The sequence below is a fragment of the Struthio camelus genome, chromosome 27 (assembly GCF_040807025.1).
Source record: "Struthio camelus isolate bStrCam1 chromosome 27, bStrCam1.hap1, whole genome shotgun sequence".
NCBI lineage: Eukaryota > Metazoa > Chordata > Aves > Struthioniformes > Struthionidae > Struthio > Struthio camelus.
In genome coordinates, this window is record NC_090968.1 from 3083909 (window position 1) to 3218167 (window position 134259).

The window sequence follows — 134259 nt, forward strand, 5'->3', positions numbered from 1 at the left end:
TCATTTGCTGACACCGAGCAGCGCGTTTTCTTCCAAGAGAGCGCGCTCGGGCGTCGCGGCAGCGGGAGGCGCTGAGCGCCGGGGCCGAGCCGCGCTGCAGCCTGTGCTGGGGCACGTCCGCGGCGTTTGCCAGCTTTGCTGCATTTGCTGCGTTTGCCAGATTTGCCGGATTTGCTGTGTTTGATGCGTTTGCCAGATTTGCTGCATTTGCTGCATTCACTGCATTTGCAGCATTTGCCAGGTTTGCTGCGTTTGCCGGATTTGCTGCATCTGCTGCATCTGCCAGATTTGCTGCATCTGCTGCACTTGCTGCATCTGCCAGATTTGCTGCATTTGCTGCATCTGCTGCATCTGTCAGATTTGCTGCATCTGCCAGATTTGCTGCATTTGCTGGATTTACTGCATCTGCTGCATCTGTCATATTTGCTGCATCTGCCAGATTTGCTGCATCTGCTGCATCTGCTGCATCTGTCAGATTTGCTGCATCTGCCAGATTTGCTGCATTTGCTGCATCTGCCAGATCTGCCAGATGTGCTGCATCTGCCAGATGTGCTGGATTTGCCAGATGTGCTGGATTTGCTGGAGTTTTGTTTCCTCCTGCAGCCCTTGCGGGGGGGTCGGATGGGGGATACCGAGGCTGGCCGGAAACGGGGAGTAAGGCAGCGACATCTAGTGTCCCCCGGCCCCGCTGCTGGGGGGGGGGAGGCGCGAGCCTGGCCCCTTTGCCCCCCGAACAGGGTGGCCCGGGGGCTCCCCCGTGCGTGCCGGGCCACAGCACCCTGGGCGAAGGGCCGCAGGGGCGGCTCTGGCCCCCCCCCACCACCTGCCCGGCTCGTTACCCCCGTTAGCGCCGCAGCCGCCGGCCGGGCCGCCCAGGTGCGGGCGTTTGGGGCAGCGGCGGTATAAAGGGGGGGTGCTGGGAGGGAGGGGGGTGCTGCTGCTGCTTTGGGCTCCATCCTCCTTGCTGTGCACCCAAGGGTGCCCCACCAGCTGCCAGCACGGCTGCACCGCCGCCGCCGGGGGCCCTGCAGCCCACGCCGGCCCCCGAGGTGCTGGGCGAGGTGCTGAGCGCCCGCTTCGGCCCGCTGCCCCGAGCCGCCGCCATCGCCCGCCTGAAGAAGCGGCCGGCGGGGGGCTACGAGGCGGCGGGCGACCCGGCGGAGGTGCTGGAGCGCCGGCGGGTGGCCAACGCCAAGGAGCGCCAGCGGGTCGGGGCCCCCCACCATCACCCCCCCCCAACTACCGCCTGCCGCTGGGCTATTTAACTAGGTGGCATTTTGGGGGTTCCCCCCCCCCCAAATCACTTCTTTTTCTTTTTTTTTTATTTTCCGGCAGATCAAAAACCTGAACAGCGGCTTCTCGAAGCTCAAGGCGCTCGTGCCCCTGGTGCCCCGCGACCGCAAGCCCAGCAAGGCGGACACGCTGCGGGCCGCCGCCGAGTACATCCGCCTGCTCCGCTCGGTGCTGCAGGAGGCGGGTGCCCCCCAGGTACAGGACCCCCCCCCCCCCCCGACCCGCGGCTCCCTGCAGCCGCCTCGGCTCCCTCCCCTCACCCTCGACTCGGGCCGTCCCGCTTTTCGGCCGGGGAAGGGGCACGGGCGGGGGGGTTCGCTTGCTGCCGGCCGGCTTCCTAAAAGCAAATTTATTCTTTTTTTTTGCCCCCTGTTCTCCATCCTTCGCCCAGCGCCCCGAAGACGGGGCCGAGCGGGAGCCCCAGGCCCGCGGCGCCGAGGGGTGCGGGAAACCGGTAAGCGAGGGGCGGCTGTAGCGCGGTCCCCCTACAACCGGTGGAGGGGGTCGTTTCAACCAGGGCAGGGGGCTTTTCAATTCTCTCTCCCGAAGGTCCTACGAGCCCGGCCTTGAAGCGGCGAGACGGAGGAGAGGCCGACGGTCGGCTCCCGGAGGGGCGCGCGTGCCGGGGGGGGGGGTCCGGCCGGACCGAGGGGCGCGCGGCACTGGTGGGATCCATGCCGGCCCCCGGTAGAGCGGCCGCTCGGGGTGGGGGGGGGAGCACCGGGGGCTGGCGCCCACCGCCCAGCCGCCTCCGGGCCACAACTCGGCCGCGTTTTGGGGTGAAATAAATAAATACATTTATTTAAATAAATAATTTTGGGGGGGGGTGGGATGTAAGAGCATCCTTTCATGTAACCCCCACGAAGGGTCGGTTATTGCCGGCGTGGGGGGTGGTCGCGCGTGGGGCGGGGCCGCGCGTGGGGCGGCCCCCGCGGGGGCGGCGCTGCCCGGCGGGGAGCGCGCAGGGCGGCGCGGCAGCGCGCAGCGCCCGGCGATGCTCTGAGCAGGTAGGAGCTGCCGCCCCGGCCCCAGCCCCGCTTTGGGGGGGGGGGGGGGGTTCTTCCCCCCCCCCCTCCCCGGAGCCGGGTTTCCCCCCCCCCCCCATCCCCACCGCGGTCCGTGTGTCCGTCCCCGGCCGGGCCCCGCAGCGTGACTCAGCCGGGGAGATGCCGGCACCTGCGCTCGCCTCCGCCCGCCGCTTCTCTTTTGTCTCCTCTGCGGCCGCCCCACCCGTGGCATCGGGGCGGCGGCGGGGGCTGCGCGTCCCCCCCGCCGCCGCCGCCGCCCCGGCCGAGGAGCATCCCTCGGGGAGCGGGTTGGGGCGGGGGGGCTCTTCCCCTCGCCTATGTATCTCTGCTGGGGGGGGGGTTCCTCCCCTCTCCTATATAGCTCTGCTGGGGGGGGGTTCCTCCCATCGCCTATATATCCCTAAGGGGGGGGGTTCCCTCCCCTTGCCTATATATCTCTGCTGGGGGGGGGTTCCTCCCCTCGCCTATATATCTCTAAGGGGGGGTTCCTCCCCTCGCCTATATAGCTCTGCTGGGGGGGGGTTCCCTCCCCTCTCCTATGTATCTCTGCTGGGGGGGGGGTTCCTCCCCTCGCCTATATATCTCTGCTGGGGGGGGGGTTCCTCCCCTCGCCTATATATCTCTGCTGGGGGGGGGGTTCCCTCCCCTCTCCTATATATCTCTAAGGGGGGGGGTTCCTCCCATCGCCTATATATCTCTAAGGGGGGGGTTCCCTCCCCTTGCCTATATATCTCTGCTGGGGGGGGGTTCCTCCCCTCTCCTATATATCTCTAAGGGGGGGGGGTTCCCTCCCCTCTCCTATGTATCTCTGCTCGGGGGGGGGTTCCTCGCCTTGCCTATATATCCCTGCTGGGGGGGGGTTTCCTCCCCTCTCCTATATATCTCTAAGGGGGGGGGTTCCTCCCCCCTCCCAATTTCTTCCCGAAGCCGCCAGCGCCCGCGGGCCCCCCAGGAGAAGCCGCGCGCCGTCGCCCGGCCCGGCGGGTGGGTGGGGGGCGCGGGGGCATCGATGCCCGAGGCCGGGCTCCTCCGCAGCCCTCCTCCTCTCTTTGTTCCCCCCCGCCCCGGGGGGGCTCCCGGCGCCGGGTCCCACTCTCGGGTTTTGGGGGGGGGGGGAGACGCGACGACGGCGTTCGAGGCCCGTCGCCGGTGCCCCGTCGGGCGGTTTCGGAGCCCGGGTGCCCGCTGCTGCCTTGCAAGCTCCTCGGAGGGCCCCTTCCCGTGCCCTTTTTTGGGGGGGGGACCCCCACCGGCGCCCCCAGGCCCCTTCATCGGGCGGCGGCGCTCGCCGTTACGCGGCGCGGCGCAGCAGCATCCTCGCGCAGCGCCTGCAGCTCCCGCCCGTGGCCGGGCGGCTCCGCGTCGGGGCGGGTGGCCGGGGCCAAGACCCCCCCCCCCCCGCTGCGGGGCGCCCCAGACCGCCCCCCCCCCCGAACAGCGCCATTACTGCCGCGGCTTCAGGTGTGCCGGGGCCCATCGGTGAGCTGAGCTGGCCGTGCTCAGCGGGCAGCGCCCAAAGACCCCTGCAACCTGCTTCCTCGCTGCCGCCAAGGTCCTGCCGCCGGCCCCGGCTGCGGCCCCCGCGGGGCCCCCCCGCTCGTCCGGCGGCAGGGGAAAGGCCGGTTGGCGGGGCAGGGCGGGGGGCGCTGGGCGGGGGGCGCCCGCCTGGGCCCGCGCCTGCTGCAGCGGGGTCCGCAGCAGATCTTCGGCGGCGGGGGAAACGTGGACACGAGGGGAGGGTGTTGCGGGCGAGGGTGTTGCAGGGGAGGGTGTTGTGCATGAGCGTGTTGCAGGGGAAAGTTTCGCAAGGGAGGGTGTTGTGGGCGAGGGTGTTGCAGAGGAAGGTGTTGCAGGGGAGGGTGTTGCGGGTGAGGGCGTTGCAGGGGAGGGTGTTGCAGGGGAAGGTGTCATGGGCAAGGGTGTTGCAGGGGAAGGTGTTGCGGGTGAGGGTGTTGCGGGTGAGGGTGTTGTGGGGGAGGGTGTTTCGGGTGAAGGTGTTGCAGGGTTGGGTGTTGCAGGGGAAGGTGTTGCGGGTGAGGGTGTTGCAGGGTTGGGTGTTGCGGGTGAGGGTGTTGCAGGTGAGGATGTTGCAGGGGAAGGTGTTGCGGGTGAGGGTGTTGTGGGCGAAGGTGTTGCAGGGTTGGGTGTTGCAGGGGAAGGTGTTGTTGCAGGCAAGGGTGTTGCAGGAGAGGGTGTTGCGGGCGAGGGTGTTGCAGGGGAGGGTGTTGTGCATGAGCATGTTGCAGGGGAAAGTTTCGCAAGGGAGGGTGTTGTGGGCGAGGGTGTTGCAGAGGAAGGTGTTGCAGGGGAGGGTGTTTCAGGGGAAGGTGTCATGGGCGAGGGTGTCTCAGGGGAAGGTGTTGCGGGCAAGGGTGTTGCAGGGGAAGGTGTTGCGGGTGAGGGTGTTGCAGGGGAAGGTGTTGTGCATGAGGGTGTTGCGGTGTTGCAGGGGAAGGTGTTGCGGGTGAGGGTGTTGTGGGCGAGGGTGTTGCAGGGTTGGGTGTTGCGGGCGAGGGTGTTGCGGGCGAGGGTGTTGTAGGGTTGGGTGTTGCAGGGGAAGGTGTTGCGGGCGAGGGTGTTTTTGCGGGCGAGGGTGTTGCGGGTGAGAGTGTTGCAGGGGAGGGTGTTGCAGGGGAGGGTGTTGTAGGGGAGGGTGTTGTAGGGGAAGGTGTCGTGGGTGAGGGTGTCTCAGGGGAAGGTGTTGTGGGCGAGGGTGTTGCAGGGTTGGGTGTTGCGGGCGAGGGTGTTGCAGGGTTGGGTGTTGCAGGGTTGGGTGTTGCGGGCGAGGGTGTTGCGGGCGGCGGTTCCCGCACGGCCGCTCGCCCGCAGGCCCCCCGGAGGCGCGCCGGGACGCCGCCAGGATGAGCGCCGCCGGCAGCCCTGAGCCGTCGCCGCCGGCCGCCGCCGCCGAACCCTCGCAGCCGCGCGCCCGCGCGCCGCCGCCGGCCGACCTGCGGCAGGACTTGAGCATGATGGAGCAGAAGAAGCGGGTGACCGTGATCCTGCAGAGCCCGGTGAGGGCGGCGGGGCGGCCGCAGGCCGGCGGGTGAGGGCGGCGGGGAGCGGGGGCCGGGGCGGGGGGGGCGCCGGCCCGTTTCGGGGTGACGCCGGGGACGGTGCAGTCTTTCAGGGAGGAGCTGGAGAGCCTCATCCAGGAGCAGACGAAGAAAGGCAACAAGTGGTCGAACGTGTGGGCCCTGCGGCAGATCGCCGACTTCATGGCCAGCACGTCGCCGGCCGCCTTCCCCACGTCGCCCACGGGTAGGAGGGGAGGAGGGAGGGAGCGGGGGCGGCGCGGACGGCGCTGAGCCCGCGTCCCCTCGGCGGCAGGTCCGTCCGGCGTGACGCCCATCGACGACCTGCACGGGGCCGAGGCGGCGGCGCTGGCCAAGGGCGAGCGGCTGATGCGCTGCAAGGTGGGCAGCGTGTGCCGCCTGCTCGACCTGTACGGCTGGGCGCAGCTCGGCGACGCCTGCGTCTCGGTGAGCGGCCGCGGCGCCGACGGCGCCCCGTCCCCCTCCCCTCCCGCCGCCGCCGCCATGGCCGGCGCACCCACCTCTCGCCCGCCCGCAGCTGCGGCTCAGCAAGGAGCAGGAGCATTTCCTGGTCAGCCCCAAGGGGCTCTGCTGCAGCGAGGTGACGGCGTCCAGCTTGGTGAGTCCCCGCGGCGGCGGGCGGTGGCGGCGGCGTCCCCCGCGGCGGGCGCTGAAGGCACCGGGCGCTGGCCCCGCCGCAGGTCAAGGTGAACATGCTGGGCGAGGTGGTGGAGCAGGGCAGCACGGGCTTCGCCGTGGACGCCGGCGCCTTCAGCCTGCACGCCGCCGTCTACGCCGCCCGGCCGGCCGCCCGCTGCGTCGTGCGCCTGCACACGCCGGCCGCCGCCGCAGTAAGCGGGGGGGGGGACGGCGGGGGGGGGGGGTTTGGGGAGGGGGGGGACGGGCTGCCGGCCGTGCCGCGCTCCGCAGGTGTCGGCCATGCGCTGCGGGCTGCTGCCGGTGTCGCACGAGGCGCTGCTGGCCGGCGAGGCGGCCTACCTGGATTTCGGCGGCGCGCCGCAGGACGAGGCCGAGCGCCTGCGCCTCCAGAAGTGCCTGGGTCCCACCTGCAAGGTGAGGAGGAGGAGGGAGGAAGGGGAGGGGGGGGGGACCCGACCGCCGCCGTGGGCCCCCCCCCCCGCTCCGAGCGGCAGCTCTGCCGCCGCGCAGGTGCTGGTGCTGCGCAACCACGGCGTGCTGGCGCTGGGCGACACCGTGGAGGAGGCTTTCTACAAGACCTTCCACCTGCAGGCCGCCTGCGAGATCCAGGTGAGCAGGTCTCTGCCGCCAGCATGGTGCACCAGCTCCATGCGCTGAGCTGCGCCAGGCCTCTGCCGCCAGCACGGCGCGCCGGGACCGTGCGCTGAGCTGGGGCAGGTCTCTGCTGCCAGCATGGTGCGCCGGGACCGTGCGCTGAGCTGGGGCAGGTCTCTGCTGCCAGCATGGTGCGCCGGGACCGTGCGCTGAGCTGGGGCAGGTCTCTGCTGCCAGCATGGTGCGCCGGGACCGTGCGCTGAGCTGGGGCAGGTCTCTGCTGCCAGCATGGTGCACCAGCTCCATGCACTGAGCTGTGCCAGGTCTCTGCTGCCAGCATGGTGCGCCGGGACCATGCACTGAGCTGGGGCAGGTCTCTGCTGCCAGCATGGTGCGCCGGGACCGTGCGCTGAGCTGGGGCAGGTCTCTGCTGCCAGCATGGTGCACCAGGACCGTGCGCTGAGCTGAGGCAGGTCTCTGCCGCCAGCATGGTGCACCGGGACCGTGCACTGAGCTGGGGCAGGTCTCTGCTGCCAGCATGGTGCGCCGGGACCGTGCGCTGAGCTGGGGCAGGTCTCTGCCGCCAGCATGGTGCACCGGGACCGTGCACTGAGCTGGGGCAGGTCTCTGCCGCCAGCATGGTGCGCCGGGACCGTGCGCTGAGCTGGGGCAGGTCTCTGTCGCCAGCATGGTGCACCAGGACCGTGCACTGAGCTGGGGCCAGGTCTCTGCCGCCAGCATGGCACCCCAGCACCATGCACTGAGCTGGGGCAGGTCTCTGCTGCCAGCATGGTGCACCAGCTCCATGCACTGAGCTGGGGCAGGCCTCTGCTGCCAGCATGGTGTGCCAGGACTGCGCACTGAGCTGGGGCAGGTCTCTGCTACCAGCATGGTGTGCCGGGACCGTGCACTGAGCTGGGGCCAGGTCTCTGCTGCCAACATGGCGCCCCAGCACCGTGCACTGAGCTGCGCCAGGTCTCTGCCGCCAACATGGCACCCCAGCACCGTGCACTGAGCTGCGCCAGGTCTCTGCCGCCAGCATGGCGCCCCAGCACCGTGCACTGAGCTGCGCCAGGCCTCTGCCGCCAACATGGCGCCCCAGCACCGTGCACTGAGCTGCGCCAGGCCTCTGCCGCCGGCCCACCGGCCCGGCACCGCGCGCAACCGGCGCCGCCTCGCCCGGTGCCCGGCCGTGCCCGGCAGCAGCGCCCCGGCCTCCGCCGCAGGTGTCCGCGCTGTCGAGCGCCGGCGGCGCCCAGAACCTCATCGTGCTGGAGCGCGACAAGCACCGGCCGCACGCCGCCGGCTCCGTGCGCTGGGCGGGCAGCACCTTCGGGCCCATGCAGAAGAGCCGCCTGGGCGAGCACGAGTTCGAGGCCCTCATGCGCATGCTCGACAACCTGGTAAGCCGAGCCGGCCCCGGCTCTCGGCTCCCGCCGTGCAGCAAACGCCCCCCGAAAGTGAAAGAGGTGGGGGGGGGGGGAAAAACACCCCCCAACGGAGCTGTGCGCTGCCTTCCCAGGGCTACCGGACGGGCTACACCTACCGCTACCCCTTCGTGCAGGAGAAGAGCAAGCCCAAGAGCGACGTGCTCATCCCCGCCACGGTGACGGCCTTCGTCTTCGACGAGGAGGCCACGGCGCCGGCGCTGCGCCCGCGCGCCCGCAAGCAGCAGAAGGAGAAGACGCGTTGGCTCAACACCCCCAACACCTACCTGCGGGTGGACGTGGCCGACGAGCAGCCCGGCGGCCCCAAGACCAAGACCACGGTAGGGCGAGCGGCGGGGTAACGGCGGCGGCCGGCTCGGGGCGGCGTTTCACGCGGCGCCGTTTCCTCCCGCCAGTGGCTGAAAGCCGACGAGCTCGAGAAAGGCAGCAGCGGGACGGCGATCCGGGTGGAGAACCCCAACCAGTTCGTGCCTCTCTACACGGACCCGCAGGAGGTGCTGGAGATGAGGAACAAGGTGGGGGGGCCGGCGGCGGGCTCGGCGGGGCCGGTCGGCGCGGCTCGTGCCCCCGGTAGATGCTCCCGTCTCGTCTGGTCCCCCCAGATCCGCGAGCAGAACCGCCAGGACGTCAAGTCGGCCGGGCCCCAGTCGCAGCTGCTGGCCGGCGTCATCGGCGAGGCGAGCCGCAGCCCCGTACGTCGCCCCGCGGGCCGCCCGTCCCCGTCCGCGTCCCCGCCGGCAGCCCCACGGCTTCGCGTCCCCGTCCCCGCCGGCAGCCCCGTCCCCATGTCCCCGTGTCCCCGTCCCCGCCGGCAGCCCCGTCCCCGTGTCCCCGTGTCCCCGTCCCCGCCGGCAGCCCCACGCCGTCCCCCGTGGCGTCGCGTCCCCGTCCCCATCAACAGCCCCGTGCTGTCCCCCGTGGCGTCACGTCCCCGTCCCCATGTCCCCGTCCCCGTGTCCCCGTCCCCGCCGGCAGCCCCGCGCCATTTCCCGTGGCGTCACGTCCCCGTCCCCATCAGCAGCCCCATCCCCATCCCCATGTCCCCGTCCCCGCGGGCCGCCCGTCCCCGTCCGCGTCCCCGCCGGCAGCCCCGTCCCCGTGTCCCCGTCCCCGCCGGCAGCCCCGCGCCGTCCCCCGCGGCGTCGCGTCCCCGTCCCCATGGGCAGCCCCGTCCCCGTGTCCCCGTCCCCGTGTCCCCGTCCCCGCCGGCAGCCCCGCGCCGTCCCCCGCGGCGTCGTGTCCCCGTCCCCGTCCCCGTCCCCGTGTCCCCGTCCCCACTGGCAGCCCTGTCCCCATCCCCATGTCCCCGTCCCCGCCGGCAGCCCCGCGCCATTTCCTGCGGCGTCACGTCCCCGTCCCCATCAGCAGCCCCATGTCCCCGTCCCCATGTCCCCGTCCCCGCCAGCAGCCCCGTGCCGTCCCCCGCGGCTTCGCGTCCCCGTCCCCGCCGGCAGCCCCGTCCCCATGTCCCCGTCCCCGTGTCCCCGTCCCCGCCGACAGCCCCGTCCCCATGTCCCCGTCCCCATGTCCCCGTGTCCCCGTCCCCACCGGCAGCCCCACGCCGTCCCCCGTGGCGTCGCGTCCCCGTCCCCATCAACAGCCCCGTGCCGTCCCCCGTGGCGTCACGTCCCCGTCCCCATGGGCAGCCCCGTCCCCATGTCCCCATCCCCGTGTCCCCGTCCCCGCCGGCAGCCCCGTCCCCATGTCCCCGTGTCCCCGTCCCCACCGGCAGCCCCACGCCGTCCCCCGTGGCGTCGCGTCCCCGTCCCCATCAACAGCCCCGTCCCCATGTCCCCGTCCCCATGTCCCCGTGTCCCCGTCCCCATCAACAGCCCCGTGCCGTCCCCCGTGGCGTCACGTCCCCGTCCCCATGGGCAGCCCCGTCCCCATGTCCCCATCCCCGTGTCCCCGTCCCCGCCGGCAGCCCCGTCCCCATGTCCCCGTGTCCCCGTCCCCACCGGCAGCCCCACGCCGTCCCCCGTGGCGTCGCGTCCCCGTCCCCATGGGCAGCCCCGTCCCCATGTCCCCGTCCCCGTGTCCCCGTCCCCGCCGGCAGCCCCGCGCCATTTCCCGTGGCGTCACGTCCCCGTCCCCATCAGCAGCCCCGTCCCCATCCCCATGTCCCCGTCCCCGCGGGCCGCCCGTCCCCGTCCGCGTCCCCGCCGGCAGCCCCATCCCCGTCCCCGTGTCCCCGTCCCCACCGGCAGCCCCGCGCCGTCCCCCGTGGCGTCGCGTCCCCGTCCCCATGGGCAGCCCTGTCCCCGTCCCCATGTCCCCGTCCCCACCGGCAGCCCCGCGCCATTTCCCGTGGCGTCACGTCCCCGTCCCCATCAGCAGCCCCGTCCCCATCCCCATGTCCCCGTCCCCGCCGGCAGCCCCGTCCCCGTCCGCGTCCCCGCCAGCAGCCCCACGGCTTCGTGTCCCCGTCCCCGCCGGCAGCCCCGTCCCCGTCCCCATGTCCCCGTCCCCATCAACAGCCCCGTGCTGTCCCCCGCGGCGTCGCGTCCCCGTCCCCATGGGCAGCCCCGTCCCCATGTCCCCGTCCCCGTGTCCCCGTCCCCGCCGGCAGCCCCGTCCCCGTCCCCGTCCCCACCGGCAGCCCCACGCCGTCCCCCGTGGCGTCGCGTCCCCGTCCCCATCAACAGCCCCGTGCTGTCCCCCGTGGCGTCGCGTCCCCGTCCCCATGGGCAGCCCCGTCCCCATGTCCCCGTCCCCGTGTCCCCGTCCCCGCCGGCAGCCCTGTCCCCGTCCCCGTCCCCGCCGGCAGCCCCGCGCCATTTCCCGCGGCGTCACGTCCCCGTCCCCATCAGCAGCCCCTTGCTGTCCCCCGCACCGTCCCCGTGTCCCCTATCCCCATGGGCAGCCCCATGCCGTCCCCCGCAGTGCCCCGCGTCCCCGTCCCCATGGGCAGCCCCGTCGCTGTCCCCATGTCCCCGTCCCCACCGGCAGCCCCGCGCCGTCCCCCGCAGCGTCCCCGTCCCCATGTCCCCGTCCCCGCCAGCAATCCCGCGCCGTCCCCCGCGGCTTCGCGTCCCCGTGGGCAGCCCCGTCCCCATCCCCGTGTCCCCGTCCCCACTGGCAGCCCTGTCCCCATCCCCATGTCCCCGTCCCCGCCGGCAGCCCCGCGCCATTTCCTGCGGCGTCACGTCCCCGTCCCCATCAGCAGCCCCATGTCCCCGTCCCCATGTCCCCGTCCCCGCCAGCAGCCCCGCGCCGTCCCCCGCGGCTTCGCGTCCCCGTGGGCAGCCCCGTCCCCATCCCCATGTCCCCGTCCCCGCTGGCAGCCCCTCGCTGTCCCCCGCACTGTCCCCACGTCCCTGTCGGCAGCCCCGCACCATTCCCCGTGTCCCCTGTCCCCATGGGCAGCCCCTCGCTGTCCCCCGCACCGACCCTGTGTCCCTGTCCCCATGGGCAGCCCCACACCGTCTCCTGCAGTGCCCCGTGTCCCCATCCCCATCAGCAGCCCCGCGCTGTCCCCCGTGGTGTCGCGTCCCCGTCCCCGTGGGCAGCCCTGTCCCCGTCCCCGTGTCCCCGTCCCCGCCGGCAGCCCCAACCCCGTCCCCATGTCCCCGTCCCCGCCGGCAGCCCCGCGCCGTCCCCCGCGGCGTCGTGTCCCCGTCCCCGTGGGCAGCCCTGTCCCCGTCCCCATGTCCCCGTGTCCCCGTCCCTGCCGGCAGCCCCGCGCCGTCTCCCATGTCCCCATTCCCATCCCTGTGGGCAGCCCCTCGCCGTCCCCATGTCCCCGTCCCCGCCGGCAGCCCTGTCCCCGTCCCCATGTCCCTGTCCCCGCCAGCAGCCCCTCGCTGTCCCCCACACCGTCCCCATGTCTGTCCCCGCCGGCAGCCCCGCACCGTCCCCGCGTCCGTCCCCGCTGGCAGCCCCGCACCGTCCCCGCGTCCCCGTCCCCGCGGGCAGCCCCTCGCCATCCCCCGTCCCCGTCCCCATGGGCAGCCCCGTCCCCCCATCCCCGTCCCCGCGGGCAGCCCCACGCCATCCCCCGTCCCCGTCCCCGCCGGCAGCCCCGCGGCGCCCCCCATCCCCGTCCCCGTGGGCAGCCCCTCGCCACCCCCCCGTCCCCACGGGCAGCCCCGCGGCGTCGCCCCGTCCCCTCGCCTTTTCCCGCGTCCCCGTCCCCGCAGCTGCCCCTGCCCGGAGCCGCCCCCCCCCTCCACCCCGAAACGCCGCCGCGGCCCTGACGCGAGGGCGGCGGTTTCAGTCGACAGAGAGTCAGTTGGCGGCCGCCGAGGCGCCGGGGGAGCCGCGGGAGGAGGCGCCGGCCGAGCCGGAGCCCCCCAACCCCTTCAGCCAGCTGACGGACCAGGAGCTGGAGGAGTACAAGCGGGAGGTGGAGCGCAAAAAGCTGGCGCCGCACGGTACGGCCCGCCGGCGGGGACGGCCGCGGGGGTCCCCGTCCCCGCCTCGCCGCCAGCCCCCTCTCTCCGCTCGCAGGCGAGAAGGACGCCGGCGAGGAGAGGAGGCCGGCTTCGCCCCTCGCCGAGCCGCCCGGGGGTGAGGGGGCCGGCGAGGAGGAGGAGGAGGAGGAAGGCGAGCAGGCGCCGGCCGAGCCCCCCGCCGAGCCGGCCCAGGGCGAGGAGCGAGGGGCCGAGGAGGAAGGCGGCAAGGCGGGGAGCCGGGAGGCGGACGGCGGCAAGGAGCGGGTCGAGACGGCGCCCAGCAGCCCGGCGTCGCCCGAGGGCTCGCCCTCCAAGTCGCCCTCCAAGAAGAAGAAGAAGTTCCGCGCGCCGTCCTTCCTCAAGAAGGGCAGGAAGAAGGAGAAAGCGGAGGCCTGAGGCGGCCCCCCCCCCCGCCCCCCCTCGGCCGGCCATGCCCCCCCCTCCCGACCTCGCCGCACGCCGGCAAATAAAACGAGGGCGCAAAAGAGCACCCCCCCCCGTGCCCTCTCCGCCCTCGGCTGCGAGTGGTCTCTGCCCCGCGGCGCCGCTGAGGACGGACGCGCTCGTGTCACCGCTGCCTCCGCCCCCCCCCCCCCGCCCCGGACCGTTTCGGCGCGCGGAACCAAAGAGCCGCGGCGCCGGTTCCCGCCGGGGCGGAGGGAGCGGCCGGGCCGGAAGCGAGGGGAGGGGAGGGGAGGGCGGGGCCGGAAGTGCAGGCGGCGGCGGCGGCGGGATGGGCCGCAGCCGCTCCCGGTCACCGCCGCGTCGCGGTGAGGGGGGCCCGGGGCTGGGGGGGGACACGGAGCCGGGCCAGGGCTGGGGAGGAGGAGCTGGTGTGGGGCGGGGGGGGACATGGAGCCGGTGTGGGGCTGGGGAGGAGGAGCTGGTGTGGGGCTGGGGGAGGACATGGAGCCGGTGTGGGGCTGGGGGGGGGGAAGGAGCCGGTGTGGGGAGGGGGTGGGACATGGAGCCGGTGTGGGGCTGGGGGGGGGAAGGAGCCGGTGTGGGGCTGGGGGGGGGGGAAGGAGCTGGTGTGGGGCTGGGGAGGGGGGAAGGTGCCGGTCCAGGGCTGGGGAGGGGGGGGAGGAGCTGGTGTGGGGCTGGGGTGGGATATGAAGCCGGTGTGGGGCTGGGGGAGGACATGGAGCCGGTGTGGGGCTGGGGGTGGGGGAAGGAGCCGGTCTGGGGCTGGGGAGGGGGAGGAGGAGCTGGTGTGGGGCTGGGGGAGGACATGGAGCCGGTGTGAGGCTGGGGGGGGGGGGAAGGAGCCGGTGTGGGGCTGGGAGGGGGGGAAGGAGCTGGTCTGGAGCTGGGGGAGGACACGGAGCCGGTGTGGGGCTGGGGGGGGGGGAAGGAGCCGGTGTGAGGCTGGGGGGGGACATGGAGCCGGTGTGGGGCTGGGGGGGGGACACAGAGCCGGTCTGGGGCTGGGAGGGGGGGAAGGAGCTGGTGTGGGGCTGGGGGAGGACACAGAGCCGGTGTGGGGCTGGGGGAGGACACGGAGCCCGGTGTGGGGCTGGGGAGTGGGGGAAGGAGCCCGGTGTGGGGCTGGGAAGGGGGAGAAGGAGCCGGTCTGGGGGAGGACACAGAGCCAGTGTGGGGCTGGGAGTGGGGGAAGGAGCTGGTGTGGGGCTGGGGGGGGGAAGGAGAAGCTGGTGTGGGGCTGGGGGGGGGAAGGAGAAGCTGGTGTGGGGCTGGGGGGGGACACGGAGCCGGTGTGGGGCTGGGAGGGGGGGAAGGAGCTGGTGTGGGGCTGGGGGGGGACACGGAGCCGGTGTGGGGCTGGGAGTGGGGGAAGGAGCTGGTGTGGGGCTGGGGGGGGGGGAAGGAGAAGCTGGTGTGGGGCTGGGGGGGACACGGAGTCGGTTTGGGGCCAGGGGGGGAGGAAGGAGCCAGTCTGGGGCTGGGGGAGGACACGGAGCTGGTCTGGGGCTGGGAGGGAGGGGGAAGGTGCCGGTCTGAGGCTGGGGAGGGGACACGGAGCCCGGTGTGGGGCTGGGAGGGGGGAGGAAGGAGCCGGTGTGGGGCTGGGGGGGACATGGAGCTGGGGCTGGGGAGTGGGGGAAGGAGCTAGTCTGGGGCTTGGGGGCAGAAGGAGCCGGTCTGGGGCTGGGAGGGATATGGAGTTGGGCCTGGGTCTGGGGGGGGGAGGATACAGAGTCGGTCCGGGTGCGTGGGGAGGGGGGGGGGGGGAGGAGCTGGGCCCGGGGCTGGCAGGGGGACACAGAGCTGATCCCGGGGCTGGGGGGAATACAGAGCTGGTCCTGGGGGTGGGGGGGGGACACGGAGCTGGACCCAGTGCTGGGGGGGACACAGATCCCTCCTGGGGTTTGGGGGGTGGGGAAGGAGGGACAGAGCTAGACCCACAGGCCCAGGCCAGATGTGGGGAAGGGTCTCCTGAAGCCTCGGGGAAGGTGAACAAGGCCCCCCCACCCCGCAGCCACGAGATGAAGGCGAGGGCTCTTGCCCTTGGTCCGGGGGGGGGCAGGCCACGCAGGGGCGGGAGAGCGCAGGAGCCGTCCCCCCCCGGCACCCCCTTGGCCGTCACCGGGCGGAGGGGAGGGAAGGGCTCTCTCCTGCGGCTCTGGCCTTGGCGGGGGTCACCGAGCCCGGCGGGGGGAGGCGGCGGCGGTGGCATCTGGCTGGCTGCTGACCGCTGCGGAGGGACCCGCTCACGGGGCTCGCCTTTGAAAAGCGGGGCTGCAGCGGGAGGCGGGTCAGGAGGCAGGAGCTGTAAACCGAGCGGTAAACCGAGCGCTGCCTTTCGTCCTGTCGCGACGCCAAGCAGAGCGCCGACGCTCGCGGTCCGCTTCGCGGGAGAGGGAGAGGAGGCGAAGAGAGCGCTCTCGGTCCCGCGAGAGGGACAGGAGGAGGAGCCGCTCCCGCTCCCCGCACCGGAGGCGCTCCAGGTGAGGGCAGGGGTGGCACGGGAACTCACCCGCGTCCTTTTCACACCGCTGTTCTTCCTCCACGTGGCTCCCCGCACGGTGCGGCGGGCGGGCTTACGGCACGGCTTGGGCGACGCGGTCGAGCGCTTCATGCAGCGCTACCTGCTCCTCCCTGGCTGCGAAGCTGAAACCCGTGCGCGTTTGAAACGTCAGGTCCCCAAGACGGCACAGGTCCAGTTCTTCCTCCCCGCCGCGGCTGAAGGAAAGGCGAGATGAAGAGAAGAAAGAAATAAAGGACTCCAAAAGCAAAGAGCGTCAGATCACTGGTAACGGAGCAGCGTCCCGGCTCGCCGCGTTTTTTCTTGTTTGCCGATACCTCCTTGGTCCTGGGTTCTCGGACCAAAATACCGCTTAGGTTGCGACCAGCGCAGGAGGCACTGGTTTCTCTTGTTGAGTTCTTTAGTTTGGTGAACTCATATACTTTGTTGCCGTTTCAGAGGAAGATTTGCAGGGCAAGACGGAAGAGGAAATTGAGATGATGAAAATGATGGGGTTTGCCTCTTTTGACACGACAAAGGTGAGTGTGGATCGGGCGATCCCACGGCTGTGCTGTACGGCTAGAGGTGGAGTCTGGAAACGGCTTTCCACTCTCTCTCCCCCTGGCTGTGATGTATGAAGGGTTTGTGCACAAAGGAGTCGTTGAGTCCGCTTGCCCGAACAGTCCCTCGTTAGCACCGGACAGGTCCTAACGATGATGTCCGGCTTTGCTCCGTATGTGCCCAAGTCTCTTTCCCTGCTGTCAGGACACCCAAACTGCAGTGGGGTTCCCTCCTTACAGCTCTGGAGCTTGGGCACAGATCAGTGTTTTGCCCCTCGTAGAGGCATCCTGTGTGAAATGTCCCGATCCCACCTGTACGTGTGCTCTCTGCGTTACCGTGCCCTTTCTCCGGCAGGCTCCGGACAGCGCGCTGACTTTTGGACCGTTTTTCTTGTTGTGCCTTTCAGGGGAAGAAGGTGGACGGTGCCGCAAATGCCTATGCCATCAACGTGTCACAGAAGAGAAAATACAGGTTGGTGTTTCTGCCCGTGGGGAAACTCGCCCTGCTGTGGTGACCGCGCAGAATTTAGCTGCGTTTTTATGATAGAGAAATAATTCCTTTTACGCGGTGGTCTCATTCAGAGGAAGCTCTGCAGCCTTATGGTGAAGCTGCTGTCCCTAAGCTTATTTAGGAGGTGATCTGGCTGCTTTTACCTTCACAAAGACAAGCTGTACACTTTGTACTATCAGACAGGGGTAAGTTTGAGGCCTCTGGTTTCTCCTTGAAATCCTGAAAGCAAAAAGGGCGCGTTGTCTGTCAGCAAGACGTGCTGCGTGTGGCTAGAACAGGACAGAGCATCAGTCCTCCCCTAAGGAACTCTGTTGTCCTGTTTCTTGGAATAAAAAAATAGAGCCTGTTAATTCTGTTTTCTTTTTCACGGGAGACTGAGTTTAAAGCATGCAGAACATCTGTAGTGGCAGACTTTGGATTTGGTGCTTCTGTTTTAACCAGGCAGGTGCAGACCTGACAGCATCACGCTGGTGGTGCTCCAGAGGTTCAGTCCTCAGCAAGGTGTCCAATTTAAACAAGAAAGGTGCTCGATATAAGCCACTTGGTTGTTGTGCACTTGTTCCTTCAGCCTTGGGGAGTTTGATTTCCCCGTGGCTGCTGATTACCGTTACAGACCTCTGTCAGATACTCCTTTGCAGCCGATCTAGCTGGAAGTTTGCCGGTCTTCTAAAGTTTGGAGTCTCTTGTGGTTGGTTGGTTGGTTGGTGTTAAGCGTAGTTACTGATGTTGTTTTCCTTCCTCTCACCACAGGCAGTACATGAACAGAAAAGGAGGATTCAACAGACCTTTGGATTTCATTGCTTGACGCTTGGATTGGTCAGTTGCCTGTGGGGAAGGACTTACTGCGTCACCAGTGAATAGCACTTGCTTTCACACATGCTGGTAGCTCAGAGACAGGATTTTGGCTTCTCTCTGTAAAATGAAACGGGGTTATTTATAACAAATGCAGGTGTGCTTCCTCTGCCCCACAGGAAGAGAGGGAAAAGATCGTTGTTCCTTAGAGTCTTTGGTTTTTATAATGTCCAGCTTGGTTCGTTCCTTGTCAGGGTTACCTGATGGTTGTACTTTTCTTGTGTTGTTTTTTTTTTAATAACTCGGTATTGTCCATAACAATAAAAATCTGTATATATTTTCCTTTGCTCTTTAAACTGCGATAGCATCACTCAGGAATAAAATGAGAGAGAGGAGGCTGCTGAAGATCTCTGGGCAGTTATTTGCCTGAATGTAGCGGTGGTTCAGAGTAGGCGTTAACAACCCGCAGTACGTGGGTAGCGCTGGAAGAAAGCTGCTTCCAAGGAGCATGGGAACACGGCGTGAAGAGCTGAACGCCTCCTTGCACGCGTGTGGTCGGAGCTGTGTGGAGCCGGGAGCAGCTACCGATGGTGTTAATCCTGCTCTTTGAGCAGGCGGAGTTTGGGAACCTGTGGTTTAGGGTTTCAAGCAGAAAAGCGTTGGTTGTGTTTTTGTTTGTGTATCGATTGGCTCACCCCGACGCTTCGCTGCTTCTTATCTTACTGCTGAAACAGTTGTTTGTGCAGGATTTCTCACCTGCAGATCATACCGTACGTTTAATCCTCGTCTTGCTACTTCAGTCATCAAATTCTTCCTAACCACAGCATGGGATGGCACGGGAATGTTAAACCGGGCTTGAACGTTTAGCAGTATTTCTGCTACTTTCGAGGCTGAGCCTTTCCTGGGCAAAGCAGGGAGCGTTGCTGGCGACTAGACGAGAACCGTGTAACGTCTTACCTGATCGTTGCTTACTGAGCAGCCCAACTGCGGTTGCGAGGCGTTCGCTAGCCTTTCCCAGCGCCGGGTTTTTGCCGTACGGCTCACGCGCAGCCCAGGAGATGGCAGCACGGACCTGGGAGAGCGAAAGCCCTTTGAATCGGGGTGGTTGAGGCAGTGGCTTGTCAGACAAAGGGCCTCTGCTCATGCATTTATTCAGCCAATAAAGCTACTGCTCACAGGGCAAAGTAACGTTGCAAGAGCACTGCCTGTATTTTTAGCTGCCTTTAATGCAACATGAAATGTTTGTGCTTTTTCAACGAAAAAAAAAAAGGACCAAGTGGTGCTGTTGCCTTAGGGCCTCTCTTGCCTGCTTTTTTCTGGGGCCTGCTGCTCCTAGCAGAGCCCAGCAAGCGGCTCTGAGACCAGCAGTCTGCAGCGGGGGGGGGCTTTTGCTCAAAAGTGCTTCAATTCTCTGGTTATCCAAATAGTTTAAAAAGCGTATGTGTGTATTTAACGTAGGGGGATTAAGATCGGGCAGCCTTTGCTACGGACAGCTTCATGCTTTTTTGTTTTCCCAAGGTCCAGCTCGGTATTTCATGCTGTGGCAATTGAGATGGATTCCTAAAACCCAGCCTGGTGCAGCAAATCCGACTCTTCAACACCTCACTTGGGCTGGCTTTTACGGTCTGCCTCTCCTCTGTCCCCGTGCAGCTCTGGTGGTTTACCTGAGGACTAAGTGTGCTGTGTTTCTCCTGGAGCTCGGGGTGAGGCTGAGGTTGACACCCAGTTCCTGATCTCAAGCGTGGCTAGTTTTTCCTCCGGACTTTCGGGCAGGGTGGGTTGAGGCAGCGTTGAGATGGCGACACCGCCGATCTTTCCGCAGCGCTTAATCAGCCCGGGCCACGTGGCGTGACTTGTCACAGGCTCCTGTCTGCCGTCCTCAGATAAGGCCCCACTGGTGGCCAGGGATTTCCAAATCAGCAGGATGTAGTAGTCACTTTTTTAGTTTCATGTTCTCGATAATTAGAAACTGCTCGTCACGCAAGCAAGCGTGAGCTTGCTCCAGCCTGGTACGTGGGCAGGGAGGGACCTCGCGGCTCAGCCTCGGCCGAAGCCGAGCGCCGCCGGCCAGAAACCCCCTCGGCCCCGAACGGGTGCTCCGAGGAGGAACCTCGATTCCTGTCCTCCGCGACGAGCTCCGAAACCGGCGGAGGTGTCAGAATCCGTCCACACCTAACGCCCGCTTTCCCCCTTTTATTGCGTGCGGGCCCAGCAGGGCGCTGCTTTGGGAGAGGGGAAGGGAAGGAGGCCGCGGCGCGGGCTCCCGCAGGCGAGAGCGGTTCAGCTCTGCTCCGGCACGTAGGACGGCCGCCGGTTGCTAGAAAGCTCTTCTGCAACGCGTGCCGCGTAAAGCCGAGCTCGCCGGAGCGATACTGAGCCCTTCTTGGTCGTTGCCTCGCTCGAGCTATCTCTGGTGGAGGAGCTGGGCGCTATCGGTGAGCCCCGGGTTCGCAGCCAGCTGGCAGGAGTCACGTAGCAGGCTCCGAAACGTGCTCCGTCACCCTTGTTTGGAGGCTGGGTGGGAGCAGGGCGCTGGCAGGGGCCCAAGCAGTGCCGGGAGGGAGCTGCGGGGATGGTGGCGAATGGGAGGAAGGAGAAAACGCAAGTGGAAGGAGAGGAGGAGAGAGGGGCTAAGTGACAGTAAAGAGGACTTCCTGGATTCGGAGGCAAGACCAAATATTTCAAGTAAACGAAAAGCAAAAGTCGGCCTGCAGGGAATACAAACGCAAGCAGTCAATCGCCATTAGGTGGAGAAAAAAGTTGAGATTTGACAAAAAACCTAGGCAAAGGCCCGAAGCGTTCAGTACGGTAGTCTGCCTTATGCCGCAGTTGTGCTCAACTCGATAGTCAGGTCGCTCCCCCAAAGGAAATCAGCGTTTCCCTTATATCTGGGCAACGGGCCTGGCCCACCTGAGCTATAAATCGCTCCTGTTTCTCCTTTAAGTTCAGGCTTATCTCTCTTTCTGCGTTTTGAACGGCTTGGTTCTCTTCTGCGACACCCGGCGAGGGCCAGACAGGGCGCCGGGCACAGGACGGCGGCGAGGCGAGGCGAGGCGGGTGAGTCACCCCGGGGCCCGGCGGGGGGGCAAGGCCGGGTTTCGGGGAGCGGGGAGGGAGGGCAGCCGCGCCGAGCCGCCCCTCGTCACCCCGCAGCGGGGCCGGGGCGGCTGCATCCACCGCCACCCCGGCCGTGGGGTGCGGGAAAAGGGGTGCTGCCCTGGGGTGCTCCCTGCTGCGGGGGGTCCCCTGTATGGGGCATCCCTGGGGGGGGGGTCTCTGGGTGCTCCTTGCCCTGGGAAAGTGCCTGCATGGGGGATCCTGGGGGGGGGGGGCCCAGGTGCTCCCTGCCCCAGGGGTGTCCCAGCATGGGGGGCCCCCTAGGGAGGGTTTTGGGGAGGGGTGTCCCTGCATGGGGGATCCTGGGGGGGTCCCCAGGTGCTCTCTGCCCCAGGGGTGTCCCAGCATGGGGGACCCCCTAGGGAGGGTTTTGGGGAGGGATGTCCCTGCATGGGGGATCCTGGGGGGGGGTCCCCAGGTGCTCCCTGCCCCAGGGGTGTCCCAGCATGGGGGACCCCCTAGGGAGGGTTTTGGGGAGGGATGTCCCTGCATGGGGGATCCTGGGGGGGGGTCCCCAGGTGCTCCCTGCCCCAGGGGTGTCCCAGCATGGGGGACCCCCTAGGGAGGGTTTTGGGGAGGGGTGTCCCTGCATGGGGGATTCTGGGGGGGGTCCCCAGGTGCTCTCTGCCCCAGGGGTGTCCCAGCATGGGGGACCTCCTAGGAAGGGTTTTGGGGAGGGGTGTCCCTGCATCCCTCCCCCATCCCTGTCTTTGAATGCTCCCTGTCCGGGGGGAGGGGGGTCCCTTCATGAAGGACCCCCTAGGGAGGGTTTCTGGGGGGGGATCCCTGCATGGGGGGGGTCTTTGGGTGCTCCCTGTCTGGGAGGGGGTCCCTGCATGGGGGGGTCTTTGGGTGCTCCCTGTCTGGGGGGGGGGGGTCCCTTCATGAAGGACCCCCTAGGGAGGGTTTCCGGGGGGGGGAATCCCTGCATGGAGGGGTCTTTGAGTGCTCCCTGTCTGGGGGGGGGGTCCCTTCATGAAGGACCCCCTAGGGAGGGTTTCTGGGGGGGGAATCCCTGCATGGAGGGGTCTTTGAGTGCTCCCTGTCTGGGGGGGGATCCCTGCATAGGGAATCCCCAGGGGGGTCCTTGCATGGGGGACCCCTTAGGGAGGGTTTCTGGGGGGGGATCCCTGCATGGGGGGGTCTTTGGGTGCTCCCTGTCCGGAGGGGAGGGTCCCTATATGGGGGGTCCCTGCCTCGGGGTTCCCTGCAGGGGGGGGTCCCTGGGTGCTCCCTGTCCCGGGGGGGGTGTCCTTGCATGGGGGGGGGGGGGACTCCCCGGGGAGGGGGTCCCGCCCCGTTGCCTCTGTCGGGCCCACGTTGACACCTGGCGCCGGCGCCCCGCCCCCCCGGCGCTTCCCGCCTCGCGATTGGTTGCCTCGGCAGGAAGTGAGTCAGGGTTGGAGGCGAGAGGGGGGAAGGGGGAGGGCCGGCTACCATATAGGGCGAGGCCCAGCCAGAGGTCGTGCCAATGGGAGGCCGGTGGGCGGGGGCGGGGAGGGGGCGGGGCGCCCTCCGGGGCTCGGCCAATAGCGGCAGGGCGTGGCGCTGTTGCCCAATGGCGGCGGCAGGGGGTGGGGCCTCAGGGGGAGGGCCGCTCCCTTCCGCCCTCCCCTCCTCCTCCTCCTCCTTTGGCGTCGCGACGCCGGGCGGGCCTGCCCTGTGGCCTCCCTCCTCCGCCAATGGGGAGCGGCGCGCGGAGGGGGAGGCGGCCAATGAGGAGGCGGGGCGGCGCGGCGGGGGCCAACGGGCGCGCGGCGGGGCGGGGCCGGCGGGGCGGGGCGGGGCCGGGCGGATAAACAGCGGCGCGGCGGCGGCGGCGGCGGCTCGCGCTCCGCTCCCCCCCCCACTCACCACCCCCCCCCCCCCCCAGCTCCGCGCGCGCGGCGCCCCCTTCCCTCACAGCGCGGCAAGATGGCGGCGGCGGCGCGCGGCGGCGGCGGGAACATCCAGATGCTGCTGGAGGCGGCCGAGTACCTGGATCGGCGGGAGCGAGGTACCGGCGGCGCCCGCCTCTCCCCCCCCCCTCCCTCGCGGCGGGCCCGGCAGTGACGGGGCGGTGTGTGTGGGGTTATGTCTCCGCAGAAGTGGAGCACGGCTACGCCTCGCTGCTCCCCTACGGCGGCGGCAAGGACGGCGAGGCCCTGCGGCGCCGCGACAAGGCCAAGAGGAGCGGCGGCGGCGGCGGCAAGGACGGCGGCAGCAGGTAACGGCCGTTAGCCGGCGGCGACACGCCTCGCCCCCGTGAGGGGCGGCCTCGGCCGCGGCGGGGCTGGCCCGGGCGGTTGGTGCCGCGTCCCGCTGCCGGCAGCTCCCGGCGGTCCTGGGCGCCCGGTGGGGCGGTAAAAACACTGTCCCGGGGCGCCCAGCAGGTCTGGGAGATCCTGCTGTCCAAGGGTGTTGGGTGATCTGGTAAAAACACTGTCCCGGGGCGCCCAGCAGCTCTGGGAGATCCTGCTGTCCAAGGGTGTTGGGTGGTCCGGTAAAAACACCGTCCCGGGGTGATCAGTGGGTCCGGGAGACCCTGCTGTCCAAGGGTGTTGGGTGGTCTGGTAAAAACATCATCCTGGGGTGATCAGCAGCTCTGGGAGATCCTGCTGTCCAAGGGTGTTGGGTGGTCTGGTAAAAACACTGTCCCGGGGCGCCCAGCAGGTCTGGGAGATCCTGCTGTCCAAGGGTGTTGGGTGATCTGGTAAAAACACTGTCCCGGGGCGCCCAGCAGGTCTGGGAGATCCTGCTGTCCAAGGGTGTTGGGTGATCTGGTAAAAACACTGTCCCGGGGTGATCAGTGAGTCCGGGAGACCCTGCTGTCCAAGGGTGTTGGGTGATCCAGTAAAAACACTGTCCCGGGGCGCCCAGCACGTCTGGGAGATCCTGCTGTCCAAGGGTGTTGGGTGGTCCGGTAAAAACACCGTCCCGGGGTGATCAGTGGGTCCGGGAGACCCTGCTGTCCAAGGGTGTTGGGTGGTCCAGCGAAAACATTGTCCTGGGGTGCCCAGCAGGCCTGGGAGACCCTGCTGTCCAAGAGTGTTTGGTGATCTGGTAAAAACACCGTCCCGGGGTGCCCGGCAGGCCTGGGAGACCCCGCTGTCCAAGGGTTCTGCAAAAAGCAGCCACTCTCGTCATGCCAATGTTACCCCACCTTGTTACGCCTTGTTTAGTGCATGCCTTGAGACAGGTTGCTGTCCGTGACCCTCAACTTCTCGCAGGCAGTGCTGGCGCTCGGGTGGGCTGCCTCGGCCCCGAGTAGGTGCCTGCGCGTTTCCACCGTGCCCGTGCGGAGCTGTGGGGATGCGCGGCGAGGGCGAGCCTTTGAGGGGTAGGTCGTTCCTCGGAAGAGGATAGAGGGGAGCCGCTGGAAGTGCCCGTCTTGGGCAAACTTGGGTCTGAAATTTGCAATCATGTGATGTGGCGAGTGGCATTTCTGAAGGGGATGTGAGAGCTGGACTTTTTATTTGAAGCGGTGTCCTACCGAAGCTTTGGAAGTTAAACAGATCTGAGTTTGCGAGTATCCTTAATTAAAGCAAGATTTTTTAAATATTATTTTGGCTTAGCGCAGAAAACAGCCTGGTTTTTGTTTGATGCTCAGATTAAATCTCCTAGTGCTGCTTTTGTTTGATGGTGTGCCTTTATTCTCCTCCTTGAAATCCATCTAGAGTCTTGACGCAGATTATTAATCTCTGATATAAATATGCATCCAGTCCTTGAGATACTAAAAATGCTAAATGGTTGGGCGTTTGGGTAACGACTCCGTGTGTTGTCTATGGCAGAGACTGGCGTTGTCCAAGTTCAAGTTGGATTTAAGGAAGTAGGTGGTTTAGTACAAGCAAGTTCTGCTAGACTGTGTTTTTAGGGGAGTATTTAATTAAGCCTCGAAGGCCTGTGAATTAAACGCTCCCGTGTCTTGTTTTATTTGCTTGCTCTTCTGTTTTGTAAAACAGAAACTACTACCTCATAGGGGATGGCTTGTGCTATGATACAAACTAGCAGAAACCAGGAAGTTTGCAGTTAAAGGTCTGGTTTTAACTCATGCTGCTCAGCTCTGTGGTTGGCGGTTGAAGATCCATACGTGATGTGATGCATGCGGTAGACAAACAAGGCTGAGGTGGAGCGCAGCCGGCGAGGGCTGCGTTAACTTTCTGTTTGTCTTGTCGCAGGCTTACGTGCCCGCCTCGGGAGCGATCTTGAGTTTTGATAGCTGCCGATTGTCATGTCAGCGTGAGCGTAGCCTTGTATTCCTTGGGAGTTACAATTGTAAGGGGAGACAGGGCTTTGAAACTGTTTGGAGGGCAGAGGGGTAGACTAAGGATATTCTGTTAGCTGGAGCAGAAGTAAAAGTTTTGGCCCAGGGCTCCTGTGTCTTAACCTTCACCAGAAAGATTTTTCTTGGCAAATGGAAATTGTGAGTGAAAGAATTGAGCGTAACTTTGTTCGTATATGCCCAGAAAATAACATTGACCTCTTTTTTCGTCATCCGTTAGTTTTTCTGCCACTTTAATAATGTTAAAATTGCCTCTGTGTTGTAGAGATCAAGTTATCGACTGATTTTTTTCAGGAGTGGTGTTTTCCTGGTGGCTTGGGCTGACTCTGGAGAGCCACCTTTGTGCAAATACGTGCATATCAAGTGACTGGCAGACGAAAACACAGCTAGGAGAGAAACTTCAACGCAGAATGAAGTCGGAGCAGGTTCATCTTTGAAACGTCATCTGTGGGCAGATCGCTTTGTTTCTTATTGGTCCATTTTTAGCTGTTTGTCTAGGGAGGAGCAACTTTGCTGTCACTAGATATGTCAGGTTTTCCTTGTTCTGAACATATTTGTCCGTGTTACATAGTAGCAGTTGACCTTTGATAGTGTCTGTAACACCATGCGCTGCCCAGAACAGGGCAGGGACAAGTCGCTTTCTGTACCGTTTCTTGCTGTCTCCGAAAGCGAGGGTGTTCCCATCTTCTCCTGTGCAGTCGCTTGAAGGCTGCTGCTGGGTTCCCATTGCCGCAGTGGGAGCTAGATTAGCTCTTTTGGTCTCTGGGCGATAAGCAGACTCCTCATGGAGCTGAGCACTTTTAAACAGAAATGCAGAACGCTAAAACGTGGTCTGAGTGAACTTGCGGGTGTACGTAGCACCTGGAGGTGCTCCCGGTTTCCTTTCTGACGGATAAGATTTTTAAGCTGCTTCTTCCCTTTAGTTCTGCCACTGATTCACCGCAAAAAACAGTAATTTCTGGGTGGTATTAAAGATAAAATTGGCAATTGCGGTTTTTGCAGTGACTTTCTTCTATTGTTATGGTCTGGAGAGAAAAGATCAAGTTTCGAAAGTAACGCTGGCGGCGTGCCAGCCTTCTGAGGCTCGCGTTCTAGGTTTCAGTTAGTGTGAAGCGTTATCGGCTGCTCCGCAGGTATTAAGGTGTTCAGAAATGGGTCTGGTAATACACAGGAGTGTGGCCTGTCTACCAAGGGGTGAAGCTGGGGATCCTCTGCGCAGCTGGAAGTTAAGTTCGGAGCTGTAAGCCAGGGTGTGCAGAGCTGTCACTGTGTTGTAAGTATGGCCGAGCCTGCGTCTCGGGAGTGGAAATCCTGCCATGCCGCCGCTCCCGGGAGCGCGGTAGTGCTTCTCCGGACAAGCCAATTACACGTTTCCTTTTTGCTCGTAGAAGGGAGTAAGGGCAGGAGCTGTTCCTGTGTTCTGCATGGATATTCGACTAGTGCAAATGTGATTAAATGCGATTAAAGCTGGAAATGGTGAAAGCTGCTGCGGAGCCCCTGAACAAAATACCTCAGTCTAAGCAGTTACTGCGCACAGGTCTTCCGCGTTCAGCAAAGTCAGTTATGTGTGTGTTTTTTTTTTTTTTCTTTAAAGAGAATTAGGCGGTGAGAAAGAGAGATGAATTGTGTAGGGATCGTTAAACCAGTGTAGGGTTTTATATTCTAAAAATATAATTTGCCAACTAATATACATTTTCCTAAACACTAGCAACTGTCTATGCAAAAGAAAAATGCTAATCAGGGCTGCAAAACAAAGTCGCTAAAGAAAGAATGAATTTATTAGTAAAAGCTTCCTGGTAATGGGGCTCTTCCCCTCTGTCAAAACGAACCCTTAAAGGTGTTTGACTTTTTTATCTTTGTCTGGGCTAGTAGTAAAGCACAGGTTTGTAACAGTATGTTGGCTTGCATGAGCTTGAAGTTTGTAAGTGCTTATAACCGGGATGTGGTGAAGGGTTCAGTTTTAAAAATGGAACTTCTTTATATGGAAAAGTTTAATGGAGAAGCCCCTGGGAGCAGAGAGCCCAAGTCTTTCTTCTTAGCTGTTTACAGAGGCTCTGGGAGGAAGAACTTGCTGTTCCATTACATGTCAGAATAATGTGCATCCGTTTAAATGATCTGTGAAGAAATATGGACCTTTCAATCTCAATTGGAATCAAATGTCTTTGGACTTTTTGAAATTGTCTGGAAGCTGGATGCTGGCTTTTCAGAACACATTGCTTTAAACAATGCAACCAGAAAGCAAACAAAAGGAGCCATGTTAAGATTAATCTCATTAGAAAGATGGGGGAGGAGGGTTGTGATGGCTTCCGAAACAATGGCTGACCTATTGTGAAATACTGCTGACAAAGTTGCTGAGAGTAGTGCTGCTAGGAATACCCCAGTGTGGCTAGCGGGTGTCTTCAGCTCACAAGTTGGTGGCGTTGCTTGTTTTCATAGTAAACTCCTTCAGTGGGGGGGCCCGTAGGAAGTGCGGTGGAAGCTAGTGATCTGTAGGTGAGACTCAGGACAGATCAGATGGAGTTGGTACGCTGCTTTTCTTTGTCATAGTAGCGTCTGGGTTTTTTTTTTATGTCTTTAGGTTTTCAGTCATGTAGTAACGTTTTTTCTGAGTGAGAGAAGCGTCGTCTGAAGCTTTTACAAGCAGCGCAGCCAACTCTTTATTCTGAGCGTGCATCCAAGTGGTCCTTACCTAAACATCAGCCCTCTCGTCGTGTGAAAGGTGGCCTTTTTTAGATGTCCTCGGTTCTGTCTGAGAGAAAATGAGGAGCAGCTTGTTTTTTCTGCCCTTTCTTAGCTTAGAATAAATTAGGAGCCTAAGGATAATTTGTAAATGGACTTAACCTCGAAACCTAAGCTAGTGTTATGTTTGGCATCTCTCACTCCCCCCTCCCCGGTAAGTGTGAAATGCTAAATGGTTGTTTGACCCAGGGCATCTTTGTTCACATGTCATCTCCTGGGAGTTTGCCACCAGTTTTGCAGGAGATGATAAGCGGAGTGCAAACGGCCTCTTCCTACCTGGGTAGCAACAGGTCCTAGTTCTGAGCTTTGTTCCCCGAGCAGCGAGCAGCGGAGACAGAAGCGAACTTCAAATACAGATGTCGAGACTCCTGGGGGGCCTGTTAGCCATATCGTATTGCTGTTGCGCGTGGCAGCGTGTTCTCAGTTGTTTTGAGATTCCTGATTAAATGCTACGCAGCCTTCACAAAAGCAGTGTTTTTCCAGAAGGTGGCACGGAAGACTGGAGCTTTCCTCTATGTTTCATGGAATTGTTAACCCCCCATCTCTTTGTCTTCTGTGCAAATAGCTGTAGATACTCAATTGACTTCTCTTGTATTGTGTGCCTTTCTCACACAGTGCAATTAGAGAGAAGTCTTTAAAAGGCTTTTTTTTTTTTTTTTTTAAACATACAATTAGCCTAACACTCAAGGGCATCTGTGGTGTGTGAAAGCGCGCTTTATTTCTCATAGGCTAAATTTCAGGTTTGTGTTAAGATGGAGCAATTTTCCTCTTTCTACTTAGAGATAAGAACTTCTGCGCTGAGAGCGTGGTGGATCTCAAGGGTCTGTTGCTTAATCTTCTCCGCTAAACCCTTTGCCACGAGTCTAGAGAGCATTTGCTTTCGGGTGGTGTAGGCTGTCTGTCTGGAGTCATTACGCTGATACAGCTGCTTTAATCATAGTCAGCATTAACCAGAGCACTTCTAATATTGAGTCTCTCCCCTTTAAAATCACGTCTCTCGTTTTTTTCCTGGCCCTTTTATTGCCATTTGTCTGGCAACTCCTCCGTTGCTCAGGCCCGTTGGGTGTACAGTGTGTGTTGCTTCCAACATTTTTGATGTCCCCAGGGTACCCAGTGGCTCTTGACATCCCCCAAGGTTTGTAACTTTTCCAGTGAGCGGTTACTAAGGCTGCGTGTTGATCCTAATTGCAGCGTATGTAGTCATACTGTGCTTGCCAATAGCAAAGGAGTTAATAACTTGTTCTTTCTTTTTCAGGTCAACACACAACGAGATGGAGAAGAACAGGTGAGTGTTTGAGATCTGTTAGGATCTGCATTTGAATACATCTGTTCTTTTTCAGCCTGTGCCGGAGTCATCTGGGCCCTCTTCCTGGGGGAGAAGTCGTTGCAAGCGCACGGTCTGTGTCCTGGTTTAGATGTCGTGCTCTGAGCTCGGTTTGGGAATCTGAGTTCAGGGACCTGAGGCAGTGTTGGACTGGGGGAGAGGGGTAGCAAGAGGGAAGGAAAGGGGCAGCTGGATAAGGCAGCCGCAGGAGCGGGCAGGCGATGTGTCACGACACTTAGCGCGAGTGCCGCAACTCGAAGTATTTCCTGTCCCCAACTGCTGGAACAGCTATGTGATAAGCAGATGGGAATGCCGTTTATCTGCTGTATTAGCTCCCAGGCAGGCCCAGGTTTGTGAAACTCTGAGGAACGTGCCCATCTTCGTCCCAACTCTGAACTTCTTAACGAGAAGAGAGTTCATCCCTGCGGGTGATACCCATCTCCTAGTTCACGGAGGGAGTCCTTATCCGTGGGATGGGCGTTAGTAGTCCTGTACTGGCCCACAGGGAGTTCCTCCGATGTCGTGTGGGCATCCCCCAGTGCAAGCCAGCCTTAGCCAGCGGACGGCTGCGAGGAGGCCCTTTGCCTGAACGAGGACGGCAGCGTTTGTCTGAGTTTGCAGAACTTAGCAGGTCCTAAACTGGCTGAGATGATGCGGTTTGTAGCATCCCAAAAGCTGTTCTCTTAACCGAAAGCGCTTTTCTCAAGACAAAGGCTAAAGTTTTAGGTGGGCTCTTACTGAGGGAGCAAAGAGTTGGGAGGCTGAAGCGTTTCCTTAGGTGTTCTGAGCTTTTTCTGATCAGATTGATCAAAGGGCATCTGTTTTGAGGCAGGAGGGAGCAGGACTGGGGGTGGTGATACGTGTACGTTTCAGGGTGCAAAGACGTGTCCTTAACTGTAGGTAGGAGCTCTATAAATAACTTTGTGTGCTGGAGGATGCAATGGCAAGCTGGAAGCTTCCATTAATCGGAAAGCCCAGCGCATGTTAATTGTTCTGTGGTTTTTTAGTGTTCCATTACAAGGTTGAAATTGCGTGTCTCTCCTTCGTGAGCTATTGAAGTCCAGCTGAACTGTTCTTCTTTGGCATATTTTGTGTAGGTACGAGACTGGAGCTGTGAATGCAAGTAACTGTTATTATTTGAGACGGACTGGTGCGGCCTTTGTAGTCTAGCTGAAAGATGGCTTTGTATCCTTTATAAGCTTCTCTTTTTCTCTCTATGGCTTGGATCTGACTCAAACATTGCAGCGTAGCGTTGTCCGTTGCCGGTTAAGTACTCCTGTGAACTTGGTTTGTTTTTTATCTTAAGTGGCAGAAATGCCCAAGTCCCAGATGACACGGGTTAGAAAAGGACAGGGCAATTTATCCCTTGCTTTAAATGACCTGGAAATTAGCATTTGATTACTGAAAAACTAGAGTGTACTTAAAGCTCTACCAAAGGGTGCGTTGCATCCCTCTTGCTGCCGCATTGTTTAGACCGGAGCTGTGTTGAAATCCTGTTTATAATGTTGCACAAGTAAGTACAGTAAATTTCTGTACTTTAAGCCCTTTGAAAGGGGGTGGCAGGAAAAAATAGCTTGTTTCTGTACAGAGATAATGTGCCCCTTCCTATTTCACCCCTAGTTGCAGACACCTTAACCCAGTTCTGCTGCTGTTGAGCTGGTGAATCTTGGCCTCGGTCTGGAGACACAGCTGACATTGGCTGCAAAAGCTTTCTTTCTTTCCCACTGGCATAAGGACCAGTTAAGCTTAATATTTGAGGGAGAATTATGGGTAGATGGTATCTTGCTAAGCACGAACACCAGAACACTCGCTAAGCACGAACACTAGCGTAATGAAATGGTCTGGCTGGCGTGTGATGGACTTGGAAGGTCATTCGTCGCTTAAACAAATCTTTTGAGGTTTTTTTTTCTTTAACCGGCCAGTGAGATTTCTGGGGTTTAACTGTGGCAGCAGTTTTATTTAGTTAAAACATGGCAGAAATCTGCTTTTGTATAAGCCAGCTTATTCTGTAAAACTTTGAAGTGGAAACTGAAATTTTTACTTCAGGGTTTGCCTTGCGTAATCCAGAAAATTGCGCAGTGTCGGCAAAGCCGAACGGGTTACTTCTGCATTTTCTGCCATTATGTGTGTTCATATGTCCTATCTCCGTTTGAACATCAAAGCGCAACTTCTGCTCGTGGATTTTTGGTTTTACTTTTATTGTGTGAGAACACCCTGCGTTGCAAGGCTGTGCTTTTAACAGAATCGGCTTGGGATTCCAGTTTTGCTGTTTTAACTATTGCGGGCCACAGTCGTGCTAGCTCCTTATCCTCGGATCTTGCAGACGGGTCGCTTCCAACTCTGCAAGGCAGGGTTGGACAGGTCTGCACAGCTCCAATAAGATCTTACCCCTGCTGTTGAAAATAGTCTTTGCAAAGGTTCATCTTCGAACCTGTCGGTGTTTGGGATTTGCCCTTACGGTAAAGACCTTGTGCTTTCTTTGCGTTGTAACTCAGAAGGTACTTTGTGTAGGCAAATCATTGTTTACTTGTAGCGTGCACAAAACAAGATAGGCAGGTAGTTGCAAAATCTCAATTTGCAGCTGCCTGTGTCAATTAGGTATTTCAAAGACGGGTGTTGCAACCGGTGCCAAATAACGTGACCTAAATATTGGGGCTGGAGTGATGAACATGAGAGAACCTTGCCCGTGCTGGGAGTATCATCATTGTCAATGGGTAAAGGGACTTCCTTTTGAGGATCCATAATTTCACTCCTACATGCAACGGTGGTATGAAAGCAATAAAGCGTCAGCCTATATATGAAGGCATACAAAATACGCGTGTCTTACGTAGCGAGCCAGCGACTGAGGGAGCGCTAGCAGACCTCTGCGCTGCGATCGCTGATCAGCGTAGCGCTGATAAGGGCCAGCGTTAGCTCTGTGAGACTTTTGTTTTGAATGGAGCTGCGAGTGCCAAGGAAACTGATCTGAAACTGGCCAATTCCTACTAAAAATAGGCAAAGGAAGCCCTGGAGAGGATGCCGTCCCTTTACAGCTGTGTAATACGTACGTGGACCGTTTCAGCTGCCTGCGGAACAAAGCAGAGACAAAACAGTATACGGGGGGTGAAGCTTTTTTTGTAGGGGGGGGTAGGGAGAAAAATCCTGAACTGCATATGCTTACCCCAAAAGTTGCAACAGGCCTTCAGCAGCTCTTTGCCAGCTGCACGCCGACAATCCCTAAGTTGCTGGTGGGCTTTTTAGTGAGGTATAACGATAGCAACATCTGGCTCCTTTTCCAGAAGTCCTGCTCATCCACAGCTCCAGTGGAAAGGCTACAGGAGCTGTGGGTGTGTGAAGCCTCTGAAAAATCAGGCCCAGGCCACTGGGTAGATCCCAGACGTTTTCTGACGGCCCAGGAACTCTGGAATCGTCGCAGTGCTCGAAGCTGCAAAGCATAGCTACTCCGAAGAATCTGTTTGGTGCTGTTCGCTTTGACTGGGTAAAGAGTATTTTGAACATGGGTCAGTTGAAGTGCTACCTGTGAAATGATGGACGGAGTAGATCAATGGAATTCGTGCGCTCTAAAAAAGTATTTCTGGTAGATGCCTCCTCCTTTCCAGAAATTTTTCAGCAGGGCTGCTTTTTATGGCTGTAAGCCAAAACGCAAAGTTCCAGCTTACCTTTCTTTCTTCTGGCTGCTGCTTTCTCCCTATATACAGAAGCAGGCCTCTCGGCCTACAGGACCAGTAAGTTTCCAATCGGAGGGATCTGATGTAAAGGCTTTTACGTAGCTAATGAGTTTGGAAACAGAATTCTTTTTAATCTTGAATTCTCAACGGAGGTATATGACGTAAACAAATTCTTGGAACTGTAGCGTTTTGTGAAAACTGTTTGCAAGCGCTGAGCACGGTACGGTCACTGAAGACAATAGTGTCAGGTGCCAGTACGATAAAACCCCTCCTTTCCTGTAGGCTTGTGTTTTGTCGCAGGTAGAACTGACTAGTTAACTTGCGAAGCCGGGCGCTGCTCGGCCTGGGGTCCGTCTTCTGCTACAGAGGGAAAGATTGCGCTGAGCGGAGCGCTAGTAACTCGCAGTGCTGGTAAGCAGAAATTCCGAGGGAAGAGAGACGCGTCCCGGAAACGCTGTTTGAAAGTTGATGAACACCTGCCTTGGCTACTGTGTGCTTGGGTGGGGTTGGGAAGGAACTTCTTTTTTCCTCGACAGATCTGTAAATGTGTTATGTTAGTTGAAGTGCCCTAGGCTTTGCTTGATGCGCGTTTATCTGAGGTACCCGGAGTTGACGCCCGTGGTGTCTCAGGAGCGGGTTCGTGAGTAAATCGCGTGCCTTGGGGCAGCAATGTCCACTGGGAAGGAGGAGACGGTACAGAGGCAGATAGTACGTACATCTGACTTAACTGGCTGTTGCGTACTTGCCAGAATCCTTAGTCTTTTGAGGCTGCGTTGATAGAGGGGTTTGGAAGAAGTTCTTCTGTTTCTGGGTGGCATGGCTTTAAAGATCTGATCTTGGAGCGGCGTGATAACCCAGCGGGGGGGGGAAAGCATCTGGTGTTATGCCAAGACACGTTGCCCGTCTATCAGAGGAAAATGCCGAGGAATAAGTCCTAACCTAGATGGCCAACTGGAATTGTTACTTATCGTATGGCTTAGATTATAAATACGCTGATTATGTTTGCCATAGCTGCTTGCAGATGCTAAATGTTCAGATAAGCGCTTCACAGACAGTATTTAACATGTTATGTGAACTCTGCTTTTTCTATAGGCGTGCCCACCTGCGATTGTGTTTGGAGAAGCTCAAAGGGCTGGTACCACTTGGACCTGAATCCAGTAGACATACTACCCTGAGTTTACTAAAAAAAGCTAAATTGCACATAAAGGTGAGTTTGAGTTCGTTTCCTTGTGGGAAATGTCACTGAGGAGATGTGCTTTGGGAACCTTTGAGATAGGCAACAAATCGTGCAAATAAAATTCTGCTTTGCTGAGGAAAGCTGTTAAACTGCCCCGCCGGAGGGTTATGATAGAACCCAAAGGGCTCAAGGCTCAAGAAGATGGAGTCCCTGCGCTCTTAGACCAGAACATCCCCAAACCTTTAGTTTGGTGCCCACTGTAGCTGTCGGCGTGCGGCTTTGTTCCCGTTAGATTTGTTTCACGAGCAGCGTTGCTGTAGGGATTTCGGTGCGTCTTGATCCTCAGAAAGGAAAAAGTTAACAGCTGGGTCAAGACATTGTTATGAAAGTACTGACTTAAGCTAATGTTGTCAAAGGTCGGTATTGTCCTTCTCGCAGTTAACGTTAGCGGTAGATGTAGCAAGCTTGTGCCACAACCAAGGCTTCTCCTTATAGGCAGGCTTGTAGGTGCCTGCCACCGTTCTTTAAAGCCTACTTTTGGCCTTTTGTTTTATGTATACTGCCACATTGCCCGGAGGCCTTAGGAATGGGACATGTTCAAAGTATTGGCTGATCAGAAATGAAATAGTTTGGGGAGGTTTTCTTTTTTTTTTCCCCCCCCCCCGCGTTCTTTTTTTCCTGCGGAGGAGTATTTACTATACTGTTTTTCCCTTCTCGTGACTTTCTTCAGGAAGAGAAGTTAACATTAACTTTGAAAAGGCAAGACTCTCCCTACTGAGTATATTTAGAGTTTTATGAACTGAACGATAAAAGGGGTGGTGTTGAGGGAGAGCTCTGGCTTCAGGCTGCTTACAAATAGCTAGCTATCAAAGACTCAGAATATATATAAATAGGATTGGGCCAGTTCCAGTCTAGCTGCGTGTAAGCTACTTGGAAGGGGAAGCGTCGTCAGTGTGTCTTCTCCAGCGGTCTTGGGATAATTCTGATTCGACAGCAATTTAGTCTTTAACGGGTCTCTGAGCCGGTTCCTGTACTGGATCGCTGGGGCAGACGCTGCACCCCAATTTGGTTTCCTTCGAGTTGCACGAGGATGGCACTTGTGTATGTGCGTGAGCAGCTTTTGCTTTTTCTGGCGTGGGGGGGACTGCCTTTTAAACTTCTGTTGCACTGGGAGTTCGCGTACGGGCAAGGCAAGCAGGCGGTGTGTAAGGCGTTTGGGATAGGATGTTTGTTCCAATAGGGTTTTTGCTGTCTGTCTCGCAAACACGCGAGCAGAAAACAGCGCGTTAAGTAGGGGACACCCACGTTTGAAAGAGAAGCGAAGCCTAGAGAGATTTTGCCAGTAAACCGTGCTCATTCAAGTCTAGGTCTTGGATCCTCTAGGAAAAAAACACAGGATATCTGCTGGCAGCCACCTTGGTGGCTGAAGTGGGAAGTGAATTGAAACTGTTACAGTGCCCAGAGCACAGATCTGAGCTGGGGCAAATGGTAGTTACTGCGCACGCCAGCAAAAACTGTGGATTTCTAGGAAGTCTGAAAGGCTTGAGTTTCTTCTTCCTACGAGAAGTTCATTACTCAGCTTGAAAAGCTGTCTGCGCAAATCTCTCCGATTGCCTGGCGCGCTTCAGTCGTTTTTGTGATTTCCCTCCTGCCCCTGCGCTGGCTCGTAGCAACTCTAATTCACCTGCTTAACGTACTGAGTCTCGGCCCGGATGCCCTTCATTAGTTAACAGAAGCCATATTTAGGTAACATGAAAGAAACCGATTTCCGGTTGTGCTGGGCACGCACCGCTGGAGGCTAGACTCTGTGTTTAGAAGGCTGAGCTGGAAAAACGTGGGCCTTAGCCTGCGGTATCCAGAGGGGCTAACGGTGGCTTATTTCTCAACCTGCAGAAGCTTGAAGAATACGACAGAAAAGCATTACACCAAATAGACCAGCTGCTGCAGGAACAGAGGCATCTGAAAAAGCAGCTGGAGAAACTGGGCATGGAAAGAATAAGAATGGACAGTATAGGATCTACTCTTTCTTCAGAGCACTCGGACTCCGACAGAGGTGAGGCCCTTCGGCTGGTGAGGACTGCGCGCTTGTCGCCAGATAGCGTTTTGAGGTCTCGCTGGCAATACTGTAACGCTAATCTTTCTGCTTGCAGAAGAGATTGATGTGGACGTTGAAAGCACAGACTACCTACCTGCAGACCTAGACTGGAGCAGCAGCAGCCTGAGCGATTCGGATGAAAGAGGAAGTCTGCAGAGCGTCTGCAGCGACGAAGGCTATTCCAGCTCGGGCGTTAAGAGATTGAAGTCGCAGAACAATCACAAGCCTTGTCTCGGTCTATAAGAAGCGACTCCTGTAGCTGTTCGATCCATTGCTGTTTCCCTGTTGGATCTCGTTAGGTAGTATATTGGACCGTCCCACGATTCTCTTGCACGTAAATCTAATGTACCACCAACATTATTGAAGTCAGCTTTGCCTAAGTCCCAAAACAGTGCATAGGGTTGTGGGTTACAAGCTACTCTCTGGAGCACACATCTGATTGCATCCACTAGCTTCTCTTCCTGTCAGTAAACTCATCTCTGAGAGACCGTACATTCCAACCAAATTTCGACGCGCCCGAGAATATTTGAGCAGTAACAGCGACCTAAAAAAGCCTCTGCTTTTTTTTTTTTTTTTTTGGCTTGCTGTTAGTGCCTGGTATTCTAGATCTACTTTATATTTGCCTAGCAACAGGACATATCCGCTAATCAGAAATAGAGCCCGAAGGTAACTTGTTTGGGCGATGCTCTGAAGGGAGAACCAACCTAATGTTTAGTTCAGATCTGGAAATGGGTGGAGGAAGTCCGAGAACGGCGCGCGGAGCGTTTCGGCCGTGTCACGTCTTTGACGTGCCTGATGATTGCACTGTGAAACGCTGGAGCGTTAGTTTGAGGGCTTATCTCTAAGCATTCAGGGTAGTAGCGTAACCGTATAACCTTTGGCCCAGTCCTGCCGTCTTACGGCGGCTCCTCCTGATTTTTGAAGGCCGCGGCGGGAGGAATCCCGCGAAGGCCGCTCTTGCGTTAGCAGCCGCCGAGAAACGGTGGGAGTTCTGATGACGGCAGGGCTGCGGGGACCGATCTGGGCAGCTTTTGAGCACCCTCTGCAAGCCGAAAGGCACTTCTCCCTGCAAAACCGGGCCGTAGGACCTTGGCAAGGGAGCTCTTGCTCCCCCTCTCGCAGAGCCTTTGAGAGGACGTCTCCAGTTTTTACACATCTCAAAAGTTTCCTTGATACCTAAAACCAAATGGTACTCTACTTCTCCTGTGCAATTTATGACCTCGTGTGTTACAGCTGCATCTTACTGTTCTAGGCGAGTTTTCCTAGAAGCTTGTTCACGCGTCTTGTCTCTGGGACAATTTTTTTCTACCTCAGAGAGATGAACAAAGATGATCTCGATCCCTTTAGCACAAAAATAATTATGCCTCATTTGTTTTATAGGAGCGACGCTTGGTCCCGTTCAAATCTGTTACGTGAAAGTTAGCAATAACTGAATGATGAGGGTGGCTGCGCTACCTTTGGCTGTCAGTGATTGAAAAGGGCACATTTTACCGAATGTTGCTTAGTAGTTAGTTACTACAGTTATTCAGTAGAGTGTTAGTGGCATTTAAGCACTTCTTCAGCTGGTTGAGTTATTTTTTAGGCACTCTGAAATTGGTTCACTAAGGATTTTGGTTTTGCCACCTTTGAGAGAGGGAAGAAAGAAAAAAAAAAAAGACAAAACACGAACCACCCTTCCCCTCCCCCCAAAGCTGTGGTTTCGAACCTTGCAACACTTTCCTTTAAGCTAACTAGAGCACACGTAAATGTACATAAAACACATGATCTATAAATAGTATTTATTCATTTTATATGAAACTAATGTAATGGAGATACATTCTTATGACTTTGTGCTTTTATAGATGTTCTGGAAACTTTGTACGTAGCGGTCTGCTAACTGAGATATATAGATTTCTTCGGTCCTTTTTGCTTGAAACATTTTAAGGTCTTTATATTCAGCCCACTTGGCAAACCTTTCGCAGCGAATATTAAACACTTGATTCCAGTAATACGACCACCTCGCTCAAGGTGACCAGAGAGGCCCTACCGTTCAGCTGAAAGCAATTCACTAGTAAAGGGCTACGTAGCTTATGTAGTGATAGGCAACAAAAATGGGCTTTCATCCTTGCCTGCAGTCTTTAAAAATTAATTTTAAGAAATGCAATTTCTAGGACTTCACTAGTCAAGCTGCCAAAAGCCACTAAGACACTCTGTAAAGTGCAAATGAATGAACTATATACAACTTGGTTTGTGGGTTTTTTTTTTTCTTTTAAGTATCCTTAAGCTATTTTTGGATCATTTGAACTCTTAGAAAAGCAAGTGGATGGGAGACGGGGCTAGTGGATTGCTAAAATCTCCAAAGTATATTCTCTTTTTGTGTGTGCTATGTTTTAAAAGAAAAAAAAAAAGGTTTTTTTTTTCAAACCGCTGGAATTTTCCAATGTCCAGCAGAATTGCACTGAAGTACAACTCGTATGCCTTTTGCATTTGTACGCCTGCTTCCCGAGTCCAAGCAGCGAATCTTCAGAGAGCTAGCTCAAACCCTGTAAAGTTAACGAAAACAGAAAAAAGAAAGAAAAAAGAAAAAAAAAAAACATTGGATATCTGCACTTTGAGGTCCTTTGCTCCAATACATTTTTGCCTGAGAGACCTCGCTAGCTGTTTTGTTCCGAGGGTTGCGTCAACTCCCTCGCGACGCCAAACCTAGAGTTGCAGATAGCGCTACCTTTTTCAAGGTGAAAGTAACTTTAGACTTTTGGAAAGCATCAGAGGGCTAAATTAGAGACACAAACTGGTGTACTTTGTTTTTTATTTAGACGTACCAAGTCTTAAGGTTTCGACTCTGTGTTTTTTGGGTTTTTTTTTTTTTTTAAATTGTTGTGCCTTTTTGAGTTAACTGCATTCTTTTTTTGGTGAAATACTGTGTGGTTTTTTTTTTGGTCCCGATATAAACCCGTAATTATTTGACCTTTGCACTGTTTGGATGTGATCCTCTCAATCTCGATGGCAGAGAAAAATGTCAAACTTTGGAAAACGATGCACTAATGTCAAACTGACACAAGGGTAAATATGGTGGGTTTTTTTCCCCAAAACTCTAGGCAAGGGAAGTACCTCTGGCTGCTCGGGGCTCTGAGGCCGTGGCTGTGTTGCCTGGGACCGTCTTTGGCAGCTGCAGCTCTCTCTAGGTCCCCCCTTATCAGTCAGCGAGCCCGGCCCTGGGCGGCCGAGTCTACTTCTAGGGTTGCAGAAATGGTAGCGCTCTTCTCTGTTTTGCCAGCCTTTTTCTCGAATTCACTGATCCACCAGCATTATTAAGAAATAAGCTGCAGAAATTAAATTTTTGTAGATTGTTATAAAGGGGGAGTGAGGAGCAACTCGCACACCCCAAGTTTACGACTGATAGTTGCACAGATGTGTGTGAGTATAAAACACGCCTTTTTGTTTGTTTGTTTTCCCCCTTTCCTCCTTTATTTTTTTTTTCCCCCTTGTGGAGGGCAGATCATAAAATGCTGTCCTGGGTCACGGTGCGAATGGTGAAACCAGGCACGTGCTCGTTCGGAGGAGAAAGCGGACGCTCTCGCGCGTCATCAGAGCAGAGACGTTAAACTTGCAGTAACTTGCGTGCGGAGGATGGTCCGTCTTAAACGCCCGAAAGTATCGCTCGCTCCTAGCGAGCTTTTGGCTGCGTGTCGAGCGGCCGGCGTCCAACTTCTGCGCCGAGCCGAGCTTTCAACTCTTCCAGGTGCCGGTAGTCGCGCGGTGGGGATCTCCCGCTACCACCGAGTTCTTGTAAGACCTCCGGGCGGGCGCCCCGAAAGCCCCGCGCGGCGGCGGAGGGGAGCGGGGGCGCCTGAGACGCCGCGTAGCGATACGGCGGGCCTTCGCCTTCCGGTTCTGCCCCCTTTTTGTAACAGATTTCAGGTTTGGACGCTGTACTGTATCGGGAAGAATTCTGCTTTGGCCAAGCTACCTGTTCGCTCCCCTGAAAGGCGTTACGTTGTGGCTTGCTTTTGTTGCTGCTTGACCCCAAAGTCGCCATTTTTGGGGTTTTTCTGGTTTTTGTTTTAATTGTCTGCTAGTAGAAGCAGGTACCCGACGCCCAAGCGGGGTGGAACCGTTCAGCTCGTACGCCAGCTCTGTGAGCTCTGCGGGTGTCCGGCGGGGGGAAGGAGAAGCGCAAGTCCCGAGCGCGGGTCGTCGCCCTACTCGCAGCTCTCCGACGGCCGGAAGGCAGTAAAACCGAGCCTCTTCGCTCCTCTGGGGCGGCCGCGCTCCTCGAGGCCGAAGAAAACGGTCGGTGGAGGCGTCGCGCCCGGTTGCTCTTTGCCGGATAGCTGTGGCGTGACTTCCGGGACGTCCGACCCTTGAGTCGGTCTGGATTTTTGTTCAGTTTTATTTGTGCTTTTCTTTTGGTTTTTTTCTCTCCTTTCTTTTATTTTTTGCTTCCCGTTTGACCCGAGAACCAAACTTGCTTGTCTCGCTCGCTCGAGTCGGTGCTCTTAGCGCTTGAGCCGTTGGCTTTATTTTTGGCAGTCTTCCGAATAATAAACACGCACTAAACGGGGGAGCAGCAGATGGGAGAATATGAATTCTGTTTCCAGACGTTCAGTTCCTGATGTAAATACCACATCCGTCGAAATCCTGTGTCAAGACCATATAATGGTGCTTTTTATTACAGTTAGCACATGCGTTTTTAGAAACTACGTGTTTTAGAAGACCTTGCTGTGTATATGTATACTTCTGTATTGTTCAACCGTTAGAAAATAAATTATTTCATTATTAAAGAGACGCGTGTCCTGCCTGTGGCGCCCGGGGCCGTGCCCCGCGTCGCCCGCCTCTTCCGTAAGCAGCGATCCGACTCCTGCCAAGAAGCAAGCGGAAAGGTTTGTCCAAATTCGGGCAAATTTGCAGAGAAACATCCCCCCCCCCCATTTAGTGCTTTCCTGGTGAAGGCCTTGGCGAAAGAGCCGGCGGGCGAGCGCGTCCACGTGCCCTGCCACCGCCTTTGCCGCCGCGAAGGAGCCGGGGGCCGGGGGATGGCAGCGGCGGCGCCACCGGCCGGGGCAGGACGGGCGGCTGGGCGATTTCCCCGGTGCCGGCGAGGCTTTGCGGCACCCGCGTGGCCTGGCGACGTGGGAGCCGGAAGCGGGTCCTGCCGGGCAAGGCGCGAGCGCAGCGGCCGGCCTGCATCCCGCACCGTGGCCGCTGGCTGCAGCCCTCAGCACCAGGCCGAGGAAGTGCGCTTTCGGGCGCGGACCGGAGCGGCTCGTGGTAGAATAGCGGCGCGGCGGCTCCCTGGGAGAGGAGCTGAAGCGGGGAAGCTGCCGGGGTCGGCGCCCCGGCCAGGCAGGGCTGCCGGAGCTGGTACAGGTGCGGGAGCCGGCACAGATGTGGGAGCTGGTCTGGAGGTGGGAACCGGCATGGATGTGGGAGCCGGTACGGATGCAGGAGCCGGCAAGGATGCAGGAGCCAGCAGGGACGTGGCCGTCGGCACAGCTGCGGGAGCCAGCATGGACATGGGAGCTGGTACGGATGCAGGGGCCGGCATAGACACAGGAGCCGGCGGGGAAGTGGGAGCCAGCAATGACATGGGAGGCTGGTACGGACGCAGGAGCTGGTACGGATGTGGGAGCCAGCAGGGATGTGAGAGCTGGTACAGCTGCAGGAGCTGGCACGGGTGTGGGAGCTGGCAGGGATGCAGGAGCCTGGTATGGGCATGGGAGCCGGCAGGGACATGGGAGCCGGCAGGGATGCAGGAGCCGGCAGGGACGCGGGAGCCAGCCTCGCGTGCCACAGGCTCCGGCAGACTGGGGGGGGGGGGGGGGTTAAACCTCCGTTTCCTGCTTGCTAAATCGCAGCCCGTCCTTCCCCCAAGCTGCCAGAAGCGCCCCGGCCCCCCCGCCCCGAGCTTCCGCCCTCCGTTGCCCAACTCTGCCCAGGCAATGACAAGTTCTCGGCACGTTCATCCCCCACCCCACCGCGTGTCGCGGTGCCGGCTGCCTCGCCGGCGGGACGCGGCGGCAGGGACGCGATGAGATGCGGCGGCCGCCCCTGCCCGCCCTGCCTGGCCCCGGAGGCTGAAGGCAGCGGCCGCGCTCGGCGGCGGGTCGGGGGGCCGCGGGCAGGAGGCGAAAGCCAGGGGGCAGGAGGCGGAAAAGCCCAGCGGCTTCATGGCGCCTGCCGGTGCTGCCGGCATGGCCACCCGTCGTTGCCAGGGCCCTGGTTTCCTCCTGGTGGTTAAACCCTGCCCGGCCGCGCCGGGAGCAGCCACCACCCCGACGAGGCCCTCCCAGACCCAAGCGGTGTCAGCTGATTTTTGCAGAAACGCTTTGGGAAGGGAGGTGCCGCTGCCTCGCAGCCACGGGTGCACCGAGTGCGGCGTGCTCAGCCCGCCCCGTCCCAGCCTGGCGCTCCACCCCTGTGGAGCCACGCGGCCTCCGGGCTGCTGCAGGGAGGCACCATCCAACGCCAGAGCCCGCAGCTGCCAGTCTGCAGTCACCAACCTCCTCCTGCGTCCTGTCTTCCTCCTGTATCCTCTTCCTGCATCCTCTGTCCTCCTCCTGTACCCACCATCCTCCTCCTGCATCCTCCATCCTTCTCCTGCATCCTCCAGCCTCCTGCACTCTTCATCCTCCTGCACCTTCATCCTCCTCCTGCACCCATCGGCCTCCTCCTGCACCACCCTTCTGCACCCGCCGCTCTCCATCTGCTTCTCCTGCCCGTGTGCAGCATCCTGCACCCAGCACCCTGCCCGTCCCGTCCCGGCTATTTGCGGCAGCCTCCCCGCTGCGGCGCCCGGCCAGCAGCGCCCAGGCCGGCACGGCGCGGGCAGCAGGCCGCGTTCCTGCTGCCGGCCCCGGCGGCAGGGCTGCTGCAGGGAGGCTCCATCCAGCGCCGTATCCTGCAGCTGCCGGCGTTGGGGGCGGCTGGGAAGCTCCTGCTGCTGGGCCGGGGGGGTGCAGCGCAATCAGGGGCTAACGAGGAAAGGGCGGCCGCCTGCCTGGGCCCAGCTGCAGCACGTTGGCTGCCGACAGCAGGGCTGCCCCGGGGGCCGCTTAAAGCTGGCAGGGGCAATGGAGGGGGGGAAAGGTCTGCAGGCTGGGCTGGGAGCTGCCAGGTAGGTGAGGGGCTTTGGGGGGTCCTGGCTGTACTGGGCCTTTCCCTGCCTGGGTGCGGGGCAGCCGGTGTCCCCAGCAGGGCTGGGTGCGGGGCTGAGCCGGGTGCCCGGCCCTGACGGAGGGCAGCAGGGTGCTCCCGGTGCCAGCTTGGCGGTGGTCTGGCTGCCGGGGGCTTTGCAGCCCGCTGCGGGTCCGGCTGGGAGCGAGCCGGGGGCCGGCTGGCCCTGCAGAGCCCCCCGCTCGGCCGGGCCGCGACCACATCTGCATCTGTGTTCGCCTTGCAGGACATCGGTGCCGAGGCGTCCCGGTTGGGGGGGTTTCCCCTCGACGGCGGTGCCGGGTGGCCCCGTCGCCCCGCTCGGGTGGCGGGACGCCCCGGGGAGGAGCGCTCCCCTCCCGCTGCCCGGGCAGGGTCGGGGGGACGGCGGTGCTGCCCTGGGGCTCCGGCCCAGCTCGTTTCAGGTGCCACCGGCCAGGAGGACGCCCTGGCCGCCGAGCGGAGCGGCCGGTCCCGCTCCCCGACGGGCCGAGGGCGGCCGGCGACGCCGGGCGCGGGAGACGCGGACGCAGCGATGGCCGAGGCGCCGGGTGAGGTAACGGCTTTATTGCTCTGGGCGGTCACAGCGGGGGCCGAGCCGCCCCGGCCGTGCCGCGGGGGGCCGAGCGCGGTGCCCCGGCTGGGGTCCCCCCCCACCCCAGGGCGCAGCCGCCTCGGCCGCGCAGCCCTGCACCAGCCTCGCTGCGGGGTTGGGGCCGGCTGAAGCGGCTCCCACCGCGTCCCAGCCCTGCGGGTGCTGGTGGCCGCTGCCGCTCCCGGGCCGGGGTGCTGCTGCCGTGGGTGGGGGTGCCCCAGGGTCTGACCTGTGCCCCCTTTGCTTCCCCAGCCGCCCCCCTGCTGCCGGCGGGGAAGGGGCAGCCGGAGCCGGGCCCCGCCGGAGGGCGCGCAGCCCGGGAGCGGAGGCGAGCGGCGCAGGTAGGGACAGAGCGACGGCAAAGCACTTGGGTGGTTTAACGCTGGGCCGGGCAGCGGCGAGGGGCTGGTGCAGCCTGCTGCATGGGCCTGGGCCCCGCACCTCCCCGCGCGTGGGTGCCGGGCCCCCCCCGGAGCTGGGGCTCAGCCCTGCCTGGCTCCAGCTGCGCATGGAGAGCGGAGGGGCCTGGCGGCAGCAGCAGGCTGTGTGCTGACTTAGTGTGACCCCCCCCCCGACCCCGGGGGTGCTGGGGGGGGTCTGGGCTGGCTCAGGGGAAGGTGATGGTGGTGAGGGGGGTGAGCTCCAGCGCCTGCTCCAGGGGTGGCGGCGGCGGCGGCTGCTCCTGGAAGGCGGCGGGGTGCCTGCTGCCGTGGTGGCCGTACTCGAACTTGATGCGCAGCTCTCCGATGCGGGACTGAGGTAGGATGTCGGGGATCCACTCGATGACGAAGGGGGTGGGCTCCTTCTGGGTGGGAGAGGTGTTGCCTGGGGGGGGGGGGAAGAGGGGGTGGGCATGGCTGGGGCCCTCCCCCGGGCTCAGTTCCTGGGGGGGGAGCCCCCCTGGTTTTGGGGGGGGGGAAAGGGACCCTGGCCTCCCCCCTGCAGGGGTGCTACTTTATTTTGGGGTGCCTGTTCTTAACTAAGTAACTGCTTGGCTGGGAGCCAGAGGCCTGGTGTTTTCCCCCCCCCCAGGGCTGTATTGCCCTTCCTAGGGCAGGGGAGGGGTGTGGGGAGGCTATCTCAGGTGTTTGAGATTTTTTTTTTTGGGGGGGGGGAGTGGGCAACAGGAGTGTAGCTATGGTCTTGCTCTCTGGGGGGGGCTTCCTCCAGGAAGAGGAGCCCCAGCCCCCTTCTGGGGGGCCTGCTCCCCCCCTGTGGAAGAGAGCTTCTTTTGGGGGGCCTTCCCCCTGTGGAGGGGTGCCCCCAGAAGGGGGCTGGGGCCCCTCTTTGGAGGGACCTCCCCTCCTGGAAGGGTCTGCCTTGAAGGGGCCTGGGGTTCCCCTACTTGGAGGGCCCTTCTTTTGGGGGGGGGGAGCCCCCCCAAAGGAGGCCCCTCCAAGGGGGAGCCCCAGCCCCCTTCAAGGCAGACCCTTCCTGGGGAGGGGGGGAAACGATTTTCTGCTGGAGCTCTCCTCCATGGGAGAACCCAGCCCCCCTTGGGGAGGGCACCCTCTGGCTGAGGTTCTCCCCTCCTTGTGGGGAGCCCAGAGCCCCCTTGTGTGTGTGTGGGGGGGGGGTGCCCTGTGTTTGTGTAGGTGAACTTGGCCCCCTTCTTGCTGGGGGCTCCCTGTTGCAGGCAGAGAGGCCCAGCTCAGTGCTTGGAGGAGGTGAGCTGTGGCAGCTCCCATGCTCAGCTCTGCTCTTCACCATCTTTTTTTTAGTTTCCTCAGCTGCTCAAGCTCCTTTCCTGGGCAGGGAGCTCTGCTCTCTGCTGCTCCCAAGCCAGCCTGCAACCCGGGCGGCTGCAGCAAGGGCAGCCCGGCACGAGGCCCCGCCTGGCCTGCTGGGGCAGGCCCTGCTCCCGCTGCGCTGGCCTAGAGGCGCTTGGTGGCCCTCTGCCACTCACCCACTTTGAGGAAGGTCTTGAGCTCCAAAGGCCGGATCACCGGCTGCTTCTCCAGGCGCCCGTATGTCTCGGCAATGCTCTCCACTTCCACTTTGGGACACTTGAACAGCTCGTATGTCCCATCCCGGTTCTGGATGAAGCTGCGAGTGATTTCCAGTGGCATCTGCCAGCAGGCACAGGAGGGAGGCGGTAAGGAGACCGGGCCCCCTCGCCCGCCAGGAGCAGGGGGTGGTGGAGGCAGCTGGGGCCTGAGCCCTGGGCTGCGGCATGAGCTCTCCCAAAGGGGTGCTGGGGGGCTGCTTGTCAGCCTTACCTCAGGCGTATCAAAGATCTGCTTGACCTGCAGGATGTTGGTGATGTGCCAGGTATACTTGGAGAAGGTCCCCAGCGGAAGGGCGTCTTTGCGGACAAAAGCTGAGGAAAAAGAAAAGCGGGTTAGCGGCTGTGAGGCTGTTCCTGCCTGCCTCTGCCCAAGACTACCGGGAAGGTGGGTTGTGTTTGTGAAGGGGGTTGCTTTCTCTTCTCTTTTCCTACCTTCCCCTTTCTTTTTTCCTTAGCTCAGCTGCAGGCCTGAGCAAGAGCTCTCTCTCTGTGCAGCTCTTGCTGTTTGTCTCTTTCATAACATATGCCTGAGTGCCCCCCTCAATTCTTGGGGGAAAACCCCTCGCCAGGGCTCATTTAATAGCAGCTAATAAAGTAAATCCTTCCCTGCCTTCTTCCAAAGCTCTCTTGTCTCTGCTGGCTCTTCAGACCATGTTTCGCTGAGACTAGGGCACAAAGGGATGCAGGGCCAAGGGTGCTGAGGCCCAGCTGTAACACTCATGTACTGCCCTTAACCTCTGGGATAGCCTCTTGCGTATGCTAAAGCATAGCTTTACACCTCAAACACTCCTGGAGGCTTTAGTTGGAAGCACTGAGGAACACGTGCTAGGGTCAAGGGTGCTGGAGCCTGCTTACTTAATTCAGAGGAGCAGCGCTGTATCAGCTGGGGGCAGACAAAAGGGAAAACCAGAAACTTGAACTCGTCCATGTGCCCTAAACTCCTAAAACAAGCTCTTGTGCGTGCTACAGCACCAAGCCCAACCCTGCGTGAGAAGCTAGGCTGAAGCAGTTAGCACCACCAGCAGGTACCAGGGGCTGCATATCCCACTTAATGCAGAAGTGCCCAGTCCTTGGGGCCACTTCAAGCAGCCGCTGCTCTCTTCTAGCACCGCTGTCATGAAGGCAGCGTATGGAACAACAGCGGGTTAGGCAGCTAGTTCCCCTTGTCTCTCTTACTGCCGAGTCTCTCCTGGAAGCATCCCACCCTGAGCAGCAGCCAGTGCTTGCTCTGCACAAGCTCAGTCCTATCCTACCCGTCGTGGAGTTGGGCAGCCTCTTCTTCGTGCTCCCCACGGAAATCCTCTGCTGTAGTGCGTCAAAGAAAGCCTGAGGGATGTGGAACACCAGCGGCTCCGGCTTGCCTAGGTGTTCAAAGACAAGAGGCTGAGCTTGCCAGCAGCCTAAGCGGCCACCTCCCACTGCTTTTACCCTTGACCGCCCCATAACCCACCCTCTGTTTCAGGTAGCTCTAGTGCAGCAGCCCCCAGCAGGGCACAAGGCTGAGCTTAATCACAGCTGCAGGACCAGATGTTCCTCCAGCCCCAACGCTAAACTTGGGAGCTGCTGCTGAAAGGGGCCCATCACGGACACTGTAAACGGCTTGGCGTGAGCAGAGAGGACTGCCGCTGCAGCTCTCTGCTGTTGCGACCAGCAGCAGGGGGAGGGCAGAGTACATGCACAACTCATGCTTAACAGCGTCACACAAAGAAAGCTGAAAGACATGTCTGGGAAGGGCTTAGAGGGCGTGGAAGGAGACAACCCCTTCGAGTGTGGTTTGTTTGTTTTTTTTTTTGTCCTTGTATTAAGGAGAGTCCAGCGGTACTACAGCACTAGCCCCACAGTCTCGCAGCTGCTGGTGCAAGTGCTATGCTCACATGTTACATCCCAGGAAAGGGGTTTTACAGACATGATAAAAGTGGCCTGGATGATGGTCTGGGGTACGCTGCCTGCTGCCAGTCACCTGCAGAAGTCACGTGCTGTCACTTGCCCTGCACGATGCTGAGGGGCGCAGCAGACTTGAACTCCCCCAGGTATTAGGCAGCACTGTGTGTAGCATCTCACCTTACTTCACCTTTTCTGCTCTGCTCCAGGCAGTTCCTTTGAGCATAAATAAGCTCTAAGGGAGTTTCTCCCTTCCCCAAGCATAAACACGAGCGCTAGGCTTTTGATAAGCGTTAAGCCGGTACTTAGGGAAAGAATCCAAGCTGACAGAAACTTCCCTGGGCAAAATAATATTTGCTCCCACCAAGGCAAACGTGTGCGTCCCTTTAGGCTAACAGTTATTTAATGCGGCCAAGAGCTTGGCTGTCACCTAGAGAGGGTGCGCTGGGAACGAAATGGTGCCTGAAGGCTCTCGGAAGGGGGTTTCCCCCCAATGACTTACCCTCAAATTGGTAATGCATGGTTTGATGGATGCGTTCGGTGACACTGGCCAGCCATTCCTGGAAGGACAGGGTCACCTGTGACTCATCCAGCAGCTGATTACAGCCTAAAAGGAAAATGAAAGTGAAATCAGAAACTACCTCATCACACAAGTGAAGAATAGAGACGGGAAGGGAAAAAAATAACTGCGACAATCCCCATCCAGTACATGTGGGCCCCAAGGGTGGGGGAGAGGTGGCTGGGTAAGTGGCTGTATGTAGTCAAGTGTTTCCCATTTTACATTCACTACTTCCCCTGCTGCGCAGACCTGATGGCCTCTGTAAAAACAGAGCACAGAAAGGCGGCAGACAGCAGCACAGCGAGCAGAGCAGAGTGAGCGCTCACGCTCTGCCCGACACAATCTCCTCTGCTATTTTGGGCAGTTTCGTTTTTGGCGTGTCACCCTAGGAAAGCACTTGCAACTTTACCCAAGGGGCGTGCGCGTTTCCTAGCCAGCACGCTTTGAGCGCTGGGCGGGCTAGTCCGCCACAAGAGATCAGACCCCTGTGCGCACCAGAACTGGGTCAGGGTGACCAAAACAACAGACAGGCAAGCAGTAAACTGGCAGGTGGAAGGGAGAGGAAAAAGAAGACCTTTGTACCACTTTCTAGGCCAAAACTAAAGCTAAAAGACAAGAGCATTAAAGAAAGCTTTCTAGTCAGCCCAAGCCATTATCAGGAAGGAGCGTGGCTTTTTCCAAAGTGCGCCAAGTCATTGGGAACGCCCACAGATTTTCATGGGATTTGGACTGACCCTTAAGTCCCTGAACAGCTCATAAGCACATGCAAGTACACATCCTTCTCCTTAGTGATAAGTTATTACATACGCACACATGAAACGCTCCCTAAGGCGGCCAGGGTTATCTGAGTTTACATCTCGTTTACAGCTAGCACATTCCCCACGGCTCTCCAAGAGAGTTAGGTGCATAGCCTAACTCGGGCAGAGCCCAGCCGGTATGGCTGAACAAGTATTTACTGCTATAAAATACGGCTATTTGATGACTCTGGCCAGGATGGGTCTCCCCACGGTAGCTCTGTATATTAAGGATGCTATAGACACCGATGGTGGCAAAAGAGCAACAGTTCAGTTTACTACTGTGCCTGCTCTGAGTCACCTACTCAATTTCGTCTAGGAAGGCATATAATTGCATTAGCTTAATACCATTATAATGCCTGCCTGCTGGCTTGTCCACGACAACACTGACCCCCCCCATCCCACGCTTACTGAGGGCCACAGGCAGGCCAGCACCCTAGAGTTACGTGAGACACGCAGCTACCAGTCACACCAAGGCAGCAGAAGGCTCCCGAGCCCGACTTCTGCCTCCTAGAGAAACACGGAAGAAGTCCCCCGGGATCAGCAGAGCGACACAGGGGTGGGGGCACAGCCCCAGCCGCCCCCCTCTGCAGGGGTGACGGCAGCGCGAGCCAAGGCGTCGGTCCGCGCGGCTCTGCCAACTCCCGCGGAGCGACAAGCGACGCGAGCCGAGGAGTGAGCTCGGCGTCTGCGTGGTCCCTGGGCGCTTCCGGGCATCCGCTGCTTTCGAGGCTGCGGCAACGAGCCTTACCTTGCCTTTTCAGCGACGAAGCAACGGCTGGCTTTTTCAGGCTGCTTTTCCTCAGGTTGCTGCTAGCTGCGTCTTGAGCCAGGAGAGGGCTAGTCACCTGCGTACCTGAAGTTCAAGTCGAGAGCGTTTCAGGGCACAAACCCCGGCAAGCTGCACGCGTCCTCCAGAGCCCCTCGCGCCCGTCGCCCCAGCTGCACCCCTCCCTCTGTGCCAGGGTAGGTGGGAGCAAGCGACTTTCCAGCTTAACCAAAAGTAGTCATAAAAAGACCCACTCAGACTCACTGCAGAAGCCTGACCGATACGTAGGGCCTGCCTGTAAGGCTGCCAGCCCAGCACCAGACAGCGCACGAGGCCTGCTACAGCTCTCGGAGATCACAGGCGGGCTGCCCCTCCTGTAAGCACGCAAGCCAGACGACGGCTTTTCTCTCAGACAACATCCAGCTCCGCGATAACCGAAGCCGCAGCCCCTCCGACGGACGCTCACCAGATGTTACGTCCTTTTTCCTCTTCTTGGGCTTGGAAGCAGCAGTCTCGTCAGCTGGCGCTGCAGATTCGGGGCTGCAGACTAGCTGCGGCACGATGAGCCCTTTCAGGCCTAGGAAAAGCGACGCTCAGTCCTTAAAAGCTCCTTAACCGTTCCCAAGCACTCCTCCGTCCCACACGCGCTCCCGTAACCGCTCCTGCGAGCGGCCTCAACGAAGCCGGCAGGCCCGATCCCACGCGTACAGTTACTCAGGTGAAGGAAAGAAAAACTAGAGACTTCACTAAGTAGTCGGGGCTTTGCTTTTTTGGCAGCTGCGCACACAGCCTAGCTTGGCACTCGCTTCCCTGCTGAACGACTCTCGACCTGGCGGGCAAGGAGGGCTTGCCAAAGCGCGGGGCAGCAAACTGGCCAGCCATCAACGAGCAACATTTCGATTCCCACGCTCTGAGTCACTGTTCCTAAAAACACAGGAAAACTAAACAAAAAGCGGGGGGGGGACACCCAGACCTGAAAGGTAGGACTCGCATCAGCCCCAAAGGACAACTGTTTGACACAAAGTCCAAAAGGCTCGTTGCTTTTGTGGGGGGGAGAGGGGGACCGGAGGAACAGAGCATTCGGCTTCCAAACAGCAAGATTCGCCCCCGAGCACGCGGCAGCCAGGTAGCCAGGTGCGCTCACGCAGGAGGATAACCAAGAACTACAAACGCTGCCAGGTTGCGCGTCTCTGGGTGCAATCAAGTCTCCTTCCCCTTCAGTTCTTCCAAGCCTTAAGCCTCTTCTTCTCCCCACTCTCTGACCTGACATCAAACCCCGCGTTATCAGCACACCTCGGACCAGCTCTCAAGATGCTCACCCGGCCAAAAGCAAGCGCCGTTCCCGACGGCTATGGGCGCGGATCCAGCTGCCTTCCCCGCCACGCCAGCAATGCCGCAAGGGCCGAGCGACCGGCACAGTGCGGCCGTACAACGACACGGGAGCGCAGGGCTCTTTTTTTTTGGGGGGGGGGGGGGGGACTTCCCACCCAAAGACCTTGAAGGACACTACAGACATCATCAGAGAAACCCCAGAAGATGCTCTGGCCCCACAGACATGTTTCACAAGAAGGAAACCCAGGACGCAGGTGAGGGAAGTGCTTTTTAGGGAGAGCACCCTGAGGCAGCCGCTGAGATAGGGGCCGGTTTTCATCTTGTACCAGCTTTACAGCCTGACCCCCCAGACAGGGCTCAAGACCACTACCCAACCACTCCAGAAACAGCTCCCTGGAAGCGGAATCGAGTTTATCCGCACTTTTAATTAACTCACTTCACTCAGGTTGGTCTCCTCAGGGCAGATTTCCACATATATTTGGGTGCCTAAAGAGACGGGGGGGGGGGGGGGGGGTTATCAGGGTGCACATATCTGGGAGGGCAACACCCAGGGGAACTTCACCCCGGAGACCGCTGCCCAGCTTGGATTTCACAATGAGCCGCTCGAGCCTCTCCCCAGTGCTCTTGCGCGAACAGAAGACGCGCCAGCCAAAGGCGACCCGCTCCACAAAAACAGCAGACTGCAGCAAAGCCCCTTGGGCTCCGCCACCCTAGGGCAGACCCCGCCTCCAGAAGCAAAGGAGAGCCCCGCTCCGCTCCTGCGTGAAGCTCGAAGGAGTGCAGCAACCCCAGAGCTCAGCTACCACCCACTCACCCCAGCCCGGTGCTGGCTGCCTCCCTGCAGACCCACCTATTTGTAGAGGGAGGAGGCAGAAAACAAAGCACCAGGTAACAAAGGTCTGATAGGGCTCAGCTGAAGGCCGCCCTCGCCGCTGGGCAGCCCAGGGCCCAAGCGAGCCGCCCGGTTCAGCAAGGCAGGCCGTGCTCAGCCAGATGCCACGCTCCCCCAACACGTCCCCGCGACGCCCACGGCCTCCTCTTCCCCCCTCGCGCCGCACCCACGTCCGCCCCCCAACCTACCGCCCGAGTCGTAGCTGAGGAAGTCGGCGAACTCCTGAGCCAGGGCCTCGTCGCTGGCAAAGGCGCAGATGCAGGCGAAGAAGTGAATGCACCTCTGCGCCGCCGCCGCCTCCTCCTTGGCTGAGCCGGCCTTGGCCGACTTCAGAGTCTGGCAGGAGCAGAAGAACCTGTGCTCCGCCAGGCTCTTCGCGCTCACCTTCTGGGCGAAGGAGGCGTGCAGGTAGCCGAGGCTGTGCTTCTGGCTGGCCTTGCACTTCACCACCAGCACGCTCTTGGTGATCCTCTGCACCAGGGGCCCCGTGGGCTCGGTCGCCAGCTGCCATATAGTTTGCTTCATTTCGGGGGAGGCCTGCACGGAGCCGAGCGCCGAGCTCTTCAGGGTCAGCGGGGTGGCCTCGGTCTGACAGTTCAGGGCCAGTTTGATGTGCTGGCACTGGTTTTCCACCACGCCTTGCGTGGCTGCCTTCAGACACGACGGGACGTAGCAGCGGCCGGAGCTGAGCTGCGTGATGATGGTGCCGTCCACCGTCTGGATGGCTGTCTCGGAAACCCCGAGCTCCACGAAACACCGGTAATCCGGTCCCCGGTCTCTCTGCCGGACGGAGTAGACTTGCAGGTCGGAGCCGGTGATGATCTTGACGGCGTCGACGCTGGGCTGCTTGCGAGTGCCGTAGCGGAAGACGGTCCCGCAGGTCTTGTTCTTGCAGCTCAGGCCCCGGGTGCCGTTGTAAGTGCCGCAGCGGGGACATTTCCTGATTCCCCTGAGCGTGGCTTTCCCCAGGTCCGACAGGAAGGCAGGGACTTTGGTCCGGACGGAACCGGGCTCCATCCTCCAGGGAACCTGAAACAGAGAGATTGGGACAGGAACGACGGGCGCAGCGGTATGTGGTGACACCTACAGGTCCCTCTGCGGGAGGCAGAGACGGCGGCTGTCCCCAGCGGCTCCCAAACGCCGCGGACAGGGGGAAGCGGAGTTCGAGGCGAAAGCGACCCGCTGCCTGCGGCGGCCGGACAACTGGCAAAGGCAGGGCAGGGCCTGGGTCCCACCCGTCGCTCCAGCACCCTGGGGCCGAGCCGCGCTTGCAGCTTCAGGGCGTCCGTCGTCAGCAAGGCCTAAAGCCACGCGCGGGTGCGAAAGAGCCGCCACGCGATATCCTAACTTGCCGCTCGTGTGTTAACTTACGGGCTTGCTTCTCCTAACAGAGCAGCAAAGAGCCGTCCTGCAGGTAGAGCACCCCGGCACGTGCTGTTTTCCAGTCTCGGCAGCGCAGGAGTGTGCGCCTGCTCGGCCTCCTCCCCTCCCCGGTTCCCCCGCTCCGCTCCCCCAAAGCCGAGGGGCGCACGCAGCTGCCCCGAGCCCCCAGCGCCGCCGCCGCTCCCAGCCACCCTGCTCCTGCTGCTCTGCCCGGCGAGGGAAGCAAGGCCGGCGAGCAGGGGGCGGCCGCGGGGGTTTTTCCCCCTGCCCGTCCAGCTCCGGCTGGCACGCTACCCCTCGCGCCGCTGCCGGCGGGCAGCGCTGCCGGGCCCCGGGGACGGCGCTGCCTCCCTGAGGGCGGCTCGGGGCAGGGGGAGCGAGGAGGCCGAGGAGAGCAGGGCGGGGAGCTGGCGAGGGCGCAAAGCCACGGCGGCGGGAAGGAGGCGAGGCGGGAAGGAGGCGAGGCGGGAAGGAGGCGAGGCGGGAAGGAGGCGAGGCGGGCCGGCGCTGAGGGCGCAGCGCGGCGGGGAGAGGGGGAGCCCGGCGGCGGGCGAGGCCCCCGGGGCCACCCTCGGCCGCCTCAGGCCGCTCCAGCCAACGCTGCACCGCAGGGCCGTCGTCGTCGCCGCCATCGTCGTCGTCGAGGGCGCCCGGGGACCCTCGAGGGCGGCGGTGGTTTTTGGACAGGGGGCGCCTCGCCTCCGCCACGCGGCCGTGACGTCTGGCCGCCGTGACGTCACACCGCCGCGACGTCACGCGGCCGTGACGCCAGCAGCCCGCCGCGGCGGGAAGGCCGCCGCCTCCCTCTCGCTCTCGCTCTCGCCCCCCCCCAGCAGCCTCTGCGCCCCCTGACGTCACTTCCCGCCCCTGCGGGCGGCGGGGCTCGCGCTGCCTCCCCCCACCCCTCCTCCTCCCCCCCTCCCCCGCCCTTACCTGGGCGGCCTCGCGCGCCCCCCGCTCCGGCCCGGGCCGCCCGCGAGGGCGCTCAGCGATCGGCCTCCGCCATGGCGCCTTACAAACCACCGTCGGCCCCGACTGTAACGGCGCCACCTATTGGGCCGCCGCGCGTCACGTGGCGCGCCGCGCGCGGCCCGCTGGGGGCTGTAGTTCGAGGTGGCGGCGCGCAGGCGCAGTGCGGGGAGGAGCAGCTTCCTTCCCACCCCCCCGCGCGGTAGCAAAACGGGGCCGATCGGGGCCTTTTCCTCAAAAGGGGCCGGCCTCATCCCCGGGGGAAAAGGGGGACGGGGAAGAGGCAGCAGGGCTGCCCGCTGCCCCCCCCGGGCGGGAGTAACAAAAGAGAGCACACAAGCTGGTTCGTTTGGTTTGGATTTTCTTTCTTTTTTTCTCCTTTGTTTTTTTTTTTTTTTTTGCGCTTTTTGAAGGCTGGTCAAGAGGTAGGATAGAAAGATTTGTTTTTTGGCCTCTGAACATTGAAAAATACTTCACCCAGCTGGTCCTGGCGGCTACGCGGGAGCCGTGGCAGAGCCCGACGCCTACACATACAACGCTACGGTTTTCACAGCTCTAAATGTACATGTAAAAAATCAAGTCACCTTACTCTACCCGAGTAAAATTCACTAACAGTAAACAGCGAGACTGATTCGTTTTCTACTTACAACTTTGCGTTTTTGTACAGTTACGTAAAAACAAGAGAAGATGACTTTTGTATTCCAAAACTAACAAAGTGTATATTTGAGATCCACATGCAAAAAAACAAATTAAAAATCTTATGCATAAATCATGTCCAAGGACTCTGCATCCTACCTTTAAATAAGGAAACGTACAAAGTTTGCTAACTTTTGTGCAAAATATTAATTTGCTAAAATATTTTACATAATCGGTACATGTAAATGTAGAAATTGATAAGATAAAAAACAAGCTGGTTCATAGGTATTTGTCACATTTTAGTAATAGTTGTAACAGGATTTTTTTTTTTTTTTTTTTTTACATTTCCCAGTACACATCACAAAGTTTTTCACCAAAGATAAAAATCCTTTAGAACAAGTCCAACAGGGATTTCTCTAGGCACCTTCTCACATAGAACACAATGTGAATAAAGTTAGATCCATCTGAGCATTTTGCGGACAATTTAGCACTGAAGATCACACGTCCCCGTTTCATGATAATTTAGGTAACTGTCATAAGGCAAAGACAACTCTGAAAAAATGTTTCGATACAAAATGATGTAAACTAATAATTTATAGCTGAAAACCCGGTATAACAAAAGTGGAGAGGTGGACGCTTTATACAATAGGCTATTTTAAAACAGACTTGTGCAAAGGCTGAAGACAAAGCATCTTCAGAATTCACACGGTTTTGGCTTTTTTTGTACAACTGCTTATAATACATTTTAAATCATTAGGAATGCAAACTAAAACTGCACGCTACTTCAGAGGAAAAAAAGTTTGACATTGTGCAATTTTCTGCCCCAATCTTAAGTGGCAGTAGTCCCTGCATTTGCTGTGTTTCAAACGTGGATCTTGAGAAACACATATCAAAAAGGAGGAAAAGAAGGCAAAAGTTGGCAGACATCCAGCATCTAGTTTTTTGTGTGACTTTTTTTGTTTCGAACAATGTGGATGACAGTTTCATGATTTAAAAAAATGCTTTTTTTTCTTTTTTGCTTAAATAAATACATTGTATCTGACACTTGCACTGACTTGATCTGGTAAATCTGTTCGGTAAACAAAGGCTTTACAACACTCCTTGTAGCCTCAAGCCCACCAGTGTTTGGTTACAGAGTCTTTTTCTCACTGCGTTTCGAAACCTGCCATGCGATATCCAGTTTGATTAGTTATCACGCTTCCGTTCTGCCCTTGAGGTGGTTGAACTCCATAGTTCGCTCCCATCCACGCTGCTGAAGACTGCGTCTGACTGTTTGGGGAACGGAGGGAATTTAATCCGTTAGAAAAGCACTTCAGTTCTGAGGGAGAACGTACATAGAGCAAGAGCAAGAGCAGACACGGGAGAACTAGTTACTCCCATCTCGGCCTAGAGCGATGCCACCTAGGAACCGTACGCCGTTTCCCGATGCATAACCCAAGCCAAGCAACAAAGTTTAAGGTCAGAATTCGAGACAGTAGGCCGCAACCAATTTTTAAGGGTATGACATTTTTCTAACCAGCAAGACGAACAAGGATGTTGGCTGGAGGAAATAATCCCTCTATTGGCCGTGATGTACCAGGCAAGACGGATCAATGAGGGTTGCTGCCGGCAGGCCTCCCAGGAAGAGCCATTTCGCTGTAGCTTAGAAGCCAACCAATCACTGCAGTGATCCGTAATCACTGCTCGCATTTGAGTTGCGTTTAATATCCTTTGCTCAGGAACGAGACCTACCGGCATCAAGTAACAGCAGCTGAATGAAAGAATTTTGCACTGACTGCCCACCTCGCAAATTCTGAATTTGGAAAGAACAAAACGTGACTCTCTCAAAAGTTCAAGACAAATTTTAAAGGTACAGTAGCTTGACTGGAAAACGCAAATTTAAGTGCTGCTCTCTAAAGGCAGGTTTTTGAAGACAGCAATACCCTTCTTCACGTCCCCAAATACACGTCTGCTGCAGACATCATTACGTGACCTCTCCGAGTAACAAAGGACCAGAACTTCACGGCAGCTTTTACGACGCTGTGGACTTGGAATTTTCATCTCCCCCTTAGGAAAACCCCATCCCTTGGATTTTACTTGCGGCATGAAAGCAAATACTCACTTAAATCCTTGCTGATTCCACGCTTGCCCATACATCCCATATGCAGGGACTTGCCAGCCGTTCGGCATGTACTGCCCAATCTGCGCGTTTCCATACCACTGACCCCACTGCCCGTAAGCTTGTGGATATCCAATTTGATTCTGCAAGTACAAACACCCAAGTATCAAGCAGCGCCTAAGAAAGCAGGCATTTACATCAACCCAAGACACACCAGCCTGGAGAGCCTGCCTTCGATCAAGAACTTACAAGATCGCTTGCTAAAGTAACGCTGAAACGGAAACGCAGACATTTAGTAGTTGGACATCGCTTTTAAGCTAGCAAGCGTTTGACGACCAGAGTGCCTGTTTGCCTCCCCAACGAGCAGTGCAAGCCGTTGTCTCGAACGTCAGAACCTTTCCACAGAGCTCCAGGAAACAGGAACAGTGGTAACAGTAACAGTAGTCTCTGTGCTCATGACAGAGAAGATGCACCGCGTTCTGGGCAATACTTTGAAAGCTCTCTCCAGAACTTTACACCACCGCTTTTATATAGCAAGATCCTGCAAGTTCAAAGGATTTAAAATGTTTGATTATACTTCGGAGAAATACCCACTGCTGGAACAAGAGCTAACGCAGAAGTCACGTTTGCTGCATCGGGTCTCTAGTCAGCACGCACGCAGCCTTTACGGCCAATTATCAGGTTTCTATCAAAGACAGTAACTTTAAACCATCATCTTCAAAGTTAGCATAGGAATAATTCTGACCTGCTGGACTGGACTGATCATGTCTGGTGTTTCCTTGCCCCAGTAGCACTTCACTACGTGGCCTTCTATAGTTGTCCCATTGACAGAAACAATTGCATGTGCAGCACTCTCGTGGGAATTAAACCTGTTGCAATACAAGTCAGGCCAATATAAACAAATCACTCAATGAGCAACAGCTAGAAGTAACCCCGAGAGAGACTTCCCGCTAACAGCGGCACAGAATTCTGTAAGGTTCTGTAAAAATACGAGTCTGACTACAGTGACTTCTTCCTGCCATCCTTGAAGCGGAAGGCAGACACTGCCAGGCTACTGGTTAGTTTTCCTTTCTCAGTATCATACTAAACTCATTCCACTCTCTCTCATAAGCAAGTTATAATATGTGCCAGCATGGAGAGCAAGTCATTTACAACTGCTTTTATTACCTGGGGCCGGGTCAACCAAGAGGTAAGGATGCTTCTGGAAACAACGCTGAAACCGTACCGTCTGCCCCAGTATCTCAACGGTAAAATTATTAACAAAAAGGGGGGTGGGGCGGATTAAGATCTATTACGATTAAGCATACTGCACCATTGATAACTAATTGAAGACTAGCAAAACCAGTTCATATTTTAAATATCGATACCCTTTGTCAGAAACAAAGAGGATCCTGACAGATCACACCTCTGGCTCAAGGCATCAGAGGATGCAGCTATAAACGCCGCATTGTTCTTTAACTACCACAGGTTGTTTACACTGGGCTAAGCTTTTTCTCTACCAGCTCCAAAAGCACTTCCGGATGTGATTCACTCACAGATCAGGCTGCAGTTACAGAACACAGCTGTAAAGCCCACTCTTAAGCTGGGTACACACCAACCAATATTATACCACAAACAAAGGCATGAGAGCCCAGAATTCTTATTGATTTATCAATATGCTATCCTCTGTAGCAAACTAGACGACAACCTACCGTACAAAGGAGTATCCTTTATCTGGGAAGACTCGAATTTCCATTATCTGCCCGAATGGAGAAAAGGTCTGGCGCATTAGCTGTTCTGAAGCAGGAAGAAGTAAGTTGCCAAAATTAGATGACTGCAATACGTGCGCAAATACTCTAGGGACATTCAAAGTGTCGATATTTTGAAGACACCATACCTGTCAGCCCCGAAGTAACACCTCCACAGTATACAGTGCAGTTGCTTGGACTGGACTGATTGACCACTTCATCGTAAGATAGTTGTTTGGTATTTGCTTAAAGAAATTTTAAAAAGCTTTTAAGTTGATCAGAAACACATTACACACATTTGAATCCCATCCTAACAGGCCTACAGTAAAGAATCAGGCTGCCAGAGCTTGCGACAAACATTAACGGCAGTAAACGTTTTGTCCTCTACGTCCTGGATCTGGCCGTCTATCTGACCCACAGGCAGTGCTGAATTAACATCTGGAACAGGCACTGTCCCTAGACTGTCACTGTATAAGAAGCAGAGCTGCAAGCTCCTGTTAAACACTAGCTTTTTTTCCCCTCTCATGCACACGAGGCAGCCGAGCACAAATTGCATGCACCATGAAAACAAAGGCACGGCAAAAGGGAAGGTAAGTCCGTAACACATGATCTCCAGCAGTGGCCACAAATTCCCATTATAGGACAGGTTGCTCATGACAGGGACACTACCGTTAAATAATTTAAGTTCATGTTTCAGGTTAGTCAAGTAGGTCAGATACACCTGAATTAAAAACTCTCTAAAGGAAATGCTTTCTTCAGATATAGTCCCGTTTGCTTTCTATCACAACCAGTAAGAGAAAAATCAAGGAAACTATGTTAAAAAAAATAAATAAAAATCCTGACTTTCTCGAGGAGAGGGGGGAAAAAAGGCAAGCTACCAAATTAAGTGTTTAGAAGGAAAAAAAACCAGCTGTTGGTGGTAATAATAAAACCATCATACCTAAGGAAGTTTCAAGAGTTTTGAAACTATTCAGGAGTCTTCACTTTTGAGTACCCACTTTCCCTTCTCCCAGAATCTCGAATGCTTAGCGCTAGCGAATTTCTCTTCCTCCCTAGGTACGTGGCAGGAGGTTTGGAAAGACATATAACTGAAAAACCTACATTCATAGGTACTCTTTGGAGCTGGAGGTTTTCTTGTCGCCCAGTTAGTTCTGATCTGCCTTCCACCGAGCCACTGACCACCCATCTGCTGAATAGCGTTCTCTGCATCCTGTCCACAAGAGAGGGAAAAGGGAAAAAACAGCCACGATCAGCAACTCTTCCTTTTGAAGATACAACCACGTGAACGAAATCACCGAACGCCAACCGCATCTGACATCTGCAATTTGCCAAGAGGAATCACGCCTTACAGGTTGCCTACGCTTGCGTACCCAGTCTATGAAGTCGCAACCTATCAAGTCAAAGTTTTAGGAATGCTTCTTCACCAGAATCTGTACCAAATCCCATTAGTTCAGCTGGCAAGCAGCCCTCCAGGCAGATCACTAACCCCGGGCGGCCCAGAATTTTTGCTGTCAACTCGACGCAAACTGGCAGCATTTAACGCTCTGCCCTATAGTAAAATCTATTCCAAAAAGACCTGGACAGGTCCTTGTGGAAACCTGCGTGTTATCAATACCCTGGTCAGAAAGGAACTCTTCTTTATAAGAGCTCTAGATCCAGGCCCACTATTTCAATTTTCTTCCTGATGCTCCCTATCTTCCGCAGCTGGAAAAAAGAGCAAGCTACAAAGCCCCATAAAAGAGTCTCCCAAAATAAAAGGCACCCTGGAAACAAGGCAACTGAACATTTATAGATGCTTAAAAAGGTAATTTTTCTTTATTCAAAGCCCCGGCATGTCATAAAAGAAAAAAAATCCCTCCTCATATACAATAGACGTTTTCTTTGTCATTTCTGTACATTGTGCTTGTTTTGCTGTCGCTCACCATCAAGGACATCACACGCTTTAGAAACCCTAAAGGAAGGACTATTACACATAATAGACAGAAATACTTCCCTTTCAACAGGAAGGAAAACTGAAGCCGGTACAGTTAGGGACCAAAAATACTCATTCCACGTAACAGCTACTATTCAAAGTCATCAACCGCTTTTCAGAGGAATGCCAGACAGCGCTGCAGCTTACCCATTTATTGAAGAAGGAAACAAAGCCGTATCCCTTAGATTTTCCCGTTGCCATATCCTTAACCACTCGTGCATCTCTAAAAAAGCAGAAACAATAGGCAGTTTAGCATCTTAAAAAGACGACTTTAATAAAATGAAAACTTGAGTCACGCGTACAGCTTATTTTCATGTTTCACCTTTACTAAAGCAAACTGTTTATCGCACCAGCAACATAGTCAAAGCAAATCTTTTCTAAACAGAACTTTACTGCTGTTTTGCCAGGTAATAGCAAAATTAAACTTAATTTTTTAAACATGCAAATCAATAGCTTCTCTAAAAAAAGTATGTATGTACTTTTACAACAGTTGGCTCCCCGTTCAAAATGCTTTTACATATCGTTAAGACGCTAAGCATGGTCAAAGCAGCTACTCAAAAGAATCACTTAAGCCACTGTAGCTGACTAACATTAGCTGAATGGCTCTCTCTAACCACGCAATTCTTAAACTTGCTATTTGCCAACACATTCTACCTACTCATTAAAAGTATTAAATAGCAAAAATGAAAAAAGATAGGAATTAAAAGGCATACGTCGCCTGTTAACTGAATTCTTTAATTTTCTCAGGTCAATTCGTTACCCCCTTTTTGGACTGTGGGCAGCTGTAAATTTTGAGAAATTGACATTTTCAGAAATTATTGAAGAAAAGAAAACACTGAAACATTTACGTTTTAAACTACATATTACAAAGAATTTAAACTGCAATTGTAAAACAGCAATCAAACAGGACTGATTGGAAACTACAAGATATAAAAAAGCAAAAAAATTTATAAAAGTAAATAAGAAAACTACAACGTTTGTCCACTGTGAACTGTAGCTTGTAGTTAGCCATGGCAATTCTGTCCATTCTTCAGAGACACTCTGCAAAATAACCAGAGCCCTATTATTTGAGATTGAGTTAAAAAGAGAACCCAGCTACAGTAGCTAAACCCCACTTGTGGAAAGTCAATCAATAGCGTTTCTCAGGCAATTTGCGCACAAGTCAGCCAAGGATCAAGATGCTCTCATGTACAGGCCACCCTCTCCTCCCCTCCATCGCCCCACACAGACAAGCATTTAAAGACAATAAAATGAAATAAAACCAGTCAGAAAGTCATGCAATGTAACTTACGTCTGCATAAAATAACACCGTTCAGAGAAACTAGCGTAACATGTGCACAACATTTAGCATTCCAAGACTGGCAAGAAAAAGTCACAATGAAGAGCAGGTTTTTACGCGCCAGTTTTTAAAGCCTTACAGTAACCCCAAATACTATGTTCTAAGCCTAATTCCTGTACGCATAAAAGCCCATAAAAGCACTCGCAGCATCACTCAAAGGCCCAAGTGCAAGACCACTGAATGAAAAGTTACTTCTTTACTCCTAGTAGTAAAGGAATGCTACACTTTTTCCTCCTGCCCCAGTTTGAATTTGGGCAATACGTTACAAATTGCCTGAGAAGCGCCACTTCGTAATCTTAGGAGATCAGTTTGTTCTGAAGGGCCTAAAGAGGGAGGGGGGAGAAACTCATCTATACTTACCCTCAACCGAAAACTTTGAAAAAGACTTGAGAACAAGTGAAAACATGCGTACAGCAAGCATAAAAGGAAACCACAATGAAAGTGTGCTTTTACAGTGATTAAAAAAATCAGATGCAAAGAATTACCAAAATTTCTTATGTGCTAATCATGCAGTAGTTCAACCTTGATTTCATAAAACAAAACAAAAACAAAAAAACACAAAACTCAGTTTAATACCAATGAAGGCAATATTAAAAAATAAAAATAAAAAAAAAATATCAGGAAATATTCCGTTAACACCATTTCCAGAAACTAGTCACTGACCAAGAGCAGTTAAACTCAAGCAACTTCATCCTACCCCTGAATAAACAGTAGCAGTCTTTTTTCAAGTTAAATGTAACGGGTATAAAATCGAGGTCCGTTCTCCTTTAACCCCTCAGATTTGGAACAAGAGTTCGTAAGAGTCATATAGGGAGAATTCCTACATCTACTGCTTTCACGGGATGAAGACAACTGTATTTCGTTTTGGATGGTCAATTTAAGCCAGGGCAAACTGCTGAAGCTTTCAAATTTTTAACTCTACAGCTGTGTGCCGAGTACCCCAAAAGCAGGAGCGCTACTCACACGCTTCCCCACCGCCACCAGGGAAGAGACACGTCACTTTTTGCAGAGCCTGGTAATCGGCTCCGTTACTACACAGCAACAGCTTTACGTCCAAAAAGCTCTTCTAGAACAAATGGGACAACGGGCAGGGGCCCAAGAAATGCAGACTGTGGTCCAGTGATAGGCATTTATTTTCTACTTCCCCAGCTGACATTCAGAACTTACTTTTTGCTTCAGGTTCAGCAGAGGTTTAGCTTGGGGGGGGGGGGGAGAGGGGGGCCGTTTATTCGTTTAAGAGGACTGTACATTTAAAGTCACATCAGAAAGCAAAAACTGACTAGTTCAGGGGAAATTCTCTTTCAGCGCTCCATCACATTCACACCAACACGTCAGTCTACTACTAGCTCCCTTTCACACTCACTTCAGCAGCCAAGTGCCAGTTAAGACCTCCTTTAGAGTCCCTCATCCCTTCCATCCAGACCACATTTGGCCATGAGGATAAACGGACTCTCCTCGTGAGGCTGACCCTCTAATTTCCAAGGTAACAATTAAAAAGATGTAGTCAAGCATTATAGTTCTCTGAAGCAAGCCACATTCAGATCACATTTTTTTTTTTAAACTTTATCATAAGAGGAAATCAAGCTGGCATTAAAAGAATAAAATACTGGACTCTGAGGGAAAAAAACAAAAAACAAACTTACTTCAATTAAATGCTTCACTACACAACACTCCAAAGCACTCTACGTTCTCTTACATCACCATCAAGAAACTTCAATGTCCAGTACAGACAACACTACAAGGAAAATTAATGGTTTACATTTGGAGGATGGAATGAACGAACTGCTCCTTACTCTGCTACATCCTGAATACACCAAACTGGCAGGCGGACACCTGCAATCACCATTCCCACTTTGTAACACGTTCACTTGTTACACCATTGCGCCACACGACTGATGGGTGCAACTCATTTCCCCGAGACGCCCCACGTTTTAGGCTGAGCCCGTTATACCAAGAGCTTATGCTTACGCAGTGCCAACGCTTGGAGGCCACACTCGCTGCAGCCTTCAGATGCTGCAACAAGTCAAGCGCTAAAAGGGTTTACTTGTGGGAATGGTAATTTAACTGCAAAAAACATATGCTACCGGTGGCCTGCACACCATGGCTAACAAAAATCCAAAGCCTGACGAGACGTGAACATGCAAACGGAATCGATCACAAACTATAACGAGTGATATTGATCTGATCGCTGAGAGGGCAAGTGAAATACGAACCCCAAGTTTATGGGTCAAATTTTTCCAGTGTTACTTTACCAAATAATGCAAAGAGTATAAAACCAAAGCAAGTTGTATGCAGCTTTTCTAGTAAGGCAGAACAAGCTTCTATGAAGAAATCTGGTTATGCATCCCTGCTTAATACCCAACCATTCAGACTCAAGTCGCTGTATGAACAGATGAATGGATATTCCTGCTCTGCGACAGCTTCTATTTTTACTTACTGAAATTTAAGGCTGCCTCCATTTAAGAGATAACTTTTAATTTATTTGCCCTATGGAAATTACTTACGATATTCTTCCAAATGGCGCAAAAGCTGCTTTTATATCTTCAGTTGTAATTTCTGGACTGAGGTCTCCAACAAAGACATGGAAATGGTCTTATCGGGAAAAAGAAAAAAAAACACGATTTTAAAGTTTGAAGACCACCCTTGAAAACATGAACAGCGTAACAATGTCACATAGCATTGACTTCTATTTATTAAAAACTACACGAAGACTAGAGTTCGCTATGAACTACAGAATTTACTCCTGTTCATAACAGATCCACTGCTTGGCAGCACTACAAAGTCAGCAATCTTAAGGGTAGTACTGTGACATATGGTATTTACATTTTGTATGTTATAAACTGCTTTTAAGACCAGTCAGCATTTACCATACAAAGCTTGAAATATTTACTTAATATGCCAAGACTACATGAAAATCTTATTCTTGGTACGCTAGCGTTAAACTTACATACAGTAGAGTGCACTAGCTAAGTAAAATGTCACCAACTGAAACGTCCAGTAGTTTCAAGACACGCAGAATATAAAACTCTAGAGCAGGACGTATTTTCAACCTAGCTACAACGTCTGGTTTAAAACCATATTTTGCGAAGAACAAATCAAAAAAATACCTTGCATTGCAACAGTTTGCTGTTAAAGAATTTGAGTTCTCAAAAGCCAACAGTTTTGGTTGCCCAGCCATTACACCATGTGAATCCATGTGAATTCAATGTATGTGAATCCATGTGCAAGTGAACTAAGACTGAAGGCAACAGAACGGAAACAGTAATCCCTTCAATTTATATCAGAGCCATTAAAAAAAACACGCACTGAAGAGAAATAAAACCCTAAGGATTTTTCCACTATGATCAAACAATATTTCACATACCATCTTATCAATATAGACTTATTGGTACTACAGCAGGTAAGAAACTTTAAAGTCCACCTTGATGCTAATGTAGTTTAACCCCACCTCTCTAAAGCACTTCCAAGCTTGCTGAGAAAAGCAACAATGCACAGGATTGCCATGAAGGGGGAACAAGGTACTCGGTTCTGGAGAAAATTTAGGTACTCCCAAGGAGCCTGTATGAAGTAGCGCATACACCAGCCTTCAAAGAGGCTAATAATTACGCCCTTAGAGCAGGGGAAAAAATTTTACAATCACACTCATAACAAATAGCTGAAGATTAGCACCAGAATTAAATAGTGGACAACAGATCGTATTCTGATGCAACAGGGAAACGAAAGGGAAGTCTTTCCATAAAAACAAACGAAAAAAGAACAAAAACCCCATTTACATAGCTTCAGGTGGTTAGTGAATACCCTTGAGAGATTTCATTTTATGTTTAAGAAGATACAATTACCTTGTGAACGCAGTGTGTTGACAACGGTACTACCTGATGACAAAGATTAGATTTGTTCTTAAGTTTATTAACACAAACACATTAAATAATATCTTAGGATTACGATCAAAACATTACTGCATATAATTGTACGATGCTTACTGTTTATGTTTAAAAACTACTCGTACAAATAAAACAGTTACTCAAAGCATAAGTGACACTTACTGCTGGTATCTTTCTTCTGGCTGCTGGGAGTTGTTGCCCAGTTCACTTTGACCTCCTGCAAATATTAGTTGCTTACGTTAGATCAAGCAAATCGGAACGAAGCTCAGACGCTACCAGCGTTCAATTCTGACGCTACAGGGGAACCAGCCGTGCAAGTTTTGCTTGAAAGCTTAAGTTTAAGACAAGTTTCTCAGTAAAGGGTTCGCTCTTCCAAACCGCATTCTACTGGTTAAAAGAAAAGATGGTAAATAGACCTTGTCTAGATATTTTGTTTGGCTGGTTGGGCTCCCCCCCCCCCCACCCCCCGCAGGGTTAGGGAAAAGAGGAATGTTATCCCGATAGGCTCAGGAGAGTTACAGTATTCCTTATTTTCCTTATTCCCACTACCTTCGCTTCCTCCCCAACTCTATATCCCTACCTTCCTCTACACTCTTCCTACAACAGTAAAAAAAGCTTTTCCTGTTAGCGCTGCCACATTAAGAGCTCCGTTTGAACAAAGCGTCTGACATTTGCGATGTTTCCACTTCTTCTAGTGATATTTCACCCGCACAATCTGGCATAACCCGTGTTTTGCCACTGCAACTCACCCTGTAGATATGACAGCTTACCTTACCCATTATCTTCCGCCCATTCATAGCAGCTAGCGCTGCAGCTGCATGACGATGCTCATAGAACTCCACAAAACAATATGGATCATTTCCAGCTGTCTGATTGAAAAAAGAAGAAAAGACTTATGATGAAAATCTCTTCAAATGTTAGCCTCATTATTACACTTGGTGCCTTATTCATTACACCTAAATGTCTCAAAACGGGTAGCTTTGTCTTTTCCTTTTTTTTTTTTTTTTTTTTTTTAACTGCAGTCTTAGAGAACAGCCAGCATACCAACACTGTTCCAGGAGGCTCAAGCTTTGCTTCAAAAAGATAAACGTATGGTGAAAAAGAAATTTTCAAATATAATTTAGAATATCCAAATATATTAATCTGTTCAATTCCCTTTAAAATATCCAAACATCTTTAAAAAAAAATCAGATATGAGGCAGAAATTATGCCTTAAGTACATGACTATGATCGCCAGTCTTATTTTATATACATATATATATGCACATATAATAACTATATTATATACAGCATTATAATATACACTATTCGTTCTCTAACATAATCATGCGTGTGTGTGTGTATACATATAAATACATATAAAACATGTGTTATAATACATCACGTGGCAGAATTCTGAAACATGCAACTATGACCTGAAGTTGTTAGCTACAAGGAGTTGGGAAATAATTAAGTAAAGGCTCTTACATCCATTATCATTTTGCAGTTTTTGCATGGTCCAATCTGGCTGAACAGCTGGAGGATTAGAGCTTCAGTCACATCTCTTGACAGGTTCCCCACATATCTGCAGGATTAAACCAAAGGTTAGAAATGCCGCTTATTCATTCACTATGGAGATGAGAACTGGCAACTTCCATTGCCTTGCAAGAGAATTATCGATGGTCCAAGCCAACAACCACCTTTACATCAGCACAACATACAGCTTTAGAACTTCTCCCCCCTCAAAAAAGCCTTTCAGGAAAACTGTGTCTTCCAAAAAAATCCCACCCTTTGATCTAGGGCAATATTCCAGTATCATCCTACCAGACCACTGACTAGAGTTGAAATAAAAAATAAAAAACAGCAAACAACACTCTCCCTGTATAACGCTTCTCAGGAGGGTAGAATTGACAGCTCGGGAAACCAAAGTCACCTCTTGCTTAAAAAACAATTAGCCACAAGTCTTGCAAACAAATTCCCCGTAGAGTCCCTCCAGACTCTGAGCGTGCAGCTCTCCACAGGATCCCTGGGAGCCAGAGGCAGCAGGCCTCTCCAGGTGGCCAGAGAGGCCTCCCACGAAGATCTCTTCCTGGGATCCGGGCCTTGGGGAGGGCTGCCTGGCACAGCACCTTACTGACACCCTCAGACCTTCCTGTTGTGCCAGGCAGAAACCGTATCTGCAGTCTCCCACCGAGGTCTCCTTATCCATGCACGGCACAAACACGTAGCAAAACGTAGCTCTGTAAGATAGAGGCTGAGAGTGTAAACACGAGGGCCAGGAGAAAGAGACAAGGAAAACAAAGATAAAGCCCAAATTCAGCAACTTTCTTAAGCTCGCGTAATCTGGAGAGTGCATGGTGCGTGATGGTTCGGAAGAACTACAACCCAGGACAAAAGAGAAAACCTCACGCGTTCACCCATCCTCTCCGAACACCTAGCACAGCAGCTCCCGACCAACACAGATCCAAACAAAACCGGCCACCGAGGGCACAGGCAAGTACGCGCCAGGATCCCAAGGGAGAGGGACGCAAAGCAAACCAGTTTAGGAAACACTGCCTGAAACACTGGGAATCGGAGCCCTTCGCAGAGCCAAGTACCACGAACTCCGTCTCTCCTAGCAGAGGCATTTGGGAACTGAAACGCAGACCGCGGTAGCAACCCACTCAGATCAACCACTGCGAGCGCCGAGAACCAAAGCCATCCTGACAGGCCAACCTGCTCTTTGGTAGCTGAACAAACACTGCCCACAGTTGTTCCTCCGGCATCCAGCCCTTCCAGGTTAGCCTGCAAAACCAAGCGCGCGACAGGACTGTATGCCGAGTCTCAGAACAGCAGGGTAGAAATTATTAACTGAGAGCGGGAAGTAGCAGCCCTTGTCCTCAGTACCACTGACGGTCTGCACGTCTAAAACCTCGCCCCAGTTCAAAGCTGAGCAGAAAGCCAGATCCGGAGAGCTAAGCCTATTCATTTGATTTCTGCATACAGAAATATCCGTTAGGATAATTGTACGCAGTCATTCAGTAACCACAGTCTCCCTAGCTGCCCTAATAGCTCAATCTGGTGTTTAGCAAGCGTATTACACAATATTTAGAAGTCAGCCCCCCTTAGTAAAGGGGTATGGCTCGAAACCGCATTTGCCTGAAACAAGTGTGCTCAGGTGTGGGCATCCCCCTTCCTCCCTCCCTGGAAAGGCCCGGCCTAATCCAACACCAACTCTCCGCTCTGGCAGCAGCCAACCCCCTGCTCTAGTCTGGGACTTCTATGATATTTTTACAATCTCAGCAACGGAGAAGAACACCAATCCACACGGGAAGATTTTTTTTTTTTTTTTAAATCCCAAGTTACAGGATTTTTAAAAGCACCTAGGGAAAACAGCTCGCAGAAACCTCAACTCCGAAGGCATGTAGCAGCTCCCTTCCACAGAGGGAGGTCATGTGGCAAACCACGGCATCTGCCACGAGAACCGGAGCCAAATCATTCTGCTGAAACCACGTCAATCAAAACAGCAGCCTTCCTAGTTTTGATGCAACAGTCGCGGAGATGTTGTAAGAAAACCAAAAGGCAGCAAAGGAAGCATAAAGCAGCAACTTCTCGCGCTCACTCGAAGTTCGGAACGCCCTCACTGAAAGGCTGGCGGCTCGCCACTGTTTGGTTTAGCAGCGGAGAGAATGGGAGAACAGGACGCTCGCCTCTACTTTTCTGCCAGAAATGACACAGTAGGCTACGTCTAAATAATTGTAACAACTCCTTTAGGTATGAGTCAGAAACGTGCTCAATTCTACATTGGTACGCGCTCTAAGTTACACCAGAATCAGATCTCAGTGGCTTATTACCACTCAATAAAGCAAGTACTTCCTAGACTGCTGCTGTTGTTTCTTAAATACAGGAGGTTTTAGTGCACTTCCGTTAAGACAATTAACTTGGTGCTTGATAACGCTTTGATGTTCTATCCCCATATCAAGTTCGACCAATAGGGATAACTAGTTAGAGCCTCCCCTCCTCCTTTTTTTAATATTATCGCGTCTGGGATAATGAATAAGCCAAGAGGCTAAGCAATGAAGCCCTAATATGACCTTCTAGCTCTAGATTTAGTAACAGTTTATTTGTAACTGAAAGTCTCCTAGAAACAGTGTCTACCTTTGCACTAACACTGGATTTTCACCTTGTTAATTAGATAGTCATCTTATTAAGCACTGCCCGTCTGAATGTTTGATTTAGCTGGGGGGGAAAAACGCTTTATGGAAGCAGACTGACAGCCCCGTGAATCTCTGCATGACCAGGACTTTCAAAATCCAACCCCAAAGGATCAATTGCAGCAACATATAGATTTTATATATATATATATATATAATTCACACACACGCGTGTGTGCGTATATATATATTTATATGTGTGTGTGGACAACTGCATACTATATGTTGTCCTGTATTTGTTTCTGCTCAAAGATAAAGCCCCCCACCCGCAGACGTCCTGAATGTCTTTAAAAATGATAAAGATGTCCCGTAATGGGTGCACAAATAGGAATGACCCATAGAACAACAGCGCTCATGTAATACAAAGTCAAAAGCATTTTTCTTTTATTATTTCTCATTGTAATCTTACTGTCTGTAGCTGTGTACATCTGCTACCCGCTCTTTGCAGCCAGCAACTGTGGAAAGGTTTTTCAACCCACTAACGGACAAAATACAACAAAATCCCGAAGCAATATCAACCAGACCAAGCTTTACGGGAAAAAACAAGGAGCTGTTCACTCCCAGAGTAAGGATTCTCATGTTATTTTATTTGGTGCATTCAGCAGCAAGTTCAGGCTACGCTCTCTGTGCTACATTTGGCCTGCCTTTCCAGAGTCTTCTGCCAGAATTTCTTTGCAGCTCTGCTTCCATGTAACAGAGACACGGGCTGATAAAACATACTTGGACCTTGTCCTGTAGTAGCTGTACAGGAAATAAGTAGGTGGCTAGGCAATACAGATGCAATCTCATGTGTGACCCTAGGCTAGGTAGGGCCAGCTAATACTCCACCAGGGAAGAAAAGCTCTCTTCCACATGAGAACTGCATTGTCTCTGCACCTTTCCTAGCCCTCTCCCTGTTTCCTGATGACTGGAATCCCATTAGTGAAGCAGTCACCGGCCGTTTATTTGCAGAGGAAGCACCGTACTCTAGAGGGAAAACTACACAAGGTGACTAAATTCCTTCACTGCACATCTATCCCTCTATGTCTTCTTGAAAAATATTACCAATTTATTGCATGTTAGCACATGAAGATCTCTCCATACTTAAGAAGCAAATTAAACGTACGTGTATTATGCAAGCATATATAGGTATAAATAGAAAACAGAGAGGAGGTCTTTGGAAAGTTCAGAAACACTGGCTGTTTCGTAATTGTTCTTCAAACGCATATTCTCTGCAACTGAACAGTGGCTTTCCAGAGAAAGACAGCAGGCCACGTGAAAATGAGCAGCAGCAACTGATTTACTTAACATAGCTCGTAAGGTGATTCAAAATGCCAAGACGTTAACATTCCCCTTCAAAGCAATAGCCTACATGGAAATGACAAAAAGTCATTTCTAACAACATCTGGTATCAATTCCAGAAAAAACTATTTAAATACGCTAAGGGAACTAAAGAGAAAAAGCATACATGTTGGCAGAGACCCAAACACTTTAGGGGCCTTCACGGTATAGCAAGACAACGCAACCGCACAGAGCGATGCATCCCCCACACAGATGGGATCTCTGTAGCACTACCTACAGAAATCCCAGGGCTCTCCAGCATTTAACACATTTCAGACCCAAGATGGAAATAGATCAAATTTAGCTGCAGTTCACCCCTCCAGGCTGCTCACGATCAGCCCAATCTGTGAAGTCCAGCTAATGACAGCTCTCCGCATGACATCAAGATTTCCTTCCAAGCGCTTCAGAAAAATACAATTATCGGTACATTGCTCAACAGCTAGTTCTGCCGCTCAGACACTCAGCTAGGTTTTTGCAATAAGCCACGTTCTCTGAAGCATAAGCTGTGCGCTGCGGAGACCACTAGACCCCCGATGACAAGTTCATTGGGACAGGAAAAATAATCACTTTGCAAAATGAACACGCAAATAACCGCGGCAAGAAAACAGAGGTCTGGGCCATGTTTGCAAACTCCAAAAACAGTTTAAACGGATGAGCTAGAAAGACAATGGGCTCGTACCCGTCAAGAGATGCAGTGTTTACCACTAAGGAAAGCCTGCACGGGAGAAGTTGGCATAGGTCACGTTAAGCGTCTTGTTTTCCTCGCCGGGTAGTCAGCCAAGTCACCCACCAACCGGCGGGATACGTGCAGACCCTCATCCGAGGGCAAAACAGCTACTTTCCCCTCACCTTGGGAGGGAGCCTCTCCCCCTCCTCTGGGCTACATACATCCTAGCACTGAAAACAAAGGTAGCGGCGACAGCTTAGGCAGCGGCGGAGATCGGAAAGGCTGACGGGTCTGTGACTTCGCTGGTCTCTAAACAAGGGAAACCACTGCGGGCAGCGCCTGCCAAGAAGCGGAGCGAGGGGAGTTGGCGCTTTACAGGCAGCGGGGCAAGAGCCCGTGTGAAGCCGCCTCCCCCCGGTTTTATTTCCGTCGAGGTTTTTTCTCGGCGGGGCTCCCGGCTGGATCCAGGCCCCGGAGGCCGAGGCGGCCGCGGAGCGGGGGAGCCCTCGCGTCAGGGGCCGCCAAACGCCAGGGGAACAGAAAGGGGGCGGCGCGGCCTGCTGCGGCCGGGCCGGGCCTGAGGGGAGGCCGGGGCCGCCCCTGCCCGCGGCGCCGGGAACAAAAGGCGATCTCGCCCCCCCCCCTTCCTCCTCCTCCTCCTCACTCACAGGGTCTTGGGCATTTCGTCCTCCATAACGACGGCGATGGCGGCGCCGCCGGCCCCGCCGCGGCCCCGTCAGCGCCTGGGCAGCCCGAGCGCCGCCGGCCCCGCCGCGCCCCAGCGGCGGACAATGCCCCCGCCGCTCTTCGCAAGATGGCGGGTGGCGGGTGAAGGGGCCCGGCCGGCCGAGACGGGGCGGCCAGGCGCATGCGCGCGGACGAGGAGCCAATCGCCTTCGTCCCCTCCGGCGCCGGCAGGGCGGCGCAGGCGCCGCAGCCTCCCCGCCGCCGCCGCCGCGCCCCGCCTCTGCGTGCGCATGCGCGCTATGCTCAGCCCGCCCCCCTCCCCCCCAGGTTTTCCCTCGAGCCCCCTTTCGGCCGGTGTAACACAAAAGTGTCACTTTCCACGTCTCCCACCCAGCCCGCGTGGGAAGTCAACGCGCGGATTGAAGGGGGGAAAAAAAAAGTAATAAGAATCAATGAAAATAGTGATTTGAGAAAGAAAGGAGGGAAAAGAAAAAAAAAAACCTCCTGCGCCGCCCGGGAATCGAACCCGGGTCGCAAGAATGGGAATCTTGCATGATACCACTACACCAGCGGCGCGCCTGCGAAGCAGCCCCGCCGCGGCGCTGATGACCGTGCCCGCCGCCGTCCCGCCCTCCGCCCGCCCACCCCCCTCCCGGCCCCATAAAGGTGCCGCCGCGGCCCCAGCCCGGCGCAGTGCACGATGCGGGCCGGTTGTCTCCTCCTTCCCCTCCTGCTGGCCGCGCTGTGCCCGCGGGCCCCGGCGCGGGAGCAGCGGGCCGCCCCCCATAGGATCGGTACGTAGGGAGCGGGGCGGGCGGGCGGGCGGCGCGGGGCTCCCCCCCCCCCGGCCGGCAGCGGGAGCTCAGCGCCTGCCCGGCCGCTCGGCTTTTGCAGCCGTGGTCGGCGGCGGCATCGGCGGCGCGGCGGCGGCCTATTTCCTGCGGCGGCGGTTCGGGCGCGGGCCGCGCATCGACCTCTTCGAGCGGGCGGCGGTGGGCGGCCGGCTGGCCACGGTGCGCGTGGAGGGCCGCGACTACGAGGCGGGGGGGTCCGTCATCCACCCGCTCAACCTGCACATGAAGCACTTCGTCAAGGAGCTCGGTGAGTGGGGGCCGGCTGCTGCTGGGCTGGAGGCTTTTTCCTTTTTTTTTTTTTTCTTTTTTTTCCCTAAAATAGTGTAACTTGCCCCAATCCTGTGACTAGTAAAGCTGGTGGAGGTGATCCCACTTTGCTCCGGTAAATAATAAAAAGCAGAAGCGTTTCTTGCTGGCTTTTTCCCAGCCCTTGCCTTGGTGGTGGTGCGGGAGCGGGGACCGGCGTGGGCGACCTGCAGCGGCAGTCCCACCGCCAGCTGCCAAGGACAAGGGTGAGCGCGTGCTGCTATCGGCCTCCCGCCTTACTGACTCCCGTCAAGGTAATCCTGCTGGAAAAGTTCAGAAGTCGCTTCTAATGACTGTGTGGCTCTGGCTCAAAATCCAATTCCCTCTCTACCCTGGGAGCCAACTCTTATCTGCTCACTCAGAACTACTGCCCTTGTCAAAGTTAGTTTCCTAGCTTAAAAATCAAAGTACAACAGATTAGCTCAAAGCAAGCTGCACCTTTTGTAGTATACTAATTCCCCCCCCCCTTCCTCTAGGCCTCCCTGTTGCCCTAGGCCACGGCAGCCTCGTGGGCATTTATAATGGAGAGGAGTTTGTGTTTGAGGAGAGTAGCTGGTACGTAATCAACGTTCTCAAACTTCTCTGGCGGTACGGACTCAATCCCCTGCGCATGTACATGTGGGTTGAGGACATCTTGGACAAGTTTATGCGGTAAGAGAGTCTGCTTTGTGGCTGGAAGCCAATGAAGCGTCTAGAAAGTGTTTGCTATGGGATGTTCAATCAGCCTAGTATCTGGGTCCTTAAGGAGAATTAAATTTGTAATGGGGCACAGAGTGTTCCTTCACTAGGAGAAGTTAGAGAAGTGATAAAGATGAGGTCTTCCTAGGCCTGTTACCACTTCGGCTAGGACTACCTGAAAGGATGAGCCTTGCCGCCCTTGGGAAAGGCAGCGAGGTCCTATGAAGTAGTAGCCCCAGAAGGCACTGTGAGGTTGTCTTGAGCTTCGGAGGGTGACAAAGGCAACCAACCAGCACTTAACACTTATCTCAAGAGGATACCTCAAGAGAGGCTTGGCTAGTGCATATGTTCTGCAGCTGGTGTGAATGTATTTCCTTGTCTCTGGTTCAAGAATCTATCGGTACCAGACGCACGACTACACCTTCAGCAGCAACGAGCGTTTACTTCACGCCCTCGGCGGGAATGACTTCACCCAAATGCTGAATCAAACCATTGATGAATCCATGCAGAAAGCTGGCTTCTCCCATAAGTTCATAAATGAGGTAGTTTGTCCAGCCATGAGAGTCAATTATGGGCAAGGTGTCAACATAAATGGTTTTGTAGGTGAGTGCTTAAGAGTGTCTCCCCCTTGTAAAAGGGGTTTACATCTGTCCTAGGGACCTTGTGCTCCACAGGAGACACCTGTGTTGGTTAGGATTCTTGCTCCTAGAGCTCGGGCAGATCTTGGCAGGGACCTACGTAGTCCCTCTGGCCAAAGTCACTGCTTCTGCTGTTCAGCAGTGCCCTCCCTTGTTGGGCTACTGTGGTCTTCTGACAAACAAGCAACTACTTGCTGCTGTGACCTAGTAGCCCTGTCTTTAAGCAAGCTGTCTGTCCCAATGGGGTATGTTCTCCCTAATTTCCTATTCCTGTTTCAAGTGCTCCCCTACAGAATGACACTGCACAAGGAGGTTTAACGGCCTTGGTTTCCTTGTAGGTGCTGTTGCTCTGGCAGGGGTTGAATCTGGCCTTTGGGCAGTAAAGGGAGGAAATAAACTTGTCTGCACTGGCCTTATCTATGCTGCCAAAGCACAACTTATCCCTGGCACAGTTTTGTCTATAGAGCCAAAAACAAGACCAAACTCTGCAGGTGAGTCGCCTTTGCTTCCTGCTTGGGGTGGAGGAAAACGGTGACCTCTTGCAGCTAGGGGCTGACTTACGCCTGTGTCACTGCTCGGCTGCAGCTCCCGGCTGACCAAAGCAACGGTCTGGGTTTTCTTGGGTCTCTTCAAATGAAAACTGGGCTCTGTTCAAGGCCTTAGGTCGCAGCACTCGGTCAGCTAAGCTTGTAGTACTTGAAAAAAGCTTCAGCTCGCAAAAAGATATAGCTAGCCTGAATAGGATGGAATAGAAAAGCCCTGTGTCTTGGGAGGAACAGGAATTCCTCCAGCAATGGAGCAGGATACCCTGAGCTCTTCCTCCTTCCTGCCCTTCTCCCCAGGGGACACGGTTAAGCTCTACTATGTCACCTACAACTCTACATCGGGATCATCAGCAGACATGTATGACATTGTTATCATCGCAGCTCCACTGAACCGCAAAATGTCCAACATCACCTTCAGGAATTTTAACCCTCCTATTCCAGAGTTCTCAAGTCCTTACCATCAGACCGTAGCAACATTTGTGCATGGGCGCTTGAATGCTTCCTTCTTTGGCTACCAGGACCCATCTGCCTTTCACTTTGGTGCCATCCTCACTACAGAGAATCCCAAACTGTTCATCAATAGCCTGGGGGTTGTGTCTCCTGCTGAAGACACACCCAGTGAAGGAAAGCTACCCTTGCGATCAGCTGTCTGGAAGGTGTTTTCAAGAGAACCGCTCACCAAAGAGCAGCTTAACTTGCTTTTCTCTTCCTATGACTCTGTCAAAGTGAAGAAGTGGCTGGCATACCCCCACTACAGCCCCCCTGAAAAATGTCCACCTGTGATCCTCCATGACAGAATATACTACCTCAATGGCATTGAGTGGGCTGCAAGTGCCATGGAGATGAGTGCTATAGCAGCCAAAAATGCAGCGCTGCTTGCTTACCACCAGTGGTATGGGAACACGGACAAGATCGACCAGGAAGACTTGCATGAGAAACTGAAAACGGAGCTTTGAGCTCCTGGCAGTCAAATGCCACTGGCTCACTAGAGCATCCAGGCTGCTCTGCTGTGCAACACTACAACATCCAGAAATATAGATCACATACTGTAGCAATCTAGCCACAACTAAAACTGGTAAGTGAGGAACTCTTCCAGGGAGGAAGAAACATCCAACCAGCTGAAGACAGATGGGCACCAGTGGCCTAGATCAGCAGTGAAAAGGAAGAGGAACCTTTCCCAAGTGAGCTGGCCCTTCCTCATGCAAATTCTTCATTCTCTCCCTATAAGATTATAAAAATGTTTTCAGCACCATTATTGAGCCTAAGTGCCCTTCACAATAAGAAGACTGCCAAACTCAGGGTCTGTGTCACTGTGATTAACTGAGCCTTGCTCCTCTAGACCTGGGCATGGAGCTTTCCCTCCCTGGGTGTGTTCCAGTCAGGGAAAAGTGGTGTCTTTACACTGTAAATCTGTCTTCAACTATTTTCTTAAGAGTATATCAAGTAACTTTCTTGGGATGGGACTGGTGCAGTGGAAATAATGGATGCATTCTTACTTGCTTCCAGAACAAGTAGCCTAACTTGGGGGGAGTGGGGAGGGGCTTGCTTCTGTTTAAGGAAGTGCATGAGTTGCCAAAATGGGTGGTAAGTAAGCAAAGGCACAGGATGTTCTTCACTTTCTCAAGCTATAAGACACATCTTGTTAGATGATCTGAAACTATAGGAGGGCACAACTAGGTTATAGGTAAAACTTCCTTGAGAATATTGTATCTGACATTGCTGCTGTACCTCAACCTTGTCTGAAGATATAGCACACTGTAGTGGTTTTCTTACAAATAAAATTAATGCACGGTCCTGAAAGTAACCTAAAGCTGTTGCCCTGAGATGCTGTAAGTCTTTGTTACTCATGTTGCCTTGTCCCACAGAGCTTCTGTCTGCTGCTCAACCATCCACCTTTATTGGTGGAGTTTTGTGCTGACTCCAACTTTGCCTAGCAGCATCCTTAATGTCCCACGACCAGCACTACACTAATAAAACTGAAGAAGACTTGAAGTAAGTAAAGCGTTGTTAACGTGCCGGTGTCAATCACAGACCAGTTGCTCGGTAGTAATTTATCTCTGAGTGGGGGAGAGGAAAACAGCAATTGTCCCTCTCCCTTGGCTGGCTGCAGGGGTGAGGTTGTACCTGCTCAGAGCTGCCACCTTCCTTCCTCAGCTGCCTGCCTCGGTGGGAGAACCATGAACAAGCCTCTGGTAGCATGGCTGAGAGCTGGTTAGGCTGGGAAAGATTAACACTTCCAATCACAGCTAAGCGGCCGAACAAAAAGACGGGCTGAATCTCTCCCCTGGGTAGCTGCAGGCTGGCTTAAGCTCTTGCAGCTAAGTCACACCTGCTTTGTTGTTGTGCAAGCAAAGTTCTAGCTAATTTACTGGACCAATGTGTGTGGTAATCAAACTCCTGCTTATTTCACAGCTTGCATAAGTAGCTCACCTCCTTTCAGATGGCTCAAAGGCTTCATGCTTCTGGGTCACTCATTACTTGCAGTTAGTGAACTCTGAAAAGCAAACTAAATATTTTGATTCATCAGTACCTCATACATACTGTACATCTACAGTGCTATACATAACACATGACAAAGAACTTGGGCTTTGTCTCCTCAGAACTCCTGAGAAAGTGTTTATGCTCTGCCCAAAGCCTTCCAGTTACCCTTCTCTGAAGGGCTGCAGTTAGCTGGAGCCCTTAAGGGCTCTGGGCAAAGCGCTTAGCGCCTCTTTGTTAAAAATGCGGTAACACGACAGAGAACATCCCTGTCAGCAACGCCCTGTAAGTGGGAGTTCTTTGTCCACAAAGACACATCTGTAAGGCCAATTTCTATCTGCCTCATTTATGAAAAGTCAGGCTTCTTCAGCTCCTGGGTGTCCCCTGCAGGCTTTGCTTTGTGCTGCAACAAACAGCCAAGTTGTCCAAGAGCTTCAGTTCAAACAGGTAAGAAGCCTCGTGCCCTTTAAATGATAGTGACAGAGGTATGGGGCAAGGACAGCTGAGGATGCCTCTGAGCTTCCAAGAGTCACATGGTGACCTGGGAATCTCACTCTAGCAATTATCTGTACGAGTTTTAAGCTGTTCATTAAAACTAGTCCCTTAAGTCTGGGACAAACGCACATGAACTGCAGTGACACATAATGGGATAAACAAAAGGAGAGGGGGGATGGGAAGGGGTAGACAAGGGCTTCAACAGAGGCAGACAGAAATCGCACTGGAGGCCAGAGTACCTGCTGCAGCACATCTGCCAGTGTCAGCACCCAACCCACCCCCAAATCCCTCCAGCCTAGGGAACTAGTTTTCCTCAGTAGCAGAGAGCCTGAGGGATTGTTTAGTGCTCCTTTTGCAGCACTTAATGTCTAAATTATGTGTGGCGCTATTACTAGACTCGCCATAAGCTCTAGTCTTGTTTGAATGCTTTAAACCTTCTACAAGTGTACCAGTACTACAGAGCCCCATGCTTTGCTCAGTCTACTCTACCCCTTGCACTGCACGGGGCAACTGAAATAACCCAAAATAGCAATACCTCACATCGGGGTTGCAGATCGTAGTCAAGTTGCTGTCACAAATATTTTAATAAGACAAATGCTCCAGCCCTTGCCACTACACTGATAGTGTAAAAGAAGCCTAATAGCCTGCTTGCCACAAGAGGGCAGAGGAATACAGGACCAAAATTAATGCCAATATTGTGAAACTGTGCGTGTCACCTGCTGCAAGGACAAGCCTATTTTCCACCCGCTTGAAGAAAGCAAGCCCCCGGAAGTTTTTCAGAGTTTTAAGGCTATCAAATAATAATAAATCTGTTGCGCTAGCAGCATAACAACAGGTACAACTCACTCAAGTTACTTCAACCATTACAAAATTTATTTAACAAAAAATAAGTTTACACAAGTGATGTATGGTTTGTAGAGGATTTAACTGAGTACACAAAATAGTAGAGTTAGGTCCCATCACAGCCCAACATGCTGCACACACACAGGGGTCATCCCACATGTTGCACACACTGTCACTAAGCGGGTTTCACTGGTTCTATACTCGTTCCAAGGCTTCTAACATAATGATGCTGTTTCCTCGTATTACCTAAAAAGAAAAGTTCACAGCAGCCAGTGAGATGAAGCCCATCGGTAAACACAGCTCTGTAACACTGCAGATTCCCCCCTGCCCCATCCAAATTTGTCCTCCTAGAAGACTGCACAGTAGATGCTGCTCCAAAGTTGAAATTAAAATGCATTTCCCTACAAAGGAAAACTACAACTAATTTTAACTCTAAAACACAATGGATTGTTGTGTGCAAATACATCACTTCACAGGCAGTTTACATTACATTTTCCTTACAGCAAGTACATCAACTTCTTAGAACTCAGCTCCTTTAAATACATATATTAGCTGTCTTTGCAGGGCGGTGACAGACCAGGTACCTGTTACTTGTTTCAGCCCTGACAATCCAAACTAGTACTTACCACCATCCCTATGTTGTTCTGCTGTCCTCCTGGTGCCATCTCCACACACTCATCTATGACTAGATTCATGAAGGGATCAAACCCTCGCAATATCCCCTGGACGTGTCGGCCACCGTTTAACTTCACTGAAAGAAATCCAGTAAGCGTGAAGGACGGGACCACCGAACTGCGGCATCTGAGGTGGTTTTGCTCAGGACAGTAGCTCAGAAAGAGCGTGCTGTCATAATAAGAGTTGGGGGGGGGGTTCAATCACAAGCACGAAGAGCATCGCACCCTCACTTAACGCTGCCAGTGTAAGAAAGGGAGCGTAAGAAGCGAGAGGGTGAGAGATAATGCAAGGTAGCAATCTTAAATATATATTATATATATATATATATATATATATATATATATATACACACACACACACCGATTTGGGGGCATAAAAGAGATCGAGGACGCCCGCTGCCGTTAACCTGCCCCCCCCGCCCCGCCGCCCCCCGGAGCCCGGGACTCACGTGACAGCTTCTTGTCCATGAACCTGCAACGACACGGCGGGCGCCGGTCAGCGCGGCGCGGGCGGCCCGCCGCCATGACGCCCCCCACCCCCACCCCGCGCAATGCATGCCGGGAGAGCGGCGGTTGGAGAATAACGGTCGCTCGGGCAGGTAACCGCCGCCGCCCCCCCACATCACCCCCCCCCCCCGTCCCCCACTCACAGTTCCACCTCCCTCCCCCTCCGCCTTCCCGCGCCCCCCCCCCGCCCGGGGCCGGTACCTACTTCTTCAGCTCGGGCGGGTGCGCTTTGCTCATGGCGTCTCCTCAGCGCCGGGGCCACCGTCCGCTCTGCCGCTCGGCGCGCGCCGCCTGACGTCACCGCGCCGCCCCCTCCACCCGCCCCGCGTGACCCGCTCGCCAGCCAATAGCGGCCGCGCCTCCCCCTTCTCCCCGCCCCGCCGCCCCTCGCGCCTCCCCGGAAGGCGACACTCCCCTCCTTCCCCCGTTGCCGAGCGGTTACCGCATTCCCCCGAGCAGAGGCGCAGCAGCTGCGGCACCAAGCGCCGCAGGAGGCCCGGCGGGGACACGCTGGCGGAGGGGCAGAAGTAGCAGGACACCGGAGGGCTCCTGCGGCCGGCCGTCCCCGGAGGCGACGGCGGCACCGGCTTGGGGAACCGGGGGAGGATGCGCGGATACGCGGGTCAATACGGCTAGAGAGGGCGCCACGTGCTCCCGGCGCCGCTGGGCTCCCCACGCGGCCGCGCGCGCCGCTCCGTGCAGCGGCACCAGCAGCGCCGCCCGCCGGGCACACGTACGGGGGGCACCGTGCACGCCGCCGGGATCAGCCCGCACCGTGCACACCCCCGGGGATCAGCCCGCACCGTGCACATGTGCCTGGGTCACCCCATGCCTTGCACACCCCCGGGGATCAGCCCGCACCCTGCACACTCCCGGGGATCAGCCCGCACCCTGCACACCCCCGGGGATCAGCCCGCACCGTGCACATGTGCCTGGGTCACCCCATGCCTTGCACACCCCCGGGGATCAGCCCGCACCCTGCACACCCCCCGGGATCAGCCCGCACCGTGCACATGTGCCTGGGTCACCCCATGCCTTGCACACCCCCGGGGATCAGCCCGCACCGTGCACATGTGCCTGGGTCACCCCATGCCTTGCACACCCCCGGGGATCAGCCCGCACCGTGCACATGTGCCTGGGTCACCCCATGCCTTGCACACCCCCGGGGATCAGCCTGCACCCTGCACACTCCCGGGGATCAGCCTGCACCCTGCGCACCCCCGGGGATCAGCCCGCACCGTGCACACCCCTGGGGATCAGCCCGCACCCTGCACACCCCCCGGGATCAGCCCGCACCGTGCACATGTGCCTGGGTCACCCCATGCCTTGCACACCCCCGGGGATCAGCCTGCACCCTGCACACCCCCGGGGATCACCCCGCACCGTGCACACCCCCGGGGATCAGCCCGCACCCTGCACACCCCCGGGGATCACCCCGCACCCTGCACATGTGCCTGGGTCACCCCATGCCTTGCACACCCCCGGGGATCAGCCTGCACCCTGCACACCCCCGGGGATCATCCTGCACCGTGCACACCCCCGGGGATCAGCCTGCACCCTGCACACCCCCGGGGATCAGCCCGCACCCTGCACATGTGCCTGGGTCACCCCATGCCTTGCACACCCCCAGGGATCAGCCTGCACCCTGCACGCCCCCAGGGATCATCCCACACCCTGCACACCCCCAGGGATCACCCCGCACCCTGCACCTGCCCAGGGATCACCCCGCACCGTGCACCTGCCCAGGGATCGCCTTGCACCCTGCACACCCCCAGGGATCACCCCGCACCCTGCACCCGCCCAGGGATAACCTTGCACCCTGCACACCCCCAGGGATAACCTTGCACCTTGCACGCCCCCAGGGATCACCTTGCACCCTGCACACTCCCAGGGATCACCCTGCACCTTGCACGCCCCCAGGGATCACCTTGCACCCTGCACACTCCCAGGGATAACCTTGCACCTTGCACGCCCCCAGGGATCACCCTGCACTGCACACGCACTCACGCCGGTGTCACCCCGCGCCCTGCGCACGGGCAGCGGTTGCCCCGGGCATGCCGAGCCAGCGACCGCCGGCCGTTCGGCACGGGCACCAGGGGCTCCCTGCTGCCAGCACCCAGAGCGCCACCCGCTGCGGCCCCCCCCGCCACCACGGCGCCGCTGGGGCCCAGCTCTGCACCTCGCCTTTAATAAACGCGGGGCCGCGGCCCGGCCCCCCGCTACTGCTCGAGGGCGGCCAGGCTCTCCTTCATCCTGCGGGCCATGGCGGGCAGGAGGCGCAGGTGCTCGTCCCCGCAGGCGGCCACGCAGGCGTCGAGCTGGGCGCGCGCCCGCGCCTCGGGGCCACCTGCCTCCAGCGCGTCCCGCGCCTTGTCGTTGCAGTGCAGCGTGCAGCGGCCCAGGCGGTCCTGCGCGGGGACAGGGCTGTGAGCGCCGCGCCGTGCCGCCTGCCGCCGCGCCGCCCCCGCCGCCACCCTCACCTGGAAGCGCTCCAGCTCGCCGGTGACGATGGCCTGCGCCTGCGCCAGGGGCGCGTGGCACCGCTCGATGCACTGCTGCACCTGCTGCATGGAGGCCGCGCTGCTCTCGCAGCACCGCGCGCTGCACCGGAACATGGCGCCCTGCGGAGCCGGGGCCGTCAGTGCCCTGCGCGAGTGCCCTGCGCCGCCCCTGCCATGAGCGCGCAGCGAGCCGGCAGGGCCAGCCGGCCTCTGCAAGCTGCTGCCCTCCTGCTGCCGCAGGGCTGCACCGGGTGTGCAGGGAGGCGTGTGCAGCTTGCACAGGGGGTGTGTGCACAGGGTGTGCACAGGAATGCATGGAGCGTGCACAGGGGCTGCACAGGGGGTGCACAGGCACGCATGGAGCGTGCACAGGCGCTGCACAGGCTGTGTGTGCACAGGAATGCATGGAGCGTGCACAGGGGCTGCACAGGGGGTGCGTGCACAGGGTGTGCACAGGCACGCATGGAGCGTGCACAGGCGCTGCACAGGTTGTGTGTGCACAGGAATGCATGGAGCGTGCACAGGGGCTGCACAGGGTGTGCGTGCACAGGGTGTGCACAGGCACGCATGGAGCGTGCACAGGCGCTGCACAGGGTGTGCGTGCACAGGGTGTGCACAGGCACGCATGGAGCGTGCACAGGCGCTGCACAGGGTGTGCGTGCACAGGGTGTGCACAGGCACGCATGGAGCGTGCACAGGCGCTGCACAGGGTGTGCGTGCACAGGGTGTGCACAGGCACGCATGGAGCGTGCACAGGCGCTGCACAGGCTGTCTGTGCATAGGATGTGCACAGGCACACATGGAGCATGCACAGGGGCTGCCCAGGGTGTGCACAGGCACACATGGAGCATGCACGGGGGCTGCCCAGGGTGTGCACAGGCACACACGGTGCTTGCCCAGGGTGTGCACGGGGTGTGCACAGGCACACGTGGAGCGTGCACGGTGCTTGCACAGAGGCTGCACGGAGTGTGCCCGGGGTGTGCTCGCCCGGGGGTGCCCAGGGCCGCGCTGGCGGGGGTGGGGGGGGCGCAGGGGGCGCGGGCCGGGGCCGCGCAGAGCTGCCGCCGCGGGCGCCGCCGGTACCTGCAGGCCGCGGATGCTGTCCCGCTCCAGCCCCTGCACCATGCTCTCCACCGCCGCCTGCACCCGGCCCTGCGCCGCCTCCGCCATGCCCGGCCCGGCCCATCCGCTTCCCGGGTCAGCACCGCCCCCGGCCCGGGCCCCCCCGCGCAGCGCCCAGCGCCGTCGCCACCCGCCGGCCGTGCAGCGCCGAGCACCGCCGGCACCGCCCCAGCCGGCCTCTTGCACCCTGGTTTGGCCGGGATGTTGCATCCCGGATCCGCCGGGCTCTTGCACCCCGGTTTGGCCGGGATGTTGCATCCCGGATCTGCCGGGCTCTTGCACCCCGGTTTGGCCAGGATGTTGCATCCCGGATCCGCCGGGCTCTTGCACCCTGGTTTGGCCAGGATGTTGCATCCCGGATCTGCCGGGCTCTTGCACCCCGGTTTGGCCGGGATCTTGCACCCCGATTTGGCCAGGATGTTGCATCCCAGATCTGCCGGGCTCTTGCACCCCGGTTTGGCCGGGATCTTGCACCCTGGTTTGGCCGGGATGTTGCATCCCGGATCTCCTGGGCTCTCGCACCCCGGTTTGGCCAGGATGTTGCATCCCGGATCTGCCGGGCTCTTGCACCCCGGTTTGGCCAGGATGTTGCATCCCAGATATCCCAGATGCGCCAGCACCTTGCGTCGCACCCCGTGGCAGCTCTCGTGCCCCGGCACCTGCCCCTGCTGCCCCTTTGCAGGCCCCGGCATGGGGGGCACCCGCTGCCCCTCCGGTTGCTGCAGCTTCCAGCCTGGATTTACCTGCCTGGTCCCAGACAGAGGCCACGTGCGGGGCCGGCTCGGCCTCAGCACCCGGTGCCGGGGCCCAGCACCCCGAGTGCCCCGGCGAGCGGGGCTGCGTGGCGGCACGTGCCGGCCGCCCCGTGGCTCCTGCGGCCTGGCCGCCCCTCCCGCCGGACTCCAAAAAAAACCCAACCCCAAACACCTGCAAATAGCACCGCGGGCGGCCGGGACCGCCGGCATGCCGGGGCGCGGGGGCTTCGCGCCGGCGCCGCCGCGGTCGCTCCCCGCTGGCCGACGTGCGGGATCGTGGCGCGCCCGCCCGCTTATTTTTATTGCTTTCGTTTAAAAATACGGCTGGGCTGGCAGGGGGCCACGGGTGTCGGGTCTGGGAGGTGCCGAGGGGAAGCGCGGCTGGGGGATGAGCCAGCACCGGTGGCTCCTCCTGGGGACGCGCCAGCCCCAGCGCTGCCCCTTGCTCCCGGGGCCCCGGGTGCTTCACCAGCGCCAGCGGGGGGGAACTGTGGGCCTGGGCCGTGCTTGCACCGCCGTGCTTTGCAGGGCAGCCCGGGCACGGCCGCGCTGCGCTGCCCGCACTGCAATGCAATGCCCGTGCCACAGTATGCTGCCCGCACCAAGATGCAACGCTTGCCACAGGGTGCCCAGGCTGTGATGCCGTGCCCATGCCTCGCTGCAATGCCCACGCTGCCAGGCAGTGCCCGTGCAGCGATGCGACGCTTGCACTGCCACGCAACGCCCACACTGTGACGCAACGCCCACGCTGCGCTGTGCTCCTTGTGCAGTGATGCAATGCCCATGGCACGCTGCAGCGCCCGTGATGCAGTGCCCGTGATGCAATGCAATGCCCACGCCACAATGCAGCGCCCGTGCTGCAGCGCCCGTGCTGCAATGCAATGCCCGTGCCACGATGCAGTGCCCACGACGTGGTGCCTGTGACACAATGCAATGCCCGTGCTGCAATGCAATGCCCACACTGCGATGCAGTGTCTGTGACGCAATGCAATGCGCACGCCACGATGCAATGCCTGTGATGCAGCACCCATACTGCGATGCAGTGCCCATGCCGCAATGCAATGCCGACACCGTGCTGCAGTGCCTGTGACACAATGCAATGCCCACGTGGCGATGCAGTACCCGTGACACATGGCAATGCCCACAGGGCGATGCAGCACCTGTGATGCAGCTCCCGCACTGTAAGGCAATGCCCATGCAGCGATGCAGTGCCCGTGATGCAGCTCCCGCACTGCAATGCAATGCCCACGCTGTGATGCAGTGCCTGTGACACAAGGCAATGCCCACACAGTGATGCAGTGCCTGTGATGCAGCTCCCGCGCTGCAAGGCAATGCCCATGCCGCGATGCAGTACCCATGACACAAGGCAATGCCCACACAGTGATGCAGTGCCCGTGATGCAGCTCCCGCGCTGCAAGGCAATGCCCACGCGGTGATGCAGCCCCCACGCCGCGATGCCCGCACCACGCCGCACCTGCAGCAATGCCCACGCTGCAGTGCCCACCCCACGCTGCTCATGCCCCAGGCCCGCGCCGCGAGGGCTGTGCCGCTCCGCCGGCCGCTCTCCCTGCCAGCTGAGCCCGCTGCACCGCCGCCAGGTCCTCGCAGCGTCCCGGTCCCGGCGGAGGCGGCAGCACGGGGAGCCGGCCGGCCCGCGGTGACGGCACCGGGCGAGCGCGCAGGGAATGCATGACGGAGCGCAAGGCCGCGGGCGGCAGCAGGAGCCCTGACGGCACGCCGCCCGCCCCGCCGCGCTTTCCAGGCCGCCCAGACAACGCGCTGACCCCCGGGGAATTTTCCCGTCTATTTTTACTCATGCCTTGAAAACAGTTTTTTTTTTTTTTAGGAGGAAAAAAAAAAAAAAGAAAAAAGGGAGGCGGCAGCTGGGGCGGCGCGGCCCCTCGCGCGGCAGCGGAGCTGCTGCCGCAGCGGTGCGCGGGGGGATTGGCAGAGCAAAGGCCTGGGCAGGTGCAGGGGGATGCAGGAGGATGCATGGGGATGCAGGGGGACACAGGGATGCACAGGGATGCAGGGGGACGCAGGGATGCACGGGGATGCACGGGGATGCAGGGGGACACAGGGATGCAGGAGGACGCAGGGATGCACGGGGATGCAGGGATGCAGGAGGACGCAGGGATGCACGGGGATGCAGGGGGATGCAGGGATGCAGGAGGACACAGGGATGCACGGGGATGCAGGCGGATGCACAGGGATGCATGGGGATGCACGGGGACGCAGAGATGCAGGTTGTGCAGCCGCGGGGCCGAGCTCCCCGCGTGCGCGCCGAGAGCGCCGCGGCCGGACCTTCCCCGCGGCCGAGGGCTGCCGGCGTTGAGGACTAGCGGGAGGGCAGCGGGGACGGTGCTGGCCGAGCGCGATGGCCGGCCAGCTCCACCGCCGCGGGGCCTCGAGACTGCGGGTGGGACGGCGCCATCGAGCAGCGGCGGCACGGAGAGAAACTGGGCTAGCAAGTTGGCATGAGTTGTTCTCGCAGAGAGCTGGGGCCCGGGTAACCCCCAGGAGATGCTGCTCGCCCGCCCCGAGCGCTCGCAGCGGGCAAAACCCAGCTCGGGCCTGCAGCACCCACCTGGGCCGCGGGAACCCGGCTGTGCCCGGGTGACACGGGTGCGCTGCGGGAATGGGGCTGCGCTTGGGTGACACAGCTGCGCCCAGGCGAGGTGGCTGTGCTGCAGGAATCCAGCTGTGCCCAGGCGATGCAGCAGGATTGGGGCTGAGCTCAGGCGATGCAGCTGTGCCGTGGCAATCCAGCTGTGCCCAGGCAATGCAGCTGTGGTGCAGGAACCCAGCTGCACATGGGCAATGCAGCTGTGCTGCAGGCATCCTGCTGTGCCTGGGTGATCCAGCTGTGTCGTGGGAATCCAGCTGTGGCCCGGTGCTGCGCCAGTGCCATGGGGATCCAGCTGTGCCATAGGGATCCAGCTGTGCCCAGGTGATGCAGCTGTGCCACGGGGATCCAGCTGTGCCACGGGGGAACCGCCCACCCCACCAGGGCCGGAAGGGGCTCCGGCCGCCAGCCGGGGCTCGAGCCTCGTGGGGCCGGACCGGGTGCTCTCGCGCTCGCCCCCGCGGGACGGTGCCCACGCGCCTCGCCAGCCCCGTCCCCGCCTGCCCGGGGCTGAGAGGGGTAAAGGCTTTGGAGCCCGCCGACAGCGGGGCGAGACGCTTGTCCCATCCTCGCTGGGTCCCCCCCCCCCCCGCCCCAAAGACCCTCCCTGGTGCCCTGCTGCCTCCCAGGGGTGGCGGGCAGCTCCTGCCACCAAGGCCGGAGGAGACGAGCGGTGGTCGGTGCCGAGCCCTCGCCCCACGGCTCCTTCCCAGCCCACCCAGCCTCAGCTCCTGCGCCCGCTCCCCCAACCAGCAGGCGCAGGGTCCTGCGCCTCGGCCAGAGTAACCCCGGCACCAGGACAGGCTGGGGGTGGACCTGCTGGAGAGCAGCTCTGCCGAGAAGGACCTGGGAGTGCTGGGGGACAACAGGAGCCAGCAGTGTGCCCTTGTGGCCAGGAAGGCCAATGGTCTCCTGGGGTGCATGAGGCAGAGTGTTGCCAGCAGGTCGAGGGAGGTGATCCTGTGCCTCTGCTCAGCCCTGGTGAGGCCTCACCTGGAGTACTGTGTCCAGTTCTGGGCTCCCCAGGACAAGAGAGACATGGCACTCCTGGAGAGAGTCCAGCGGAGGGCTACCAAGATGATTAGAGGGCTGGAGCACCTCTCCTAGGAAGAAAGACTGCGAGAGCTGGGCCTGTTCAGCCTGGAGAAGAGAAGATTGAGAGGGGATCTCATCAACGTGTACAAGTATCTGAAGGGGGAGTGTCAAGAGGATGAGGCCAGCCTCTTCTCCGTGGTGCCCAGCAACAGGACAAGAGGCAAGGGGCACAAACTGAAACACAGGAAGGTCCATCTGAACATGAGGAAAACTTCTTGACCGAGCACTGGAAGAGGTTGCCCAGAGAGGTGGTGGAGTCTCCTTCGCTGGAGATAGTCAAAACCCGTCTGGATGTGATCCTGGGCAACATGCTCCAGAGGACCCTGCTGGAGCAGGGAGGTTGGACTAGATGATCTCCAGAGGTCCCTTCCAACCTCAACCACCCTGTGATTCGGGGCGGCCCCCGCCGGGCTGGGGTGCTCCTCCGCTGCTTCAGCCCACCGGCCCCTCAGCGCCCGGCCGGCAGGTCGGGTTGGGACCCCGAAACGCGGCTCACGCCCAGGGCGAGGGCCGAGACGGGGGCTGAGCCCCCCCGCGAGCCCCCCGCCAGCAAGACGCAACACAGAGCGTTCTGAAAAAAGTGTCCTTTATATCACTTAAATAACTATAATTCAGGTATTAGGGGGAAAAAGAACTGCCAATCACAGTAACATATTATAGAAATCAAAATTAATTTAACCACACAAAATAAATTAAAACATTAAATATTAACTTTCAGTGCAACATATACAGAAGACATTAGAGTAACCATGACTAAAAAAAAAAAAGCTTCAGGTTGGTTATGATAAAGACTACGGAAAGGATTAACAAGTCGTCGGGACGTTAGAGCACCGGCTTGAGGAGGTTTCCTGGGAGTAAAGGTTCATTGCGTTCCTGGGAGGAGACGGTCTCTGTCCGCGGCGGTGGCGGCCCGGGCTCTTTTTTTTTTTTTTTTGGGGGAGGGGGGTTTAAAAAAAAAAATCTCCAAGCATCAATCTTCAAGGCCGAACCCCAAGTCAGACTCGTTGGGGGCCGCGAGGCCCGTTTCCATCCTCAACTCAAAAAGGAGCCCCCCAAAAAAAAAAGTGCATTTTGGCTGCTGCTGCAAGGGCAGCATCCCCCCCCCCCCCAAGAAAAAAAACACCCCAGGAGCGTTGCAGGCCAAAACGGGGCCGAGGGGCTGCGGCCCCGGCTCCCCCCCTGCCCCGGTCCCCGTCCCGAGCATCGTTCCGCTCGCGGAGGTGCCGGGGGGGGGGGGGGGTCCCCGCTCGCCCCCTCCGTCCGGGGTGGGTGGGTGGTGGGGGGGGGGAACCGAAAGAGGTGGTGCTGGTGCCCGGAGCGGCGCGCGTCCCCTCCGCGGCGTGGCCCATCCGTGGCAGCCGGCTGGCCCTCAGACCGCTGCGGGGGGGGGGGAAAGCACAGCGGCACGCGGGGGTCAGGCCGGCGGCGGCAGGGAGGGGGCCCGCGGGTGCCCCCTCCCCAACCCAGCTCCGGGGTAGCTCCTACCTGTTTCGGTGCGACAGCAGGACGCGCCGCCCTTCAGGAGCCCGCCGGGCTTCTCGTGCCTGCAGACCGGGGCTCGGCACCAGGCGCAGCGCTGCCTGGCCCGACAGCAGCTGCAACGCGAGCCGCGTCAGCCGGCACGCGTGTGTGCACGCGTGTGCACGCACGCGTGTGCATGTGCACGCACGCGTGTGCATGTGCACGCACGCATGTGCATGTGCACGCACGCATGTGCACGCACGCATGTGCATGTGCACGCGTGTGCATGTGCACGCACGCCGCGACCCGCCGGCGCCGGGAGCTGACCGAAAGCCCCCGGGCGTCCCCCCCCCCCCACCCCGTCTCTTCGCAGCCCCGAATAAGGGCTCCCGCGTAAGGGCCGGCGGGTCCCCGCGCGCGCGCCCCAGCGATGGGGAGCGGGGACCCGCGCGCCCGCCCGCCCGCACTCACTGTATCAGCACGCACGCCGCGATGAGGGCGGCCGAGGCCACCACCGACGCCACCACCAAGGCCGTTATCGTCTGCTTCTTCTGACTGGCGGCCACCACGGCCAGGAGATCGGCGTGCTCGCAGCGCGTCCCCACGTACCCGGAGTGGCATCTGCAAGGGGGAGCCGAGAAGAGAGCGGACCCCCGAGCTGGCAGGAGCGCGACCGGGCTCCAAGCGGACGCCGCAGGGCAGGGACACGGGTCCGTCCCCCCCCCCAAAAAACAAAACCCCACTTACACACACGCCGGCTTGTCCTCTTGAACCAGAAACCTGCAGGTGCCGTGGAAGCAGAACTGGCTGTGGGAGTCGGGACAGTCGTTAAAATGGGATCTCACCGCCGCCGCCACGGGGGGACCTGCAGCGGGCGCGAGGAGGAGAAGGCTGAGAACGGTCCGAGCCCGCGCGGCCGGTGGAGGGGGGGGGGGGGGGTCTCCGCCATCCCGGCCGGCGGGGCAGAGCCCCAGCATCGAGGTGGGACGCGGCTCGCGGCGAGCGTGGCTGGCGAGCGGGGGGCAAGGGTCCGGCGTCCCCTTCGCCGGCCGCTCACCCCTTAAGCCTTCCTGGCGCTACGCGAACGGGCTAAAGAGCTTAAAACCCTTCCTCCCGGCGGGGAGGGGAGAGACCAGCGGGCGCGCGGCCCCCCCCCCCTCCTCGCCTAGCCGGGACGCTGTTTCAAATTATCCTCCGCAGCGGATACGGCGGTGGCGGGGGGGAAAAAAACCCCCTAAATATCCTGCTTTGGGCTGGGCCCTCGTATAAAGCACATCCGACGTCTGCCGGTTCAAAGCCACCTCAAGTTCCTGCCTCCGTGAATTTACGGGCCGGCTCGGGTAATTAAAGCCACGTCTCTCTAACGCTTCCGGGTCCCGGCCGAGGCGAAGCATACGGCAGGGCCCCGCAGGATAAAAAGCCGGGAGGACGGATCGGCGGGTTCCCAGCTCCGACGTCCTCGGCAGAGGGAGCAGGAGCACCCGAACGGGCTTCGGAGACGTGGGCCGGGGTCCGTCGCCTAAGCAGAGCTCGTTACACCATCCTCAGGGAGCGAGGCGGAGGCATAACCTCTCCAACCCCCCCCCCCATCTTCCCCCGAAAGGCTTCGCTCGGTGCCGCCCCGTCCGCGGCTTCGGCCGCCATGTCACCAACGAAGCGATTAACGGGGCGCAAGGGCAGGCGTTGCTCCGCGGGCCGGCGCCGCCTTTCGGGAGCCACGGCCCACCTCTCCCCCCAAAACGCTAGCTCGCAAGGGGGGGGGGGGGGAAAACCCACCCGTCCCAAAGGCGGCCCGGCGCCGGCAGACACCCTTACCCGCCCGGCAGGGTTGGCACCAGCCGTGCACCCATGCGAAACCCCGTCAGGGACGGAGGGGACCTTAGGGCAACCGGCCAGGCTATGTTTCCCCCCCTTCCCCGTTGAGCCCGACCGAGGCATCCGCGCCGGCTCGGCCCAACAGCTTTCGGGAGGGAAGGGGCCCGTCCCAAGCACTTTCCACCCCTGGGGGTTAGAGCGGAGCAACCCAGCCGGCCCGCCAAATTTGGGAGCCATCGGGAGGCGGCCGCGGGCAGACGCTCCTTCAATCCCGTGATGAAGCCCCGGAGGAGATGCCCGGCGTCAGAGACAGGCGGGCAGGCTCGGAGAGACCTCGGGGGGGGGGGGAAACGTTACGTTAAAAACAAGGAAAAACCAACGGCGCTGAACGGCGTTGTGGGTGCTGAGCGGCGTCGTGCCGTTAGCGCTCGGGCAGGGCCGCGGAGACGCTTGTGAGCTGGTGGAGGGCGAGAAAGCCCGAGAAGGGGCACGAGCTCCGGTCGAAACCGGCGTTGGAGCAGGGGGACAGCTTGAGCAGCTCAGACCCGAAGAGCCGCCGGCGTGCCGGCCCCGCTCCTGGAAAGTCAGGACGGCCAAACTTACCACTCAAGGCTGATGTTGTGTTCTCCAGGGCATGGCACACCGCTACTAAGACACCTGGGGAAAAATTTTTGAGACACACAAGTCAGGGGGACAATACGGACCAAGAGACTTGAACAAACCAGGCAAGGACCCGCACGGACCGCGCTTCAGGTTTTAGACAAAATTGAGGGATACGAGCGCCACGGGTTTGTAGAAGGAAAACACGAGGATGTTTAATAGGACGTTTTAAAATCAGAGCGGAGACTAAAAGCAACCTCTAATTTGCACGTCAAATATCCAAATTGGTGTGCTTCATACTAACAGACCGGAGTGCACGTCCGGGGTCTGCACAAGCAGACGAAAAAGGGCTTCCACCCGTTCACGGGCCAGAACAAACAAGACCCCAAAAAAGCGTTTTCAAGGTCCCTGGCAACTTTTATCTTCAGAAAGTGCTGGAGACCCTGAAAAGCCCTGGCAAGGCAACACCTCGAGCCAAGCGGGAGACGGATATCTCGCCAGCTGCGCTGTCACACAGCTAAGTCCAGAGCATCACCTTAGTGCGCTCTGCGATTAATAGTCAGCTCAGCTGCATAACCCGTCACGGAGCCCACAAACCCCGGTGCATCCCAGCTCCGGCTTTCTACCAGCCCTGCCTTACCCGCCGTGTCTACGTATAACACCGCGTCCTCGCTTACCCAAAAGCCACCACCCTTCCAAACGAAGGACCTTCAGGCCAACAAGCGATCCAGGCTTAAGCACCACCTCCGCCCTGCAGCCCTCTCCGCGCCGAGCTGCGTTAGGCCAAGGACGCGCTGTTGCCCTCCACAGTTCCCATCCCAAATCTCACCGACAAACACGAGCAGAACCGAGCAACCAGCTGCCCCGGCAGCCTGGCCACGTTAAAACCAGAATCATCTCACCTTACTCCGACACATGGCTTCTCCTGCCGAGTTTCACAGGCTGCTGAAGATTTGCACGCACATATGGAAGCCTTTGATGTGGAGGTACCTTCAAGCTCTGCACCAACGGCAGCTCTTTCATTACAGAGCTGGCGGGGGAGGTTAGCCCCTTTCCATTACGCCAACGCAGATGTTTCCTGGCCAAAGCTCACCAGAGCCCTGCCCTACCAGTATCTAGTCTCTGACAAATTGACAGCACAAAAGTCATTGCAAATAACTAGAACATCCCTCAGGCATCAGACAGAAGAAAATCTACAGTCCACGACCAGCTCTTCCTGACCACTGACACATCACAGCCGGACCCAGAGTCCGATGCTCAGGACTTCTGTATTGACAACTTCAACCTGCCACGTTCTTTTTTTTTGCCAACTGGAGTGTCTAAACCTCACCGGGACTTGGGCAAGTCCCCAGTGCTGCAAACGTGCCCTGGCGGCATGTCTCACAACACCTCCTCACCCTCAGCCGCCTGCGAACTCACTACCCCTACCATCCACGTGCCCCAAAGAGCACATCAGGCCTCCAGTCACGTGGAGAGCTGGGGTTAAACAACAGGGGTCATGTCAAAATGGCATCTTTCGAAGGGTCTACCAGACCACTAGGAGCACCAGCTTGCCAGCAGACCCCTGGGCAAGAAGAAAAGTCACACGTGCAACAGGCAAACACGAACCAAGAGGGAGAACATGGAATGACCTAGCTGCCAGCAAAACCCCCTGCTGCGGGCTCCTTCTCTCGAGGGAAGTGGGCAAGAGCCCCCTGCAAGCGCCACTGCTCTTCTCGGGACGCCCACAAGCTGCATCCTCGCAGCTCACGCTCCCGGGCACCGCCGGCAGCAGCGGGCCAGCCAGGCCGCGGTCGGCAGCTGAGCCAACGGCAGGGCTTGTCAGGCGAAACCCAGGACGCCGGACACCCGCAGCAACGCCGCACGCAAGGTGGGAGGATACGCGCGGGCGCCGCTGCCGCCCTCGCCAAGCTGCCAGCGGGCGCAGAGGGAGGTGGTCTCAAAAGCTCCCACAGCAACACCCGGCCAACACTAGCACGGGGATTTTCCAAGTATTTAAACGTGCAGGCTTCTCGCGTACCCTGCAGATCCCCCTGGGCGAAGGCAAGTTTTACTGCAGGATCAGGGAGCAGGCCTGGGACACCGTCCAGGAACTGAAGTCATGACTTCTGGCTTATGTCTAGGTCTCAGCCTCTGCTGCTTCATCTACAAGAGTAACTTCAGAAAGGAGGAGCAGCGTGCCCGGCTCTGACAGATACCTCCTCAGGGAGGAGCAGTAATACAGCATCATCCTTGCACATCATCAGCGCATACTGCGGTCCCTCTCCCAAACCAGAGCACGAGCCCTAACGTAGGAATAAACCAAGGACAAAACCGCCGTGCTTTTGGGAGCGGGCAAGAGGAAACCCACACAACCAAGAGACTTCAACCGGGTAGATCGGTCACAGGGCGCGAAGCCCGATGGGACCAGCAGACCATTCGGTGCAGCCTCCCTGCCGCACGCTCAAACGCCGTCTGCAGACACGTATTTGACCCAATTACTTGTATTGGTCGAACCAAGTGTTGCGGACAGCCTCGAGCCGAAGGCAACAAGCAAGAGAGAACGCCGGGTTGTCTCTATAGTTAACCACACCAAGTGAAAAATCATGGGGATTTTCCTGATTTTGGCTTCTCCCCATCAGTCCTTCCCCCTTTCCGCTACGCAGCCTGCCTGCTCCCCGTACTTTCTCCCCAGGAGACTCACTTCAAGCCGAACCTGCCTCCTCTCAGCTGCCTTTTCGCTACGCTAACCCGGGTTACCCCCGGGAGCTCGCCGGGACGCCAGCTCACATCCCACCTCGTAGCGCGCTGCCAGCGCGCACAGCGGACGGTGCCTTCCCCAGTGCTACCTCCTTCTGACCCTCTCTCCAGATTTTGCCAATACCCAAATTTACGCCCAGGGCAAAGGCACCGCAGGCGTTATCCTGGGGAACGCCCTGGGGATCATCTCCTCCTGCTTTCCCGTTTACCCCGCCAAGGCTGCCCGCAGCCGCCTTTCGCTACAGCTCCCGCCCGGTACGACGGGGACGAAGAGGACGTCGGACGCCGCTGCTTCGCAGACGCGCTCTCGCCTCCGTAGCGACAGCCGACGCTCTTTCTGCTGACAGGTACAACGTGCCACGCGTTGGAGCCATCTGTTTGCACGAGGCCAGCTAAGAAAGCAATCTAGCTCACTCCATGAGATCACCTCATCCTTAGTACTACTCCACCTACCCCTGCGTCACCTCTAGCTTTCCAGTTGGCAATGACTTTACATTTATGACGCTGGCTTAGGGCTGCACCCGCGCAAGAAACACTCTTCTCCCCTCTAGTGACTTCTTCTGGACAGCTAGTGCTGAGACTCCCTGCCTTGTGTTTAACACGCACTGGGAGACCGGGTATCCCTGACGTTTCCAGGAGAGTCAAGTGCCTTACGAAAGCGCAGAGCACTCGCGCAGTTATTTATACCATCCTCACTCGAGAACAAGGCTACGTTTGTCGGACAATACTGCAGGCTAAGGCTGCTCGCGGGTAGTAGTAGCCCTTGCTTTATTTTGGCAATCCCTTCTCAGCCCCGCTCTGTTTGTGCCTCCCAAAACCTAATCAAATCCCGCACCAGCTTTTCTAATTGATTTCAAACCGCGCTTTCAGCCACATTAGCCAACCTATCGTTACCTTCCGGGAGCCCTCTGCTTTGGAAAGACCTCCTAAAAACAAACATAGTTAAGCCCGAGACCTCCGAAACCCAGGCTCCCGGTGTGAGACATCCGGTGCTCGCCCCGCTCCCAACTCGCAAACAGACAAACGTGCACTTTACAACTCTGCTCGGTCTCAGACGCGCGGTGGAAGCATCCGTTGCAAACCTCTGCTTCTCCTCCAGCGTTAGCAGCCGTATCACCGTAACGGCAAAGGGCTCCGTCGCTGCCGGGACCACCCTCGCCCCCAGCATCTCTCGACCTCCTGGCTCCCTCGGTGCTGCCAGCCTGGCGTTTTCCCCCCCCTCCGCAGCCTGCCAGGCTTCCCCACGGGTTTCCCGGTTCACGGCCCGCGGTCCCATCACTCGCCAGCCGGTGTCCTGCTGCCATATCGGTCTGCGCCATCTCCAAGCGCCGCCTGCCCGTCCTGCATCTGCGCCAGGATCAGCCGTGACGGAGGGACAACCTGGCTTCCCCGATGACTAACAAGGCTCTTCTCGAGGAGCTCCCAGTTATCGCTGGGGTTTGTTTCCTGCCTGAAGTTTTCCCTCTTAATCAGCTTTAGCTCATATTTTCCCCTCGGCTCTGGAGATCGGCCCTTTTCAGCCACCAGGTGCATATATATAGAACAGGAGAAGGGCGAGTGGGAGGAGGTTCCAGTTTCCCTTGTTATTTTAAGCCAATACTCCAATCTATTGTTTGGATAAGGTTTATAAAAGTGCTCTTCTCAGGATGCAGTGTCTGGAACATCATATAGACTTAAACAAAACCCGGGCTCGAGGCCGACGGAAGCCAGACAGTCCCTCATAAATAACCAGGGGAGAGCTGGGTGCTGAATCGGGAAGGGAGGCCAAGGCGACCGAGAGCCTCAGACCAGAGGCTACGGCTGCGACCCGTTCCTCTGCCAGGGGTCGGACCGAGAGCTGAAAGCAGCCGGCTCAGCACCCCGAGGCCGGGGACCACGAGCCCTCGCCGGGGCAGGGTGCCGAGGGAGGCGCTGCCCACGCGCCCCGGCCCGGGAAAGCCTCCCTGCAGAGCGGGGCCGAGCGGCCGCAGACCGGAGGCTGCGTCCCAGCAGGGCTGCACACCCTCCCCACACCCCCAAAAACACCTCAAACCGCGAGTACACGCGGTCAAAAGCCACAAGGCTTGGAGAATAGAAGAGATCTAGCGTCACCAACGGCGACCATCGGGACAAGACGGCTGTTGAGAAGGACGCAGCACCGCTGTAGCGGGCGTCTCGGAGGGAGCACAGGATGGGGAAGGGGTGCCGCCGCAGAGGTGCCGCCAGGGAGGCGGCGAGGATACGCTTCGGAGCGGCCGCGGAAGGCGGCAGGGCCAGGGACAACGCAGCTAGGCAGCTCCGGGTGGAACGGGGCCAAGGCAAGTCACTTTCCCCAACCCAAGTGCTCTGAAGAGCCTCACTTAGTTAAGCCACTGTTCCATTTGCATTACGCCTTCCCCTGACCCAGGCTCGACCGCAGAGTCACCAAGGCTTAAGAGGAAAGCGGTAACAAACCCCGAGCCCTCCGGGCCAAGCGCGCACGTCTGCACGCGCACGCACGGCCCTTCCCGCCCTAGGTAGGGCGTCCGGGCAAAACAAGCCGAAAATTCACAATCCTTCTACTTCGCAACAGCAAAGAAAGCAAAATAAGGCGCAGCAAACACCGCTCTTTAAGCTAATCCTGCCTCAAGCAACGCCAGCCCAGAACAAACTGCCCAGCATACACTGATTTATTGTCAATGCTATTACCAAAGCAGCAGCGCCGGTAAGAAGGCCGGGCTAGACATCGCCTCTCTCTGCCCCGACCCACCGGCACCCAAGCTAAACCCCCTTCCAAAAAACTTGGTTGGCAGGTCTCGGCGCCCGCGAGGCCAGCTCCCTTCTCCCCGCGCCCCCAGGCCGGTAACACCTTCCTCGGGGTCCAAACCCGCCGCCCGAGCCGCGTCCGACCTCCCGCACCGCTTCCCGACGAACAGCGCCAGTTGCAGTTCCTCGGCGAGCAAAAGCAGCGCGATATTAACACCTCAGCCTTTTAATTGCAAACCGGGCACTATCCTCGCGCTAATTAAGTCTATCCCAAAAGGGCAGCCCAAAGGGCTCGTTCCACCAGCAGCCCTACCTAGCAGCTCGTCATGGAAGAGCAGACCCACAAGCAAGGGGCGGTTCAGCAGCACGCAGGGGACCGCAGCCAAAACCCCCGTAGGATTTCAGAAGCGAGAGGTGACCGAGCCATAAAACGACCGGAGCGCAAAGGGCTTCGGCGCCGCAGACCGGAGCCGACACGCTTTACCGAGCGCGGCGGGGCGCGGGCCGCTCCCGGGGCGCCGCTCCGCGCCCCCGACCTGCGCGGGGCTCGGCTCCAGCCGCGCGCCTCCCCGCGGGGGCGGCACGGGACCCCCCGGCCAAGCCCCTCGGGCCCCCGGCAGCCTGCCCCAGCTCCGGCCGAGGAGCAAACTCCCGGGTTACTTTTTAACCCGCAGGCAGCCGGTGCAGCTCCGCGGCGGGCCGCCCCCCCACCGCCGCCGAAACCCGAAGACCCCCCCCCCCCCGGGAGCAGAAGCCCCCGGCCCGGCACGTACCCAGCGCCAGCACGGCCGCCGCCTCGCCCGGCATGGTGGAGCGGGGAGCGGGCGCTGCCCCAGCAGCGCCCAGCAGCGCAGCGCCGCGGCGGGCCGAGGGCCGGGCTCCGCGCCGGCGGAAATGGGCGCGGACTCGCCGCCAGCCACTGCGGCCCCGCGGCGCCGCCCCCGGGGCGGAGCCGGCCCCGGCCCCCGCTCCCCGCTGGTTCCCCGCTCGCGGGGCGCCCACGCGTGTCCGCGGCTGTCCCGGCTGGCTCCCCGCTCGTGTCCGCGGCTGTCCCCGCTGGCTCCCCGCTCTCGTCCGCGGCTGTCCCCCCGCGCGGGGCGCCCACGCGTGTCTGCGGCTGTCCCCGCTGGCTCCCCGCTCTCGTCCGCGGCTGTCCCCCCGCGCGGGGCGCCCACGCGTGTCTGCGGCTGTCCCCGCTGGCTCCCCGCTCGCGTCCGCAGCTGTCCCCACGGGGTGCCCACGCGTGTCCGTGGCTGTCCCCGCTGGGTCCCTGCTCGTGTCCGCAGTTGTGCCCCAGGTGTGTCCCCACTCACATCCACAGCTGTCCCTGCTGTGTGCCCACGCGTGTCCGCAGCTGCACCTGCTGTGCCTCCATTTGTGTCCGCAGCTGTCCCCGCTGTCCTTGCTCCTGTCCACAGCTGTCCCTGCTGTGCACCCACTGGTGTCCGCAGCTGTCCCCGCTGTCCTTGCTCCTGTCCACAGCTGTCCCTGCTGTGCACCCACTGGTGTCCGCAGCTGTCCCCGCTGTCCTTGCTCCTGTCCACAGCTGTCCCTGCTGTGCACCCGCTTGTGTCCGCAGCTGTGCCCCGCTGCGTCCTTGCTCCTGTCCACAGCTGTCCCTGCTGTGCACCCGCTCGTGTCCGCAGCTATCCCCGCTGCGTCCCCACTGGTGTCTGCAGCTGTCCCCGCTGGGTCCTTGCTCATGTCTGCAGCTGTCCCTGCTGTGCCCCCATTCATGTCTGCAGCTGCGCCCCAGCTGTGTCCCTGCTTGCGTCTGCAGCTGTCCCTGCTGTGCCCCCACTCGTGACCACAGCTGCGCCCCAGCTGTGGCCCCTCGGGTCTGCAGCTGTCCCCGCTGGGCCCTCGCTCGTGTCCGCAGCTGCGCCCCTGCTGCGCCCCCACAAGTCCGCCCTGCGTGCCCCGGTTGCCCCCTCCCCAGCTATGCTCCCAGTTGTGGCCCCGTTTCATCCCCTGCTGCCCCCGTTGTGTCCCAGCTCCGGGCCCGCTTGTGTCCCCAGCGGTGTCCCCACCCCTGGCCGCAGCTGGGCTCCTCGAAGCTGCGCCTTCTCTGAGCCAGGCTCGCTTTGCGCCTGCCCTTAACTAACCGTGCCCGTCAGGGCTTTAGCCCCGCGGAGCCCTACCTGCGCAGCAGGCGCTGGTGCCTGGGCAGCAGCTCACTAGGGCGAGCCAGGCTCGGGGCGCACCGTGCCACTCCTGGGAAACGGGGACAGTCACCGTGTCTTCCTCCTGCCCGAGGCGCCTGAGGTGGCAAGCACCGTCTGGGCTGGCTCGTGGGAGCCCCGAAAACGCTGTTGCTGAAACTCCGGCTTCGGGTCACCTTATAGCAGAAGGATACGTCGCTTTGGCTGCGAGGAGGGGCAATACCCGCGCTGTGAATCGCAGCTCTGCGGCCGGGACCCACCGCGTGCAGACACCAAACGCGGTGCGAGTCTGGGTCTAGAAAACCCGTGCTAATGGAATTGTTATCATTGCCCTTCGCTCACGGGGCTTCCAAATCAAACCCCTTAACCAGACCAAACACAATAGCATGCGTTGCAAGTTCGTGCTTTTCCATCCGGGCTGTGGTTTATTTGTAGGAGGTGAAGGGCCGGGAGGAAGGCAGGGAACAGCCCTTCCCTTCGTGTATCTGTATGCATCACAGATCTCAAACTCCCGGATTGCTTCACTAACCACAAGTGCATTCTTTCATCTGCTGCTGGCCAAGAGCCTACGCCCCTTCCTCTCGCATCTTACCTTGGTGATCCAAGCCTTTGTCATCTCTAGATCAATAGGGCCGAGCTGCTGCGAAGGCCACCTGGAAGCTCAGGGTAGGGCAGAAAGCAGATTTCCTTCGACGTGGGGGAGCTTGGTAGGAAGGTAATACAGGGCCAGCTCTACCTACCTGCTTGGCAACTCTGGATAAGGCAGGCAGCACGTTTGTGTAGTATCTCCCGCTTGATTCAGAATAACTCTGCACAAAAAGCCAATTGCGATTCAAAACCAGCCGGTGGTAGGAGCGTCTCCTGCAACAGCGCTCGGAGAACCATCCCAAAGACCCTGTCACAACCTTGCTCGTCGACTCAGCGGGTCTAGCTTCAGCCTCCCAGCGCTAGAGGTTGTTCTGCTCTTTGCCGCTGGGTTGCAGACACAATGCGTGCCCTGCTCGGCCCTTTGCTAGCGGCCAGCTGCCTTGCTGGGAGCCGAGGTGACCCTCACCTGGCTTACCATCTCCCGCACTGGGAGGGGAGGGGGTACTGGGCACTCTCTCTCCCCCCTTTTCCCGGCTGGCACATCCCAGCGTGTAGGTCGGAGGAAAAACCACAGCGCTGGCTGGTCACCGCCTGCGCCCAGCCCCATCCTTTGCTTCACCCTACGGCTGCGTGCAGCCGGTTCCTCATTTCTGGCAGCGAGACGCTGCTCCCCTCCCACTCCTGCACCGGTGGCTGGGATGCAGCCCGAGGTCTGCCTCGGGGCTGAGCGCGGACAAAAGCGAGCCAGGCGGCCCGCGGAGGACCAGCGTGGCCCGCGTGCTGTCGGACTTCCCGGGACGGCGGCAGGCCGGGAGCGAGCTTTGCCGCGGGCTTCACGCTTGCGACCCCTCTGCCACGCTCGTGCTAAGCGAGCGTTTCCTCTGAGCTTCCAGCCGTCGCAGGAGACGCGCAGCCCGTTGAAAGCACCAGGCAAGGTGCTCCCAACTTCATGGTTAGCTGGGACTTTTGGAGCCATTTGTTCCCACCAGAAACCACATTGCCAACCCCCAGATATACCAGACCACCAAGTCTTACCCCAGAAACACAAGCTTTTCAGTACAGCACGTGCCGCCTGCCCAGCGCAGCCCTATCGCCTGAACCCCACTGAAGCCCCAGGCACCAACGCCTGCTCGTCCAGCGAGGTTAGCTCTGGAGGCCGGCACAGCAAAGGGCACACGGCTTACCCCTCGCAGCAAGCCTCCTGCAGCGCTCCCGCGCCTCAGCGGCTCCGTCCGAGTGCCCGTACCACAAATGCACCGCCAGAGACACCCCTGGCCTGCAAGCCGGGCTTTGCATTTCCCAGCTGGGGCGAGTGGTCAGGGCTGGGACCATGCGACGGTCCCACCTGCTCCAGGACCACTCGTTACGAGCCGGCGCGTAAAGAGAACAGTGGCTGGTACATTCCTGCACGCTTGCAGCGCTAGCCCGTTTCCTAGCATCCCCACAAGGGTCAGGGAAATCCTTTTCCAGAAGCAGGTGATTCACTTTCTAGCGACCAGCTGGAAGTAACCAGAGGAGAAACAAACTGCGAGACGACCCCGGCTTCAGCACCAAGCCCAGTGTAAGCTCAGTTGTATTATTTCCCTCCTTGATTGCCTTTCTCCCCTCCCACATGCTGATAACCGTGATACTTATTTGTAAATAGATGCTTCCTCATTGGTAATAATCCTCCCACTCCTGGCGTGAATCACTTGTGGAAGCAACTGCTGCCTCCGCAAAAACTGGAATTATAGCAATTCTGAGTGAATCAGGGCAGAGTAACAACGCTGGCTCGGGGTGGGCGGCAGAGGAGGAACACTCGGTGAAGAAAGAGCAGCCAGGTAGAACGGAGGACATTAACTTGGATGGAATTTGGAGCTGATCTGCAGTCCTAGAAAGCTGGCCATGAAGTGCGCACAAGTCGTAATGAAAGACAGACTCTTTCATCCACACACCTCAGGATGCTCTACAAAAGAAGAACAACGCCGTAAGAGGGCAACCCGCCCCGGCTTTTTGGTCCTATGACAGAACCGGACGGTTGGAGAAAGGCTTCTGTTTTGGTTAAAAGGAAAAAGAAAAAAAAAAAAAAGTGAATCCTCTGCCCTGTTGTCAAACCATCACCCTTAAACACCTTCTAAAAGGAGGAGCAATTTTGCAAGTGAGTATATTGCTTTTGACGTAAGAAAATCTAGCACACGCTTTCCAGACGGGTACAGAGAGGTGACTGAGGTCACCTGCAAGGCAACGGCGGCGAAGAGCAAACCCAGCTCCCACGAGCCCCGGCACCCCGTTCCTTGCTCTCTCCCTGCACGTTTTGGGCTAGTAACGTCTATCAAGCCCGGGAGCCTTGCACGCTCAGGTCCTCCATCAGTAGATACAGCTCCAAGAGAAGAGACAGGACGCACGCGGGTCCCCTCAGGGGGGATGTCCCCAGGTGGCACTCAGCCTGCCTCCAAACCCTTCCTGCCACCGGCGGAGCCAGCCAGCTTTCAGATGCTTTTCCAAACAGGGGAATGCGACTCCTACAACCGAGCTAGAACCACTGCCTTGCTGCACCCAGGAAACGGTGACATTTGGGTGGCTTCTCACCTGCCAAAACTTGCCAACGCTGCAACCTCTTTCCTGCTCCATCCTCGGGGTTTTAATGCAGATTCAAGATTCTGGTAGTTTTTTCCCACTGATATAAAGCCGCAAAAACCAATCATTTAATAGTTTCCCCCAGTTGCTGGCAGCGTGCAGCTAACGCTCGAAGCCTGAATGGTTTTTTTTTTTATTTGCAAATAGCTCTGACTTTGTCTGTGGCTTGTTCTGGCTTTGAGATTTTTTTCTCCCCCCCCAAAAAAAAAAGTTAATTGAAATTGAGGAGGCGGATTCTGCCTTGCTTGAAGCTATGCCTGTAAAAGGTTATTTAAACCTGGCTGCAGAGTCCTGTGTTGATAAACTCTGAGCCCCCTTCTCCAAAAAAAGTTAGTCTCTAGGCTTTGGGGCGCAGAGAAAGATACAGAAGTACAAAGCTGGACCTTCAGCAGAGACCAGCAGGCGACGGACAGATTATAAAGCTTGACTTTTCTAACAGATAAAGCAATTTAAGACAATATCCTGGTTTGTTTTTGCTGTTTTCTCCCCCCCCTCCCCTTTTTTTTTTTTTTAAACTTGTATCTTATGATGGGACTGGCTTAGAGGCATCTCGGGACAGGCCTGAAAAGGGACCCTTAAAAAAAAAAAAAAAGCCTCACCTTTCAAAAAGCAGGGATGATACATCAGATCTTTACTTTTTAAGCTTTCCTTTGGCTTTCACCATTGCAGCTCTCTGCCTCCCTACAGTTACTGAGGCTGCAGGACAACACTTAGACCTCTTTGGCTTCACAGAAGCTGCAATCGGCCCGTGAGAAATTCGGAGTAACGGTAAGGCAGAGCACAAGTTCAGCAGATATTTGAAGTGATTACCTGAGTACGCGGCGCACAAGCCACAAGGAGCACTTAAGACTCACTTAAGCCCCTGCAAAGTAAGTGGAATATTGCTGGCTTGTGGCACAAAAACAGATTTCGCTGCTTGGAGTAATCACTCATCGAGGACGATCTGCTCATTGATCTCCGCGACAGAGATTCCTTTAATCGCTACTTAAAATATTCTGACCTGCTGGCCAAAAAGGAAAGAAAGCCCATCTATATACTGTCCTCAAGCAGCGTTTAACAAGGGGCTTGTGTGTTGTGTCCAGCATAAAAGACTCTGGCCGTGTGTTTATTTTGGATTACGAAGGTGAAAATTAGGAAAAGCAAAAACATGAAAGTTTGCACTCTCCACCCCCTTCCCCAATTTCTCGCACAAAAACAAATTGTAGCCGACTAGCTGCTTTTGGCTTCCACTTGGAACAAAAATCAATCGGGCTGCAGCAGCCCATGGAGTTGTAAGTCACCCCCCCCCCCCCGTTTATTTTCTCAATGTGTGATTTCAGGATAAGTGAAATACTATGCCAAAGATCAGCCACTAACTGTCGCTGCATCGTCCGCTTCGGAGGAGGTCCCGCTTGCCTCCCGCGGGCCCTCGCCAGCCCCGGGCAACGGGAGCTCCCCGCCAAACCCCGCAAGGCTGGAAAGCGCCATCCGCCCCGTCCCCAGGCCAGATACGCCTCTCCCATCCTTCCCCGGGGGCCTCAAAAGAGCCTCCGTTGCCTTTGCCCTCCCTGGAACGGATGTCAGGGGCACGGCATTTGACTCTAGTCCGAGCTGCCCGTATATCCGAAACCGTACAAGCCTGCTGCTAGCTTTTCCTCCAGCAGGTAATCCGCCCGCCGGCTGAAAACGCGGGCCTTATTTGATTCTTTTTTCCCGGCTTTATCTTGCAGTCACCAGTTCTGGTTTTTCTGCCAGCTAAAAAGCCTCTTTCATTCCCCGTATTTTTCACTGTGGAGGTACATTTTATTCAAGGGTTTTTTTTTTTTTTTTTTTCCTTTCAATCAACTTACTAGGGTTTTGGGTCCTGCCACACGTTTTCCTTAGCTCCTCAAATTATTTTTATGGACCTTCTTTGGAGAAGGCCTACATAAATAAAGGAATTTTTCACCTATAGGCTCTCCAGTCCAAGTCTGGCCCATGTCGTCACCGCTAAAAAGGGCTTTGTTGGCTCTGTTCGTGACGTTGGTTTCAGGCTGGCACCTCTTGGGCTAGTGTCAATAGTGGAATGAACTGGCTGGCAAAAGATTATATTATATATATTTATCTTTATCCAGCAATAGTGTGGGTGGGATAAGAGGTGCCCAGCGCGATCCAGAGCTAGCAAGAAGTCTTATTCTGAGACTCTCCTTTCTCCCGAGCAGACGAGGAGAGCAGAGGGGGCTTGTTCTCTGCAGGCAGGACCCGGAGCCCACGCACAGAGAGTCTCTTCTGGAGCTAAGGGGCTGCTGTCTGTCAGGTCCCTCTGCCAGGTGTTTTGGCTGCCACAGATTTACCGTCTCTCCGAAACCCGCTGTGGTCGCAAGGAGCCACGTTCGCTTACACCACAGCCGGTTGCACGACACAAGGGGCATTCAGCTCCGGTGACGAGCAACGTGCCTAACGCTCGAGCGGCGCTCCCGACTGCACGTCTGTCCGTGCCCTTAAAACTCCTGAGGCTGTGATCTGTTATTTTCCCCGACCTCCTGGACGTCTGGGCATCATCTCACAGGGCCGACTTGCAGGGTGCCTCCACGCACAACAACAGCGCAGAACAAGAACAGGAGGAGCGAGACGGGCAGGAGAGCTTTAAGCTAGCTTCGCTGCTGCAGCGGCGCCCCGTACGGCTGCAGAGGTTCGGGACACCCTCACAACGCAGGCGCGACCCAACGGACAAAGATATCCAAGGTGTTTACCCATGGCGTACAGGCTAGGGAGGCCTTCCCGTGCCCTTTCCCCCCCTCCCAGGCCATCAGAGCAGGGGAAAGGGACCTCAGCGTTCATCAGGAGGGGGGAAAAAACCCCCACAGAAGTCAGACCCTACGGCAGCCCGTGGCTCAACAGAGGCCTTCAGTCTGTAGGCCATTAATCCGACGGTCACAAAAGGCACTGCAGCAGGTCACAATGCATGGCACATGCCTGAGCTTGATGTATTTGTCCTTGTTCTGCTTGTTTATCTATCATTTGCATTGTGCCTGCCTGGCAGGCTCGCTGCCCTGCTCCCATCTACCACCGCTGACATGCTTCTTAGAGAGCTGAGTCAGCTAGCACGCAGTCCGATCCCCACGCAGCGACCTCCTGGGCATCTAACAAGAGCCAGATCTGGGGCCGAGCCAGATCCCTGGAGCCAGGAGACTTGGGATATCATCAGCACAACTGGATCCTCCGTTCCTCCGGAGCCCCCGCACCCACAGCCTCCCAGATGCACCAGAGCGTGCAAAGAAAACATGAGGCCATCTGGGAAGGAAATGAGCCACACTGCGCTCAGGAACGTGGGAAAGCAAATACGTCTCCCTCCAACAAGTTTCCCCGGGGTTAGACTCCCTAATGCGATATGTGACCCCACCTCCCACAGGGATGACTCACCCACCACCTTCCAAAGAGAAAATGAAGGTGAAAGATTGCAGAGCCTGGGAGCTTTTGAGATGGTCCGGGAGCCAGGAGGAGACACGCATGACTAAGCCCTGCAGGAACGTCAGGAATTCGTTCTGCCAGCTGTACCTGCCCAGGGAAATCGCACACAGGTATAACAGGTCCAGTTGTTCTCTGCTGCCGTAACTCCTCCAGCACGAGGGAGCAGGATGAGATGAGACCCCCTGGAGGGGATCAGATGCTCCCAAGCCTTTGGAGATCCTCCGAGATCTTGCAGCGTGTAACACCTCCCTTTCTCAAGGGAGACAAACCCCGGGAGGAGGAAGGCTGAGATTTGCACCAAAGCACAAGTAGTCAAAGCCCAGGCTTCTACCCTACTTTCAGACTCTGTAGATTTGTATCTGACTGTAACAGGCTTAAATACGCTGGATTTGGCTCATAAGAGAGCGGCAATAACACTGGAGTAAATCTAGAGGGGGAGGATGGAGAGACGGGACAGGACAGTAGCCATCCTTGGCAACGCCAGTCTCCTCATTCAACGTCTTCTGGCCGGGGGCAGATTTACTGGTCGTCTCCACCAGCACCTCTGCGTCTCTTGGTTAGCAAACTGTGGCTCACGGGGGTTGGGGCTGCCAGGGACAGCGGGAGGACCGACCCCCCTGCAAAATACGAAACATGAGACAGCAAGGCTAGGCAGGAGGCAGCAGTTAGAGGCTACCTGCACAGCCCCTGGGGCTGAGAGAGCGCTCAGCCCTTCGCCGAGGCTGCCCGTGGGGTCGGGCGGGCGGGAGCTGTGCCCCCCGCGCTGAAGCAGACGCGCTCACCGCAGGCACAGTCCCCTCTGCGGCCACTGCTGCAAGGTGGTAACACGTGCACGAGGAGCCGTGGTGCCGGTCACGGCAGGCCGGCGAGCACCCTTGCGGAAGAGGAACATCTGAGATACGTTTGAAGGAGTAAGTATAACCTCTGCAGGGCACATCACGCTTCAGTGAAGATCTCCAGGACCTACGGCCCAGTGACAGCCAAGGCAGCTCACAACTGTTACGAGACTGAGCAGGGTGGGCTACTCTGGCTAAAGCCAGGGTCACACCTTGCAGCTGCAGTGCAGTGGTGACTCGCAGCCCGAACATTTTGTTTGTGGAACCTGGTACTGAGTCTTATTAATTACTGCACAGGAAATTGGACCAAGCCCATGTTTGTTTATAAGGGGATGGAGCCCTCCTGCCTGGGACAGACGAAGAGACTCTGCCAAGCGATACAGACCCTGTAAAATACTTGCTTCTTGGGGAGATCCTCTCTGTGGCACAGGCCTCATGGCTTAGAGCCAAGGTAGCAGCAAGAAGCAAGATGAAATGCAAACATTTCAGTTGGAAAAGCCAGGGAGACCTGTACTTTGCTCACATGTACACACAACTTGACAACACTGAGCTGATTTTGCTCAGTTGCAAAACGAAACGCGCTACTGGGCTTGCTCCAAGCCTGGAAAATTTCAACTCCAGTGAACGGATTTGACAAAGTTGAGAGTAATTGATAACGGTTGCGTGTGTGCACACATCTGTGTATGAGGGCATGCACCAAGATGCACGGAAATCGGCACAAACACTGCAGCTGGCTCTGCAGTCGCTAGCGCAAAGGACGACACATGCGCCCACAGACATGAGTCAGGGCCAGTCACTCGGGCTGGACTCTGACGTTTTCACGTTGCGCAGAAGCACAGCTCAGCGGCTGAGGGTCCTTCTTGGGGAACCACAGTGCCTTCAGCTGATGCAAGAAGGTGAATTCAGGCAGGGAGAAGGGAATTCGTTTTCTAGGAACAACTTCCACTTCAGGGTGAAGTCGTCAAGTGTTTGCGAGTGGTGACATTGCATCTCAGCTAGATGACCGCATTTCTACCAGGGTGGCTTGTTTCACAACAACATCTGCTCTGAGTAACCACCCTTCTCAGGGCCTGCTCCAGCTTCCCCTTGAAACAGCCTGTATGAAATGCCGTGATCACTCCTTGTTTCCCTACCATAGAAGGGGTAATAGAAGCCCTTCACCTTCTTGAGGGCTGGTTGACTGGCAAATGTAACTCTAGGACCAGTCCTGAGCAATTCCAGTTCTCCGGCCCCGACTTGAACTACTCTTGGGACACAAAGCTGTAGCTCCTCCGTCTACGCAATATGGCTCACGTGAACCTGCCACAACACTCAGAGAAGGTCTCAAAAGCACCGGCAGTATCAGGAGCCACTGGAAAAAACAAAAAACAACAACAAAACCCCTTTTTCTTCTCCCCTCGTATCTTTAAGAGGCTCAATAACAAGTTCGCTGCCTGTCAGGACTCTCTGACAGCCATCCGAGGCTGACAGCTCTGCTTGGCTGAAGGCACAAATTCAACGTGCTCTTTTGCGAACGTGCAGCGGTTACAGGCCTAACACCACCAGCCATCCCTAGCTGATGGCCTGGCCTTCATCAGAGGCAGTCATTTAAAACCGCTGAAAAGAAATCGGAGCACAAAATGCTGCACAGAGCATCACAAAGGAGGCCTGACGTCAGTACGCTGGGAGGTGAAAGGCGCCAGGCCAAGAGAAGGGAAGCTGTGTTTGAAAAATGACAATTTCTGTCTAGGAAATGCACGGTTGTGAAAGGAGCCCTTCTTCATGGCTCTCCAGGAGCCAGGGCACAGAACAAGAAAAGCCTTTGAATAGTTATGTAAACTATTCGGCAGGCTGCCAGCGAGAGTTTGCAGAAGCCCAGCGGAAAAATCTCTCCGCACACTCAGTTGGGAAGTTCAGAACACGTCCTAAGGCCGCTGACGGCCTCGGGAGGCAGCCTCCGGGGCCCGATTTCCTTGTCCGGAGGAAGGGAAAAGACTGGGTCCCGCAAGGGTTGACAAAACGCTCCCGCTTTCCATTTAAGGGTTCCCTCTTGACTTCGCAGCCCATTCACAGGTGTAAGTCATGGCAAGACGCCCATGCCAGGAACAGTTTCTGTCTCGGATCGGGAAGGCAATAAGGTCAACGCATGTAAATACAGCCCGGCACCAAGCGCTCTCCTCGCATGGGACTGAAGCCTGGTGTGCCACCGCCAGCACGAGGTGAGCAGTCAGCTCTACAAGAAAACACTGCAGAAAGTGAAAATGGGGCAGGGGTAGGGGGAGAAAACTACTTAGAGCATACGCTTCGCTGATCAGTAGCTTTTGCAGCTTTAGCCTGCGCCTAACAACACGTCTCAGGGCTACTGGCAACCGTTGCACCACTAACGTGTCCGGAAACGGCGTCCTATTAAAAACACAGTTCATTCCGAGTAAGACACCAAAGGTGCATTTAAAAGAAAATGGTGGTACAAACGCATTCAATGTCAGCTCGCTAAAGCACTAAAACTCTCAATAAAAAGGGGCTTCTGCCAGTTGGGCTCCCCAGGTACACACAGAGTTTGCACGATCCCACGTTGCCAACGTTCAGATGTTACGAAAATGCCAGGCGTAGCTAGACAGAGGGACAAGGAACAACCAAACAGCATCCAATGCCCTCCTTTGCTGAAGGAGAGCCCCCAGGAACTCCTGTGTTTCTGGATCAGCTGGACAAAGATCACTCTGTATAAAACTCAGCTTTCACAATTCTCCTTTCGTCCTCTCACCTTCGCTCCCCCGAATACCATACGGAATTAAATACAGAATGATAGAAATTAGAAGATAAAAGATGATCTGGCAGGCTGCCCTGCTAACTCTACTCAGGACTGCTAATCAGAAAGTAGAAATAAAATATTTTGCTCATCTGTGATGCTGGAAGAAAGCCAAGTACTACTTCTCAGAAGCTTAAAGTTTTAGTTCTACTGAAAGGGGAACCAGGCATGGCCAGAGAGGGGGCCTTGATGTGGCTAATGGTAACTCGCTCATCCTAAGGCTCAATGCCAGCCTGAACTCACTGACCTCACCAAGAAAAGCCCAACTCTCTGCTGCCTGGGCAAGTCCCACGGACAGGAACCCAGGACAGCTCTCACCCCAGCTCCCCAACCTTGGCCCACCACCAGCGCTCTGGGAACCTGCCTGCGCAGAGGTCCTGCGCCAGCACCCGCTGCCTTGCGGCAGGGCGCTGCACGGGTCAAGCCCATGCTCCAGCAGCGACAGCACAGGAACACAAAGGCGCCAAGTACAAGGGACCAAGAGGTTCAAACCAGAACCCTTTCTGCCCCTTGACGCCCAGAGATCTACAGTCGCAGCCTTGGAAATCAGAGGGCTTTCCATAGGAATAACGGACAACAGCTACTCCAGCGACGTGAGGCAGGCAGCCAAGACCTGTGCAAACACCTGCCTGCTTCCAGGCTGCAGGTGTCCGCGCCGGGAACAGCATAACCCAAAAACGCCGGGCCCACTGCTGGACCCGAGGCAGTCCCAGGGCTCTGCACGTAGCGCGACGCTGGGAGGATGGTGCCATCTCCTGGCCCTGTAGGACTTCTCCCAGCCGGCAATCACTCCTCAGACGGGCAGGGGAGAAGGATGCTTGTCTCTGCAAAGGATCAGGCTCGGCAGCTCAGGCAGCGACCGCTGAGCCCAGCTGCCTGTGTCCCTGGGGGGGACACACTAGACCAGCTGTTAACACACGGCAGCGGATGCTCTTGTGATTGACACCTGGCTGTAAGGAGGCTCTGACAGTCTTGGAGCAGGCGAGAAGCCACGACCAGGAGGTAGTGGATACGTGCAGAAGGAAAGGGAGCGAGACCCACCAGCTTTCACTTGGACGCGAGAGACCTGCTAGGGCACAGCGAGCCGACCTAGGGATGTTGGTGTTCTCTCGGTTCTCCGTACAGAAAACAGGCAGAAGCGTCTCGTGGTGCCCGACATCGGCCTGGGGCCTGCACGTGTGGACGCTCGCTTCCCGTCAGCGACGACCTCACACCACTCTGGTCACTCCCACGGACTGCTGTCCAGGGAGAGCAGAACTCCTATCCTTCCATAGACAAGGGAAACCGAGGCACAGAGCAGTGACACAGGTGGCCCACAACCGCCTACCTAGCAAGGGAGATGCACGGTGTCCCCCCACTCCCTCCCACCAGCTCTGCCAGATGCAGCAGCGGGTTGCGTGACCCAGGGGGGCACTGGGGAACCCGCCGGCGCGTCGGCCTCCGAGCTGCAGAGCCCAACCACAAGCGCGCATCGCCGGCGTTTTATCTCGCCCACCTCTCCGTGACGCCGTTCCACCTCCTCGCAAGGCCCTTTCGTGGGTCGGTCCAGGCCAGCTGAACGTTAAGGGCAAGTGGGTTGAAACAGAGCATACTGCGGCTGAAACAAAAGGAGAGAACTGCAGCTCAGCGCAGGACTGTGCACGGACAAGGGTTAAGGAGCTGGTGGGTCTCGCTCCCTTAGTTGAAGTCAGAGAGATGACTTTTTCCTTTAGACCAACTGATGCCTGAAGCAGACAGCAAAGAGGTGACTCTGGGAACAGCATCATCTGCCATCGTCCACCTCGGAGTAGATATCCTACTCTTCACTAAGCACAGCTTCGCAAACATACACGACCACACGATGGGATTTATGTTTCAATAGCTGAACTGCAGAAAGCTAAGGAAAAAAAGATGTCAAGCTTTTTTAGGTCAGGCTGAAACAAAACAGGCTACCGGTTTTTCAGGGAAATGAAACTCCCCCACCACCAAGGACACAGAGCTACAGGTACCTTCAGGTCAGCCTGAAGAGATTATGCTTGCAAGGGAATGTCATGTTCAGGCTCTGTCCTCTGTTTAATTACTCCAATTTTGCTTCAGGGTTGTTTCCAAGGGGGAAAAAAAACCTGTTTTGAAACAATCAAAACGCTCCACTCCTAAAACTCAGCCCAAAACACTGCAGCGTTTCCAAAATGCGTATTTTTAATTGTCAAATTGGAATGTTTTGACACTTGCAAGTATTTGCCACTCTTTGGCCACGACTATTCATTGAATTAAATCCAGCTTCACTAACAATTTTGGTCCCTTTTTCAAGGAATGTGCCATTGTGCGGAAGCAGAATAATTTCTTCAGTACAGAGTCAAATAATTCACCTCTCTACGCTGATTTAAAACATAATAAGAATCTGTCCCTGAATATTTTTGCAATGCCTATAAATTGATAGAGGCATAAAAGGCCTTGGAGGTAGGCTAGACCCTTAGAAAGCCCTTGTAAGGGATTGGTTTCATGCACAAACAATGACAAATAACTTTTTTTTTGCTTTCCTCGTAAAAGTTGGTTTAAAGTTCTGAAGAGCTCTTAAGAATGCATAAGGCTACAGCATTTTCTATTTAAATTACATTTAGAAGATGGCCTCTGCAGCATGGCTAACGTTAGGCCATTTCTTCCTCTAGATGAATTCCTGGAGAACTCGCAGCCAGGTTGATTGCCTCGAAAGGCACTCATTCATTCGAGGGATCCTAACTGACTCAGCAGAGCCGCTCCAGGTTTACTGCCGGGATCAGAATTCCACCTCTGCTTTGTCATCCATATTCAGTGGGACAGCCAAGAATTATCCTTCTGACCACAGCAAACTTCACCAGCACTTTTAAACGCAGCTTTTGAGCTCTGCTGCAAATAACTGACACACTAGCTGGTGTAATGTATTTATTTGCACATACTACGCATAGTCTTTTTAGGGAGAATGGCTGAGATCGCCGTAGTTCTTCATCAGGTATGCAGGGCAAAAAGGGAAAGCTACCTCATTCAATTGTAGGTACACCGCAAATCGGAATAAAAAATACCCATGGTAGACAATGGGTCTCCTGCTCTGCCCCTTGACCTAGCACAAATGCTCCCTGCACTGTTTCTACTACAGCTTTGAGGAGACCACTTCTCACCCACGCACAAGTTTGCCGATTGTCATCTCAGCTTTTCTTGTTTGATCGCTTTCTGCCATTCGTACGATTTCCTCCGGGTTCAGGGTATTTTTCCTACCATTAAATGAATATTAATCACTAGTAAGCCTGAAAGATCCAAATAAAATAAGTATTGTTGTTCATCAGTCCTAATCCACACTGACACATCTCCTGTTTCATCAATCCATGACTGCTTAACCACAGCGTAAAAGAAGGCGTTTCCATAACCCTCTGACACTCACATACTAGTGGCTTTAGCGTTTCTACTGAAAAGATAAAGGATGAAAATTAAGTGAGATCACAAAAGAAATCAAGTGAACAGCAGCTTGGGACTAGCAGCAAACCGAGCTCTTCTGTTCCTGAGCCAAGCAAAGTACCCTTGCAAACACAGTAGCTCAGAACCACCCAAACTCTCCCTCCTTCCAAGACAGCACTCTCGCAAACCAGCTCGTGGGATCCCCAAGAAACAGTATTTACTCTCTAAAACGCAGCTTTGCTGCATACATGTCCCCAGCCAGAAAGAGGGCAAAGTCCATTGCCAGAAACTCTCTAGATTACCCCAAACATTGGCTGTTACTGTACTGCCATAACCATAGCAGCACGCAAACTTTCCCCTGCCACCTAGCAGCGCTCAGCATCACCTGAAAGCAACAATACGGGACAACTAGCCTCGTTCTCAAGTATATCATGATTCAAAGTAGTAAGAGTAAATCAAAGTGGGTAACAAGGAGCTCAACTACTGTGCCACAAACCAGCAGTAGGGTAACAACTATTTCCAGAGCCATTTTTGTTACACAAACCAAGAGTAAAGTCAGGTCCTAAGTACAACAGTTAAGATTCGCTCAAGTGGAGCTGTTCCTCTCTTGCCCCAGCGCGACAGCAAAGAAAGCCAGACTAACTAGGAAGGTAGGCAACATGAAAGGCTAACAAACCACAGAGCAAACTCTTCACTACAATGGGTGCCTAAAATCCACCCCCCCCCCAAAGAACATAGGAGCTCAGTGTTGATTTAAGGCACGTGAAGACTAGCTGAGCACTCACACTGCATTTCTAACAGCCACCTAGGAAATGTTTGGCTAATCATAGCGCTAATAAAGATGTGGAGCAATTAGCGTGAAAAATGGGTCAGGTGATTGAATGAAGCCCAGACCTCAGATAAATATTTGCAGGAGCAGATGATGAGGAAGGTGTGGAGGGAGTTAACATTTTTATTAAGGTTTTCAGAATGTTCTCCAGTTTCCAGTAGCTGAATGAGGCAATTTAACCACATTTCACATAGAGGGGGCAATCAGGTGCCACAGCACCAAGTGCTGTCAGGGAACTGCACAGCCCAGGCTGTTTCACTCCCATTTCTGAGACCAGTTTAGCAGCTGAGATTGCAATACTAACAGCATGCTCAACACATGTGACTAGGCCACCTCCCCACCCTAAGTGCCAGGACCTGAGTGCACTAAGAAACCTCAATTGCCCTGATCAGCTTCACCTGAAGCCTCTACTCCACAGCCTCCCCCACCATTGGCCAGCAGCTCCATTTAAGCTCAGACCCAGAGCCCTAGTCTTTGGCTGAAGCATGTTATAAGTAAGCCTGTGTGAGGTGGGCTGGGTCTTTTTGTGGAGCTGCTTTGTCTGATGGTTGCTGGGTGGTCAACAGAGCCTCTTTTTGCCCCCAGTACTGCTTTGCTTGTGTGTTGGGGGCTGCTCTGTTGGAGAGGTTTTTCTCTGCACTGTGGGGATCAGCCTTGGCTCCTAATTCATCTCTTCCTGTGGAGCAGCCCTGCTCTTGCTGTGCTCCCTGATACAAGGCACCTATATCCAGGGTGCTATAGCCTGCCCAGAGCAACAAAGCTGTTGGGAGTAGAGGAACTGCATGCTGGAGCTGCTTTCAAGGTGAGAAGCTGAGGGTATTCCTGGTATGTCCAAAGTCTTGGTGGGATGAGGCTCAGTTAGAGCAAGATATGTAATTTAGGCTATAAATTACAGGAGGGCTGAGTACATAATACACTAATATAGCCAGTGGAAATCCTATGCTGCTTTCTCACTTTATTCTGCTAGTGTAGAAATTGAGATAGGAGAATGGGATCTGAGGTCTTGTGGGCACAGCAGCATGGAACTGTGGTGACTTGAGCTTGTGTGTTTTAAGGCTCTAGCCCCTTATGCCTTTATGGGGTAGGCTTTTAATGTTACTTGAAAGAACTAAGCAATTCTGTAGGGACACTTTAAAGCAAGGTGCCAGTAGAGAATGTGCTAGAGAAAGAGGTTATCCCATTACAATGCTATTGCATGGTGGTGGACTAACTTACTGTTAGATGAGATGTGAGGCACTAGTTCCCTTTTCCTTCAAAATGTTTTGCAGTAATACTAAATACCATTAGATGTCAGTGTGTTCATAGCTGCAGACTGCAGAAGAGACGCTCTGTTTTGGGGGTCCTGAGGTAGGTTGTTCTGCTCTGCAAGGCAAGTATCAAATGCTAATAGTGGCTTTGGGGGTGTGATCAGCCCAGTTCTGTAGCACTGGAAATGAGTGTGAACTTTCTTCTTCAGAAGTGGGAGTTGCTTGGCTTGTTCTGAGTCTAGGCTTGACAAGCACTATAGAGAAATAGCTTGCTTAATGAGCAGAGTTTCCCAGGACCTAGAAGGCAAAGAAAATGAAAGTATTTGCAGGGAGAAGGGGCAGCTCTAAATGGTGGGTTACAACAAGAGGACAGAAGGGGTATGAATCCAGAGCATGCAATGAGACAAGATTTGAGTGAGAAGTGGTCAATATCGGAGATCCATGACTGTAATAAGCATTGCTTTTCCTCTGATAACAGAGCAGAGTTTAAGCTGTGTGTTAAACCCTCTTTTCTAGCAGTTTCTGCACTTGAACATGTAAAGCAGAAGGTGTTTGGTGGAAAGGTATGTAGCAGATAGTCTTTCGGAAGACTTTTGCCAAGAGTAAGCTGTTTGTACTCAAGTGAAGCGACAAGTCTGATTGAGCTGCTATTAGTGGTGTCCTGAGTACCTGTGGTATCACTGGCATATGGTTCTGGCTACCTTCTGTCTCCTGTGTGGCATGTTTGCCCAAGTGTAATTCATTTGGCATTGACTTTTCTAATGCTGCCCTCTCACAGAAAAAAAATTGGCTACTCTTCAGCTGGCCTGTTTTTGCAGCCAACTTGATGCTCTGGGCTGTAATCCTACAGGCTGCTGAATGCTTTCTCAAGGTTACTGTAAGCTTTGAAGACTGAGGTTGTTAGAAGACCTAGGCTTGGCCATCCTTAAGCACTTAGAAATCATGGCTCAGGCCATGAAGTAATCCAAAATAAACCAGAACTCTTCTGGTATGGTCTTCAGTGAATGCTATGAGGTCCTTTTGGATGAACATCAGCATTAGAAAAGTGAATGAAAATGCTGGCCAAAATGTTCTGTTATTAACTTGATTCTAGGAGCTGGAACTTGAAGAAAAAGCCAAAAGGATTCCTCAAATAGAGCTGGGAACATAATCGGGTTGTGAAGATCTAATCCTGGAAGTAAGGGTTAATTCACTTTCCCTTTTTTATGAATGCCGCACTGTTTTGGATGGTACAATTTTCTCCATCTGTTTTTCAGCCTGGAAAGTGAAAATACTGTATTACCATAACAGAAGCACCTGCCTTTTGAGACTGTGGGAAGGGAAAGCATTATTTTTGCTTCCTTACTTATTAGAGATTCAGAGAAAATAACTATCACAACAGTTACTTTGGCTGTCAGAGTTAGAACAATATATAGTGGTGCATCCTGATGCTCCTTGGCACTTCCCCAGTTAAAAGCTCCATGTATGCAAACTTTCATGACAGTGGAGTAGAACTGGTAATGGAGGGAGTTGTTTTACATGCAGAGTAGTTTTGAGACTTATTGTCTCCTGCAGGGATGCATTTGCGCTATTCCTTCCATCCACTGCTTGGTATTAGCACATTTTGCGGGAGTGTGAAGTATCTGAACAGACAGAGCTGGGGAACTTTGAAAAATGCTACGAGCACCACCTACACCTTGCCGCAAATGTCAACAGGAATTGAGAAGTTCATTTTCTATACAAGCCAGGTCTTCAGAGCAAGCCCCCCTTCTGCTTTAAACCAAAGGGAAATGCTGCTGCTGACTGCATCAGGTTCTGGAAAGGCACAGCAGGGATAAACAAGGAATGTAAACTTTGCCTGGGCATCTAGCACTCTTTCATTAGGTGGCTTGAACATCTTTGTTTTTGACTGTCTGAATCTTAATTTACTTTGGCCATGTATGAATGTGAGTCCTCTTTCAGGTTTCAGCCTGCTGCTGGATACTCCTTTCTGTGGTATGTTTGGTTGAGGGTTACAAATCCTATGCATTGGCTTGTTCAGCAGGTAAATGAAGGCTGGTTTACAATGCTAGGGTTGAATCTAGGTGCTAGGAGGTGATCTACGGAGCAAGTAACATGTTGCCTGTCATGGAGACTTAAGCCCTTGGGAGATGAGCCCAAGTACTGTTGATGGGATGGCTGGGAAGTGGGGATTACTTGGAGAATGTTTTCAGTGGAAACTTGTAGGTGTGATGGACCTACTGGGGAGAGATGACTGCCTTGGATATATGGGGTAGCATGCAGGAGAAGCAAAATAGTGGGGGGGGAAATAAGTGTAAGGTGGTGGAACTGGGATTCCTGGGGAGAGATGAGAGAATAGGTGTACACTTAGGTGTACTGGGCATATTAAAAGAGGCAGAGGAAACTGAATCTAGTGGAGTAAACTGCTGCTGGTCAAATGCAACCTATGGGGCATGGCAGCAGCTCGGTAGTTTTGGCTTGGGTGATGGCAAGAGCACAAGTGACATGCTTTGTTAATCCAAACCTGCTCCCAGAAACTGTGGGATGCTTCAGGGCACCACCTCAGCCCTGTGGGAAGGGACTGCAGCCCTTCTCCTGTTTGATGTGCCCTGTTCCCTTTGATGTGTCTGAGCTCTGATAGGGACTAACAGCTTCTGGCAGTAGTGCTGGGGAAATGAAACTTCCCTGATCTTGAGAACATGCAGCAAAAACTGTGTGAAATGGAAATGACAAGGTTATTGAAGTCATTTCTTTAAAGATAATGTTAGCCTAGATAGGTGGCAAGCAAGAGCAGCTGAGACTCCTCTTCTAACAAGGTGGATTTATATGATATCTGTTTAAAACCCAAAGTACTTTTCAATTCATGTGCCAAATCTTAAGTTTTCATGGGCATACACTCACTAGTAGCTTTTACTTCAGTTCTCACTTCTGTCTTTAAGTTCGGAGGTATGAAGACTTGGCCCTTGCAGAGCCATGTAACCCTGTCCCCTGAGGGAGGTGACAGTGATGTTTCGTGGACCTTTTTTGCTGGCTCCACTGATATACAGGTCCCAACACAGGTGATGGCAGAGTTGGAGCTAGCATCCTGAAGTCCTGGCTCCCAGGCCCATGAATGATGGATGAAACTCCTTCCTGGCTGAGCTTCTGAAATATACTTGGAACGAAACCTGGCGCTGCTGCTTTTAGGATCTTGTAATCATAATAAAGGAATGAGCCAAGTGTAACTCCTTTTAAAGGAGGTTTTGGAGCTTGGTATAAAGACTTTGAGGAGCTGAATCCTGCAACTATAAGGCCTAACTGATTTGTTTCAGTGTAGCTGGTATCAGTACATCTGTGTCTCTGGAGCTCTAGAGAATTAATTGGTTAAAGCATTTTATATGCAGACTGCTACTTCTGTTGAAGTGGTGATTTGTGGGTGAAAGCCAATTGTAAAAAAGCCTCTTATCAGGAAGCCTGGGAAGTGACTATTCCTTTTTTGTATCTGTTATTTTGCAGAGGATATTTTCTCATGACAACTTGAGAAATGTTTTTGACAGAAGTGAAACAGATGCAGGGAAATGTTTCCCATCTCCACATGCGTTTCTGTCATCGAGATATCACATGACTGTATTGTGAATATGCAGAAGTTGTTCAGGAGAAGGGATCAATTGGGTCTTTCATCCATTGTTTCCTTAGCCTTCCATATATGGCGCTGGTCCTTGATTTTGTACAGCTTGGGAAATAGCAGAGTGCTGTAGAATGGAAGGCTCAAGGCATGGAAGAGGTCTGAGACTGAACACGGTGGGGGGGGGGAGATGTGAATGAGGAGGAGACAGAAGGCAGGAACACAAAGAAACTTCTCAAGAACATCTTTCTACCTTCCATCTCAATGGCGTATGCTCCATGGGATGAAGCTATTCAGTTCTTACTGCAGCAGCAACACCTGAAATGGAAACAATCTACCTTCTGCTTGCTTGGCATGTGCTTTTTGTACACTAGTGCTGCTACTCTTGGGGGGGGATGTATTCTGTGGGTCAGAAGCCTATTTAAACATTAAAACTCTTTAGATAAATACCAGCTGGAAGCTCTGTCCTGTTAGCAAATAAAAGCCTCTATTTTAAACTTGTGCTGCAAGGAAGAACAATGTTTAAATAGTTAAATTGTCCCCCCCACACACACACGGAGGGGAGGGGTGGGGAATACAAATGGTACACTGAACTGCTGAGGAAAATGCTTTAGCTGAAACTGCTGTAATCACCGGGGGATCGGTGTCATTGAACTCCACTGCAGGTCCGAGGGACAGAAGAACAAGCTAAGATGGGGGCAATGATGAAAGACAGGAAAATGTTTTGCCCAGGTTACTTGGATGCAGAGGCAGGAACAGAAATGCAGTGTGGGTTAAGGCTCTGGGGCCCCTGTCTTGGGGGAGCGGAGGGCTTTGAGAGCCCCTGGAATACTACCTTCCCTTAGGCAAAGCTCCCTGCACTTCTGGGAGCAGGTGCATGGATGGGACGTGGCGATGGTTCTTGTTGGCACCTACCATTCCTGGGGTGGGAGTTCCTACTGGAAAGCCCAAGCTAGTGGTAGATAAAGCATAGTGAGCCTGAGCTATCCCCTGTTTTCCCCCCTTAGCTGTTGCAAGCTCTCACTTCTGTATCTAGTTAATAGCCACTAGAGCGCTGCAGAGAGCTGCTTTTGCAGCTGCAGCCCTTGAAACCAAGTCAACTTAAGGACTAGATTTTGCAGAGTGGTCTGGTCCTTAAAGAAAAACAGGCAGAAACAAGGAACTGGGGGTTTTGTCCAGTTTTCCTTAGCTGGAAGTAGGTAATTGGAGTGTGGTGATGCTGACAGTTGGGAAGTAGCACTGATAATGGGTTGGACCTGGGAGGAAAACAAGACGGAGGTGCAGCTGCAAAATCACAAAATAGTTTAGGTCAGTCTCTAGTCCAATTGCCCTGTTCAAAGCAGGGCCAACTAGAGCAGGCTGTTCACAGCCTTGTCCGGTCAGGTTTTGAGTAGTTCCAAGGATGGGGACTTCACACCCTCTCTAGGATAGGAACGCTTGCCACCTCTGAAAGCAGGTCATGAATGTCTGTTTCTAGTGTATTTTTTGTCTGCCTCTCTTGTCCAAAGGCAAACAATTTCGAAATTGCTTGAATGCATACTGTTCCTCCCCAGCGTAGATGTTATTCCTTCTAGTTAAGTGTTCAGAAATAGCAGTTTTTCAGCACAATGCAGTTATTGGAGACAAGAGCCGTACTTGCAGAGTGACTGTCAGCACTGCATGCCAATGAGTACCCCCTTAGGCAGGACAGGAACAGCTTTGTAGCATCCATGTTACCGCTCTTTCTAAACTGTCCTGCCTCAGTGGTCTGAGTCACTGGAGCTAGAGGGCAGCAAGTGACTTGCGAAGATGTTGTAGCTAATCAGTTTAGGAGCAGTGATGGTGAACAGTATCAAGGGCTTGCCAGCTTGGGAGGAGTGAAGTGATATGCTTTTTCCTGAGTCTATGCAACAGGACAGTCAACTTCCATTTCTCATTGCAGGCTCCTTTTGCTATTTCCTTTCTCCTTAGCTTCAAGTGGATCTTGAAGGCTAATGTTTAGAATGGTCTTTCACTTTTAGGTTATCTGGTAAATGTGTATTTAAAAAAAAAGCTCAAGATATCTGCCTTTTTCTTCTCCAAGCCTTTCTCCCTCTTGGATGAGGAGTTCTTTGGATTATAGCCTGGCTGTTTGTGAAAGAAAGGAAGCATCCTGAGTTAAAGATGAGATTTTCGTGCCTGAAAATGTAGCTACACACCTGGCACTTAAACTCCATGCAAATAGACACCTAACTGTTTTTTGCATTTGGTAAATTGTGCTAGGTACCAACTGCGTTTTAAATACCTATATACCAGCAATGCTTTCTGGGCCTCTGAGATGAATTCATAAATGATGCTGGCTGTAGCAGCGAGCTACTTGCCTTGTGAAAGCACCAAATAAAATCCCAGCACGTGTCTAACTGCAGGCAAACGCACTGTTTTTTTGCTCCTATTCATACTATGTCTAAGGCTTATCTGTGTATTGAACCCTTCTAGAGGGGAGAAACTGTTGGCTTTCCACATTTCACAACCTGTGGTGATGAAAATGGCACTCATCAGATACTGCTCCCAGGTTTCTGTGGTGGTAGTGAATGGCTGGCTTCATGCTGTCTGTTTGCCTCACTGTCTCTCAGCCAAGCTGGCCATTAGGCTCTGCCATGTATTGAGTGAAGCAGAAGAAATTGTAATATCAGACATGAAGATGATGAGCAAACATCTGAACACCCAGGTGGGGGGAGAAGGGAAGTTGAGTGCTAGCTGCCATGGAATTTCCTCCAATTCTGTTTAGATGAAGAATACATGCTTACTGGTGTTCCCTCCAACATATTGCAATTGCCTGTATTTTTGAACAGTTTGTGAGATGCTGGCTAAATGAAATAGAGTTTTACTGGAAGAAAATACGGCTTTGGTGATTTTCTCCATGTTAATTGACTTTCAGTTAACCTACTAGAAATGTCTTTAATGTCAGTGGCATGTTTAAATATACCTTGTTGCTTTGATGGATTGCGTAACTGGTCTTCATAGTATGCTTTAGTAGTCAGTATACTGAGACCTGAATTGCCATTCAGAATTATTAAATTTGAAGTTCTCACTGTAATGACAATTGGCATCTAACCAGTTCATTTTAAATATGTAGACTGGGATGTTATTAACTTTCCTTTTCATAATGCAAATTATGGCTCATTGAAAGCCTTGTTTTTCACATGGAAAGCTTTGCTGTCAGGAAGTGGGCTGGCTTACAACTCTGGATGTGGCTTGTTGCTGGTATGTCTCAGCTCTTGCTGGTGCCACTTTCTCACTGAGGTTGTGTGGTAGAGACAACATACATGTGCATGTGAGCCTGGGGCTTATAGCTGTCAAAATGCATATAGCCATGGATCTCTTCCCCTCTGAGTGGTGGTGGCTGAGTGCTTCTGTCCTTCAGGAAAGCAGCTTATTGCAGTAACAGAAGAGCTGGGTTTTGCTGATTTGCCTCCAAGTCTTATGCAGGCATCTTGATCTGTGGCAGCAAAACTAATTGTTGTTGACAGATCTTCGAAGTGTGTCTCAGGGCTAAGAATTTTGGGGGTGAATTGCATTGGCTTGTTTGCACTAGTGAGCATGCGGTGATGTACGACTACTGTGGTAGGTGACTGTTTCCTGTATCTCTGTAGATTTCTCTTTATGGTGTGCTAGTGCCAGAAGTATTGTGATTACTTGGGGGAACACCAACATAAGGTGGTCTATTGGTCTAAATTCTAGGCTGTTTGATAGCCCTTGGTGACCTGTAGCTGATCACTTCATTCTGACTTAAGTCTAATCTTGAAGGTTTGGAAGAAGCTTGGAGGGGCAGGTTTCATTCTCAGGTCCTCATGCCTGCTGAGTGGAGAGCTACCTGCTGTGAATAAACTGGTTCTGGTGCGAGGTGAGTGTAATGAGAATATGCTACTAGTATTGGCTGACCACAAGCTCTTCGCAGTCGTGTGAAGCAAAACCACACCATTCCTGGTTCCCAGGCCTGTTCTAACCCGCTCTCCCACCTCTGAGTGGGAACAGTAGTGTTTCTTTTTCAAAGGTGACCTTGGAAACGTGCTTTCTGGAATAGGTTCCTGAAACTTGCATTGTTTCAAAGTAGTGGTAAAACCAAGTAGCATTCTGGAGGTACTGTGTTTTTGCATGCTACAAATATTGTTCTACTCTTATTTGACCATTGTTTTAACTTTTAATTAGGCTCCTTTGCATAAATGTTTGGGAACTACTACTAAAAAATGTTGCTCCTTACTACTAAGAAGCTCAGCATCTCATAACCAAAAAAGTTACATTCTATAAATCTGTTCTATCTCATCAGGCTGTGATTTTTTTGGAGTAATTCTAAGTAATGTGCTTTTCCCTTTAAAAATGAACAGAATGAAGTGTTTGCTTTAAAAGGAAGACAAATCCTGGAAAACTTGTTCCTCTTGCTCTGATGGGCTGGACATTGATTTGATGCTGTTCAAGTTCTGTGATGGCATTCAAAGTTGCCTTCCCCTCCCCAAAACATCAAATGGGTTTTGATTTCTCCATTAGATGCATCATTAACTCTTCCTCTTGGTTCCTGTTTGTTTTTCCTTTCTATGTTCTTTTGTTCCTGTAGATTGAATTTGGGCGATGCATCCATCACATTCTTGTAATTAGTACTTGGGAATAGGAAGTCTTCCAAGCATTAGCCCTTCTGCACAAGGGCTGACATGGAGATGAACGGGTCCATTTGCCTCAGCTTTCCACTGAGACTCAAAGAGCCTTAACTTGGAGATTTAATTTGGATTGAGAAGACAGGCTTATAGGTTCTTTTTTAGTTCTAGCCACAAGCCAGGTATTTCTTGCTCTCATTGGGCCTCTGAAGTTTAATTCCTTCAGCAACTGAAATAGTGTTGTAACGACTTGTTGTAGAAGAGCTATTGCTTTATGATTGTTTGGATTAAGCAGGGTGCAGGGCTGAACAATGTTTGCATCTTTGGAATTCTGGCTTTTAAAGAAATTGTGTCTACTAATCTGTTTAAAAAAAAACAACCAAAGAAGCTCTCCAAGCACTGACTCATCTGTCAGTGCCTCCTTCAAAAGTGTCCTCCAGAGATGCAGTTGTGACAGAGCAGGGTTTCCAGTGTGAATGCAGGATGCCTTTCAATGAAGGTGACTTCAAATGTCCACTCTGCTGTTTTTGGGTGCTTGTTCAGTCATTCCAGTTCATGAGGCTGTTCATTTAACAACAAACTGGTGCCTGAGGTAAAGGATGCAAGGAATTCTTCTTATGGCTTTGCAGCCTAAGACAATTTCTAATGAAGCTACAACATTATGCTCCAGTTCATGCTATCAAGGACATGTGTAGCTGTACACATCTGTTAGTGTTGGTTGAATTGTGCCTGCTGTCTGTAAGGAGGAGGTTACTGCCAAAGACCTTTAACCAAATTTGTTATTGCAAGAAACCCAGCATACTTGGTTCTCTGACCTTTCTTTCTGGTTAGTCTAGTGCGTCATGTGGTTGAAAGGAGTCTGTTTCTTTTTGCCTATATCCATTAAAATGTTGGAAAAACTGCTCAAACTGGGCACTATTATAGGCCACTATACATCATACCTGAGAAACCCAGGGTGGTCCTGTGGGAAGGAGATGAAGACTGAGGGACAAATGCAGACACTGCACAAGCGAAACCCTAATTGCTTTAAATGGGAACTTTCAAGGCTGTCAAGCTTGTGTAGGCTTTTGTTACCCTTTTGCCTGCTTGAATGTTTCTCCCAGCTCTGAAGATGGCTCTCTCTTTCTGGGTATGAGCACTAAATACCTTCCCAGGTGTAACACTTTCTAAAGGTAACTAAATTGATGGTAGTGTATTGAAGTATACAGTATCAACCTAAAAAGGCTGTTGTGCTACCTCAGTTTATCGGTAGGAACTGGAATACGCTCTAGAGGACCCTGCTTGAGCAGGGAGGTTGGACTAGATGCTCTCCAGAGGTCCCTTCCAACCTCAACCGTTCTGTGGTTCTGTGAATGAGTTTGTGCTTTTACTTTTTTAAAGCTACACCTGATTAATGAGGGGGAAAAATAACTGCTCTTCACCAAGCCCCCCTTTTTCTGTCTGCCCCAAAAGGGGTAATGATGGCTGTCTTGTTTGTGAAATGCTTTGAGATGTACCTTTGGTAAGTTTTATATAATATATAGGTTTGATAAATGATAGTGCTACTTAATACAGGGGACTGAGACTCAATTCAACTGCATCATGCAAGGCCAAACTGCATGTTTGGTAGTTGCAGCAGAGTCCTTAGCTGTCACCTTAGCCATAGGGATTTTTCTTTACGTGCTCTATATACCCCTGTCTGTCCTAACCCTGGAACAAGCCTTTTCTTTTGCTTCCCTCTGCTCTAATGTTTGCTCTTGTTCTCTTTAGTACTGATTCTGAATAACTGCTTTTGATATCCAGTTTATTTTCCCAAGATGTAGTACTCTTGACTGCACCAGATGTGCTCCTTAATCCCCTTATCCCCTCTGATACCTCAAGACTAGAGTTAGATAAATTATCTAAGGTAGTCTTTGACATCTTTCAAGAAGCAGCAGAATGCCATAAAAGATCCATCATGCTTTTCTCTGTGTCAGAAAGGTTTTGCTCTTAAAGAGTAGCGAGGTTGGAGGTTACTCCAAATCACAGTGTTCACTTTATAAGCTCATTTTATCCTGTCATCTACTACTATGTTTTAAGTTGTGCCTGACTGAGGAGTCTGTGGTATATATCAATTTCCAGCCCTTCAGTCCTTTTAAATGCTAGGGTTTAAGCATGGGTTGATTCACTAAATGCCCACAAAGTCAAACAATTTATCTCTTTCAGCTAACCTCTATAGCATGATGCTGAGTTCTTATGTCCACTTTAAGAATCTGTTTAAATATAATGTATTTTTACATACATGAAAACATGTACCTCTACATGGTGTTCTTTAGTATTGCAAATTGCAGTGTCTCTTACTGGAATTATGGTGGGGTTTGGCTCCTTTTACTGTATCCTTTAGTTCAGATTTTTCACCCTTGTTTTTTATTTAGCCCTGGTTTCATTGTTTCATGTTTTTAACCTAGTGACCCATAAGGGATATGTCTGCACATAGGCAGTTAATGCGTCAGCTCTTACAACATAAGAATCCAGGTCTGTGTACGCGCTAGCAAGAGTCAACAGAGTTGCTCAAGGCTTTGAGAATGGGCTTTGGTGTATAGCTTCTACCACTGTCCATCCATCATTCTGACCCCTCCTATATTGGCTCAGAGGCCACATTAGGCTTGTGACCCATGTAGCCTCCAGTGTAAGGAATAGGTTGAGCTCACAGAGGATATGAGGCTGTGATATGGGTTTGAATTCAGTCTCTAGGACCTAATTTCTCTTCCAGACAAGTTGTTCTGAGTTGAGATAAAGATATGAGACATGAAAGTGGTGCTGCAGCCTGCAACAGGCTAACAGGTTCTGTCTGACATGTCTGATATAAAGCCTGGATTGTTCTTGGTATGGGCTTCAAAACCTTCCTAATATAGCATTTTTATTACCCTAGGAAAGCTTGCCTGGGTGTCTGTTTTTCTGATGTGCTGGCACTTATTCACTCACACGCTTGTCTTTCCTGCTAACAGTTATAAAAGGACTTCACAGTTAAGCTGTGCTGTGAAAATGCAGTTTCCTTTATTGAAAAGGGTCTTGGAAAACTTCAGTGTCAGATTTAACACATTACCTCACTAGGACAGAGACAACGGAAGTTGGTTTTTTTGCCTTAAGTGTTGTCAAATATTCACATGTCTACGCTATAATGTTAGCCAACAGTTGCACACCCCTCTTGAGTATTCCTAAATTGTCACCTGTTATTTCTAAGCAGACTTGCAATCTGGGCAAGTTTGTTTTCTTCTGGCTTCTCCCAACACAGAGTGGGGGGACTGCAAATGCTGCTAGCCCATTTCAGTGCTCACTGAAGCAAGCCACTAGAAGCATCACTGCAGGTGCTTTGAGCAATTTTGTGCTGAAACAAAGAAGGAGCACTCCTTTGGGCAGTAGCTGTGTCTCAGCTGAGCAGTTAAGATACAGTACAGATTCTGCCAGTCATGGCACAGCTCAGCTGCCAAGATGTGCCTTGCAGGAAGAACAGAGCTTTGGGAAAAGAGCTGCGAGTAGGCAGCTAAGCCTGTCTTGCATCTACTGCATGGAAAGCTTTGACAAAGCTACATCGGAACTGGCTGGTTTCAGGTTAATCCTTAGACCTGTATGTGCTAGTGATAAACCTCAGCGTTGTTTTGGAGAGATCCATGTATCACAGTGCTGGCTTTTGTGGGCTATGGTTCTGTGCACAAGGGTTGATCAAACATATTATGTGATTGTTCCTTTAAACATGTGCCTCAAGTAAGCTTAAAAAGAACCCAAGATGAACCCTTAGATTGTATAATAACCATAGTTTTCCTACAGGACAGTTCTCAAAGTAGATCTCACATGAGTGACTTTGTTAGTAGAGCATCTTTTAAAACGCATCAACTGATGGTCTGAACTACTGGAAGATGTTGCCAGGAGTGCTCTACTCAAAGAACCTTTTCATTCCCAAATCATTTGGGGGTAGAATTGCCCAAGTTTGTGTAAAGAGCTGATGAATTCATCTGGCTCTGTCTGGAGCAGATTAGAGAGCAATTGCATCAGTGCTTCTGCTGACAAAGGGTGATGGTGGTGATAACTTGTAAAGAGAAGGTGTAGAGGAGAAGGTGATATATGGACAAGTGTGACTAGCCCAGCAAGATCCAAAGGTCTGTGGTTTATAACCTTTGCTATTCTCCTCTGGAGAGGCTGGATAGCAAGATTTGTATTTAAAGTCCTTCTCAGGATATACTGTGAATCCAGTAGAAAGGCATGGGTTTTAATTATGCAAAAATATTCTACTTGTGCTGATATATTTAGTTCCAGCTAGCTTTCTGGGACTGTTGTCCTCTGACCCTTTCCTTCAGAGTTCATCATTGCAATAATGATAGGTGCAGGCAGCATGCTATCAAACATCTGTTCTTTCTCGCATACCTGTGTCTGATCAGTTTAAAAAGATTCATTAACTCGATTAGAAAATAATTTGATAAAAAGGGTTGTTTCACATGTACTTACTTGCTGGATGGATAGGTCTTTTCTCTTGCATTAAATAAAGTAATGCAAGATGCTGTATTGCTATCATATTCCTAGATGTCTATGTGGTCAAGTATATTTTTAGGGGATGCTTCTTGTACTACATAAATATTTAAGACTCATGACAGAAATCTACTTTTAGTGCTTATTTATGCTGGGAATTATTTGAAGCTCAGTGCATTTGCTTCCCCAGTGAGTAAATTGCAAGTCAGCACAGAGATGAAAAGTCTGATATAATAGTTGAATAATATGCAGCCCTAAGGTGGTCTGGGCTCAAAGTACAGTTGATTTATAGAGTGTGAATGCCAGGTAAGGACCCCTCAGCTCTCCCAAACAGAAAGTCCAGATTCATGTATTGGGCTTGTAACTTACAGATGGTTATTCCTGAGTTCCCTTGTCTGCTTTGTTGCAGTGGATGTTTGCTATAGAAGACTTGACAGATCTGTATAGCCACTGAGGCTGATAATAGATGGTCTAATCTTGTGTTCAGGGCAGGAAAACAGAAATTAGGGCTGTTGTGAGGTCTAAAGAAAACCTCTTTCTAGAACCTGAGCAATGACTAGAGCAAGAAAAAATTCATTTAAAGCTGTATTTTATGTTTTGATCCCAATTTAATACAATTTAGTTCGATGTAATGTATTTGTCCTCTTGATCATTCCTTTTTCTCCTTTAATGGAAAGTGATAGGAAGTTCTTGCAGGGGCAGGGAGAGTGGAATGGAAGCACTGACTTCTAAAAAGCATCATCTTTCAACTTTTCCACTGAGAAAATACTACTTTTACAAAAGATGCTGGGGGGGGGGGGGTTGGACTTTCAAGTTTCCTCCACCATAACTGATGCTAGATGCAATGTTTTAAGTAGCTTATACTTAAAGGACAGGGTTTCAGGAACATGTTGGATATGTTGAGAGTTTTGGAGAACAAGACTGTTGAAAAACATGTATATCACAATAGGATTGCTAAACTAATTTACCACCAGAAAATCACTCAGCAAAAACTAAAAGCTATTCATCGTTCATGATGTACAGTCTCAAATGTTTGTTTAAAAATGACTTGTTTCGGGGAGAATCTCTGGAGGCTTTAGAAACAAATTTGACATTTGGTGGAACAAAGTATTGTGCTGTCTTGAACTGAAACAGAAGGGCCCAAATCCACCTTTTCAGTGGAGGGGTGAGTAAAACCATGAAAAGATAACTGCAGGAATGGTTCCTCTTGGAGGATACTCTGGAGAGAGCTAGTAGGAGGACCTCCCTGTCTTACAGAGTACTCAGCAAGGTAAATGATATGTCAGTCCCAGCAGCTTTGAATTTTGCAGTTAATGATCAGTCACTGTGAAACATGAGTCCTGAATTAAAAATGAAGTCCACCTCAGGAATTTAGCAATTTTTTCAACTTCCCATGGGAAATTGGGCCACTGGGTAGGAGATTAATTGTGAGTTTTTGAATGTGATGGTTGACATAACTTATGTAGCTTGCTTACCCTTTTTTCTACAGGCACAGAAAAACGTTAGCATGTTTGTCATGGTGTGGAGCTGCTTGATTTCTCTTCCTAGATATAATGACCTGTATATAGAACAGTCTTTTTAAACAGGGTGGAAGACAAAGGTGAAATTGTGCCTCCTGGTGAAGGCTTCAGATGAACTGTTTGACGCTGGAGTTTACAGAGCGCATCTGGAATCTGGGCTGGGTCCCTGTTGTGTATGTGCTTTTAAATGTACATTCCCTGCTCCAAACAATATGCAGTCAAAATGAGTGGGGGGGAGCAACAGAAGCAGGAGGGGGGGAGTTCACTTTATCTGGGTAGTATCAAAGAAGTGCCAGAGCAAGGACATCTAATCTCCTGAACTCTAGTTCATGGTATTGATTAGGTAGAATTGTCAAAATTTCAGTTGTTACTCTTCCTGGCATGCCTTGGGGTTGGGAGGGACTGACTGATGCCAGCAAAACATGTTTTCAAACATATGTCCTTGTTCTTTATGGCATTTAACTGTTTCATAGAATTAATCCATTTCTGCTTCCCAAATGTATGGCACTAATGTTTTTCTTGGGCTTGTTATCAGGATAGATGCTTTGATAATATAAATCTTGGTAGTTACTCCTATGCTGAACAGCACTTATGAACGCTAATGCAATAGTAATAGTGACCAAGTACCACCTTATAAATGGTGTGTATGTATCTTCAAGGCTAATTCTCTGCTTGCCTGTAACTTGTGACTTATACCTCACCAGCTCTCTCTTTTAGCCTGAGATGAGAGCTCTCATTGTTCCTGAGAGCCAAGATGAAAAACAAGCTATTGAGTTAGCACGAGGCCATCAAAAGAGATGATGCCCAACATGCAGATTGCAGAAGATGTTTGTGCTAGGAACAGTTCCGTGGCTGGTTGTCTGGCCTTGGTCTTCTGTGTTTGTGTTAGTGGTAGTAATGAAGTCTGAGCTAATTTTAGTAATTCAGTGTCACTGTTCTACCTTACTTACCTTTCTCTAAACAGGTCCTGACTAGCTTTGAGGATGCTGTCTCAGAGTTTGGTGCCAATAAACTTGGATTAGATTAGACTGAGTTCATGTCCCTGGACTAAGTAGTACGTTTTTGTTTCCTTAGGCTTTCTACAGCGTGGTGGTGGTAGGCCCATGGTGATGGTGCAGGTAAGTCAAAGGCAATGAGCATATATTTATCACTAAGATGTGTTGAGACATGTTTACCCAGGGTGTATGGTCAGTAGAGACCATTGGGAATTGATATTATGATGTCTACAATACATATGGAAGGCATGTGCTACACAGGAGGACAGGCCTGGGAGTGCACCAGCAGTTTCCCTATTCTGGAGCATGGTTATGTCTTGAGGGAACTGTCGTTGGTGATTTTCTGGGGTACCTGAAAGGCCGAGCGCTGGCTCCGTACTTCTGAGACAAGCTTCAGCGGACAAGCTGAAGTTGGAGGTTGAAATTCTTCAGTCTAAACTTGTGTATGAAGTGGATTTCTTAAACTGGTTGTTTTTCATAAAAATGAACGCCCTATTTATGCTTTCATTTTAAATGTTTTGATTATTTTTTCTTTTCTCCAATACTGCTGTTTCAGAAAATATTGCAACATTTCTAACAATGCAAGATGGAAACAGCTTCAGATTCACTTCACAAATTTATTTTCACACCAGCCTTGCATTAGAGATTGAGCATTCAGATGAAAACAGTGTGAGTGGCAAAGCATAGGAGTATGCATCATCTCCCTCACAAAAGGAGGAGGGAGAGAGGATTCATGGGAGAATTGTTTTCTCCAGACATGTTTTCCTACCAGAGGCCTTTTGGCCCATCCCAGTTCTTATTTTCCTTCTCTTGCCATGCCTTGGCTCTGATATTGTTTGGGTGGGATTGGGTTTTCTCAGCAAACATTAATGGCATTGTGCTAAATTGAGGTGCTAGTCAAAATGCTCCTAGTGCTTGGCTGAGACAGTGTACTTCTCCATGAGCAGATTTTGCCTGGAGTGAATGATCTGTAATGAATGAGCTTGTAACTTCTGTGCACAAGGGGACCTTTAGTGCCCTGTACCAAAAGAAATGGTGAATCCATAATTTATTGTGTAATTCAACTTTGCAGAGGAGGGAGGATGTGAGAGGGATGAAATGCAACAATGGGGAAACACTAAATTTTGATTCTGGATACAGTTGTTTAGCCCAGGTACGGGATGGTCTGCTTTCTGGATTTGAAGTAGTCCAAAAGAACAGTTTTCAGCTCTGCCTTGCACTGCTAGCAATAGATTGTTAAACTATAACTATGTTTGTCTATAAACTGTTTTTTCCATTAATAGAACAAAAATGCATTATTTAATGCTGCTAATGAAACTATTGTAAGTAGCATAGCTACTTCCACTAACATTTGTCACTTTATTCACTACTCTTTGTCAGGGCTTACAAACGAGGCTGCAGGTAGCTTGAACGCAGTATTTCTGGGGAAGGTGAATAGGGAAGGGGCGGCACCTCAGGAACAGAGCTGTCTCCTTAATCTGCTTCGTGTTTGTGTTCGTTTGGACAAAGCTGGACTACAGAGAATTGAGTCTTCAATACAGCCTATTGAGCCATCTGCTATAGCACATCGTTGCCTTCATTGTGTTGTGTTGATAGAGTGACTGGAGGAAAAAGCTGCTAACCTCTTCCTGTTTCTAGAATTGGGTTGTTAACTGTTTTCACCAGCTACCATGTTGCTGCACAGATGAAGACTTGCTTGTCCTACAGTTTTTGTTCTGTAGCTAGTATTCAGCAAAGCAGTGAAGCTTGCTTTGGGGTCTTTAGTATCCAGCAAGTCCTTCAAGTGCCTGGTTAGGTCTGGCTGTCTTGCGTGTGTTCTGAGGTAGGCATGCGTGCACTGGTCAAGAGACGGAGTGTTTGAACATGTCTTCGTGCCTTGTGTGTATGCTTGGGGCAAGTCCTCTGAGCTCGGGAGGAAGACTTCTGGTGTCTTCAGGGGCCCTCAAATCAGGCTTTGCTCTCTGCGGTTGGTCAGTAGGGGACCTTAGTACTTTTTCCTCTCTCTATGCTGGAGGGAGCTGTGTATTAATCCTTTTATCCTTGGCGTTATTGTCAGATAGCTGGGAGGAGAATGGGAGATAAAGCGTCTACGTGCTGGTTGGTTCTTGCTGTTGCGAAGCTTTGTGAAGATACTTAAACAGTAGATGTTACAATGTGAATGAGTAAAGCTGCAGATAAAACCTGAAAATGCCAGATGAAGAGAATGGTTGGAATCTTCCCCTCGGTGATTTTCTTAATGCTGCACATGAAATTTCTTCTACAACTGATTTGTGAGGCTGTTAGCGCTTGTGTTCGGTAAGAGCTGTTTTCAAGGCCTGCTGGAGCTTTTGGAACAGGGACACATGATACAGAGGTTTCTATTACAAATAGGATGTCAGCAGCTTTGATCAGAAATAAAGTTGAAATTGAAATATGTTAGTGTGTATTTATCTGGCTGCAGCCCACAGCTGTGCCCTCCTTACCTGGAACACATTTTAATTTGTTTTAAAGGGTTGTGAGAGAGACAGTGAGTCAAAAAAGCATAACTACCCTTCCAGGCGGGTTCAAAGAAGTGCTGCTATGCTATTAAAGAGAATATTTTTTCTCTTGTGGCATGGGCATGTCAGTTGTAGAACAGAATTTACAAAAGCAGCTCAGAGTAAACTAAGTCACTGTTATGCTGCAGGAGTCTGTACAGACCTTAACTAGTTGCATCAAAGAATCATCTGCTGTGTCAAGGCTTGGAAGAAGACTTGATTAAAAAAGCAATTGTAGTATGCTCTGGCATCTGACTAGCCCAGAAGTAGTATTTATTCGAATGGAGTGAATTTGGTATCCTGGTCTGTGTTTAGAGTTGTGCCAGTAAAACTTCTTTCAGTGTGCTTAGTTCAAAATGAGTTATTTTCCTGCCAAAGTTACTCTGCATTATGGGAGATCCAGTCAAGTGTGGGGCTTGCAGTGTTGGATGCTGGGCAGAAACAGAAGGTGGCTTCAGCCCTGGGAAGATTTCTGTGAGAGCAGGAAAGAGCAGTGGCGTATGACTTTGGGGGGCCTGAGGTTCAGGGTGCTGCTCTACCTTTGGTCTTGTTGGCAGGTTACTTAGTCTGACTCTGCCTTGGTTCCCAGTCAGTAGGGTGAGGATAGCTGAGCTGCCCTTGTCTTGGGTGACTTCCTATGAGCAAGTGCACAGTATGGTAGAATACAGTTTATGTAGCCTTGCCAGGGATGGAACTAGTGAACAGACACAATCAATACGGTAACACCTTTCCCTCTTGTCTGTTCAGAGCTTTTTAGCTTGTG

At 54.9% G+C, this 134259-nt stretch overlaps 10 protein-coding genes and 1 non-coding gene across 19 annotated transcripts; 5 read left to right on the plus strand and 6 right to left on the minus strand.

Annotated features, from left to right (window-relative positions):
• Positions 1 to 621: 621 nt before the first annotated feature.
• FIGLA (folliculogenesis specific bHLH transcription factor) lies at positions 622 to 1997 on the plus strand. Its single transcript, XM_068920526.1, has 5 exons — positions 622 to 654; positions 849 to 1208; positions 1336 to 1488; positions 1685 to 1747; positions 1843 to 1997. Exons 1-5 carry the CDS (start codon positions 622 to 624, stop codon positions 1861 to 1863), a joined length of 630 nt encoding a protein of 209 aa, XP_068776627.1. The 3' UTR covers positions 1864 to 1997.
• A 3096-nt stretch (positions 1998 to 5093) lies between these two features.
• ADD2 (adducin 2) lies at positions 5094 to 12890 on the plus strand. 3 transcript variants are annotated; one of them, XM_068920922.1, is made up of 13 exons: positions 5103 to 5335; positions 5444 to 5582; positions 5652 to 5803; positions 5895 to 5975; positions 6058 to 6207; positions 6287 to 6430; positions 6527 to 6625; positions 7837 to 8013; positions 8133 to 8378; positions 8454 to 8573; positions 8661 to 8750; positions 12275 to 12431; positions 12508 to 12888. In XM_068920922.1, exons 1-13 carry the CDS (start codon positions 5183 to 5185, stop codon positions 12846 to 12848), a joined length of 2049 nt encoding a protein of 682 aa, XP_068777023.1. In that variant the 5' UTR covers positions 5103 to 5182; the 3' UTR covers positions 12849 to 12888. The 3 variants fall into 3 exon arrangements, with proteins under 3 accessions (XP_068777025.1, XP_068777023.1, XP_068777024.1); XM_068920923.1 differs by having other exon boundaries at positions 5652 to 5737; XM_068920924.1 differs by lacking the exon at positions 7837 to 8013 and having other exon boundaries at positions 5094 to 5335; positions 8175 to 8378; positions 12508 to 12890.
• A 218-nt stretch (positions 12891 to 13108) lies between these two features.
• On the plus strand, positions 13109 to 17583 carry SNRNP27 (small nuclear ribonucleoprotein U4/U6.U5 subunit 27). Its single transcript, XM_068920926.1, has 6 exons — positions 13109 to 13222; positions 15241 to 15361; positions 15554 to 15666; positions 15838 to 15917; positions 16346 to 16410; positions 17200 to 17583. The coding sequence occupies exons 1-6, from the start codon at positions 13186 to 13188 to the stop codon at positions 17252 to 17254; spliced, it is 471 nt and encodes a 156-aa protein (XP_068777027.1). The 5' UTR covers positions 13109 to 13185; the 3' UTR covers positions 17255 to 17583.
• An 832-nt stretch (positions 17584 to 18415) lies between these two features.
• Positions 18416 to 40385, plus strand: MXD1 (MAX dimerization protein 1). Of its 2 annotated transcripts, none has more exons than XM_068920927.1 (8): positions 18416 to 19676; positions 20186 to 20298; positions 22232 to 22354; positions 22444 to 22564; positions 28614 to 28643; positions 33443 to 33557; positions 35421 to 35580; positions 35678 to 40385. In XM_068920927.1, exons 3-8 carry the CDS (start codon positions 22273 to 22275, stop codon positions 35863 to 35865), a joined length of 696 nt encoding a protein of 231 aa, XP_068777028.1. In that variant the 5' UTR covers positions 18416 to 19676; positions 20186 to 20298; positions 22232 to 22272; the 3' UTR covers positions 35866 to 40385. The 2 variants fall into 2 exon arrangements, with proteins under 2 accessions (XP_068777028.1, XP_068777029.1); XM_068920928.1 differs by lacking the exon at positions 18416 to 19676 and adding an exon at positions 19859 to 20092 and having other exon boundaries at positions 20191 to 20298.
• Positions 40386 to 43309: 2924 nt separating this feature from the next.
• On the minus strand, positions 43310 to 54039 carry C27H2orf42 (chromosome 27 C2orf42 homolog). Of its 4 annotated transcripts, none has more exons than XM_068920863.1 (9): positions 53903 to 54039; positions 51775 to 52615; positions 49829 to 49939; positions 49345 to 49449; positions 47743 to 47847; positions 46613 to 46720; positions 45571 to 45671; positions 45258 to 45420; positions 43310 to 44176 (listed from the first exon to the last, which is right to left on the minus strand). In XM_068920863.1, the coding sequence occupies exons 2-9, from the start codon at positions 52601 to 52603 to the stop codon at positions 43959 to 43961; spliced, it is 1740 nt and encodes a 579-aa protein (XP_068776964.1). In that variant the 5' UTR covers positions 52604 to 52615; positions 53903 to 54039; the 3' UTR covers positions 43310 to 43958. The 4 variants fall into 4 exon arrangements, with proteins under 4 accessions (XP_068776964.1, XP_068776963.1, XP_068776960.1 ...); XM_068920862.1 differs by having other exon boundaries at positions 43320 to 44156; XM_068920859.1 differs by lacking the exon at positions 53903 to 54039 and adding an exon at positions 52958 to 53784 and having other exon boundaries at positions 43320 to 44156.
• Positions 54040 to 54282: 243 nt separating this feature from the next.
• TIA1 (TIA1 cytotoxic granule associated RNA binding protein) lies at positions 54283 to 72664 on the minus strand. 2 transcript variants are annotated; one of them, XM_068920659.1, is made up of 13 exons: positions 72419 to 72613; positions 67059 to 67155; positions 66362 to 66460; positions 65754 to 65808; positions 65550 to 65582; positions 64215 to 64302; positions 60519 to 60594; positions 59501 to 59609; positions 58549 to 58644; positions 58364 to 58448; positions 57418 to 57541; positions 56676 to 56815; positions 54283 to 55843 (listed from the first exon to the last, which is right to left on the minus strand). In XM_068920659.1, the coding sequence occupies exons 1-13, from the start codon at positions 72442 to 72444 to the stop codon at positions 55720 to 55722; spliced, it is 1152 nt and encodes a 383-aa protein (XP_068776760.1). In that variant the 5' UTR covers positions 72445 to 72613; the 3' UTR covers positions 54283 to 55719. The 2 variants fall into 2 exon arrangements, with proteins under 2 accessions (XP_068776760.1, XP_068776761.1); XM_068920660.1 differs by lacking the exon at positions 65550 to 65582 and having other exon boundaries at positions 72419 to 72664.
• Positions 72665 to 72942: 278 nt separating this feature from the next.
• Positions 72943 to 73013, minus strand: TRNAG-CCC (transfer RNA glycine (anticodon CCC)). Its single transcript has one exon. It is a non-coding gene; the product is annotated as a tRNA-Gly (tRNA).
• Positions 73014 to 73111: 98 nt separating this feature from the next.
• On the plus strand, positions 73112 to 76756 carry PCYOX1 (prenylcysteine oxidase 1). Of its 2 annotated transcripts, XM_068920841.1 has the most exons (6): positions 73112 to 73231; positions 73332 to 73538; positions 74074 to 74248; positions 74667 to 74878; positions 75252 to 75404; positions 75756 to 76756. In XM_068920841.1, exons 1-6 carry the CDS (start codon positions 73138 to 73140, stop codon positions 76412 to 76414), a joined length of 1500 nt encoding a protein of 499 aa, XP_068776942.1. In that variant the 5' UTR covers positions 73112 to 73137; the 3' UTR covers positions 76415 to 76756. The 2 variants fall into 2 exon arrangements, with proteins under 2 accessions (XP_068776942.1, XP_068776943.1); XM_068920842.1 differs by lacking the exon at positions 73332 to 73538 and having other exon boundaries at positions 73120 to 73231.
• A 2526-nt stretch (positions 76757 to 79282) lies between these two features.
• Positions 79283 to 80812, minus strand: SNRPG (small nuclear ribonucleoprotein polypeptide G). Its single transcript, XM_068921002.1, has 4 exons — positions 80661 to 80812; positions 80398 to 80420; positions 79901 to 80025; positions 79283 to 79520 (listed from the first exon to the last, which is right to left on the minus strand). Exons 1-4 carry the CDS (start codon positions 80690 to 80692, stop codon positions 79470 to 79472), a joined length of 231 nt encoding a protein of 76 aa, XP_068777103.1. The 5' UTR covers positions 80693 to 80812; the 3' UTR covers positions 79283 to 79469.
• A 1815-nt stretch (positions 80813 to 82627) lies between these two features.
• On the minus strand, positions 82628 to 84167 carry FAM136A (family with sequence similarity 136 member A). Its single transcript, XM_068921001.1, has 3 exons — positions 84040 to 84167; positions 82936 to 83076; positions 82628 to 82863 (listed from the first exon to the last, which is right to left on the minus strand). The coding sequence occupies exons 1-3, from the start codon at positions 84124 to 84126 to the stop codon at positions 82675 to 82677; spliced, it is 417 nt and encodes a 138-aa protein (XP_068777102.1). The 5' UTR covers positions 84127 to 84167; the 3' UTR covers positions 82628 to 82674.
• A 5624-nt stretch (positions 84168 to 89791) lies between these two features.
• On the minus strand, positions 89792 to 98770 carry TGFA (transforming growth factor alpha). Its single transcript, XM_068920883.1, has 6 exons — positions 98667 to 98770; positions 92434 to 92487; positions 90763 to 90880; positions 90487 to 90636; positions 90040 to 90149; positions 89792 to 89931 (listed from the first exon to the last, which is right to left on the minus strand). The coding sequence occupies exons 1-6, from the start codon at positions 98698 to 98700 to the stop codon at positions 89924 to 89926; spliced, it is 474 nt and encodes a 157-aa protein (XP_068776984.1). The 5' UTR covers positions 98701 to 98770; the 3' UTR covers positions 89792 to 89923.
• Between the last annotated feature and the right edge of the window lie 35489 nt (positions 98771 to 134259).

Bases quoted from the DNA above. Each gene is read 5' to 3' on its own strand.
- FIGLA (XM_068920526.1), top strand. From the start codon at position 622: ATGGGGGATACCGAGGCTGGCCGGAAACGGGGA. The intron at 1,209-1,335 runs GTCGGGGCCCCC...ATTTTCCGGCAG, and splicing joins ACGCCAAGGAGCGCCAGCGG to ATCAAAAACCTGAACAGCGG. The intron at 1,748-1,842 runs GTAAGCGAGGGG...TCTCTCCCGAAG, and splicing joins CCGAGGGGTGCGGGAAACCG to GTCCTACGAGCCCGGCCTTG.
- ADD2 (XM_068920922.1), top strand. From the start codon at position 5,183: ATGAGCGCCGCCGGCAGCCCTGAGCCGTCGCCGCCGGCCGCCGCCGCC. The intron at 6,431-6,526 runs GTGAGGAGGAGG...GCCGCCGCGCAG, and splicing joins GCCTGGGTCCCACCTGCAAG to GTGCTGGTGCTGCGCAACCA. The intron at 8,751-12,274 runs GTACGTCGCCCC...CGGCGGTTTCAG, and splicing joins GCGAGGCGAGCCGCAGCCCC to TCGACAGAGAGTCAGTTGGC.
- SNRNP27 (XM_068920926.1), top strand. From the start codon at position 13,186: ATGGGCCGCAGCCGCTCCCGGTCACCGCCGCGTCGCG. The intron at 15,667-15,837 runs GTAACGGAGCAG...TTGCCGTTTCAG, and splicing joins CAAAGAGCGTCAGATCACTG to AGGAAGATTTGCAGGGCAAG. The intron at 15,918-16,345 runs GTGAGTGTGGAT...TGTGCCTTTCAG, and splicing joins CCTCTTTTGACACGACAAAG to GGGAAGAAGGTGGACGGTGC.
- MXD1 (XM_068920927.1), top strand. From the start codon at position 22,273: ATGGCGGCGGCGGCGCGCGGCGGCGGCGGGAACATCCAGATGCTGCTG. The intron at 22,355-22,443 runs GTACCGGCGGCG...ATGTCTCCGCAG, and splicing joins CCTGGATCGGCGGGAGCGAG to AAGTGGAGCACGGCTACGCC. The intron at 35,581-35,677 runs GTGAGGCCCTTC...TTCTGCTTGCAG, and splicing joins GCACTCGGACTCCGACAGAG to AAGAGATTGATGTGGACGTT.
- C27H2orf42 (XM_068920862.1), bottom strand. From the start codon at position 52,603: ATGGAGCCCGGTTCCGTCCGGACCAAAGTCCCTGCCTTCCTGTCGGAC. The intron at 45,672-46,612 runs GTAGGATAGGAC...CTTTTTCCTCAG, and splicing joins GCTGCCCAACTCCACGACGG to CTTTTGTCCGCAAAGACGCC. The intron at 44,157-45,257 runs GTGAGTGGCAGA...TCTCCCACCCAG, and splicing joins CAAGACCTTCCTCAAAGTGG to AAGGAGCCCACCCCCTTCGT.
- TIA1 (XM_068920659.1), bottom strand. From the start codon at position 72,444: ATGGAGGACGAAATGCCCAAGACCCT. The intron at 58,645-59,500 runs GTAGGTTTTTCA...AATTTCTTTAAG, and splicing joins TCCAAAGAGTACCTATGAAT to CAAATACCAAACAACTATCT. The intron at 57,542-58,363 runs GTAGGTTGTCGT...GTATTGCAACAG, and splicing joins AAAGGATACTCCTTTGTACG to GTTTAATTCCCACGAGAGTG.
- PCYOX1 (XM_068920841.1), top strand. From the start codon at position 73,138: ATGCGGGCCGGTTGTCTCCTCCTTCCCCTCCTGCTGGCCGCGCTGTGC. The intron at 74,879-75,251 runs GTGAGTGCTTAA...GTTTCCTTGTAG, and splicing joins CAACATAAATGGTTTTGTAG to GTGCTGTTGCTCTGGCAGGG. The intron at 75,405-75,755 runs GTGAGTCGCCTT...CCTTCTCCCCAG, and splicing joins AACAAGACCAAACTCTGCAG to GGGACACGGTTAAGCTCTAC.
- SNRPG (XM_068921002.1), bottom strand. From the start codon at position 80,692: ATGAGCAAAGCGCACCCGCCCGAGCTGAAGAA. The intron at 80,026-80,397 runs GTGAGTCCCGGG...GATTTCTTTCAG, and splicing joins CATGGACAAGAAGCTGTCAC to TGAAGTTAAACGGTGGCCGA. The intron at 79,521-79,900 runs GTAAGTACTAGT...TTTTCTTTTTAG, and splicing joins AGAACAACATAGGGATGGTG to GTAATACGAGGAAACAGCAT.
- FAM136A (XM_068921001.1), bottom strand. From the start codon at position 84,126: ATGGCGGAGGCGGCGCAGGGCCGGGTGCAGGCGGCGGTGGAGAGCATG. The intron at 83,077-84,039 runs GTACCGGCGGCG...CCGGCTCCGCAG, and splicing joins ACAGCATCCGCGGCCTGCAG to GGCGCCATGTTCCGGTGCAG. The intron at 82,864-82,935 runs GTGAGGGTGGCG...GTCCCCGCGCAG, and splicing joins GCGAGCTGGAGCGCTTCCAG to GACCGCCTGGGCCGCTGCAC.
- TGFA (XM_068920883.1), bottom strand. From the start codon at position 98,700: ATGCCGGGCGAGGCGGCGGCCGTGCTGGCGCTGG. The intron at 90,881-92,433 runs GTAAGTTTGGCC...CGCCCGCTGCAG, and splicing joins CACAACATCAGCCTTGAGTG to GTCCCCCCGTGGCGGCGGCG. The intron at 90,637-90,762 runs GTAAGTGGGGTT...TCCCCCTTGCAG, and splicing joins GAGGACAAGCCGGCGTGTGT to ATGCCACTCCGGGTACGTGG.